The sequence below is a fragment of the Dipteris shenzhenensis genome, chromosome 9, assembly GCF_047967505.1.
Source record: "Dipteris shenzhenensis isolate YYH24624 ecotype China chromosome 9, Dip_SZ_1.0, whole genome shotgun sequence".
Classification (NCBI taxonomy): Eukaryota; Viridiplantae; Streptophyta; class Polypodiopsida; order Gleicheniales; family Dipteridaceae; genus Dipteris; species Dipteris shenzhenensis.
Window position 1 is genome coordinate 57,474,958 of NC_141604.1, and position 144,179 is coordinate 57,619,136.

Consider the following 144,179-nt stretch of genomic DNA (forward strand, 5'->3'; position numbering starts at 1 on the left):
GTACAAAGAAATAGAAGAACCCTATATGTGGGTCTCAAACCAAACTCAGCTAACTAAGGTGGCATACTAACTGAGCCACGAACTAGAGTACATAAGGATAGTTGTCATCCAGTTATTATTCGTGGGTGGTGTACCAACTGCATCTGTAGCTAACAAGTCGATGACATAAATGCACAACGGTCACCCTGGCATATCACGAGTGGAGCTCAATATCTCAACACAATGCATCAAACCAAATCATTTTGATGCCTCTCCAATAAGTAGTAGCTTGAAGAATGCTATAAGCTACCCATTAAGTTTGTACCCTCAAAAGCTTGATTGTAAATAGTTGAATGACTATTACCTATTTGATCTAGTTGCTTTATGTGATTTTGCAATTGTTTTAGAGAGTTGCTCCACACCCAAGATCCATTTGTGAGATGAACATGAAAATCCCAACTTGTAGGTGTGTGAAAGCATATTCTACCATTGCTACCCAATGTAGCAGCTCCGTCAATGACGTGGATTGGGAAGGCTATCTTGCTGAACTATTGCTTTTTCGATGGCATGCCCTTGTTTTTAGGTAAGTAGTGACTAATGGCTTGTACAGATGATGGTAGTCCATAGGAAGCAAAAAGCAAAGCTTTTGACTTGATCTCAAAGCTAGCAAGTGGTGGCCATCATGGCTATAAAGTCAATATAAATTCTTACTTGGACCCACCCTTCTAACCACTAGGATTGAATATCATAGCAACATTTGCATGACAACTATGCTCAAATATTATTTTTGTGCTTGTGTGTAAGTGCATCCATGCTCAAGCATGTGTGCATGTGCGCGTGCACGCACACACATCGATGCTTTGAATTGGAGAGAAAGGCCACTCTAAAAGACCTAGGAGTCAACCATGGAGAAGATGCGATTGGTCATGCTGAGATCTTTCACCTAGAAGCCTTGAAAGTTGATCTTCATGTACATGTGCAATAAGAGTCCCAAACCACAACATCTATCCATAGATGCCACATTCTTCATGCTCCATAACACATAGAAAAACCCCAAATCATAGATACAATGAAGTGCCTAATCTACTAATGAGCTCCATATCATCAAACACATCAAAACACACAACAAAGCCTGAAAATTTGTCACACGGTCATCATGGATGGCACCAAAATTTCCAAGTCAAAACACATGGATGCTCATCAATCTACCTTAATCCTTAGAAACACAAAAAAAAAAAGTGTAGAAACTTGAAAACAAGAAAAGCAAAATGGGGAGGAATGGGTGGAGGATTGCGATTATGAGCCCATAAGGTCCTATGGGTGCCTCACCACTATAGCATAACTCCTTAATTACAACTTGATATTTGATCAGCTACACATCATCTTTAGATGTCCCGTAGCTTCTAAACACCTCCTTGGTGTTAGCACTCGCCTTCACTTCCCCCATGAGTTATAGAGGGATCCAGTCTTTGAAGGCCACACTGAAACATTGATACATTGGCACAAACATGTGTCAAGGGAGGCCACACATGGCCATTTGAGGGATGACAATACATTGATGCATGTAGAGCCTAAACATGGGCCGCAAGGCCATGTATGGCTATCCAACTGGGTCTTTCATATACACCTCTTGATTGCCCTTTGGACATGCAACTACACGGTTGGGCACTAAGAGTCTTCAATGTGGTAGGATGTTTTAAAACTCAAAGAGGAGAGCTTTATTGATAGGTTGGTGGACCTACCCCATAGCTACAAGCTAGTGCAACAAGATAGGTAAACAAAATGCATATTTACTACTACAAGTGGTAGTGTATCCACCAGGACATTACTCATTAATTTACATCATGTAATCCTTATGCTTCTTGTCTTTTATTGGGGATGTGCAAAGGATGGGTGGGAATGGGAGGTGGGTGTTCCAAGAGAACAATCATGACTAGCCTAAGCGAAGAACCTTATGTGGATCATAATGACACTTTTGTGGATCATAGTGATCCTTTTGTGGATCATAATCCCTTAATTTACGACTAATGAGGATAGGCAGGGGCTATGCACCCACACTCCCATTGGAGCCATTGCTTACAAGAAGGGGCTATTATGGTTGCTCTATTGAGATCCCCTATGAAAGTGGATATGGCACTTGTGCAACTAATAATTGCCTATTCTTTTGGGGACGTGTATTTGAAACTAGCCTAAATATGGCCCTAGTGCTTCTCATTTAGATTTGTGTCTCCTCAAATCAACTACAATTTGTCTGGAGGGGATTCTAGCCCTTATAAAATAGTAGTAACAGGTGCACATGATCATGCTCTAAGGAAATGAAAGAGTTGTAAGGTAGAGGCATTAATAAGTGGGCACTCTCGTGGTTACACTTGCATGGGGTGTGAATAAAGTTCTCAAGAGTCACACTTTTAATATCTTATTTGTTGAGAAGTAGCTAAGGGTTCTTAATCTCCTTTGTGTCTTGAAACTTTGCAAGTTGAAGGGATTGCAAATTTTATGTCATGGAATGATCTTGGATATAATACTAGGGAGTCCTTATTTTTGGGGACATACATACTAGGGGTGGAGGAGAAGAAAACCTAGGGAAGCTCCAAAACATTAGGGAGGGCGAAAGCAAAGCATCAGGGGGATTTTGTAACTTTGAAGTCGTTAGTTTGTTTGAGCAGCAAAAAAAATAACGTTCAAATTTGGCTTCGTCTTTTTGAATCTCGTCGCCCTCCCTCCCTCCCTCCCTGCCTCCCTCCGCGGACCCTTCTCATTGCTCCTCTGCGCCCGCGATCCTCATCCAAGCTTGACAGTGGGCACCTGACGGTGAAGACTTTTCAGCTTCTCAGGAGCGCAGCCTCAGGAAAATCCAGGAAGCAGAGGCTCTGATTTCTGTGGTCGCGTGTTTTTGCGCTGATTCAGGCCAAACCTTGTGTAATTGGAAGCCACCTCCGTGCTATAGCTGCAGGTGCTTGGCAACTACACCATGCCATTACAGCTGTGTCCTGTGCAGGCCCCATGTTCCTTTAAGAACTTGGGAACATGTATTCTGTGTAGACCGCATGTTCCTTCAAGAACTTGGGAACATTAGGATTATTGGTACATCTTGCCAATGTTGGATGTGGATTGCGGGCAGATTCGCCTGTTGTTTTGTGCTCTTCCATGATGGGCCATGCGGGTCCTTTCATAGAAGGGGATGAAGTTTCAAGGCTTTCCGTCGAGTCTTCTATGCCAGAAAATCACGAGTCTGTCAATTCTAGGTCTGTAGAAGATTGTGAAGGGAACACTCGTGATGTAAGCTTTGAGAATGGAAATCGTGTTTCATCCGGAGATGATCCATTTGTAGAGAACAAGGGTCCTTCTCTGAATGGCATCCCTCAAGCTGGCTCACCGATAAAGGATTCCGGGGATGATACCCTTTCTCCTAGGAGGCAGGGTCCTGCTCACGATGCTCTTTCTTATGATGGATCAGTGATTCCTTTAACCGATTTTCTTAACTTAGCACAAAAACAGGGTCGGACCCAGCGGATGGAAACATGTCTAAAGGAGAGCACGTTAGAGTCTGGAATCCGTAACGTGGATGCTACAATAAAGCAAGTGGCAGACATTGTCTTGATTCTTGCAGGATTGGGACTCATTAGGGCTGGAAGGGTACCTACGGACGCTGAAAGAGGACTTCATGTTGAAGCTTATGGGCGCCTAGGATTTTTAGTGCAGGAGCTGGTTCCAAATGACCTTGTTTCACTGGGCTCCATTGAAAATTTGATTGAGCATCTTGGCTTGAGGAGACGTCAGGAAGAGAAAGCTGAAGCTGGTATTCTGCCTGTGGAATCCGGCCTTCCCACGGACACAGATCAGGTATATGCTCACTCCAACAAGATGAGTAACCTTTCTCTCAAATATTCCCCCGCTCCCCCTCCCCCTTCTCTTCTAGTTCAATGTAGAGGCCCAATGTCTTCATTTTGAACATTGGTGTGGGTTTTTCTGAAAGAGATACGATAAGACAGAAGGATGCATACACATCTTGTTTGGCCTTTGTGGATACTGGCTTGTGAGAAGGGTGGAAGCCACCATATAACCGTTCTTTGTGTCTTTTTTAAATAATTAGCTTATGCTGAGGTTTAGATTGTTGCGTTTGAGCTTGAATGCACCTCCAGTCCGATACTCTTGCTAGGGGGTTTACTGCAATGATTTTTATTGCTATTTGTGAACCCAAACCCTCCCCCCGTTTTTTTATAAAGGGTATTCAGGGTGGAGACTTTTTGGAGGCCAGCTTTGGGAATATGTAAGGTGGAGGGAGAGGACAGTATATGTAAGGTGGGGGGAGATGACAGTATGTGCAGGGGGGAGATAAAAGTATGTGCAAAATTCTGGCACAGATAGGATGCTCATGATTTGTGGTATATGATTAGGATGGAAATCAGCTCAGATCAGACTCTTCCTGTTTCTTTCCTTTAGGGCTCTATTCATTGATTGCCTCTGGTGTCAGATATAGGGTTTTATGCTACGGGAATTACAACAATACACATGGGATAAAAGACAGCCAAAGGGTTGCCCAGAGGCTAATTCCTTGCAAAATCAGATCAGACTCTTCTTGTTTCTTTCCTTTAGGGCCGTATTCATTGATTGCCTCTGGTCTCTGATATAAGGTTTTATCTACAGGAGTTGCAACTAAACACGTGGGATAAGGTACAGCCAAGGGTTGCCCAGAGGCTAATCAGCTGCCTGAACTTGCAAGAGTAAGAGAAACACAATACTGCCATGGTGGCTCAAGGGAAAAAATGATTTTTTCTGTGGCTGGTGCTTTGACGTGGCAGCATCTGCTGCATTTTTGGAAGGAGGTTATTGCCTTTCTTATTCATCTTGGGTGAAGGTCTTAGGGCTGCAGTTTCATGTAAGGATACTGCCAGGCATCCTCTCAACATCAGCAAAGAGCTGTACCATTCTGGAGTTAGTGACTGCTCACATGCACTGGCGTTGGAGTCAAGGGTATTATTTTGTTTTTGTGGGCTGGATTAGCAGGGCAGGCTTGTAATTGCTTGCCATAAATTGTATGGAGAAGCCTAGTGCTACTGAATGCAAAGTCTTGTGCTGAGTGCATGGTTACTTCTCCGTTTTTTCTCCGCTTGAAGTAGCCGCATATCTGATTTTAGAAGAGTAGATGATGTACAAGTGGTCCCTAGTGCTTGCAGGCCAGCTTAGAAAAACCTGAGCACAATAGAAGCAACAAACGTTTGACTTGACATGGCCTTTGAAAACTTGATAAGGAGCTGCAAAGCAAGACAAACCAGGATTGCCTAAGCCAAGCCAGGGCCGTGGAGATGATCATGGCACAAGTGACAAATGACAATACACATCCCCATGAACACCGGACAAAGAGTGATCTCAGTTGATATATTGCCAATAATCTCGGAAATCTCCTTGAGGGTCTGGATAGCCTTTTAAGGGGAAAAGGGCTACTGCTTAGAAATAATACCATTTTTGTCTGGGCCAGTCACAGAGGCAGATGTCTTAGTGTATATCTAGCAAAGTGCTTTTAAAGCTTTATTTGTACAGAACATTTCAACCCAAGTGGGTGCGAACTCAGAGCGCTAAAAGAAGAGCTGAGTGGGGGGTCTGAAGAAGTTATGGCAGAGGCAGCAATCAGACTCAATTGTAAACTTAGGTTAGTTTTCAGCTGAGGTGAGTGGGTGTTCAACAAAGCTATGGGAGCGTAGCAATGAGCCTTTAAACCATAGGCGAGTCTCTTGTCCGTGGTCATTAATCTTGTTGATGAGCAACCAATCAATGGATGGTGTCACCAAAAGCCTTATTCTGATCCCCTTGTCCCCACTCAAGGATTTCCATATGTAGCCTTACCTTAAATCATAGCTTTTTGATTAGTCTTGTGCTAGCCTTTGTCATGGCTGAGTCTGCCCTTCACCTCTAGAGTCCCGACAGACACTCAGTATGAAGACTTTGTATAAATGGATGCTAAAGTATGTGTGGGCGTGTGGATTTGTATGTGAGAGCATATCTTTAACCTATTAACCACGGACGCAAAAAAAGAGAGGAGAGGACACGTTGCAGCTTGGAGGAGAAGAGCCTGCCACGTGTCACAAAGACGGAGCTCTTGGATGGAGGCTTAGAGGGGGGAGGAGGTGGAAAGACAAGAGGCAGGCTTTGGGGAGGAGGTGGAAAAACAAGAGGCAGCTTTAGGGGCAAGGAGGAGATAGAAGGCCAATGGAATGGAGGAGATGGAAGGTCACCTTCGGGAGGAAGGAGGAGATGGAAGGTTAATGGAATGAAAGGAGGAGATGGAAGGTCTCAAAGCCATGGGTTAAGGCTTAGCCAAAATTTACGAATCAAACATCCATCTTCAGATGGGGAGTGGTTGAGGATGGTCATGCATCTTTGCTCGTGCAAAGCACGGGTTCAGTACTTGTGTTTATACTATGGTCTTCACCCACTGTTGGGCGCTGATGATGTCAGTGGGGATGTCATAGTAGCTAGTCCCTGCTATGGAGTTTATGGTTTTCAACCGTATGAGTGACTATCATGAGATTGAAACTGCACTATGTTGTGTTTTTAGAGAATGACTTTGGGCATGCCGCATGCTCCTGGATTCATCTAGATATATATAGCTTTAGGCGGGGATCAGTGCGCCAGCATTGTAGCTAAAGGCTGTCTATAGTCACAAGTTGTGGGTGAACCTGTCCTGCTTGTTCAGTGGACCGATGCTCCCTCAAAGGACAGACTAATTTTCTATAGGTGACATGAAAGTGAGGACTTCAACTCCAAGGTCCCTGTTTCTAACCGCACTTTTCCACTTCTTTATCCTTCAAAACTGACCTGCTATCCAGTCCAACATTTTGATCACTTCATGATGCATTCCTTCATCTTTGTGCTTGAATCTCTGAGGAAGCATCCGCAATTGGCAAGCCTTGAAAGCATCTTCCATGGCTTTTCTCATTCCACCCCTTTTAATGCCTTGTGGTTGTCATCCTGTAGCTGAAAAAACATGCTTCCCCACATGAAAAAAAAAGCCCCTTGCTGTTCTGTAAAAAAAGATCAGTGTCTGCCGTGGGTGGAAATCCAGAGTTGCTTTCATTGGGGTGGAGTTAAGGATCGGAAGGATGTGAAAGGTGGTGGTGGGGGCGATTTCGAAGTAGAGGTCAGGGCAGGTTGCAGTTCCAGCTCGTTTTGTGGCTACTGACCTCTATTCTGGAGAGTGTGGCTTGAGGAGCACATCTACACTTGTCCAATCTTGCAGCCTTACAACGACTATATGGTCATAAAGAGGCTCATAGAATGGAATCCATGCCTTTTTATGTAGAATGGTTGGTGGAAATTTTTTGTAAGGATCAACACATTGTGGATACCATTTCAGAGTGGAATGTTAGTGCACATGAACCTCTTAATACCTTGTGATTATAATACATTCGAAAGATCCGACTTGCTGTCATCTCAAGGCAATACACTATTGAGGCTGAGGCTACCAGAGTGTTGCAAAAATTGATATAGGTTTTAAAGCATATGAATCCTAGTTTAATCTCATGCTAACCGTTAAAAGTTTGAACTTCCTATTCCTACATCTTTTCCATATTATGTATCCATTTATGTAAGTGTGCATGTTTTGCATATTATGTATCTATTTGTGTAAGCGTGCATCTATTTATCCAATATGACCACATGGTCATTAACATAACTTATAATTCTTCAAACATATTTACAAAAAAGTAAGGGCCAAAATCATGCTAGATCACCCAAAAAATCTCTTGATAAAGCTATCGAGATTATCCAATGTCAGACTCTTTCTTGGGCCTTTTTGTTTGGCAATTAAGGCTGCTCACAGCAGCCTCGACTTTCAGGCCTCCTTGTAGGATGCAATAGCTGCCTTAGGGAAGTACACCAGCTGCTGGCACAGCCTCTGAATTCCGCACAAGGGCGGATAGGCACGCTTACAATCTCCTCTCAATCGTGGCGTAAATCCTGTGGTGCAGATGTTTCACAATGTGCTTCAGCAAACCCCAATGCAGGGATGAATCATGAAGCAGAAGGAGTGCAAGCAGAAGCTGTAGGAGTAGACATAGGGTGTACAGACGGGTGATTTGTGTTTAGGCTGTAGAGCAGATGTAGCTGTAGGGGGGCAGACAAAGGGGGGGGGGGAAGAAGGTCTATTAACATCCGTGGAAGACTAAATTGACATCTGAAAGTAACCATTACATAAGATGTAACAGTCTCTTACTACTCGTCGTTGCTCTCAGGTTAACTCTCTCTTTATGACGCTGGTAATGATCACGGGCGATGGCTATCTTTTCTTTCCTCCCAGCCAACTCTCAGGGACCTGATGCGTGATTGTTCCATTTTCTCATCGTTAATTCCTTCATCCTTATCCCTGAGACCCACAATTCCCTAGATAGTTCCTGGCCACATGTCTGCATTTTAGGCCCTTACTTAGATGCATCCTTTTTCACCCCTCTCTTGGAGTTCCTTTAAAAACAATTGCCCCTTGGCAATTTGCACATTTAGATGCACCTAGGCCCTAGCCCTATTAGAACTACCTAGTCAATGCCATTACGCCCTCACCTAGGACCTTGGCAGTTACTTCTCTTGACCATTTAATTACGCACATTAACTATTACAAAAGTTGGTCATCTAAGAGAAAATGCCCACCGATCTATCCGAGGTCATGCTATCTCGACTAGAGCATAACATTCCTTCCCTCTTCAAGCATCAGCGTCCTCGATGATGAAATCTGGGAATGCTCTCCGTAACTGGTATACGGATTCCCAGGTAGCTTCCGATAGAGGCTGACCATGCCATGCAACCAACACCGTGGGTATCTTCCGATTTCGTATCTGCATTGTTCCTCGGTCCAGGATCCTTGTTGGTTTGCGCCTTGCAATATCCTCTATCTCCTGAAACAAAACCACACCTTCGATTAGTGAGTCACCTGTATGCAAAAATTTCTTTAAGCGCGAAACATGAAAAACCGGGTGCACCTTACACCCCTGTGGCAATTCTAATTTATAGGCTACACTGCCTATTCTCTTTAGAATTAACCACGGCCCACAGTATCGAGGTGATAACTTAGCACACTCTCCTGAAGTCAACGACTTCGAGTGCGAAGGAATTCTGAGAAAAACTTTTTCTCCTTCTTCAAATACTCTTATAGACCGATTTTCATCCGCATACACCTTGGCTCTATCCATAGCCTGGCGGATATTAGCTCTCGCAAGTGCTAGCATCTCCCGCATCTGAACTACAAAGTTCGCGGCACTAGGCACTTTCTGAGGTACTCCAACTATAGTCGGATTGGCTGGTCTATAACCATAGTTCAGCTCAAACGGACTGAACCCAGTAGATGAATGCTTCCTATCATTGTAGGCAAACTCCAACAATGGCAACCACTTGTTCCATGTATGTTGCCTCAATGACACATATGCCCTCAGCATATCCTCTAAAGTCTGGTTGACTCTCTCCGTCTGACCATCCGTCTCAGGATGATCCCCACTACTCATTCCTAACTCAGTCCTCAGTGTCTCAAATACCGCTGTCCAGAAATGACCGGTAAATCTGACATCTCTGTCTGACACTATGGATCTAGGTAATCCATGCAGACGAAATATATGTCTAATGAACAAATCCGCCACTTGCGGGGCACTAATAGACTCTCTAGTCGGAATGAAGTGAGCCATCTTGGTTAGACGATCAACCACCACAAGGATAGAATTATACCCTCCTTGTGTTGCAGGTAGCCCTACAATAAAATCCATGGAAATGCTCTCCCACTTACTTAGTGGTATTTCCAAGGGTTGTAAAAGTCCGGGTGGCTTCACCCGCTCGGCCTTACTTACCTGACACGAGAAACACCGTGTCACATATTCATGAATATGCTTTTTCATCTTTGGCCAAAAGAAATCTCGCTTCACGAGATCATAGGTCTTCTCGACTCCTGGATGTCCCGCACACGGGCTATCATGGCATTGTCGAATGACTCTCTGCCTGAGATCATTCTGACCAGGTACTACAACCTTGCCATTTCTAACTAGCATACCATCCCTTATGGTATATCTTGCATAAGTTTGGCCTTTTCTGGATGCCAGGTCATCCTTTTCACTTTCCCCGGGTTTTAACACATGAGCCTTAGGCCATAAGCTCTGGACAAACTCGTCCACCTTCTGAGTTTCTCTGATCTCGGTCATTAGAGCACTCTCTAATACCGTGAAACTCAGGTTGTGCATAATGCGAGATAACGCATCCGCAACCTTATTGTCTTTTCCTCTTCGGTACCGAATCGTTAGATTAAACTCCTGCATGAGCTCTGCCCACCTAGCTTGGCGGCCCCTCAAGTCAGGTTGTTTACAAAAATGTTTTAGAGTATCATGATCTACATCCACATAAAACTCTGAACCATACAGATAATGCCTCCATGTTTTCAAAGCATGGATAACAGCATACAACTCCAATTCATGAGTTGGCCAATTCCTTTGAGAGGGAGAAAGCTTCTTGCTTTCAAAGGCCACTGGCCTTCCCTCTTGAAGGAGAACTGCTCCTACCGCAATGCCACTTGCATCGGTTTCTGGGAACAACGGTTTCTGGGGATCAACTATTTTTAACACCGGTCCTGAGACCACAGCTTGTTTTATGGTGTTAAAACTTTCCTGTTGATTCTGTCCCCAAACAAAAGGTACTTTATCTGAGGTCAGATCAGTCAACGGCGATACTATTCCGGAATATCCTTTGATATGCCTTCTATAAAACTGGACAAATCCCAAGAATGATCGCAACGCGGTCAGACTCTGAGGGATTGGCCAAGTTAGTATCGCAGCCACTTTCTTCGGATCCATTTCTACCCCCTGTGGAGTAATTATGAACCCTAAGTACTCAAGCCTAACCATACACAGTATAGTCTTCTTTTTATTTACATAGAGACTGGCTTTCCTCAAAGTACTGAACACTATCCTTAAGTGTTCACGATGTTCAGTAATACTCTTACTGAATATCAAGATATTGTCAATAAAATGTACTACGAACTTTCCGATATACGGACGTAGTAAATCGTTCATAAGCATGACGAAGGTCGTTGGAGCATTGGTAAGTCCGAAGGGCATTACCAAAAACTCATAATGACCAAACCTGCTCTTGAAAGCGGTTTTATGCACATCCTCGGCTCTAATCCGGGATCTGATGATAGCCGCACTTAAGGTCTATCTTGCTGAAAATCACGGCTCCATGTAATGCATCTAGCAAATCATCAATCCGAGCCATCGGATACCTGTGCTTAACAGTGATATTATTCAATGCTCTGTAATCTATACAGAGGTGAAACGTATCATCCTTTTTCTTCTTTAATATCACTGGCAAAGCAAAAGGTGAGAAACTTGGTTGAATCTGCCCCAACTTGAGGTATTCTTCCAGTTGTCTACGCACCTCCGCTTCTTCAGTAAAACTCATTCTATAGGGAGGTCTATTTACAGGTTCTGCCCCCGGGATCAGTTCAATCTTATGCTGAACTTTCCGCTCTGGAGGTAACCCATAAGGTAGTTCATCCCTAAAACATTCAGAGAACTCCTCTGTTATAAGATTAGCCAGCTTGGCCATCTCGCCACTTTGCGTAACATCAGTGCTAGTCGAAGAATCATCCATCGACTCTACCGATGCGGTGCAAAGGTACAAAAACTCTACTTGAGCCTTTCTGATTTCCATCACGGAAACCAACGGTCCCTGAGGTATATCTTTTTCACCTCGTAATACATAAAGCACATCATTCATCTTGAATTGATATACGTGCTTTTTCCAATCAATGGCTGGATTCTTCCTAGAATGCCACGCCATTCCCAGGGCTATATCCGCATGAGCAAGCTTGGTCATTTCAAAATCAAGCTTCTCAGCATAGTCCTGAATCCGAAGCTCCAACTGGGTAACCCTTTGGTCCCATACTTCAGTTGAACTTCCATCTGCCATTCTGACTGTATACGCATAGTCAGATGGACTTGTCTTTAATTTCAGCCTCTTCACGAGCTTGGAGTTAATCACATTGTGAGTTGACGCTGAGTCAAACAACACAATGACATCATGACTGGCTACTTGCCCTTTCATTTTGATTAACTCCGTATCATTGAAGGGTGTATACCCCGTTGCTGCGGGCTTAGATAGGATGTTATCAGGTGCACTCGTCACTAACTTAGCAACAGATACACATAACAAACAAGGTACTAACCTCTGAGAAGGTCCCGCCGGTTGCATCTGCATATGTTCCGCACTGGGACTCTCCTGCATTTCTACGTCGCATTCAGATATTATCATATTAGCCGTGCGACGATCTTTATTCAGTGGACAATCCTTCCACTGATGTCGCTGAAGGCAGCCGAAGCACAATCCTTCTTTCCTAGCTTTCTCTTTTTGTTCAGGGGTCAACGAGGACTTTGACCAAGCCCGGGCTGCCATTGGAGTTATTTTCCTTTTCACCCCAACGGTGGTACTTGTTTTTACTGGTCCCTCAACCGGCTTCACCTGCTTGGTTTGGCCACTTGGCTGCGAGACACTTGTCTTTGAAACCCATTTCCTCGGAAATCCCCCTTTTTTCGGGTGCTCATACTGAGTCCCTGCCTGCACAAATCCACCAGATCTGCCTCTGGCATCCTCATAGTTCAGGGCTACTGCTATAGATTCATCTAGTGTAGTCACATATTTAGCCCGAACTTCCATTTTGATCTTGTCGTTCAATCCATAGATATAGTCTTTTAACTGAACCGACATAGGGAGAGGGTCTGCTATCTTCATGACACATTCTCTGAATTTGTTAGTGTACTCTGCCACTGACAAGCTCCTCTGACGAAGATTTCTATAAGCATCCCAAGCTCGGGATTCTTCATCAGGTGGGAGAAAGTGTTTCTTGAATTCAGTTTTGAACCCTTCCCAGGTGGTTGGAGCAACTTGATCCTTCTGTTGCTTTATCCACCATCTGTCCGCTGCCTCAATAAACAGGTGTGTGGCCTCGCGGATTTTCTTTAGATCGGATTTAATCTCACAAATGGCGAAGGCTTCTTCCCACTTGTGCAACCAAACCTCGATCACATCAGAGCTGCGCTCGGTCATCCGACCAGCGTACTTCTCCGGTCTATAATTAGCGATATTAGGCACTTTGACCCTTGCGCGCTCTAAGGAATGTACACTGGGCTCTGGCTCAGCTAAAGCTTTGCCCTTATCAATCCTAGACGGTCTAGCCGACAAGGCTTGCACCATCTCCCTGATCTCATTTTGACCAGCATTCACTTGAAGTTGCTGGTTCATAATCTGCTGTAAAGCATCCTCTAATATTGAAATCCTACCAATCAATGTAGGTGCTGCGTGATGTGACATCTGTTGTGTAGACTGTACTCTAGACTCGCTAGGATTCACCCTTGAATTCTGTCCTTCTGCTTCCATTTGTTGAAAGGGAGTTTTTTTTAAAAAAAAATAAATAAAAAAATTTTATGCGAAAACTCCAAAAGTACAGCACTTCAAAATCCCTTCCTGTACAGGAACAAAGTACTGCAAACTGAAAACTTGAAATATATATCCTAAAGGGAAAGAGATGCCCCCCTGGATATCCTTGAAACTCGCAAAAAAAAAACTCTGCCCTGTTATATTTTCGATCTGTCAATCTAAAATGGTGAAAAGCCTGCCATCACGTGTGCGCTGATCGACAAATCCAAGCGATGTTGGGAAAAAAAACTGCGGGTCTTTCGTGGCCGTCGTTCCGGTTCAGATTTCGTCGTCACCTCCTGCATTATATTCTTCCTGCTTGTCGTCGTTTCCCTACGCAGATGACAATATAGGCGTCGACGTAATAGCTCATTGCGCAAACATACACGTCATCCGTCTCTACTCCACGCTCGTGTTTTTTACGACCAGCCTCCCGCCTTACGAAGCTAGGCCACAACGCCAATTATGGACTGGTATAGTCACCAAGGCTGAAGCCTTGCCACCAGCCCACACTTGAGGAGCGGAATAGACCGATTCGACGGGTTATGGCATCAATTTTAATCATGTGCGTCACAATTCCGATTTCAAGCCCAAAACCCCCGCCCGACGCCAACACTGAGTCATCGATCGTGAAACCGACTCTCCTTCCAAGCCACCGTACAACGCCTCACGGTGATCAGCACCTTACCCACACCAGTCGTCGCAACTGTCAGTCGAACTCTCAGCTCTGATACCAAATGTAACAGTCTCTTACTACTCGTTGTTGCTCTCAGGTTAACTCTCTCTTTATGACGTTGGTAATGATCACGGGCGATGGCTATCTTTTCTTTCCTCCCAGCCAACTCTCAGGGACCTGATGCGTGATTGTTCCATTTTCTCATCGTTAATTCCTTCATCCTTATCCCTGAGACCCACAATTCCCTAGATAGTTCTTGGCCACATGTCTGCATTTTAGGCCCTTACTTAGATGCATCCTTTTTCACCCCTCTCTTGGAGTTCCTTTAAAAACAATTGCCCCTTGGCAATTTGCACATTTAGATGCACCTAGGCCCTAGCCCTATTAGAACTACCTAGTCAATGCCATTACGCCCTCACCTAGGACCTTGGCAGTTACTTCTCTTGACCATTTAATTACGCACATTAACTATTACAAAAGTTGGTCATCTAAGAGAAAATGCCCACCGATCTATCCGAGGTCATGCTATCTCGACTAGAGCATAACATAAGAGTTCCAGATGGGAGTGTTGAAGGATACAATCGGCCTTTAAGAGTTTGGTGAAGAACACATTTACTAGGTATAGACCCTTGGCTCTATAGAGGTGGTTGGCTTTTGTTACATGCTTTAAGGAAGACTGATAACCACTTACACACCGTGATTTGACAAGTATGGAATTTTCTTTTGTAATGAAGGCCAAGATTGGGCCAAGTAAGTGAGGTGTTCAGGCCTAGAGAGGACAAAAAGGAGCTTCTCTATAGAGCATATCCAGGGTTTTCTGTTCACCGGTATGGAGTTTCCTGTATATGAGAAAACCTGAGAGCATGAAAGCTAACGTAGGCCAACCGCCCCTCTCACAGTGCATTAGAACAATATTTTGGTGGCCTTCCAAGGAGATCCAGCTATCACTGGAGCGCATGAAATGATGTATCATCTCCAAGGACAAAATAGGGCATCCCTCGTACTGCCTAGGATAATCCATGACAGTCATATCGTACTGCGATAGAATGTCTGTCAGCTGGCTCTTCCTCTCTCCTTCTCTGAAATTGAAGACGAGAAAAGAGGAATCTGGAAATTGCTCATGTAGCTGTGTAGCGATCTGGCGCATGTGAATCTTGTGAGTCTCGTCGTCGAGGACGTCTGTAGAGAAGCACGTATCGAATACTGCAGTGCAAAAAATAATCTGTGAAGGGAGACTATATAAATCCACCTCCCCACCCTTTGTATAGACTTTTTGATGTGACATCTAATCCTATCTACTCCCACCTCCTTCCTCCTACATGCTGCCTAATCTCTCTCTATCTCTCTCCCCTCACCCCTTCTCTCTCTCTCTCTCTCTCTCTCTCTCTCTCTCTCTCTCTCTCTCTTCCTCTCCCTCTACCCTCTTTCCCTCCTATCTCTCTTTCTCCTCCCTTCCTCTCCCCTATCCTCTTCCCCTTTTCTGCCATCTTTGGCCTTTCACCAAGTTTGTCCCTGCTCCCTTCATTGCATTGGTATCAGAGTTCCGACCCTAGCACCATAGCTTCCCCATTTCACCTTCATCTTGAGCCCTTCCACAACGTAGGGCATTGCCATAGCCAACGCCAACACAATCTTTCATGCAGAGGACCAGAGCAAGCAGACAACAGTTATTTGCAAGACAGCCGAGTGATTTGCACGTAGGATAAAGACTCCTCCAGACGCCAAACTTGCAAGCAAGGAATACTACAGACGGATTGCACACATTGCTACTACACATACATGCTATTATGGTCGTGCATTCTATGATTGAGCGAGGCTATTGCTTGGGCGAAGCCTTTCAGGAGTTGAATTGACAACTTGATTCAACACTTGATCAAGCTCCCAACATCTTGGTCAAATGAAGGAATGTCTTGCAAGGATTGAGTAGGCCAACTACAAGCCAAATGAAGGAGAAGCGACGAACAGAGATTAATTTTCCTGTATGTAGCCACCACTTCTTGTCACGGGAAACAACTCCATGCTTGGCTGAAAAGTAGTTGTGCAAAACCCATCCCTGACTAAATCTCACGATTGACTCGACTCGCTGATGCCTTATGCATGTGCCGCCGCTCGTCTGGCTCAGCCCGTCTGTAGCCCTAGAGCCAGCCCGTTTGTAGCCCTACCCGTCGACCGTGCCATGGAAATCCGTCATCGTCAAGCTACCTCGGCCTGCTATCCTGACACGCCTCGCTTGTCATGCTACTCCGACAGCTCGGACACGCCTCACCTCTCATCGTTCGTCTCTGTTGCCCTGTGCTATTTGTTGCCCCAATTCTGCCCACGTCGCCGCGTGACCTGCAAGCAACTTAGCAATTAGCATTAAGGTTAGTCAACCAGGGTTAGGTATAGCTAGTTAGTTAGGTTTGGGTTAGTCAGTTAGGTCTTGTTAGTTGGGGTTGGTTAGGTTAGTGGGGTTAAGCTAACTAGGGTTACTTCAAGTGGTGGTTAGGTTAGATTCAACTAACTCAGCGTCCTAAGTGTATTAGCAGTCCTAGGTGACTTAGGGATTTTCCCAACCCCCCCCCCCAAAAAAAAAAAGGGGGGGCAGAATTTCCAGCCTTTTTAGGGGTTCCTGCAAACTGATATAACAGCCCCCTCGCTATCCATATTTGTATCCATCATGTGGGCTGTTGCTATTATTCGAGCAGCTATCGCAACATAACCCTTTTATAATTGCAGCTGTAATAGCCTGGAAACAACCAGATTTTTGTCTTGCATATTGAGGCATCTTCCACGGCTTTGAAGCATGATTTTGCTGTGTACTAGGGAGAGGCATAGCATGGCTGGGCTGCATAGCTCTCTTAGGCATCATAGCTCCAAAAGACTCTTTGGGTGGATCAATATCCTTTCCATCCCCATCATTTTGGTGCATAGGATTCTGCATGGGCTGCTTTCCCATCGACTGCATTGCAATGTGCACAACCTCTCCGACCTTCTCACAAAATTGTTGGTGAACTGAAAGGAAAGCATGGAGTGAACACAAACTGAGAATTCTTGCTTTTGGAATGAAGAAAGGTGAGGTCCATTTGTAGGCACCTCTTACATGATCACTGACATCACTGATGACCTCTGAGCTCCACAATCATCTCCTCAATCAGCTCTTAGATTCTCTCAATCATCCTATGTGGCATCTATCACCTAACAGTGCTTATGGGCACCTAACTGTGCCTCTAGCACACACACATAGAAACCAAGGTGTGCCTAGGGCATACACCTTGAGATATCCCATCATACCCCCCCTCAAGGGAATGCCTCAGGCTATGTCGAGGATACATCTAGTCTCATAGTTTCTCATGCCATCTCATGGTGGTAAGGATAAATCTATGGCTAGGTTCTCATGCTAGCAAGGGGTTCCCAAGGGTGTGAAGTAAACAAAAGGGATACATTGGACCTTCCAATGGTTATCTCCCCTGCATGTACACAATGTCTGCAGGAGGTACCATGGAGCAAAACACATATACATGGCCTACATCATATGGTGACCAGAGGTGTTTCATAGTTGCCAGGAGTTTCTGAAACGGGAGGTTTCAAACGGGTTTCATACGTTTGAAATGGGTTTCATTCGGAATGTGAAAATATGTGCATTTATACCTAGGGTATGCATCATGCCATATACAAAAATGTGCAAATAAAGATTGTAAGTGACTCCATAGTGTAGACATGATACAAAAAACATACATATCAAGTATGAGCACCATACATACTAAATCTTGATCATACAAAAAGCTAGAGGCATCGATGATCATACATACTAGAGTACTCAATGATCATCATCACACATACATGCTGAATGATCATACATACTGAATCCTGATCATACTGATCATACATAGATTTTTCAAAGTGGTAACAACATGATCATAATCTTCAGGCATACTCTTGAGCAACACTGCCATTGCATCATCTGTAGTGATTGGAGAGTTGATAGAAGCAAGTTGAGTCATGAGACTCCGCATAAGATTGACATGGGCAGCCAGAGGAGTGCCACTAACCATCTTCAATTCAAAGAAAGCAATCTTAAGTGACAATTTTGAGATGTGAGAGCTAGCACCAAAAATAATGTCAAGCTTCTGCCAAGCTTCCGAAGGAGACTCTAAGTCAGAGATGTGATGAATATAGTCATCTCCTAAGGCAAGAGCAATGATGCCATAGGCCTTCTCCTCTCTAGCAGGATCTCTTGCCGGGTGTGTCGGAGCTGAGGATTCTCCAGCATTAGAGGCTGTTGAAGAAGAAGTTGAAGCCGGTTTGACAAGCCCCCAGAGGTTTTCCCTCATCAATGCAAACTTAACCTTCATCTGCCATGTGTGAAAGCCTTCACCATTAAACTTATCCATATTTAAGATGGTAGCCATGAGAGGGTCTAACCCAGAATGGGTAGTGTCTACTCTCTTACAGGGCTAGAAAGAGCTTCAAAATACAAGTATTTAGAATAGCAAAGGCTTGCAACCAAATTCCATACTACAAAACATAATGGAAATGATGTTTTCACTTGCATGCTTCGTAGAGGTGGTTAAATGAAAGTATTCCAAGTAAATCCAGGTATAGCAACTTAAAAGAAAGTTGTAGCCATAGTTGTACTGATGCTTTTCAATACTTTAAAACCTCAGATATGCTAAAGTAGCATCTAATGTAGCATCAAACTCACAACCTTGTCAAAACTGTCCAAAACAGAGGCCTGAGGTTGGAGGGCTTGTATCTCCTTCTTCAGAGCAAAGGAAACAGGGCTTTCTGAAGCAAAAGAAAGCTCATATACCAGAGAAGATCCAACACAGAGGTTGGGCGAAATGGCACGCGATATTGTTGGCTGGAGCGTCGTCAAAATCGGCTGGTTTTTGGCTCTGTTCTCCTTGAATATGCAACCATTGCTGCTCAGATTTCAACACAAGATAGCCCAAGGTATGGAGAAGCTTCCCCTGAAAGGAATTAGAGAAAGGTGGAGTAGACACAGAGAAAACGCAGAAGACAGTTTCGACGATTTTCCACGACCTTTCTTCAATTGCTTGCAGGTGGAAGTTCGCCCATACGAGGGGTATCTCCAGCAGGAAGGGCTTGGAGAATGGCGGAGAAACGAGGGAGAACAAGCTCTAGCAAGATTTGGAAAGAAAGGGAAGAAATGGTGAAGATAAAGAAGAAGAAGATGGAGAAGAAGAAGATAATGTGGCACAAATGGGCTCAAGGAGGATCAAAGGGCTCTGATACCATGTTGGTGAACTGAAAGGAAAGCATGGAGTGAACACAAACTGAGAATTCTTGCTTTTGGAATGAAGAAAGGTGAGTTCCATTTGTAGGCACCTCTTACATGATCACTGACATCACTGATGACCTTTGAGCTCCACAATCATCTCCTCAATCAGCTCCTAGATTCTCTCAATCATCCTATGTGGCCTCTACCACCTAACAGTGCTTATGGGCACCTAACTGTGCCTCTAGTGCACACACATAGAAACCAAGGTGTGCCTGGGGCATACACCTTGAGATATCCCATCAAAAATTTGTAAGCCCATTTGGTGGCCCATCTGCTTCTCTACCTCGGCTTGGGTCGTGCTATGAAGCATCACCGGAGAAGCATCCATGAATTTAGCCCTTGTGCCAAGCGTGTGCATTGCAAAGCTAGGAGGTATAGTGTGAATTCCTGCCTGTCTGACAGCTCGAAATTTTATGCAGAGGCTCGAAAGAAAATTAGCTCAAACCTGTGATATTGATCAAGATGCAGATGTTGACCAGCAAGATAAGGATGTGGATGCACTTACACTCGATCCTTCTAGGCATGCAAACTTTGAGGACAAAGTTTTTGAGGAGGTGAGTATCCAGCATAGTGTGGTCTCCATAAAGGACGAAAATATAGAAAACCACACGGATGATAGCAAGGGATGCAACTTACCCACAGTGACAAGGAGTAGCTTGTGCAGCATGAAAAAGATATGCAAGACAGTTTTACTCCTGAAGCTGTGTCACAACACATTCAGGAGCATGACAGTGGGGAATATGGCCACAACTTCAACACAACTGATGCCCTTCACTGCTGCTCACTAGGTGAGTATAGTTGGGAGTTTTGCTTGCTACACTTAGCAGCCATTAGGAGAACAATGGCATTTCATAGGATTGCTGTAAATGCGATGTCCTCGTGCTTGGTACAACATGTGATAAATGCTGCAGTGTATTGGCACTCGCAAAAGCAAATCCGTGTGCGCATGATGAGGCCGAACAGACCCATGAGGGTGATGTCAGGACTATTACTTATAGCTCATCGAAGTTGCCTACCAGTAACTTGCAGATACCACTAGCCTATGAGCTAGAAATTCAAAAATATGTAAAATGGTTCTTTGTCCAGCAAGTTGCAGACATAAGCCAGCAAGACAAGCCCCGAGATACAGCTGTTATGATTGCTGTCCTAATGCAGTGTGATGTCGATGTCTTTGGGCCACAAATTTTGGCGTATTTGTCAGCAGGGCATTATGCTTCTTTATGCTGCACGCAGTATTACAGCTTACCAAACAACAATGAAGGTCCATGGGTTTTGATATCACAGGGAGATCACCCATTTGTTAGCCAGTTCCTTCATTGCCACATGCAAAATGTAATCATAGAAGGGAATCATGAAGTTGAAATGAATGGCTGCTCAATAGACATGCTTTCAAGTCTGGACAGAAATGAAGCCATCGTACTTCCAGATTTGAGCATTGTAACTATGGATCTGAAATTTTTGATGCAATTCTTTTCAAGGGGTAATGCATTACACAGCCTTATGTGCATGCCACTATTTCAGTCCATTCACAACGAGGATGTATGGAACCTCATTTATCAGCTGATTGGAAACCTACAATGATATCAATCTTGGGAATTGTCCCTTATATGGAGAGCTTAAGCAGAGGCAGCTTTGCAAAAGAACTAGCTGAGCTTGAAGGAGCCAGTTGGAACAGAATGATTGCACGAGAATGTATGGCTAGGCCATGTCTTTCCAAGTTTAATGTTCATGCTACATGCAACCTGCTGAGGTTGTGTGGGAAAAGGGGCAGAAGCATCCAGTCAGCCAATGGTAATTTGGTTACAGATTTGGTTGCAGCATATCTTGAATATCAATGTATGCAAGCTCATGCCTCTCCTTCAACAAAGAAGGCGTACTCTTCAGATGGCTTGACTGGATCTTGGTTAGTTGTATTTGAGGACTAAAGCAGAGACGACTTGCTCAATGATGCTCAGATGCAGTCAATATGGCATGCATGCACAAAACTATGGGTCAGCACATGCACTTTGGGTTGCACATGGCTGATTGCCTTTGTTCTCGGTGCATGTTTGTGTTGTCTTCTTACTACCACAGCAATATGGACAGCTAACCCTTTTCAGCCCGAAGCAAATGGAGGTCAAATGGGAGCTAGCATTTTGTTGTTGTTGTTTCATCCAATACCCCCTCCATGGTCTACCAAACTAGGTTCAAACAATGTGTTTGATTATTTTGTTGTCCAGGGGTTAGACTTTGGTGTATCCAATGACAAGGAAATTTTATGGGACCATGCCTACATGACTCCTAGCAGGCCTGATTTGTCTCTCTCAGTGGCTGTTCACAGGCTAGATGTACCATGTTTCAGCAATTTTGCCATCTTTGGAAGAAATACAAAAGACGTACATGCTAGCATCCAAGTATTGGAGCCCTATGTTGTCTCACATGTGAGAACTCTAGATCCAGGGGATGCTGAGGGCTTACATAAACTCATGGAGTTGTTTGAGTCTAAACACAGCAGCTATATTGAAGACGATTTTCAGCTCTACATATTTGTTAAGGACAGAATAACTAGAGATGCAATGCAAAGACATGGAAGCTAAGATGTTGGGTATATGGAAAAGCAAGCAATGCTTCCCATGTGGACAAAAGTGGACAGCAAAACACAATGCATCGTGCAGAACAAAACCCATGGGAACAGCTGGAACTCTGATTATGAATGATGATCTTGCTAGCATGGATTTCCAGCCACGTGGCCCCGGAGGTGCCACAACACCTAAGGCAAAGGAATATATCACATTTCCTTTTGACCCCGGTGGCATGCATGCTAAAGTATGTCCTTTTTACAGCAGGGGCCTTGGTGCCTAACCATCACCTGCAATTTTGAGGACAATTGTTTTTGAGGAGGGATGGATGTAAAGAAGGCCAAGATTGGGCCAAGTTAGTGAGGGCTAGGCTAATTCCTCTAGGGGATGTTCAGGCCTAGAGAGGACAAAAAGGAGATAGTGTGGAGGGAGACTATATAAGTCCACCTCCTCACCCTTTGTACCGACTTTTTGATGTGACATCTAATCCTATCTACTCCCACCTCCTTCCTCCTACGTGCTGCCTACACTCTCTCTTCCCATCTCTCTCTATCTCTCTCCCCTCACCCCTTTTCTCTCTTTCTTCCTCTCCCTCTACCCTCTTTCCCTCCTATCTCTCTCTCTCTCCTCCTTCCTCTCCCCTATCCTCTTCCCCTTTTCTGTCATCTCCGGCCTTTCACCAAATCTGTCCCTGCTCCCTTCATTGCATCTTTACTGCTGGCTAAGGAGAAAAAGAAAGCCGGAGATTGTCTCATACAAAACTATATTTGCTACAGGGCCGATTTGTGTCACACCTTTTTGTTGCTGCAATTGACACTGCCATGAGTCGTTATCTGCTACGAGCCTCACCTTGCAATTCTGAGAGCAAACTTTCTGTTGGCAGCAACACTTGTAAATTGGGGGTGTGTGCTTACATCGATGGGGTTCTTGAGGGCTACTGTTATGAGGATTGTTGATGTTGTTTCAATTTATTGGTCTGGTTGTCAGTGTATTCATTTCATTTGTTGTCCTATGAATACTATTTTGCAGCATGCAGGCTCTAACATGCCCCTTAGGGAGCCCTCTTCTTTTTGATTAGGTTCTATTCACTTCATAAATGGAGGCTATACCGAACAGGCACACTCACATTGAGTAGAGATCTTATTCAGCTTACATCATGGGATCCACTACTTATTACTAAGTTTCACTTTCTTCATAACATGATCTTCTATCAGCACTGAAAGGAAAATATAAGGCTGCACTTTGAAGCAAATAACAGGTGTAGAACAGTGCCAGAGAAAAGTGGAGTGGATCTTTTGGCAATTTTTTGTAGTACAACGAATCTAGGCCATGAAGTGATCTCGCTACCAGCAAGCAGTACAAGGAAATAATGGAGTCTGTTGCTTCGTATTTGTAGGCCTTTTAGTGCTACGTTCTTCTCTTTTTGTGGCTTCTCTAATGGATGTTTCATGCTGCAAACATTACTAGTGGACCTTAACACATGTAGGTTTAAACCTTGAGCCTCATCCCTTGCATATAGGCAGGTATTTTTGGTGGCAGTGCTTTAGTGTTCAGTATCTTAGGACAGGGAACACAGACGTGTGCTCTCCAAACAGTCGCTTGCAAGGTAGTTTATGAGGGTTATACTGACCCTGCAGATTTCCATTTTTTAGGGTGATGCCACAGGTGTGCTGGCATTATGTTAAGGACCGAGGTCAACTTTGTACCTCTGATTAGAGAGGTTTGACTGTTGAAACGCTTGCTCAGATGTTGCCTTTTTTAGTCAATGGAAATAGCAGAACCTTATCATTACCTTCGAGAATAATAAGGAGGTTAAGTAAGATGTTAGTGTCTGTATTTGCATTATTGAGCATGTTGGACTAAGGGAAATATGGTGATTAATCATAAGAATTGCGTTTGACTAGGTTTCTGTATATAGTGGGCCTTTGAATGGCTGCACCTGACAGAATCTGGAAAAGTGACATGGATTGCTCATGTCTCTTTTTTTATATGTACATGAAAACTAGAGCTTCGGAAGTTGTGTGACCACCGCCTTTTTTTGGGGGCCAAGATTAAGTAAGTGGGATGTGGTAGTTATACTCCATGCATGAAGAAGGTCAGGGCTTGAAATTTTGGAAGTGGACTCCCGCTAACACAGACAAGTACTTGCCCTGGGTTTATGATGCAAGCTTTGGGTAAACATTGACACGTTTGGAAATTGCTAGGATTCAGCAGTATTGATTTTTTGCTCTACTATTTGACTGATGTTTTTCCCATGATAGTACTGTAAATTTGGAGTCGTTAGGGGTTGCTTTGCCTGTCAACCAATATGCAAGGTACAATGTATATGAAGTACAGCCATAGTTTGAATACCCCTTGAAACTCTTTTTTATTTGCGCCTCCCTCTGGATCTTTCTTTCTCTCCCACAAACAAAGGGATGGCTGATTGGCTTGTCTTTGTTGTTCCTGTATTTGTGGTTTTTTGGCCTTATGATAATGAACAGTCTTCTCTGACAGGCCCGATTTTCATCTTGTGATTTTTATAAACTAAGAAATTTCTGAATCAAAAGACACTGTGCCTTGGTCATTCAGAAAAAGGATTTAAAGTGTTCCTCCTGCAGGTTGAGCAGTCAGAAGAAGCCACTGAATATGGAATGGAGGCAGGTGATTTTATCCAAGATGTTGAGATGCAAGCCTTGCCTTGTCCTAAGTTGAGGCAACCTTTACCAGTGAGCTCATCGGTGCACTCCCCGGCATTGCCCCTGCCCGGTAAAGTTGACCTTTAGGACATGCTTTTGTGTTTCAAGATGTAAGCTATTGACTTCATTTTTCCAATTTGAGAGACCAACATTTATTACGTCATATAGCAGAGGCCTCAGTGCAGATCATTATAATGGTGTTCCTTTAGCTGTGAATTGCAGAGATAAAGTGTACGGAGTTCTGATAGAAAGAAACTGCAAAGATTTTGTATACAAGTCTGCTCATCTGTGTGTGCGCGTGCTCATGGATGGCATATCTGTGTTCATTGTCTGCATCCACTGTGCCGATATCATCTGTACGGATGTGTGGTAGCTAGTCCATTGCATACAAGATGTAGCTTACGAGCTTTCAGCCTTTTCAGTGACTATCATAGCTTTAAACTGCATGGTTCTTTTTGTTTTAATAGGATGAGTTTGGATATGCTCATCGATTCATGTCTATGTTCATGTGCATGTGTGCAAGCGGGCTCATTTTGTATATTTACAGGAAGTTTCAATGAATACCATTTAAAGCCAAACAACCCTTGTAGAGGATCATTTGACCCCAGCCCTGTAGGGCATATGGGACTCTGGTACTATGCCTGACTCACTCACAGAGCATCTTAGTCTGCTGCGTCTCTTTCTCTGGTTCTCAGATCCGCCGTCTCCCTGAGCCCTGCTGGTCAATGTTGTTTGACTGGAAGAACTCTGTGACCATGCTCTGAAAGGAGTTTGGCTGTATGCCCTGATCTCGCCTATGTCCTAAGCAAATGCTCGAACGTCCTCATGGATAAACATCGCTAGACATCTCTAATCTAGGTAGGACAAGCGAATAGATAGGGGTCCAAGCCGTCCCTGAAAAGATAGTGATAGCGACCTCTGATCTCATAGTATTTAGGGCATCTGAAAGCGAAATGCTCTCCAACTTGATCTCTGATGTTCATATAAAGTGCAGATGCGACCCTCTGGGTACACCCTTTGCCCGTCCACTTTCAATACGAGGTTGGTGTGAATCGTGATGAATCACGAAATTGCCCGATTGATATTCTCGAGGAGTGGGGGAGATGGATCCGTGTGTATCCGGGTGGATCGATGAAGCCCTTTGCTGAAATACGGAAGCAAATGGTCTCTGTAGAAGCAAGATGCGAACCAGGTCTGGAATGTGTGTAGTTGTAAGAGATCTTGTCAGATAACCTGGTTCACCTCGTGAAATGTGAGCAGGAAGAGGGGGGGCTCAATGCTCTACTTGAAGGGGGATTAATACGTCTATGTGGAGCGCGCCCTCCCCCCCCCCCCCCCCCCCCCCCCAACACACACACAGACAGAGATAGAGAGAGATTTACTAACATCTGCAGAAGGCCTCATGGGCCTATGAGACAAAGGTACACATCAAGAAAAGATAACTACTACATCTCCAAGGAGAGAGGAAGTGCAGAAGGCATCTCCTAGAGAGTGCATGAAGCAAATCTCACAGTTCTAGTGCTATCATAGTGTGACCTTCATTACATCAGTTGGTTGAAGGCTGAGAGTCTTTGGGCTTAGATTTGAAATCTGGAATCAGCTTGTCCTTCAATGGTAGACTTTAGTGAGTTCAAAGGATCTTTGCTTGAGCTGAGTCGGAGTGAGTTTTTCAGATATCCATATTCGTGCCCTTCAGCTTATGCGTTTGTTTTAGAATCTTGATCTTTGCTGCCTTGTCACTGAGGGAGATTGTATCTGTGTTCCCTTTTGCTGGATATTCCAGATAGCATCTGGATGGCATTCCACTTGTGGTATCTTCTGCTTGAGGTGGTCGATTTTGTCGTCTGTGTATGTCCATGTGACTTGGCAGCCATCTTGTAGTCCATCCATGCGTAGGATCAGCTTGTTAGCTCGTGTGATAGAGTCTGGTTTCTTGCTCTTTCACTTCTTGGTAGAGTCAGCTTTGTTCACTTTGTTGTTCACATCTGCTGTCATCTCTTGTTTCCTGCATTTTAGAAACCAGCTGTGGTGTTGGTGGAGATGCATTGCATTTGTGTAGCACCTACTCGATGACTTCTTGCTTCCCATTGCCCTCCATGTAGTGGACTTTCCTTTCAAGAGCTGCAAGCCAAAGTTTGAGTTCTCGAACTTCAAGCTCTAAGTAATAGACATGTTCTTGTGGATCAAGGGCTTTATTTTCTGGTATATTTTTGTATATGGGCTGGGGGTCCGGGCAAAGCATAAAACAAATGAAAACAAGGGCTTTGCGGAGGTGAAATTAGAATGCCTTTATCTTGGGCATCTTAGGCGTCTCCATATCTGCCTGTGGAAGATGGAAAAACCCTCTTCTGTTGTAGTAACCCCCAAGATTGGTTGGGGGGTTTCAGCCGAACCCGGAGCCCTAAGTAATAGACATGTTCTTGTGGTTTCAAGCTCTAAGTAATAGACATGTTCTTGTGGATCAAGGGCTTCATTTTCTGGTATATTTTTGTATATGGGCTGGGGGCCCGGGCAAAGCATAAAACAAATGAAAACAAGGGCTTTGCGGAGGTGAAACTAGAATGCCTTTATCTCGGGCATCTTAGGCGTCTCCATATCTGCCTGTGGAAGCTGGAAAAACCCTCTTCTGTTGTAGTAACCCCCAAGATTGGTTGGGGGGTTTCAGCCCAACCCGAAGCCCTCCCGAACTTGGGGTCTGCTGCTGCTCTTGACGGTACAAAAAGAGGCGGGTAACAAAAGATCCTAATGCTGCCGGCGAGGCAGTGGAAAAGACTGATGTTAACTGTGTGGAGTCTCCGAGTAACTTCCGGTAGTCCTCCCTAATGTGTGCATAACTGGGACACTGCAGAGCTATATGTGCCTCTGTCTCCACTGTTTGAGAGTCACAAAATCCGCATATTCTGGCATGTCGCGGAAGATTCAACCACGCTCCCTTCTCAATTGCAAGCATGTGAGATCTAGTCCGGAATCTAGCAATATTTCTGCGATAAAGCAAGGGGATGGAAGTGCTGATGTATGCCTGAGCAGGGGCCTCTTTTGTCATATATGTGGACCAACATGTGGGGTTGATGTGATCTTGGTAATACTCCAGCTTCACCCTCTTCTTTGTTGTTAGCCATTGAGTCTGTAGAGTGCTCAGTAGGGACATCTGAAACTCTTGGATATCAATTCTTGCGGGTGGCATAGTCAGGTATGAGTCTACATTCCATCTGCTGAACCACTTCCTTATATCTGTCCCCCATCCTGTGCAAATGATCTTGCGGGTGGCATAGTCAGGTAGGTGAGAGAGAGAGAGAGAGAGAGAGAGAGAGAGTGTATTAACGTCTGCGAGAGGCCTCGCGGGCCTATGAGACAAAGTACACGCCAAAAAGGTAACTCATACAGGCCACTGAGGGCTGAAGCAAAGGGTTCACTAAGACTCTTGCTGAAAGCTAAAGTGCTAAAACTAATGAATCAAGTGTCGAAATGCTAGAGTAGTGAAAGCCAAATAACAGAGGAGTGTCAGGTGCTCAGAGCTAGCACTTCTAGCACATCTCAGGTTCCGTATATCAGGTAACCTAGTGGCTCTCTGATGAGATGTGAGAAGCTCTTGTATCTGTGCTTGTAGAGTTGTCTCGCGACGTGGGGGAAGGGCGTGGTCTCCTCAATCTTTGGATCCGGTGGGCTACGTCAAGGGTGATGCCTCGCCTCTAACGAGGGCTGAGATAGATTGATGAACCTCGATTGTGCGTGCTTTGGTCCCTATCCGTGTTGCATGTGGAGTGTGTCCCTCGTTTGGCAACATTGTGGTAGACTCTCCCACTGCTAATCCATGATGCTCTCATCTCCTCAAGCTCCTCTCTCTCAGCCTCACCGGCAGTTGATTCAGATGCATAGAAGTCTGTAACAAAAGTCTGTGACCTGTTGATATCGGTGACCTATGGCATCAGTTTGTGCTGCTCTTTGATCTGTCGCATCAATGTGCCTCTCCGTCGACGCATCTCAATCAGGTAGAGCCCAAGACAGACCTGATCGTGAAAATGGATCATTTGTGTAATTGGGCCAAAGCCAAGCCAAGCCCCTCCTGAAAGAGGCAATGGTATCATTCTCATATCTCATAATAGACTAGGCAGGCACATAGAAAATGCTCCTCCGTCTCGATCTCCTCCATCTAGCATAGTGTGCAAGTCCTCTTCTCTCTCTAGCTCTCCTTGCCTCAATCCGCAGCTGACGTGATGAGACTCGCAACTGACCGATGGCAACCCTCAGTGCATGTGAGACTCTCCTGTCCTCAAGATATTGAGTTTTGATGACAAGGCTGTGTTGTGAGACACTCTCAGGAAGTAGTCATGGTAGAATTGGATCTTGGTGGAGAACTCCTCTCCCCCCCAAGCCCTAGATGTATGGAGTTGGAGGAGGTCCAACCGCGTGATACGGTTGATCTCATTTGGTGGGATCATCTCGGGTGGTGCATCCAGACTGTTTTGAAAAGGGGGAAGTTTGTCCATCTGAAAAGGGGGAAGATTGTATTGAAAAGGGGGAAGTCTGTCCATTTGAATGCCATGACTACCAAACCATGTGGATATCCGTGCATACCATGTGGTATCAACACCGCTCTTTGCTAGTCGTTTGGAGGACTCTAATGCTAGCCTCGGTAATCTCCATTGGGGTAAGGCCCAAACTCTGTGGAGGAATGTCACTGTCTGAAAGATTCGTCGGAGGGTCTTGGAAGCATTGCCTCTCTAGTTGGGCTAGAGCGCCCCGTCGTGTGAGTACCTACATGGATCATCGTGAAACCTGGCCCGGTGAACACTACCCCCAAATATGTGTAAGATTGCACTATCTCCATAGGCTCGTCATGGTATGTGAAGCTATGTTGACGGGACACTGCTCGTGAGGTGTTGAAGATCATAACCTTGGTCTTCCCAAGGTTACCAGTCAAATCTCTCTTTCTGCAGAACATCTCCAAAGCCGCTAGATGTTTATGCAGTCTCTCATGCTGAGGAAGATACGAGGACTATGTCATCAGCGTATAGCAATATTTGCACCATTAGGTCAGCCAGAAGTGAGCCCTCTCCACCCACCCAGGCGATCGACAAAAGAAGTGATCTCATCAATATAGAGCCCGAAAAGGATAGGCAATAGGGGGCAGCCTTGTTTTACTCCGATAGTGCTCTCAACCTAGTCTGACATGCCTCTTGGGGACGTACCCTCCCTACGACGGACTCATATAGACTCATGACCCCCCAAATCATGATCTCTGGGAGCTGCAACTCGTGTAACCTCTTGATCAGGCGAGAGCGTGGGACAGTATCAAATGCCTTACGAAAGTCTACGAAACAAGTGTAGACTTTTTGATGCCTTGACTTCACCTCCTCAATAATGGCCCTTAGGGTGAAAATGTTGTCCAAGGTGGAGTGCTGTCTCCGAAAGCTTACTTGCCCAAGAGCACGTTGCCCATGATCCTCTGTGTGGTTGCTGATCTCCCTCTCTAGTACTGACCCGTATATCTTAGCCAAAGTGTGGCCAATCGTAAGAGTGTGGTAGTTCCCAGTGTCCATCAGATCCCGTGTATTGTTTATCGGTACTATGATGGTGGTGCTCCAGGTAGGTGGGAAGCCATGGCATACGGCATGGTTGAACAACTGTGCTAGGATCGGGGTCAAGATCTCTTGCCCATAATGCTCAGTGCGTGGTCCCTCACGATCAGGTGATCTCCGGTTATGAAGTCGGGAGAAGGGCAGCTTGTACATTCTGTGTAGTGAACAGATGATGCGTAGAGGGTCTAGGCATGGAGGACATATCAAGTGGTGCCTGACCTGGGACATCATATAGGGAGCATGCATATATGTGCCATATTGTTGGATCTGTAATGGGGATGGGCGACTTCCCCTCCGACAAGAGCCCCATCTCGTAGTAGGGTTTGCTCCGCAAAAGGAACTGATCACCTCATCCATTCTGTGCATGAGGAAAGCCCGCTTCTTATGTCGTGTCACTTGGCGTGAGATCCGTTTTGCCTCTGGTGAAGTCAAGTGTCCCAGTGCTCGCTCACGTGTAAGGTGGGCTCTCATCTCTTTGCACTCATCATCGAACCATGGGTTTTGGGGTATCTTTCCATCTAGAACACGAGTAGATCGTGTTGTGGGAAAGAATCTGGTTGCAACATCTTGTATCACTGAGATAAGGGTGTCCGATGCATGTGCGAGGTTCAAGTAGTACTGGAAGCTTAGAAGCTAGGTGGCTCATGTACACCGGGTCAAGAGCATGGTCAAAATGGATCTGAACGCGAGTGGGTGGCGGAGGGGGGTCCTCCTCATGGCTTGCGTGGCGATCGATATGCAGAAGGTAAGATAGGAGTGGTTGGATCTGAGTGGAAGAGGAGGTACAATAAAATCATGTATCCGTGGGGCAAAGGCTAGTGGACTGAGCAGGTAGTCCACCGTACTACTCCCCCCTCCATCTGGGAAACAAGTGAGCCCTCCAGGTGATGGCCATTTGCGGAGACTGCTGTATATGATCAGGTTATGTAGAGCCCCCAACTCGAGTAGATGTCTCCCATATGCTGTCACTGGTGCATCTGCATCTGTCGACTGCCTCACGATCCCTAGATCTGCTACATCCATCTCCTCTACAATGAGGGAGTCCTTATCGAAATCTAACAGGTCCACCCGTATGTTGACAGTACGTGCATTGAAGTCACCAAGGAGGAGAGTGTCCCCGTGCTTGGAGAATTGCCATCATGGATAGTCTCATATGGGCTGTGCCCGTCATTAGCGGTGACCTCATGCATAGGATGATGTGTCTGGGGGAAAGTAACATACTGCAATGAAGATCGGCCGTGTGTCTGGTAATTGAATACGAATCCACATGTGCCGTGCGTGTTCTCCCCTTCGTATCACAAAGAGGAGTGGCCTCAGATGTGATCTGAAGTGAACAGCCACACCTCGAGATCCTCGTACCCCACTATCCTCCTCAGGTCCCTCCTATGAGCAGACTCCCATGTTTATCCTGTCACTGTTGGTAGCCTTGTCTCTGGGCTCTCATGTGTCTTGGTGTAGAAGACCATATCTCTGTTACTGTATGTCTCCAAGAACCCTCCTGGGTCGGACCAAAGGGTGCCATTACAATTCCACACTGCCATCCTCAATTTGTTTTGCATACTCGTCCCATTGTTCAGACACCGTCATATGCTGTCCCCTTCTCCTGCATCTCGTACTTCTCTTTCTGCCCTCTCTCGACTGATCACCTTGCCATCGCTGTAAACTGCCCATTTCCCCACTGTCTTGCAGCCATCACCCGCACCATTCCTTCCCTTCTATGCTCCTGCTATAGGAGTGTGAGATCTTCATCTAGATAGATATTGGTCCCCTTAAGTGTTGCCTGTGTACTCATGAGGGTGGATCTATCTGTGGCTGTTCGTAACTTTACAACCAAGGGCCTCGTCGGTGCATCTACTTTACCCACTCTCCAAGCTGATTCACAAGTAAGGTTGATTCCCATTTTGTCAAGAGGGTCTTGGCATCTGACATGGGGCTATCACCTACAAGTAGACCTCTGACCAGCACATTCAAAGTGTTGCTGCCCCTTCGTTTTTCTTCTTCAAGTGTTTTAGAGATGAGCTCCCTTTTCTTTGGTGTTGTGTCTTTCTTTAGACATCTTTCCATGCAAGCATATCTGCCTTCCCCTTCGTGATTTGCTGTATGAACTCAGCATGTTTCCCTTGTACCGTTGTTTGCAAAGCTGCCATTTCCTTTTTGAGCTGTTCATTCTCTGATTTCAGCACATCAATTATCTTGCATCCTTCCTCTGGCACCCCCTTTGCATCTTTGATCTGTGGCATTTGTTCTTTAATGGTGTTCAGCTCCTCGTTTAACGGTGGCTGAAACTCCCCTTCCTCCTAGTGTGCGCTTGCCTTCAGTTTGTCATTCTCATCTTTAAGGGGCAGCAACCTGGGCTTCTAATATTTCAATCTGAGAGGCCAAATGACTGGTTTTTTCACCTAGAACACAATTCATGTCCTTCAACATTTTACTTTTTTCACATGTCCATTTGGTTTGCATCTCCTCTTGCCATTTCTTCATTTCATCTTGCATTTGGGCTCAGAGGTTTAAGAGCTCGTCTCCTCTAGTCTCTCTTAGCTTCTTGCGTAGGCATTCAATTACAGTGTCTTGTATCTTGCATACTTCCTTAAGTGTTGATATGCAAGCCTTGACACTCGGGTCTTCTATCTTCTCCGCCTTCGTCCAAATGAGGCTATACTTCCGGTCCTCACCTCTTGTTTTCTGATCTGGTGAGCTCTCTTTTGTCCCCAGATTGCCAGCCTTTCTTGATCCTATAATCTTCTTGGAGTGTATTTTTTTGCACTCCGCCTTCGTCCAAATGAGGCTATACTTCCAGTCCTAGGATCTCTTGTTTTCTGATTTGGTGAGCTCTCTTTTGTCCCCATATTGCTAGCCTTTCTTGATCCTATAATCTTCTTGGAGTGTGTTTTTTTTTCGGTGGAGATTGCGTGAGTTGAGGAGGGAGGCCTTGAGGTCTTGAGGGGCTAGCCACCAAGGTCAGCCTCGATGAATAGCAGCTTGAGGCTGCCTCTCAAGCAACACACAACTGCTAGGGACCACAGGGCCCCCTATGGCGCTGGTGGCGCAATTGAGCAGCCCGTGGGGGTGCTTGGGGGTCCGGGGCTCACACAGGTGCCCTCGGTACCTCGGCAACAGGTGCCACACAGAGAAGGGGGGTTGAGAAGCCCCCGCGATGGCTGGAGGGCTCCTGCAACACCTGCGATAGCTTGGAGGGGTAGACGGGGCTCCCGCGACAGCGAGCAGGGTGGATGCACGCATCAAGGGTGGCGGGGGGGTGAAGAGGAGCAACGAGCAAGGCGGGTGGAGGTGGAGAGCAAGAGTGGCAGGGGGGTGAGCAGCTAGTGTGAAGGGGAGGATGGCGGGGAGCAAGGCGTGGGGGAGCAGCAAGGCGGGGAGAGAGCAGGCAACATGAGAGAGAGAGAGAGAGAGAGAGAGAGAGAGAGAGAGAGAGAGAGAGAGAGAGAGAGAGAGATGTACGTCCGTGGGAGGCCTCATGGGCCTATGAGACAAAGTGCGCAAAAATAGTAGACTCATACAAGCCTTAGTGGGTTGGAGCAAAGGGCGCGCTAGGGCCCTTGCTGAGTACTAATCTATGCTAGCAAAATCATAACCAGTCAATCACAAGCTGAATCAAGTCGATCTCGGAGTTGGGACTTAGAAATCGAAGCCGGCACAGTGATGACTCTCTGGTGAGCTGTGAAAATATCTTGTATCTGCGTTTGTTGAGCCGTCTCCTCGATCTCTGAACTCTCTGGGCTAGGTCTAGGGTGACCTCTCGTCTCTGTCGGTCCCCTTTTAGGACAATTGTGATAGGTCGGACCTCAATAGAATGTGCTCTCGGCACTCTCTGTCTCGCGCGTGATCTCTGTGTCCCTCTCTCAGTGGCACCATGTTGGCTCTCTTTGCTGATCCAAGCTGCCCTTATATAAGCTAGCTGCTCCTCCTCTACTCCATTGTGTCCTGGAGTTTACTCATATGTATAGAAGTCTATGACTCGTCACTGTGCCGAGTCAGGCTCCTTGTCCTGTGGTCTAGTTGCCTCTTGCTGCTCTTTGATAGTTGACAGGAGTGTCTCCTTGTGCTGGCACATCTCTATCAGATAGAGCCCAAAACAGACCTGATCATGGAAGTGATAGTGGACCGAAGCCACTCTTCTCCAGGTAGAGACAGTGGTAGCGTCCTCGTATGTAACCGGCCTTCAGTTTCCTAAACGGCAGTAGACCATAACTTGCATTACATATTCATTACTTATAGCCACATTGCATCATTTCCAACCACTTAACTTTAAACAATACCACTTAGAAACAATTTGAGAAATAACTAGATGGAGGCTAGAGTGCCCCTGCTCAATGAAACCAAGTACAAGACACCACACTGGCCCTACACACTTGGCACCCCTTCCGGTATTTATTTATTTTTTTAGGAATGAAATTGGTACATACAACAAGGGCTCACCCTTGTGCTTTGCCCCACGGGCAATTCCACTGTCCAAGCCAAACTTTGGCTACCACCTGCATTCCATCCTAGTGCACACACTAGTACCCAAGTGCCAAGGCAAGGCTAAGGCATTCACCATTGTCCATGACCACTATAAAGGTGCCCAAGCATTCCACAAAGCATCCAACTTACTCAACCAGGACTGGCAATCCCACAACTTACTGACCAGCTTCTCAGGGTGACCATGCTTCAACATAGATCTCAGAGTGAACAAGTGACCTCAATACAGGAAGAAAATCCACACTGCCCCTTTGACCCCAATCTGGTTGATCTCGTCTCGTGGGATCAACTTAGGAGGCGTGTCCATGCTGTACTGAAAGGGAGGAAGTCTATCAATCTGGATATCGTGCCTGGCTAGCGAGGTGGATATACGTGCATATCATGTGTCTGCCGTGTTCTCTGCTAGTCATTTGGATGATTCCATGGCCAGCCTTGGAAGTCTCCATTGAAGTAAGTCCCAAACTCTGTGGATGAAAGTCACTGTCTGAAAGATGGCATCAACTTGGAGAGGGGTCATGGTGAACTTTGACTGTTCTATCGCACGTGGGTTGAGGGCTTACATCAAATCATCTTGGATCCCATGATCACCTGTAGCCGCTCAAAATTTCCTACACCCTGTCTTCGAGAGATCGCATCTCCAAAAGGGTGTTGCATACATGGCAGTCGGTCGCACTAGCGTATCAAAAAGCCAGCCCCTCGTCGGTGGATCTTGGAAGTGTGCTTGGAAGCACTGTTGCTTTAGTCGAGCCAAAGCACTTCGCCCTTGTGTGAGTCGTGCCTCATCTGCATGGGTCATCGTGAAGAGGGGTCCTCTGAAGGTTGATCCCAAATAGGTGTAGGACTGTACTATCTCAACTACGATAAGTGAAGCTGAGTCGGTGGAGCACTGCCTGAGGTGTTGAAGGCTAATCATGAGGGTACGGTAGTTCCTAGTGTCCATGGGGTCTCCTGCCTTGTGTATCGGTACAATAGTAGTGGTGCTCCAACCCTGTGGGAAGCCATGGCATACATCATGGTTGAACATCTGTGCAAGAACCGGGGCTAAGATCTCTTGCCCATGTGCGAAATGCTCAGTCCGTAGGCCGTCATGGTCGTGTACCTTCCGGTTGTAGTGGGGGAGCGCGGCCCTTACATTCTGTGTGGTAAATAAGTCATAGTGACTTAGTCACTCCGGTAATTGGAAAGTTATGTGAAAAATCCACACTTTTTGAGAATGCAAATGTGTGCAATGCATGCAGAATTTGAATGCTGATTGGCCTTCCAATGGGAAAGAGCGCCCTCGTGAGAGTACTTGTTTCTTTTTTCGACCTACATGCAAGGTGGGAGAGAGATGACGGATGAATGCAATGTGGTAGAGAGAATGCTACGTGAGATTCACAATGAAAGGGTGATACCCTTTCATTGATGTCCCTTGAGATCACTCAAGTTCCATCTTCCCATTTACACCTACCCTTAGCCTATGACCCATGCATCTACCATTCAATGCACCTTAATGCACCCTTCCCTTCCTATTGCCCCTAGGACCTAGACACGTGTGTGCACATTTTTATTGATAGAATAAGTATCACATGTCCAAATTCGATGCCGTCTGAAGCAGTGGCTCCAGCTCGACTAGTCCTATCTACTCAGATGATCCACCGCCATAACAAATCGGTCGGTGCCCATCATAAATACAAATACATATTACACCATTGGCGTATAACATAATAATAATGTTTTAATGTCTACTAATCACAGATTAGTGATTTCTCTTGTCATGACACTCCCTCTTGCTTGAATGGGTAGAAGTCCTCTTCTGGATCCTCTCTTGTCTCTTTCTCTTGCGTACGCTTCTCTTTTACTTCTGCATTTGCATCTCCTCTTCATAATCTGCAAATAATCTTCTCTGGGTAGTACACGATCTCTTCTGAATTCGAACTTAAATCTCATCTTCAAGTTCTGGTTCCTCTTGATGCTGAATATTCAAAATGCAGAAGCACCACTGCAGTACCTCTTCAGTGTCTCTTCATGCTTAGAATCCTCTTATGAATACTTAGCTGCTGAAATCTCTTTACAGTAACGTGCTCAATAAGCTTAAACACATTCTCAACAAATTGGTAAGTATTAAAACGATTCTCTCACCCAAATGTTTTCATTGAACTAGGTAGACCTTGGCTATGGATGATTTTGGGATGGAGAGCTACTTAGTCTATAGAAACTATAGACCTTCAATCTCTTTTTCCAACTCTTCTATTTCAGCCCTATTTATCTTATCAGACGCTCTACACGGAGGAGAAAAATATTTATTCTCTGTCCATACTCTACAATGAATACGCCTACTCTCTATTCAGTTCACACATCCATACACCAGTGTTGGCTGAATGGATAGCATTTACTCTTGGTTCTATGTTCATCGTAGAGTCTTGGGATGAGGAGGTAGAAGCCTCACCCTCTTGCTTGGATGCTTTGCCTTTCCCTTTTACAGAATTGGTTTTGACAATTTTGGCTAACTAATAGAGTAGGACATTTATGCCATGGATGCCTTGGCTTATGTTTCTTACATCCGAAACATTTTCCCTCCTTGATTAGCCTTTTCTTCTCATCGTCAGTCATGGAAGGAAATGGTATCCATCCAAGACGTGATTGGCTGTTAACATTTTGTACAATAGCTTTCTCATTTCCTTTGTTGAAGGGTTTACGCGGATTCAATTTCCTCTCGGCTATTTCAGCCAGCTTAGTGAGGTCCTTAAGCGTGGTCGGGTTAAACATTTCAACCTTGTACCTTACTTTTGGGCTTAAGGCTGCTAAATACTTCTTTCTCCTATCTTCCTCACTCTTTTCGGGTAACTCTAGAGAGAGTTTCCAAAATCTGGCTGTAAAATCTGCATTACTCTCATTATCGAACTGCCTAAACCTCTTCCAACGAAAGGTTAGGTTCTCTTCATGCCTAGGTGGCATGAAAGTGGCTTTCAGTTGCTCCATGAACTTAGCCCATTCATGAATAGGCTTTTTTCGTGTTTGTGACAAGGACCACCACATTAGAGCATCCTTCTGCAGATGCAATGTGGCAAGAGCAAGCTTCTCTTGCTCGGTCTTGTCTTGATGGGCAAAGTATAGCTCAAAATGACGAATCCAATTGAGGATTTTGTCAGCCTCCCTTGTCCCATCATATTTGGGAAACTCAATTCTCTCTCGCGGTTGGAATTTGGACCTCTTAGAAGGGGTACTCAACTCTTCATCCCCGAAGTTTAAAGTCCTCTTAGTCCCTAATCTTGTCATAATGGACTGCTCAATCATATTGCTAAGCTGGAAAATCAGCTTATTAACAGGAGTCTCCTCTCTTCCTCTCGCACTTGGATTATAATCCACGTGTACTGGGCTTTGAGTTGAAGGTGTGAACTCATTACCTTGTTCTTGGCTGGTCTCATTTCTTCTTTCATTACGAAAGGAGAACTCCCTATCAAGAGGTTCTTGAAGGAGAGACTGCTGTAGATCTATTTGTGGGTTATCATACTCAAGATGTGTATAACTCTCACCTAATCCATCCTCTTCAAGAGGGGGTGAAGGTGTTCTTTCTCTCTCTCCTTGGGGTAATGGAGGAAAAGGAATAAGTTCATTGTTATATGTCCCTTCCCCTTCCATTCTTTCCTTTTAGTAATACAAGAGAGAAAATGTCTTGCTGTAATTTAAAAAAAAAGAGGTTTATTTTACAGCAAAAGTCAAGTGTTGTAGAGTTGGTGGTACTTATCCGACTCCCGCTTCGTTTGTGTTGAGAAGACACTTAAAATGACCTCCTTTCCCTTCTCTTTTAAGCTTTTCTTCTTGTATTTCTGCTGTAAATTGGTACGCTCCGTTTGGGCTACTTGTTTTGAGCGAATTGGAGCTCTAGATACTGTTATAGGGGGTACTTGATGGGTGGATCACCCCCTTAAAATCTTATTTCGATCCGACTTTCCGTTGGGGAGAACAGGGGATCCCTTTTCCTCACGGTTTAAGGCTTTTAAGGGTACATTCACATGGGGGGTTCAGAAAAATCCCTTGTCTCAGAACTTCGGAGATCGGTTGGTCGTGATCCTCTTCCCCAACTTCTCTTGCGACTTCCGTCGTTCGCAACTGTCGCCCTCTTCTCGTCCCGCTCGTGGATCGTCACCGCTCTGATACCAAATGTGAAAAATCCACACTTTTTGAGAATGCAAATGTGTGCAATGCATGCAAAATTTGAATGCCGATTGGCCCTCCAATGGGAAAGAGCGCCCTCGTGAGAGTACTTGTTTCTTTTTTCGACCTACATGCAAGGTGGGAGAGAGCTGACGGATGAATGCAATGTGGTAGAGAGAATGCTACGTGAGATTTACAATGAAAGGGTGATACCCTTTCATTAATGTCCCTAGAGATCACTCAAGTTCCATCTTCCCATTTACACCTACCCTTAGCCTATGACCCATGCATCTACCATTCAATGCAGCTTAATGCACCCTTCCCTTCCTATTTCCCCTAGGACCTAGACAGGTGTGTGCACATTTTTATTAATAGAATAAGTATCACATGCCCAAATTCGATGCCGTCTGAAGCAGTGGCTCCAACTCGACTAGTTCTATCTACTCAGATGATCCACCGCCATAACAAATCGGTCGGTGTCCATCATAAATACAAATACATATTACACCATTGGCGTATAACATAATAATAATGTTTTAATGTCTACTAATCACAGATTAGTGATTTCTCTTGTCATGACAAGTTACGCTCATATTCAAAGCTATGCGAACATAGAGGAGTTGTATATCATGTCTTTGAATGGATGCGATGTTCTATTGGTTATACCTTGACACTATAGTGTAGGGGCTCTTTTGGACACAAGAAACAAGACGCGGACTTTGTCTCATAGAGGCAAAACCCATGTTTCGGATGCAAATTTCAAAGGGGAGTGTCTACCAGTTGTATCTGCTCCAGCCATTTCTTATGTAATGAAAAAGCATCTTTCAACGTACTTAGTTTTTGCAACATAAAAACAACCAGCTGAAGAAAGATCTAATCCTTCGAAGCTTCAAAAAGAGAGGATGGATTTTCTTTTTGAGTTTCAAGATTGCTTTCTGACTCCCTACCACAGGAACTACCTCCTAAAAGACCTGAGGATCATACCATAGATATAATCCCATGAAGCACGTTGTCAAACAAGCCTCCCTATAGAGTTAGTGCAGTCCAGCAGGAGGAGATCATGCACCAGGTAAAGGATCTCTTGGGAAAGGGGATGATTCAGCCAAGCTCTTCCCCTATGTTGCTTGTGCAAAAGAAAGATGGATCATGGAGGATGTGCATAGACTACAGAGCTCTAAATAAGTTAACAATCAAGAATAGATTTCCGATATTCAGGATTGATGACATCTTGGATTGGCTAAGAGGGGTTTACTATATTCAGTCGGATAGACTTGAAGAGTGGCTATCACTAGATAAGAATACGGTCTGAAGATGTGCATAAGACAGCTTTCAGCACCACATTTTGGCTTGTATGAATTCCTCTTCATTCCACTTGTCCCCTTTCTAGAATCACCTTCAATCTCAACATACTCCCACTCAGTTCTTTGGTCCTACCCATGATGAAAGCTGAAAGTTGAAACTTGAAACTGCAAGGCAATGCAATTTGCAAGTATTTTTAGAAATTAGTAGACTCAAAATAATTGCAAGTTCTACAATGTGACCTGAAGGTAATAGGTTCAAGCGTGAAGGCTCTAGACATGTAGAGCATTGATGACTTAAAGAAACCTTTCACAAAATTCAAATAGAGATATTGAACTTTGATGGCTGAAGCCTCTAAAAGTTAAAACTACATGAGCAGTGAGGAGGTAGAGACTTGTCACTCGAGAGGCTAGAGCTTGCAGGGATGCTTATACCTTATATGACATATATCTGCAGATTTCAATGTGCAAGTAATGCAAGCGTAAGGGCTGGAACTATCTTCAAAGTCCAGATTGCAAAGTTCAAACAAGACAAAAAAGAGAATTAAAGGTAAAATTAGAACTTAGTAGTTCGAAGTTTGAACAGGTTGTAGCACTTGCCTGCCAACTTTCAAGCGCCAAAGATAGAGAGTCCTCAATTCTAACAGCAGCAAGAAATTTACCTTCAAGAATCAAAGCTGATATTACAGTCTTATAGGAGAGAACTCAGCATGGGGGAGCCGGGGCTGCGCAGTGCAGTAGAGTCTAGAGTCTAGACTAATTAGTGTAGTATGCTGTAGCGTGGGGCTGCTTCAAGAGGTTTTAAGGTTCCAAGGTCGACTTCAAATTTATACAAAGTGAAGAAGGTGTTATACGGGCTGAAATAGGCCTCAATATTCTCGAAGATCGGGTGGAATCGAAGTCCATCGGATGCAAACCTGTATCTCTTCTCAGAGGGGGGACAAAGGTTGGTTCTGATCCTATACGTGGACGATCTGATCTTTACCGGTGACTACATCAGGAAAGAGGCTACTCAAAGGAGTTGTAGATTACAGACTTGGGATCTCTCCACTACCCCCTTGGGATTGAGGCAAGGCAGAACAAGGACATCATTTTCATTTGAAGTACCATTAGGAGATTGTGAAGCGGTTCGAGATGGAGGTTTGCAAGGAGGCAGTAACACCGTTGGAGCTTAGGTAGAAGTTGAGCATTCATGACTCTTCAGATCTGGTGGATGCAAGCAGGTATCGATGGTTGGTGGGCATCTAACCAACACTAAGTTGGACATCTCCTTTGCCGTTGGGCTCTTGTATTAGTTTTTGCAAAACCTTGGGAAAATCATTGGAAGGCAGCTGATGGGTGTTGATGTATTTGAAGGGTACTTGCACATACGGGATTACATACACCACGGGGAAGGAGTAAGGTGGATTCTTTGAGGTTGACTTCAAGGTTTTGTGCTTGAATCAGGGGCCCTCTCTTAGAAATAAATTTAGTTGCCCTTTCTTCTACAGAGGAGGGCTGCTTGCTCTGCAGCATGTGAGACGTTGTGGCTCAGGTGGATACTTGAGGGTATGGACGTGACTCATAAGGAGGCGACGGTGGTCATGTGCGACAACCAGAGTTGCATAGCCATCGCGAAGAACCTAGTGTTTCATGCACGAACGAAGAACATTGAAGTCCATTACCACTCGTATGGGAGCTCATCATCAACGACATCATGGAGCTTCGACTGCCGACAATCTTTCCGATGTATTCACGAAGGCTCTCCGATAGGAATAGACGGAACACCTCATTCGACACATGGATTGGACCACAGTGGTGTCATTGAGAGGGGATGCTGGAAGCCAATGCCCCCCACCTGTGAGATCCCATATGAGGACATTGGGGTCATAGACTATGAGGGGGAGGGAGAATGGGGGACTGTTATGGGCAAGACAGTAACATGGAGGGCTGCATTACAGGCCACAAAGGGCAGGGACAGCAGCTCTCCCTGGCAGCCCCTTATATATAGTCTGCCCAGGCGGGTTTGTTTGGGACAGCATAGGGGCCGGTTTGCTAGTCGGCCAGCCCCCTAACAACCGACCCTTGTGTCATGTGCGTAGTGTACCTAGGGTTAGATAGTAGGCTAGCGTGTGTCTAGGGATAGCAAAGGGCTTGATGGCTATTTCTAGCCGGGATTGCTATATATAGAGGTTGCTTTATATATAGTGCTCGCTTTATATTGAGGGGCTATTCATAGCGTCATGCTATTTATAGTGAGGTTTCCTTCTATATACAGGAGGGCCAATGCTATTGTGGCAGTTTAGTTGAGCGCTCCTCAATTGATGGTTGGGCTTGGACCTGAGGCCAAGAATCTAGCCATCACATGGCAGATCATACGATTGCGTATCGAAGGTCTTCGAGATGGGCTCAAGTGGTATGGGATGCTTGGGTTAGATATAGGCCTATGGACGAGTGGAGCTGTAGCCCATGTGCTTAGGGGTGGACAGGGGGATTGAGATTGCCTGTGATTGGTTCTGGTTGATTGGGGTAGGGATTCCGTGTGGTGTTGGTGTAGATCCTGCAGGGTCTTGTCACCCTGGGTCGGCCATCTCTAGGGGCTGCAAGCCCCCTATAAATACCCCCCCTTCCCCTCACTTCTCTTGCAGCCACAGAAGCCATCCAAGGCAGTGCGGAGCAGGAGAAGACACACTAAGAGTTCTCAGTTTGTAGTCCAGCACTTGCTGGTCCTTTTGTGCTCATTCTGAGCTGTGTTTTGCCCACTACTTGGTGGAAGAATAAGATCCGAGTTCTCTCTCTTGTTTACACTGTTCATACTCTGTTCTTTGAGTGAGGTATTCAAGTGTGGTCTGCATCATTGAGTGTGATGCGGAGCTGTTCCTTTTTCGCATAGGTTGTGAGGTTAGAGAGATTCTTTCCTTCATTTTCACCATATCCGGCTCCCTATTGGGCACTAGTTCTCATTTGGAGTACAAATTCTTGGACAGATTTGTTCTCCGTTTGCTTCAGATTCTTTAATTGAGTTGAGACATCCTCTTCATTGATCTCCTTTCTATACCTTCTTAGGAAGGCTTCTTTTATTTCTTCTAGTTTTGGAAATGACTTAATGGATACTGATTAAACCTGTTGGGCTGCCTTTGTAGGGTGCACAGGGTGTAATCTATATAATCCTCCTCCCTGTTACACCCGTTTACCAAACAAAATCAATAAAGGCTCTATGATGTGCACTAATTCAGGGCCGAGTATATTCAGAGGTAGAATTGCCCTTGCTCTCAGGGCTGGGTCTATTCAGACAGAATTTCTTTTGAGAGGGTCTAAGTAGTGCATCAATCTGTGGCTGGTCCTTGCTCTGTCTTAAGCATTATGCTGGATGCATCCCCAAAGGCTCTCGATGTTTTTGCTCCGTTGCTGCTGCTTGGCCATGCTCCTATAGTGCGGCATATCAAGCAGTGTACTTATGTTTCTTTCGTTTGCTCATCGTTTTTTGTGAGACAGATCGTCATTTTCCAATGCTCATTATGCTCATTCATCCACTCTGCTTTTGACTACAAATAATGCATTAGTACCTTGACCACTGGTGCCACTTTTGGTGGCAGCCTGGATGAAATACCTTACAATTTTAAACATTCAAAGTGTGTCGAGTCTAAGCGCCATAAGTTTCTACTTTGTGGTCCCACTGTGATGGCCAAGTGTTGATTCTCTTTTCTATGCGCTGTATTGGCTATCTACTCCTTGTGTGATTGCTGTTTTGAATCAGAGGTTCGCAAGAATCAAGGTGCAACATGAGCTCGAGAATTTGTGTTTAGTGGGTTCTGGAGTGAAATGGTGCTTACAATTGAGGAAGTTTCCAGATAATTGTCCTTGTGGTGTCCAGCTATCAAGGGAAGAAGTTATCCTGCCGCCTGCTTAATGATAATCGTGGTTTTGTGCTAGTTCTTTGAATATCCTGAGGGTGTGGCTATTCTTTGTTAAGCTATTCAAAATGTAACCCCAGCGTTGAAGTGTTGTGCAATATCAACCTCCAAAGCATGCCTGTATGCTTGCTCAATGGAATGCTATTCCATTGCACCATTTCCCTTTAGAATCACAACAAGCATCCAAAAGGTGGTCGCATCGAATTGGGGCAAGCTTGCATCACACACGTGTAACAAAGCAAAGTTCCTATGTGCCATTGCTAAATCTGCAATTTGTTATGAGATAAAGAGCAGCAATGCCATTGCTTGATTCATTATTCTATGAAAAAAACCCGAACCATTATTCCATAGGAACTCATGAAACTGTAGTGAACTTTGGCAAAATGACAGCTTGCTATGGATGGCTGGCCTTACATATTTATTGTTGCTGAGCTTCTGTCAGGGAGATTCTCTTTGAGATCACTCGCCTACATGGATACTCGGGTATTCTCCCTGGGCCTACACATACATACTTCTATATAGACATAAATGAATGCATTAAAATAATAGATGTAAGAAAGCAAGCAAGCATGCATTTATGTACATACATATGTCTTATGTGTGTGTGTGTTGCAGTTCATGGTTTGCTGATAGTCTGCATTCTTGTTGTTTATTAAATGTAGTAAATAATTCAGATGCATTGAATGAAGAGCTATTTCGATTGCTGCGTTATATTTATGTGAGTCACTATCCTGCAGGGTCCAATTTATCAGCAATTTCTGGCAATAGTTTGGCTGGCTCTAGAATAACGATTACAAATGATGAAACTCATCAAGTGCAGATGGAGCTCTCGAAAGCTCATCCACAAGAAGGGCATACACAGAGTGATGATCAAGCCTCTGCATCATCTTCCATCAGTACCTTGGGCCAGGAGAACATATCTGCAAGTGCTGTGCAAAAGCCAGCAGATATGACAGGTGTGCGCTTGAAACACAAACAGCTCACACGGGCCATACAGGATCTTATACTATCCAGTTCTGCTACTGAGTGTGACTTGCAACCAGCTCACCCAAAGCCATTCATGAATGCACCTTTGCCCTGCGAAATTTGCAAGATGATAGTAAGAGATACAGGAAATGTCTTGATTTGTGATTTATGTGAAAATGTGTATCATCTGCGGTGCCTGCAGCCCTACCAGCTCAAGAGCATTCCAAAAGGTGATTGGTACTGTCCAAAGTGTGGTTTTGAGACTCAAGGACAGCGCCAGATTCCCATGTATGGACGTGTAAGGGAGGGCTTCTCTTTTTATCCAAGCTTGCAGGGAGGTGCTGGGACATTCCACTCTGCTGGAAGGAGTCCTGCACAGCTTCAAGCACGAACAGATTTGTCGATTGGCGCTATTAATATAGCTGCAAGAAATCCTTCTATGGATGCTGTGGACAGGCAAGCTGGAAGACATATGGCACGAGGCCCTAGTGATGGACAACGAGAGGCTGACAGGTCATCGGCCGTACTTGCTAGTGCTATGATGGATGGAAGCTCAAGAGATTATGACACACAACAAGGAGGGGGCACTTTTACTTCTCTGCTGGATAGTTTCACACAAGCTGAGAATCAACAACATTTAAATACATTGCAAGTTTCTCAACCTCTTATTCAGCTTCCAGCTCCACTACCTTCACAGTCTCAGATTCAAACTCAAGTACCTTTACATTCTCAGCTTCAAACCAGTGATACACCAGTTTATTTCAATTCACAACTTGGGCAACAGCCTACATTGCATTTGCAACGCCTTCCACAGTCTCAGTTTCAAGGATCAAAGGTTGCAGGACGTATGGGAAAGGTGTCTGGGAAAGATGGTGGGTTGCGTGCAAGTAGTGCTGAAGCATTTAGACAACAATCTAGAAGGGCTCCTACAGAGTTAGTGGGTTCAAACTCTCTCTTAATACCTGGGGCACCTAGTCTTCCTGAGCAGTTGAAATCAGGCACAACAGCTGAACGGTTTAGTGGAACAGTGCAGCAACTGGAACAAGAAGATTCTCACAGATTTGGCAGGGAAACTGATCATTTTGGAGTAGACTGGGTGGGTGATGTTGCACACAGATGTGATGGGAGAACTTTCTATACAGCTTGCAGTGTGGGTGGTTTCTTATATAAACTGCAAGATTGTGCGTTGTTCCGTCCTGAGACCCTAGGTGTCCCTCCGTATATAGCGAGGCTGCAGGTCATTTCCAAAAGACTCTTGCACTAAATGTTGGAAAATGTACATGCACTCACATGATCTCATTTGGAATCAAACTATGTGCTAAGCTGTTAATAGATAATTATGTAGGTGTGTTTGATTAGTATCTGGAGCTGAAGTTTTTTCTATATATTCTTTCTCACGGTAACTTCAACGCAGCCTTTGCCATTTTTCTTTTACTGCTTCTTTTATTCAGCAACTTTGACTTGATTGATATATGGTGCTTTTTTAGGAGTTGTGGGAGGATACTTCTGGTTCCAAATGGGTCAGGGTCAATTGGTGTTATTATCCCACAGATATCCCAATGATTGCTGGACGGCCTTCAAGTCCAGAGCCTAATGAGGCAAGTATTTTGAGGCACAAGTATATTTATCCCTTTTCTGCACTAGTCCAGCCTGGGACATTTTCTTTACATTTTAGGCTGATAGTGAAATGAGCTTTCATATATCGAAGGTAGTGAGTGAGAATAGCCTTGTTAAGTCATGCAGACCCACTTCTTCATCTATGAAGAACACCATTAGTTGATAGCAGTAGCGTTGAGTTCCTACTTTGAAAGGCGGCCATGCATACATGAAGCTTACTCGTAATCTTAAGCTTGAGCTAAAAGATGAAACAAGCTTTGGAATACAACGGTAGCAATGCAGGGACAACTACTTGTTTGATTGTGGAAGTTGTTTTTCCTGTTATCTATGGAATTGGTTGAGAAGTGGCTTTGACTTGCCTTAAACCTGTACACACGCGCACCCAAAAGAAGAAGGGGGGAGAGAGAGAGAGAGAGAGAGAGAGAGAGAGAGAGAGAGAGAGAGAGAGGTTAACTTCTGGCTGAAGGCCAAAAAAGCCTATGAGACCAACGAAAACTGAAGCCAACATGAGAGTACACTCCCATGGGGGAACTGGGGTGTCACACCTCCCCGGAATTATCGATGATGAAATGAAAACTAGAAACAACATGAATGGGAAGAAGCTCCAAGCGTCGGGAGAATCTTGTTCTGTTGTGTGTTGGTCATGAGTAGTCGAAGTCCTATGAGGGGCGACTCGAGCTGCTCCCCCCCCCCCCCCCCCCCCCGAGATCCCACACTCCCACTTTTGGTCGGCGCCTCTTCTCTGCCTCATGTGAAGGTGATTACACCTCCTTTTCCCGTGTGCTGCTGGAAGCACGTGCTTGCGGCTTCCCAAGAGCCTCTCCAGCCGACCATGTTTGCGAGAAGCGACTCCTTTGGCTCCTGACCTCCCTTGAGTTTGACGTGCCACGCACCAGCTAGTTCAGCTGTTGGCATCTTCGCCCTTGGTTGCCATGACAGGGTTCGCTGAGGGGGCTCCCTTGGCCCCGTGAGAGCCCCCCTTTGTACTTCGGTTGCAGCAGCTATTCGACTAGCGAATTTGCAGGTTCAAAGTTCCGTGTTGGCCTTGGACTCTTGCAGCGTTCGGGTTGGAGCTCCCGTTTTAGCAGCCTTTGGCTTCCTTTCTTTCGCCCTTGACACGTGCTCTTTCTCTTAGCTTTTAAGCTCAGCTCTTAAGCTTTGTTTGGGGAGTAGTATCTTGCTTGAGCTCTTGGCTGCCCTTTTTCTCGCACCTTTCTCCGCCTCCCTTTTTCGTTTCTCAGAGTGTCGGGGTTCGTGTTTTGGAGAAAGAGATCTTGGTGGTGACTTTTGTCTGGCAAGAAGGGCTCTAATGGAAACACCTTCGATTCCCTCCTCCTCTTGTTGATCTTCCCCCTCTCTGCCTTCTCCCCTTGCTATAGTCACTATCTCTACTTGCCTCCCTCTTTCGTGTGCCCACCGCCTTCCTCGCCCCTATTCGCTGTTGTAGCAGTCTCGACCACCTCTTCTTCTTTCTCCACCCGCACTCCTCCCCTAATTCGACTGTCTCTTTTTCTTCTTCCTCCACCACCCACTCCTCCCCTAAGCCCGATCTTGCCTCCTAGCCTTCATGCAAGAGGGGGCAGGGTCGCCGTCCCCTCGCCTCCCAATCAGATTGTGGCTTCCTCTTTGTTCCTCAACCCTGAAAACTCCATGATCTGTGAGGGAGACGAGTTCTCCACCATGTACTCTAGGTCTATTCTCCCGGCTTCCAGGCCCTAGATCCTGCCTAGGACAGCCCCTACTGAGCAAGTTTTGGAGGCTCGGGCCTTGGAACTATCTAGAGATTTGGAATGCATGTCCTTTGGCCCCGGAGGTAACGATGTTGATCTTGCAATGTCGGAAAGGGGGATCCGTTGGCTTGGTTGGCCCCACTCTCGTCCCTTCTAGGGTTTCCATTCTCCTCTCTAGGAGAGGAGCAATGGACCCCGTCGTTTGATTGTATGAGGGCCATGTACCTTCAGTGGCTCCCCTAGAGTTCCAGGTGGCTCTAGTGCCTTCTACATGCTCCTTTGCCATTCTTGGACCTTCGTGGGCCTTCTAAACTTCACATGTGTGGTTTTCTCTCTCATCTTTTCCCTTTGTTGAGATTTTGGACTGGTTTTTCAGCCTCCTTCAGCTGAATTCCGTTTTTCTTCATAACTCCTCACCCGTTTGGATTCCTTGACTTCCGTTTGGCCCGATGGCTTCCCCTCCGCCTCCCCTTCATAGTGATATGCTTTTCCCTCCGTGCGTTTGGTAGAACGAACAGAGCTGAGCACTTCTTTTGCGGGTCGAATTTGCAAAAGTGGCTTTTTTTGGGCCTTTTTGCTTCTACCGCCTCCTGGGCCTCTCCTCTTGCAAAGCTACAGCTTTTTGTTGAATTTTGAGTGGTCCCATGCGCTGGTTGACTGGTTTTTCTCAGTTTTGGAGGACTTTCCGGCGATGAAACTTCTCCAAAACCTTCTCAATGCATTTCTCTCTGAAGCACGCTTCTTTTGAGCCCAAGAACTCCCATTTCTTCGAGACAAAAGTGCTTCTTCAGTGGAATTCTTGCTGGTCGGCTCTTGTAAATGCTCTTTCTTCATGCCTTTGCACTCCTCTCTGGCTGAGAATGCAATTGGGCATTGGCTACTATGTCCTCTTGGCGATTGAGGACTTGGTTTGAGTTTTCAGGGCTTGGTGAGTTGTGATTTTGCTGCTGCAATTTCTTTTTGCCATAAGCTATTGGTTGGCCTCGTGTGTCGCTTCTTTCTTGGCTCACAGGTGCCCAGGCAGTGCTACATGAGTCATTCTTTGGTTGGGTACTTTGCTGATTTTATTTTGGAGCTTTGAAAAGCTTTGTGAATGCCATCTGGAAACCACTCAAAGAGAGTGCAGCTGGGGTGTGATTGCATCTAGACAGCCAATGGAATTGCACTCGGAAAAGAGAATGCCTTTGGATTGAGCTTATGGGTTAAGTATACTTATGTGATGGTGTTCTATGCTTGAAAGCCTTGCAAAGGCTTAGTGAATTGGGGCTGCGTGCTCAGTTGCAGGGAAGGTCTCCCAGATGCAACTTGTAATCATTTCACTGTGAAATATAAAGAAATACCGAAAGGGGCGCCACGGTGTTTGGGGCCAATCGGGTGCACTTGTCTATGTTTGTTGAGTAGGGGCATTCTAGCCTCCATCCTTTTTTCAGTGGTTTTGTTTGTGAACAAATGGGTAAATGCCAAATGGTGATCATGCAATGGTTAATGGTTGTGATATATGCTTTGTGAGCTGTAAATAAGTGCTGAAGTGATTAAAGGTTTAGTTCCACTGCCCTTTGAGTGATTAGAGGCTGGTTTCATTGGTTCCATTGCCGGGACACCACACACTCTTTCTCAAGAGGTGGGCCTTGGTAGTGTGGTGGAAGGATATCTTTGCTGCACTTTTTGACAGCTGAATATTACAACCATAAACATGGTGAGTACCCATGAGCAAGAGAGCTCCACAACTCCTCAAAGGAGAAGGCAGGAAAGCCTTAATGATCCAGCTAGTGTACAGCTGCAGGGAGCACGACAAATGCCTTTTGAGCAGGCCACACATGAAGCTACAACTGAGCTCAACGGTGATACTAGTTCTAGCAGTGAGTCAGATGATGCTACTATGTTGAATGCACAGCTTGCAAGTGCAGTGATTGCTTTGACTCAGCTGGCTCAAAATTTGGCTCAGATTGTGCAAACAACTGTCAAGAAGAAGAAGAAATCAAGAAAGCACAAGCACAGAAAGAGTGAGTATACACATGCATCAGCTTCTCATGGCGGACCGCACACTCATGCATCAGTTTCCCATGAGGGACAACCATCAAAAATGACTCAGAAAGTGACTTCCAAGAGAGAGGAATCACCCAAAAGAGCACTTGAGAAAGAGGTACAAAAAGTACAGCCAGTGCAACAGTATGAGCAGCCAGCACAAGGCCTTGGTTTGGGTACTTCTACTCCTCAAAATAATAATGTGCAGTCCATAAATGTGGCTCAACCACCTCAGCCATATTTGAGGCAGCAACCTGAATATTTTGGTACAGATTCTATCTTTGATGCTATGTTGATTTCACCGCCAATTGGGCATAGAAAGCAAGCCATGTATGACAATGTGGGAATGCAGCCAGGCATGCAAGCCACAGCATATGCTCCCATGCCTAATGTTCAGCCAAGCATGGCTCTCCCTAGTGAAGGGAATGCTGCAAATATACAGCCATCTTTGGGACAGACAATATCAAATGTGTATAAAGAATTTAAGGATGGTGGTTCTCATGTCAAGTTTGAGACATATAATGGAGTACATGATAGGTACAAAGCCCTCACATTCCTTCAACAGTTTGATGCTGCATTTCTTGGGGGTTTGTTTACAGAAGCATCCAAGATGAGGAAGGTTGCCACATTTTTGAAAGGCAATGCACTTAAGTGGTACACCAATCTTATGCTTCATGGAGATGCACCTGCTACTTGGCTGGAATTTAAGCAAGTGTTCTCTTCTACTTGGCTTACTCCAACTTTTGAAGTTGAAGTACTTTCACACTGGCATGACTTGTCATACAAACTTTGCAAGAATCTTGATGATTACACCCAGAGGTTTTGGGATGTTTTGTTGCCATTGAGCTCTTACAGGCATGTTTCTTTGAAAGAGCAAATAGAGAGGTACTGTTGTGGATTGCCTAGTGAGCTACGTGATTATTGCATCAAAACCAAGGTGGGTTCTATGACTCAATTAATTGAGAATGCAAGGACAGCATATGCATGTCTTGTAGACATCTTCAGGCCGTATCCTTATCTGATGGTATCCGCTTTTAAGGTCAATACGACTGAACATTGAGGAACCTTCCAACCGATCCAATATATCATCAATGCATGGAATTGGAAAACGGTTCTTAATTGTGACTTTATTCAAAGCCCTATAATCAATACACATTCTCCAATTGCCATCCTTCTTTTGCACAAGCAACATAGGGGAACAGTAAGGAGAATTACTTGGTTGTATTAATTCCTTTTCCAAGAGTTCCTTCACTTGTGATATTATCTCTTTCTGTTGTGCCTTACTGACACGATAGGGAGGTATATTAGGCGGTGAGCTTCGTGGAATTATATCAATTTGATGATCCTCGGGCTTCGTGGAAGGTAATTCTTGAGGAAGTGCATCTGAGAAACAATCCTGAAATTCTGAAATAAAAGGAGCCCTTTCTCTATCTAAAGCAGAAAGAGTAGAGCCTTCCTGAACTGGTTGGCTGTCCTCTTTGACAAAAATCAAGTACGCTGAAATATGATGCTTTATTACATTGGAAATACAAGAAGCTGAAACTATAGGGATGGACTCCCCTTTCAACTTTACATCAAGTACATGATTTTTGCCTCTCTGAGTGAAAGAAATCTTCTTGTTCTCATCTGCACATCAGTCCCCACCTTGTACATCCAAGGCATCCCAAGCAAAGCATCACACTCTAGCAAAGGCATAATGTAGAAGTCCTCTGCATCCTGATATCCCTGGATATGCATCCTCAACTTGCCAATGATAGGAGTGACAGGTGTGTTGAGTTCAGGGTTGGCCATATCACACATGCCGGATGGCCCCATTTCCTCAAGCTTGATGCCAAGCCTTCCTGCCATATCTGGAGTTATGAAATTTGCCTTTGCCCCAGAATCAAAGAAAAACAAACAATTCTGATTTCTGATTTTTTCCCATGCTCTGCACTTCTCAGTCTTTTTCGTTTCCTCTTCATCATGTGCATGTGGCAAAGTCCCAATCACATCTGGAAGAAGTCTTGCGGAAGGTTTAGGCCTTTTGCCCTTCCGATCAGCCTGTTTATCACCATTCTTATCATCATCTGACCTGTCTCTTTTCTTGAATGGGCAATCATAAGAGCGGTGTCCCTCTCCTTTGCATATAAAACATTTGTTTTGCTCCATGAGTGACTTTTTCTCTTCATCAGATAACTTGGTACGGCGCTGTTTATTAGGCTGTCCACGCCTTTGACCAGCTTTGAATTGGGCTTTTCCTCCCTTTTGAAACGATCGTTTGCCATAATTTTTATTTTCAGATTTGATGTCCTTATCCTGGTGTTTGGCAGCCCGTTTGTTGTCTTCTTTCTTGCTGTCCATAAAGCTCAAATTCTTCTCCTTTGGTTTGACTAATGCACCTGCCACTTTCAATAGAATGATGGACAGAATTTTTAGAGCACACAGAAAGTTTGTGGGCACTTTCTTCGATGACATCATTGTGTTCTCTAAAAATGAGCAGGAGCACAGGAAACACCTCACTATTGTGTTTCAAGAGTTGAAAAGACACAAGCTATTAATAAACACCAAGAAAAGTGAGTTCTTTTTTTACATGAGATTCATTTTCTCGGTCATATAGTGTCAAAGGATGGAGTCAAGATGGATCCTGCAAAAGTTGAGGCCATAAGGAGTTGGCCAATTTTGAAAAATATGCATGGAGTCAGAAGCTTTCTTGGGTTGTGTTCATACTATCGGAGGTTTATAAAGCACTTTGTAGAAATTGCTTCTCCCTTGCATGCTTTACAAAAGAAAGCTGTACCGTTTTGGTGGGGACCAAAGGAAAATGCAGCTTTTTGAAGAGCTGAAGCAAAAGTTGTGTTCTGAACCCGTTATTATCTTGCCAGATCTTGCAAAACCCTTTGCTGTAACTTGTGATGCATGTGGGAACAGCATAGGAGGCACTTTGATAAAAGATGGCAAAGTGGTTGCATATGAGAGTAGAGTTCTCAAAGATGCTGAATTGTACTTGCAGACATACGAGAAGGAAATGTTAGCAGTGATACATGCTTTGACCACATGGAAACATTACCTTGTTGGAGCTGATTTTTATGTGGAGACAGATCATCAGTCACTTAGATATTTTCTCACGCAGAGAAAATTATCTGAAAAGCACATGAGATGGGCTAACTTCCTCTCAATGTTTCATTTTCAAGTTGTACATGTGCCGGGTAACAAAAATGTCGTGGCTGATAAACCACAGCCTGAAGCAGTCTCCAAGAAACCCAGTGTTTCAGCAATGAGCATTGCTTACAACAATGTGTTAGATGTGATGAAAGATCAATATGTTAATGATGCTGATTTTTCAACTATTTATGATCAGCTTTCTGATGGTCAAAGGCATGATCACTATATGTTGAAAGAGGGTTTCATTTTGATGCATGGACGACTCTGTGTCATTGATCAGATGCGACATAAAGTCATAATGGAAAGTCATACTGCTCCATATGCAGGACATAGGGGAATTACAGCAACAATTACAGCAGTGGAGCAATACTTTTATTGGCCATATTTGAGGAAAGATGTGGAAGAATATGTGAGAACATGCATGGGTTGTCAAAAAGTAAAGTTTGACAGACAGAAGGCACCTGGGTTGTTACACCCTTTGCCAATTCCGGATCGACCATGGCAAAGCATAGCTATGGATTTTGTGTTTGATCTTCCACGTACTCCTACTGGACATGATGGATTGTGGACAATAATTTGCAGGTTTAGCAAACAAGCCCACTTTGTGCCAGTAAGAAAGAAAATTACAGCAGATCAAATGGCCAAATTGTTTCTGCAGCATGTCTTCAAGTATCATGGGATGCATGAATCCATAATCAGTGATAGAGATCCGAGGATGACCAGTCTTTTTTGGAGAGGGCTGTTTGAAAATATGGGCACTACGTTGAATTTTTCGTCATGTTTTCACCCTCAGTCTGATGGACAATCGGAGCAGGAAAACTCTACCATCTTGGATATGTTTAAATACTATGTCTCAGACCACAAAAGCAAATGGGAGCATTATTTGCCTTTGTTGGAATATGCTTACAATAATACGGTGCACACATCCACAGGTAAAGCACCTTTTGAAATAGTAAAAGATGCCAGGAAGATAGAGGGGTATGTCACGTGGGCGTGAAATTTTAAGTACTTTAATGTACTACAAGACCGTGACAACTTTGGTTTTAAAAGTCCAAGCAATGGCTTAATAATGTGTAATTAAACGCAGCATGATGCCTAGCACATAAGCGTAATTAATCCCTAGGCCCAAAGGCATTCCAAGGGATTAAAAGAGTGGTTGTTGGGAAATGATGATGTGGCATTTTTAATGGGCCCCCTAGAGGGCCATGTACCTTCAGTGGCCCCCCTAGAGTTCCAAGTGGCTCTAGTGTCTTCTAGATGCTCCTTTGCCATTCCTCGACGTTCCTGGGCCTGCTAAACTTCACATGTGTGGTTTTCTCTCTCATCTTCTCCCTTTGTTGAGATTTTGGACTGGTTTTTCAGCCTCCTTCAGCTGAATTCCGTTTTTCTTCATAACTCCTCACCCGTTTGGATTCCTCGACTTTCGTTTGGCTCGATGGCTTCCCCTCTGTCTCCCCTTCGTAGTGATATGCTTTTCCCTCCGTGCATTTGGTAGAACGGGCAGAGCTGAGTACTTCTTTTGCTGGTCGAATTTGCAAAAGTAGCTTTTCCAGGACCTTTTTGCTTCTACCGTCTCCTGGGCCTCTCCTCTTGCAAAGCTACAGCTTTCTGTTGAATTTCGAGTGGTCCCACGCGTTGGTTGACTGGTTTTTCTCAGTTTTGGAGGACTTTCCGGCGATGAAACTTCTCCAAAACCTTCTCAATGCATTCCTCTCTGAAGCACGCTTCTTTTGAGCCCAAGAACTCCCATTTCTTCGCTACAGAAGTGCTTCTTTTCGCATTTTTCAGTGGAATTCTTGCTGGTCGGCTCCTGTAAATGCTCTTTCTTCATGACTTTGCACTCCTCTTTGGCTGAGAATGCAATTGGGCATTGGCTACTATGTCCTCTTGGCGATTGAGGACTTGGTTTGAGTTTTCAGGGCTTGGTGAGTTGTGATTTTGCTGCTGCAATTTCTTTTTGCCATAAGCTATTGGTTGGCCTCGTGTGCCGCTTCTTTCTTGGCTCATAGGTGCCCAGGCAGTGCTACATGAGTCATTCTTTGGTTGGGTACTTTGCTGATTTTATTTTGGAGCTTTGAAAAGCTTTGTGAATGCCATCAGGAAACCACTCAAAGAGAGTGCAGCTGGGGTGCAGTGTGATTGCATCTGGACAGCCAATGGAATTGCACTCGGAAAAGAGAATGCCTTTGGATTGAGCTTATGGGTTAAGTACACTTATGTGATGGTGTTCTATGCTTGAAAGTCTTACGAAGGCTTAGTGAATTGGGGCTGCGTGCTCAGTTGCAGGGAAGGTCTCCCAGATGCAACTTGTAATCATTTCACTGTGAAATATAAAGAAATACCGAAAGGGGCGCCACAGTGTTTGGGGCCAATCGGGTGCACTTGTCTATGTTTGTTGAGTAGGGGCATTCTAGCCTGCATCCTTTTTTCAGTGGTTTTGTTTGTGAACAAATGGGTAAATGCCAAATGGTGATCATGCAATGGTTAATGGTTGTGATATATGCTTTGTGAGCTGTAAATAAGTGCTGAAGTGATTAAAGGTTTAGTTCCACTGCCCCCTGAGTGATTAGAGGCCGGTTTCAGTTACGATCCTTCAAAGGATGCATGCTCTCTCAGTGTCAATGAGACATTGAATACTTGGTATTTTGATAGTGGTGCTTCTAAGCACATCACTTCTAAGAAGAGCCTGTTTGCATCTTTGCATCCATCACCTACTAAAAAGAAGGTGACTTGTGCAAATAATTCTTCTTATTCAGTGTGTGGAGTGGGAGACAACAGCCTTACATCCACTGATGGCACAGATTTCAAAATTTTCGATGTTCTTTATGTACTAGGTATAAAGAAGAATTTGCTTTCAGTGTCCTCTCTCAATAGAGGAGGATTTTAGGTTATATTTGATGATGCTAAGTGTGCAGTCAGAGACAAAGAGAATGATTATGCTTTGATGTTGTCTGGCACTTCGTATCGGGGTCTTTTTAAGCTTGATATATATGAGAAAAGATCTGATCTTGCACTTTTAGTGAGCACTCCTATTGCTGCGATGCAGAATTCGGAGGTATGACATGCTAGGTATGGGCACATGAGCTATGGCAGCTTAATGACACTTCAGAAGCATGCTATGGTTGATACATTGCCTCCTTTGGAGTCACCTCCTCCTCATGCATATGAGGGTTGCATCCTTGGCAAGATGCATAGATTTTCTTTTAAGAAGGATGATGCAGTGAGAGCTACACGTAAGTTACAGCTCATTCACAGTGATGTCTGCGGTCCGATGAGGACACCGGCTTTTGGTGGTTATCTCTATTATGTTACATTCATAGATGACTTCACCAATTACACTTGGGTCTTTGGTCTTAAGGTAAAATCAGAAGTGTTTATGCATTTCAAGCAGGTTGTGGCTATGGTTGAGAATGAGACAGGGCTCAAGGTGCAGACATTTCGCATAGATAGAGGGGGGGAGTCTATGTCTCATGAGTTTGAGGCATTTTGAAAGGAGAAAGGCATCACGCATCAGCTTATAGTGAGGCTTACACCTTAGCAAAATGGCAAAGTTGAGTGCAAGAATCACACTCTTATGGAGATGGATAGATGCATGCTTATTAGTAAAAAGTTGCCTCACAGGTTTTGGCTCGAAGGCCTCATGTGTGCAAACTATGTTTTGAATCGGGCTCCCACAAAGGCTTTGAAGACAATCACTCCCTATGAGGCATGGCATGGGAGAAAGCCTTCAGTGGATCACTTCAAAGTTTTTGGTTGTGTTGCATATGCCCATGAGCTTGTGGAGTTTCGACATAAGTTGTCAGATAAGGCACTTAAATGCATTTTTGTTGGGTACAGTCCACAAAGCAAAGGCTATCGTCTCTACAATCTTGTTTCTCGCAAGATTTTTTTGAGTAGAGATGTTATATTTTCAGAGAATTCAGCACATACACATGCTGAATTTACTATTTCAGCTTCTTTCGATGATGTTTTTGAGGGGATGCTTCCTATAGCTTTTGGTTCCCCACCTGAGACTCATGTTGACAATTTGAATTTACAGCAACCTCCTCCTCATCCACATGCCTCGATTCAGCCACAAGCTGATTTTGTACCTCCGCAGGTTGTGGATGAAGTTGTCAGGCAGGAGATTCAAGAGATACACGCAGCCAAAACAGTCCTGAATTGGTTGCTACAGACTCTCAGGGAGAGTAGGCTTGAGGTCCCATTGCTTGACAGGAATCGTAGTGCAGTAAGGCATGTAGGGGGGGCTCTTTCAGTTGAGACAGCTTATGCAGATACTCTTCTTGATGAAGAAGAACCTGATTCTTTTGAAGAAGTAAAGGATAATGTGCATTGGATGCATGCCATGCACAATGAATTGCAGTCCATTGAGAAAAATCAGACTTGGGATGTTGTGGATTTGCCATCAGGTAAGCATGCCATTGGTACCAAGTGGGTTTTCAAAGTGAAAAGGAAGCCAGATGGGTCCATTGACAGGTACAAGGCAAGGCTGGTTGCCAAAGGCTATGCACAGAAGAAGGGCATAGATTATGAGGAGACTTTTGCTCCCACATCCTGGATGGCGACCATAAGGTCAGTTATTGCCATGGCTGCAAATTTTGTTTGGAATGTCCTTTAGTTGGACATAAAATTGCTTTCCTTAATGGGGACTTGCAGGAAGAGGTTTATGTCAAAGAACCTCTTGGATTTAAACTTTCTGGCAATGCACTTTAGGTTTGCAAACTTAACAAAGCTTCATATGGGCTGAAACAAGCCCCACGTGCATGGTATGCCAAGATTGATGCATCCTTGGCAAGTGAGGGGTTACATAATAGTCCCACGAAAAGCATCCTCTACATCAAGAAGGATGGGGGGATATTTTGGTCATCATTCTTTATGATGACATGTTGTCACGATCTGTGACGTATTCCTTTCTCTATTTCTAGACTTATGGATGGTTTGATGAATGGACACTTGTGGAAGAGTATGCCCTTTCGACGGGACACTTCCTATGAGGCACAACCCTATGCCCTTTCGACGGGACACTTCCTATGAGGCACAACCCTTCACAAGAGACATTCTATTGAAGAGACATTCCTATTGTAATGTACCCTCTCATCAAGGGTCACACCCTTCACAGGGGGTACACACCTCTTCATGCACATACACTTTGGAGTACACACCTTTTCATGTGTGACTCTTCACTCTCTATATAGGAGAGGCCCAATTGTATGGATGACACACAACAGCTACACTACAGACACTCAAGCAATATAATTATTCCTTGTTCTCTGCTATTTCAGTCTCCTTTCTGTTCCTTAGCACATTTCTAAATATAGTAAATCTAGGATTTCTTACAGTGGTATCAGAGCAAATTTCGCTCCTGCTTGTAGGAAATGCCTCCCACCTTCTAGCGCCTATCTGATACATCTTTTTCCGCTAGAAGGACATCTGTGCACATTGTGCATGGAAGAGATGGAGAGGATGAGCGTAAAATTTTTTAGCACCAACCCTACCTAAAGTCATCAATGGCCTCTCCATCTCCCACACATCACGAGTTGATGTGAATGGACACGACAAAAATCGTGTCTTTTCATGTGCTTGGGCTGTCCCAAAACCAAGGGACGCATCTTTTCTACCATCGTACACACCTTTTGATGAAGAGTCTTGACTCCTCACCCAAGGGACACACCCCATCGTGGCAAAAAGGACACCTATTCATGTGGGGACACCCCTTTTAAAAACAGGGAGACACCCCTTCATGAAAAGGTGCACCTATTCTAAGGGTCACACCCCTTCGAATAGGCACACCTTTTGGCACCAAGCACTTAATAAAAGGGTACCTAGAGGGGTTAAAAAGGAAAACCCAGCCCCAAACCTTAGGTCTACCCTAGATACCCAAGGGTTAAATAAACCCACCCTTTAATTTTTTGGGCAACCACCCAACCTGAGGTAGCACAAACGAAAAGACAAAAGGGACGATCCAATTTCAATGCCCGTACAGTTTTTTCGTCAAACAGGTTGGCCTCCTTGCGCAGCCCTAGCCCTCGCCATTTCGCTGCCCTGCCCCCTCGCCATATGCAGCCCCTGCCCTCGCGAGGTTTTCGGCCCTGTTTCCTTGCCAGCCTGCAGTGTCAGATCAGCGCCAGTCCCTGCACAGTGCAAAGCCTGCAGCCTGGTTTCGCCAGCCTCCATCGTGATCCAGCCTGCAGCCTTTGACGCCTTTTATCGCAATCCAGCCTGCAGCCTGTTTCGCCATTGACAGCCTGCCCTCTCCCCCCCTTTGTTTCGCCAGTCTTTCTTGCGATCCAGCATTGTACATCTGCAGCCTGTTTCGTCATGGACAGCCTGCCCCCCCCTTTGTTGCGCTACATTATCTGCCAGATCAGCAGCAGTTCAGCCCTCCTCTTGCGATGAAGACAGCCTGTTAAAAGCGCCCTGTTCCTGTTTTCCAATCCGGACCAGCCAGGCCCCGATCTGCTCCTCGCAACCCACTGCAACATGGACCTTCAGACAGAAATCTGCAGGCCTTTTCTACGCAACAAATTGGCAGATTAAATCAATGCCAGGTGGATTCTTTCCATTCTACTTCTAAGGATTCTCTTGTCATTATCAAATTACAGCAAATGAAAGACCCTCCCTTAAAGCATGGAAACCCCTGGTAATTCACCCGGCATTTAAGGACACCTCAGGCATTATCTACCACACAATATCGTGTTCAGATTGCACAACCAGCCCATTTCGGAGCTTTGGCATCTTGGGTCTTCTGTGTCACGTGCCCTCCTAGTGATTTGGACCACATCCTATATCTTCTGCGTGAGGCACCTCAGTTACATTTTTTCCTCAGCACAGTCCAGGTTGTGTTCCACGAGACACGAAGATACCCAGAACCCGATATTCCTCAAGAGTTTGCTGTCCATCTTTGGAGAGAATTTTACCCCTCACCTTCGGCATCTCCAGGGTATTGTCCACCTCCTTCAGCTCCCAGATATCCTCCTATACATGTTGTACCTTCCCCAAGATAGTTTTTACACTCTGAAGGCACTCCTTCTCGTGGATATCCTCCACTCTTGACAGCAGCTCCTTATCCTTTCTCAGATCCGTGGACTCTGCAACCTACTCCTGTACTCTGACAAGCGGTAACACCCATTTCGGCATCACCAGTGTTACCTCAGACAGGACCTCCTTTACCAGATTTCCACGGGTGGTTCCATCTTGCATCGCCTGCCCCCTCCAACATGAGCAACCTCAAGGAGCAGCCCGAATCCTCTTCCAGGAGTGGTACAAACTAGAGTGCAGGTTCGTGCTTTTCTCACGAGGACCTCAGATATGTCGCAACGCTCGCGTGCAGCCTCTCCAGAGATCAAAGACTCAAGTCCAAAAAGCACCCCTGAAGTCAACGTACAAGGCGAAACACTACTACAACTTCAAATTTCCTAGCTTCAGGACAACATCCCCAGTTGCCTCGCAGTTGCTCCTCGCAACCCACTGCAACATGGACCTTCAGACAGAAATCTACAGGTCTTTTCTACGCAACAAATTGGCAGATTAAATCAATGCCAGGTGGATTCTTTCCATTCTACTTCTAAGGATTCTCTTGTCATTATCAAATTACAGCAAATGAAAGACCCTCCCTTAAAGCATGGAAACCCCTGGTAATTCACGTGGCATTTAAGGACACCTCAGGCATTCTCTACCACACAATATCGTGTTCAGATTGCACAACCAGCCCATTTCAGAGCTTTTGCATCTTGGGTCTTCGGTGTCACGTGCCCTCCTAGTGATTTGGACCACATCCTATATCTTCTGCGTGAGGCACCTCAGTTACATTTTTTCCTCAGCACAGTCCAGGTTGTGTTCCACGAGACACGAAGATACCCAGAACCCGATATTCCTCAAGAGTTTGCTGTCCATCTTTGGAGAGAATTTTACCCCTCACCTTCGGCATCTCCAGGGTACTGTCCACCTCCTTCAGCTCCCAGATATCCTCCTAATACATGTTGTACCTTCCCTAAGATAGTTTTTACACTCTGAAGGCACTCCTTCTCGTGGATATCCTCCACTCTTGACAGCAGCTCCTTATCCTTTCTCAGATCCGTGGACTCTGCAACCTACTCCTGTACTCTGACAAGCGGTAACATCCATTTCGGCATCACCAGTGTTACCTCAGACAGGACCTCCTTTACCAGATTTCCACGGGTGGTTCCATCTTGCATCGCCTGCCCCCTCCAACATGAGCAACCTCAGGGAGCAGCCCAAATCTTCTTCCATGAATGGTACAAACTAGAGTGCAAGTTCGCGCTTTTCTCACAGGGATCTCCGATATGTCGCAATGCTCGCGTGAAGCCTCTCCAAAGATCAAAGACTCAAAGTCCAAAAAAGAACCCTGAAGTCAACATACAAGGCGAAACACTACTGCAACTTCAAATTTCCCAGCTTCAGGACAACATCTCCGACTTGGTCCAGAAAGTTCAACAACTTCAAGATTCTCGCAGTACCACACATACAGAGAATGACATGACGCAACCAGACGACTATGCGGATTCATTCCCACCAGAGGTAGAAAACATTGAACTACGTGCCCTCTACCGTTTACTTCAAGCTTCCAAAACTAAAAGAATTGACATCAAACTTCCGGAAGCCTACACTGGTCAACGCAATCGCCGAACAGTTGACCAATGGCTCGCAAAATTGCGCATGTATTTTGATACTGTTGACCTCACTGAAGGCAAAAAGATCGCCTTGGCAGCCTCTCTCCTCAAGGATATAGCTTTTCTATGGTCGCAAAGACGCTTAAAGGATGGGAAAAGTGTGTTAACATGGGAATGTTTTGAACACGTGCTCCGTAAGCAGTTCATACCTACCAATGCGGACTTCCAAGCACGTTCAAAACTCCGACAGTTGGAGCAAACGGGCTCCCTGTCTTCCTACGTCTCTCAGTTCACCACATTGGTGCTGGAGATTGATGGTTTAACTGAGGATGATCACCTTCATGCTTTCATCTCAGGCCTAAATCCTCTCTCCTCAAGGATACAGCTTTTCTATGGTCGCAAAGACGCTTAAAGGATGGCAAAAGTGTGTTAACATGGGAATGTTTTGAACACGTGCTCCGTAAGCAGTTCATACCTACCAATGCGGACTTCCAAGCACGTTCAAAACTCCGACAGTTGGAGCAAACGGGCTCCCTGTCTTCCTACATCTCTCAGTTCACCACATTGGTGCTGGAGATTGATGGTTTAACTGAGGATGATCACCTTCATACTTTCATCTCAGGCCTAAATCCCTCGTTATGCATTGACGTCCTTAAAGCAAACATCACCACCACAGCTGGCGCTATTGCTTCCGCAGAGCGCATTACAGATTTCCAAAACACAGGGAAGCAGAGTGCTAATCGCACACAGAACTCTACTATGGCCAAAGGTGCTCGCCCTCAAGATAACACCAGGTTTCGAAAAAACTCCGGTAATCAAGGTCAGCGACAGTCTCAAGATCCCCAAAAGTCTCAGAAATCGTATGCTGGATTCCAACAGAAGCACTCCTTCAAGGATCGCGCCTCTTCTTCTTCACAAAGTCATTACCGTCATCCCCAACATAAAGGTGCGGCCACTGACAAGAACAACTCTAGCACAAAAGGACTTTGTACCATCTGTACAGGCGACGATAGATGGTTCGATTGTCCCAAGCGACCAAAGCAAAATTCCAATATGGAACCTAGCACTTTCCAGACAGAAGATGCTACCCCAGCACAAGACAAGAAAGGCAAAGCTGTTCGAATGGCAAATACCATCCACCTGAGCCTTGCCAGCAACCCCGAACCTTTCCTGGCCACTCAAGTACTTTGTATTCAAGGATCGATTCGTGGAACAACGGTCACTATCCTCATCAACAGTGGCTGCTCTATAACTTCCTAGCTAGTTCTATGGTCGACAAACTTCGATTGACCACCAGTCCTAGTCTCATGGACTATCAGATTGAACTCGCAAATGGAACTACTTTCTTGTGTAACACCAGGATCAAAAACTTGTCTTTTCGCATCCAACATTATACGGACAAGTTGAACTTCGACATCATGCCTCTTTCTCGGTACGATGTCATACTTGGACAACAGTGGCTCTACGACTATGATCCATCAATCAGTTTTCGCAGCCATACTATCCAGTTTGTCCACCAGGGAAAACTTATTGAGCTAACTGGTTCTAGGGACTCTCCTTCAGTCCCAGTTGCCTCTGCCCTACAAGTAAAGAAGTGGGTTCGTAAACGTCAAGTAAAGACTTCACTTCTGTTAGTTACGGTAGTAGAGGAGACACCAACAAAGGATCCTCCTGAATACCTCAACCAATATTTTTTCCAGCCCTACTTGGATATTTTTCCACAGGAATTGCCAAAGCAGTTACCACCTCAACGACCAGTGGATCACCCAATCAAGCTTATTCCCGGCAGTAATCCACCGTCGAAACCTCCTTATCGGGTTTCTTACACTCAAAACGAAGAAATCCAAAGACAGGTCACCGAACTACTCGACAAAGGTCACATTCGGCCCAGTCGCAGCTCTTTCGGATCTCCTGTACTACTTGTGGAAAAAAAGAATAAGTCAATGCGCCTCTGCATCGACTACCGAGCCCTCAACAAGCTCACTATAAAAAACAAGTATCCATTGCCTCGCATCGATGACCTCTTCGATCAACTTCTACATGCAACACAATTCTCAAAGATTGATCTTCGTTCAGGTTTTTATCAAATTCGCATACGAGAAGGCGATGAGTACAAGACATCTTTTCGAACAAAGTATGGACACTATGAATGTTTGGTCATGCCTTTTGGATTAAACAATGCCCCGGCCACATTCATGATACTAATGAACGACATCTTCAGGCCTTTCCTCGATAAGTTCGTCATCGTTTATCTCAATGACATCCTCGTTTTCAACAGATCCCTACATGAGCACAAACAACATCTTCACCAAGTTTTTGAAGTTCTCTGCGTAAATTCTCTCTACATCAACATTGAGAAGAGTGAGTTCTTCAAGACCCAACTCGAATATTTGGGACATGTTATTTCAGCTCAAGGCATCTCTGTGGATCCCAAGAAGGTCGAGGTAATCCGAAATTGGCAGATCCCTACATGAGCACAAATAACATCTTCACCAAGTTTTTGAAGTTCTCCGCGTAAATTCTCTCCATATCAACATTGAGAAGAGTGAGTTCTTCAAGACCCAACTCGAATATTTGGGACATGTTATTTCAGCTCAAGGCATCTCTGCGGATCCCAAGAAGGTCGAGGTAATCGGAAACTGGCCTACTCCTAAGAATGTTCATAATGTCTGCTCTTTTCTCGGATTGGCAAACTTCTACCATACAAAGGTCTATCAGTTTTCCGAAATCGCAGCTCCTATGTCCGAATTATTGAAAAGCAAATCAGTTTTTTAGTGGCTTCCCGAAACAGAGTATAGTTTCCAACAACTTAAGCAAGCACTCACTACCACACCAGTTATGGCTATTGCTGACCCAAACCTTCCATCTAAGGTCATGACCGACGCTTCCGACATCGCTACAGGAGCAGTCTTGATGCAAGAAGGTAGAGTTATTGCTTTTGACAGCCATAAACATGCTGATATCCAAATCCGATACCCGGTTTATGATAAGGAGTTTCTTGCCATTGTACATGCTTATCGCTCTTGGAAACATTATCTCATGGGAGCCGACTTGGTGGTCAAGACAGACCATCACTCTCTAAAGTATATCTTTACTGAGCCAGTCATGAACGCTCGACAGGCACGCTGGGTTGAGTTTCTGGTCAACTTTCACATGACCATTGAGTACATTCTAGGACTACGCAATGTAGTTGCAGATATTCTCAGCAGGTTAACTCTAGCATCAGCTATGGTAATCTCTATATTATCTGTGAATGTTCCGAATTCATTCAAAGGAAAGTATTTCAATGATAAAGACTTCGGCATAGCAGTACAAGTTCTTTCAAAAGATCAACCTTTGACTTACGAACAGGATATTTTCTCATTCTATTCTTATACGGATGACCTTCTGTATTATCAAGATCGCGTCTGTGTACCACATGACAAGGATGTTCGACGTCTTTTGTTAAAAGAGCATCATGTAGTTCCTTATGCTGCCCATCCAGGCATCAACAAGACTTATAGGTTACTCAGTGCAACATACTACTGGCCTCAGATGAAAAGCGACGTCATCAAAATGGTTACATCTTGCTTATCTTGTCAACAAATGAAAGTAAGCCGACGACTTCCAACAGGACTTCTTCAGCCTCTTCCAGTTCCAACTGAAAGGTGGGAAAGTATTTCCATGGATTTCATTACAACACTATTACGATCCTCCAGAGGTAACACTCAGATTATGGTAATTGTTGATCAATTGTCCAAAATGACACACTTTGTTGCTTGCAAAAGCAGTGTACAGAGGCTCCGGACATAGCCAAACTCTTCATACAACACATCTTCCGACACCATGGATTGCCCAAGAATATCATATCCGACAGAGATCCTAAGTTTATTCACTGTTCGAATCTTTGGGAACAACTCTACTGTTCAGTTCAGCCTACCACCCAGAATCAGATGGCCAGACTGAAAGAGTCAACCAAGATCTGGAAGAAATGCTTCGACTTTATATTCAGTCACGCCTAGCAGCTTGGGAAGAGTATCTACCACTCCTTGAGTTTGCTTATAATAACTCTTTCCATAGTGCCATTAGCATGACTCCATTTCAAGGAGCTTATGGACACACTCCGATTGTACCAACGAATTTTGTACTTCACATCGAGTGGCCCTAGCCGATCAACTGGTTCAAGAAATGTAAGACATTCTACTCCAAGTGAGGGATCATATGCGAAAAGCGCAAGAGCGGTATCAACGGTCTGTCAACAAACATAGACATCACCTGGAATTTGACACTGGTGACATGGTGCTATTATTTGTAGCCCCACATTGCTATAAGACGGTTAAGTCTGTGTTTCCTAAGTTGCGACCAAGATACTATGGACCTTTTCGGATCATTAAGAAAAATTCACCTTTAAGTTACAAATTGGAATTATCACCATCATGGGGTAAAATCCATCCGACATTTCATATTTCTTGGCTAAAGACGTACATTCCAGGCGATGAAGCAGTTCCTCCTGCAGGTGATTATGTTCCAGAAATTGAAGACGATTATGTTCTCCTTATTCCTGAGCGTGGCTCTCGGATAGGTTCAACATGCATGATTGCAAGCCTATGGCCACTCCCATGGAGTCGAGGGGGTGAAGCTTACTATGTATGATGCAGGTGAATCAGTAGATGCGACACTTTACAGCTAGGTTGTTGGATGCCTCATCTATTTATGCAATACACGGCTCGATATTTAGTATGCAGTATCTTAGGTGAGTAGATATATGCACAGTCCAAAGACAACAGATTGGCAGGTTGTAAAATGCATCTTCGGTTATTTGCAAGGCATAAAGTCTTATGGCTTGATGTTTCCCGAGGGGGGGGGGTGACTTGCAGATGCATGCTTACAGTGATTCAGATTGGATTGAAGACTATGATACCAAGCAGTCCACTAGTGGTAATTGTTTCTTTTTGGGCAAAGCTTGCATTTCTTGGATGAGCAAGAAGCAATCTACAGTGGCTACTTCCTCATGTGAAGCTGAGTATATGGCAGCTTTCACAGCGACGTATGAATGTGTTTGGCTGCGACGTTTGTTCGCTGATCTTCGTGTCTTATTGGAGGATCCTTCTCCAATTCTCATTGATAGTCAGAGTGCTATAGCAGTGGCCAAGAAAGGTTCATTGTCATTATGTCAGAGAGAAGTTGCATGCAGGGGAGATCAGTATCTATGTGTCAACACATGACAATGTTGTAGACATCTTCATCAAAGCACTTCCACGTGAGAAGTTTGAGGCATTTCGCAGTACCCTAAACTTATCTCCTTTTGGTGATTGATCACTACCTTGTACACCACATTGACACTGTAGGGGGTGTTGGAATTATCATCATATTCTAGGCAGTGGCCAATGTATTGTAATAAGTAGGTTAGGGGTACTTTTCCCTCTATGAGGTTTTTCTCTGTAACCACAGTCTAAGCCCTAACTACGGTTAGTGGATAAGATAGGGTTTTGTCACTTAAACAAAACCTCTCACTTCTCTTTTGTACACACTTCATTTCAGTCCACTATTCAGTACAATTACGTTCAGCTCACTCTCTCTCTCACTCTTGCTCTCCTTTTGTTCACACTCCCAACTGGGCGTTCACATCCCAGATGACCTTCTCTAGGATGAGGAGGTGCAATAGGCAGAAGCTGAGATTTGGCAGTAGCTAGAGGGTTGGCCCAAGTTAGATCTAGTTTTAGACGCGACTATGGCCTAGTCTTCGATCACAGAAGATTTACTACTTCTTCTGGTTGGTCGCACAAGGTTGTTTATCCATAGGCCCTTGGATGGAGAAGATGCAAGCGGATAGGCGATGCTATTCATGCATGGACGGAGTTTTTTGGACGATCCTGCACTGCTTATGGAGTTGCCCTAGTGCTCATATGCCTTCCACATTGATGCGGTCTCCCTAGCCTATATGATACATGGATATAGCATCCATTGGATCAAGCTACATTAGGTGATCCCACATGCTCCACATCCTCGTCCTTTTTCCTCTCCAGAGAATGGTGTGTGGGAGACGGTTGAAACCAGCCTCAACAACGTAAAGGGTGGTAAGATCCACTTAATTACATCATACACAGTAAATTGACAAATAATTATGCACCACAAGTTAAATCACAAGGGAGCTAGAGCGCTTCTACTCAGGCACAAGGACACCGATTCGCCCCAAATGTTGGCGCCCCTTGCGATATTTATTTAACATTCATTTGAAGCCAAGCGGTTGATTACAAAAGTCTCTAGGAAGCTGCACCACAGGCAAACCAACGCCCGTAGACTCCCCGACCAACCCACTCTGTAATTCCCTGGTCAACTGCAAATGGTGAAATGGCATGCAATTACTAGACAACCCTCTGTCCTCAGCCAAGCAAAGCATGCAACAAAGACTCCAAAAGCATCCACTATCTGTGCCACACCTGCAATTGCACAACCAACTGCCCAACCAGTAAACGCGGCTGAACAATTGCAAGACAAGCCCTCAACAGCCAAACTCTGGTGCAATCAATCAACAAAGTACCTCCAAACAGGTTGCCTCAATCTATAGCCTCTCTGACCATTGCCCAACACTGGCTAGACCTAACTGTTAGAATGAAGGCATGGCATCACTTTGACCTCGCGGAGGGGTGTGACGGAGCTAGAAGTTTCCTCCCAAATAGATTCCCAAGTTTCATGTTGGAAGAGAGGTTAAAAAGGATTAAAAAGTTGCCCCTAGACAGTACGAATGCATGTCATTGGTTAGTGGGGTTAGAGCCTTTAAAAGTTGCTTTTAGGAAACCAATGTTTCCTTGGTATAGGGGCATTAATGTGCCACGTGTCAGGCATGCAGCCCATCGGCTCCAATTTTAGCATCTCCCTTCTATTAGGGCAGCTGGCATCCAGTTTTGGAGCGTGTTCTAGAATTCGCCATCTCCTATTTCTCTTGTTTGCTGCGCCAGACCTTCTCTAGGCTGCGGGTTGCTATCTAGTCGCTGTATTTCACCTTTTCCTGGCTCTCCAGTCTTGTTGCACGCAGTCCAAGCCAGGGAGCATCAACTGCGAGTTGCCGGAGCCCATCGTGGTGCTGATCTGCTGCTGTACGGCAATATTTACAGCTGTACAAACTGACAGGCAGTCTATACAGATTGTACAGAATCAGTCCAAGCTGCGGGAACTGTGTATGGACTGTACAGACATGCCGTACAGCCTGTACGGACCTTGTTGCAGGCGCTTTGCGCTTGCACACAGCCCGAGGCAGACTTTTGTAGCTACGAACTAGGGTTTCTGACTGCGAATCTCTGTTTTGAGGTCTTTGGCGGGGTTGTGGATACCACGGGAACCTGTTCTAGTGTGGGGCAGGTGGTTTTTGGTTTAGGGTTTAGGGTTTACCAATGCCTGCAGACTCCCCGACCAACCCACTCTGTAATTCCCTGCTCAATTGCAAATGGTGAAATGGCATGCAATTACTAGACAACCCTCTGTCCTCAGCCAACCAAAGCATGCAACAGAGACTCCAAAAGCATCCACTATATGTGCCACACCTGCAATTGCACAACCAAGTGCCCAACTAGCAGACACGGCTGAACAACTGCAAGACAAGCCCGCAACAGCCAAACTCTGGTGCAATTAATCAACAGCCAAACTCTACCCCGCAGACTCCCCCACCAACCCACTCTGTAATTCCCTGCTCAATTGCAAATAGTGAAATGGCATGCAATTACTAGACAACCCTCTGTCCTCAGCTAACCAAAGCATGCAACAGAGACTCCAAAAGCATCCACTATCTGTGCCACACCTGCAATTGCACAACCAAGTGCCCAACTAGCAGACATGGCTGAACAATTGCAAGACAAGCCCTCAACAGCCAAAATTTGGTGCAATCAATCAACAAATCACCTCCAAACAGGTTGCCTCAATCTATAGCCTCTTTGACCATTGCCCAACACTCGCTAGACCTAACTGTTAGAATGAAGGCATGGCATCACTTTGACCTCGCGGAGGGGTGTGACGGAGCTAGAAGTTTCCTCTCAAATAGATTCCCAAGTTTCACGTTGGAAGAGAGGTTAAAAAGGATTAAAAAGTTGCCCCTAGACAGTACGAATGCTTGTCATTGGTTAGTGGGGTTAGAGCCTTTAAAAGTTGCTTTTAGGAAACCAACGTTTCCTTGGTACAGGGGATTCGGGGCATGTGCCACGTGTCAGGCATGCAGCCCATCGGCTCCAATTTTAGCATCTCCCTCCTATTAGGGCAGATGGCGTCCAATTTTGGAGCCTATTCCAGAATTCGCCATCTCCTATTTCTCTTGTTTGCTGCGCCAGACCTTCTCTAGGCTGCGGGTTGCTATCTAGTCGTTGTTTTTCACCTTTTCCTAGCTCTCCAGTCCTGCTGCATGCAGTCCAAGCAAGGGAGCATCAACTGCGAGTTGCCGGAGCCTATCTTGGTGCTGATCTGCTGCTGTACGGCAATATTTACAGCTGTACGAACTGACAGACAGTCCGTACATATTGTACCGAATAATTCCAAGCTGCGGGAACTGTGTACGGACTGTATGGACATGCCGTACAGCCTGTACGGACCTTGTTGCAGGCGTTTTGCGCTTGTACACAGCCCGAGGCAGACTTTTGTTGCTACGAACTAGGGTTTTTGGCTGCGAATCTCTGTTTTGAGGTCTTTGGCGGGGTTGTGGATACCATTGGAACCTGTTCTAGTGTGGGGCAGGCGGTTTTTGGTTGCAGCCCGTGTTGTGGGTGCGCAATCTTGGAGTTCTAGCCCTGTTTCTCTTTCCTTGTCTCTGTGGGCTTTATTTCTAGTTCTCTATTTGAGATTTTCTATGGGATTCCTTGGGTTTGTTGCAATCACCGAGTTACAGAGGGTGAACCCAGTTTGATACTAGGTTTTTAAGGTCAGAGGATGCCCATGCCTTGCTCTAGCAATTGGGATGCACAGTTTGCCAGTTTGATGCAGTGTGTGCCTAGTGTGGGCCGGTGAGCAATGATAGCTAGTGGGATCAGTTCAGGGTGCGCCCTGGTTGTAATTTTCCTATAGCGTTTCACTAAAGAAGAATAAAGAAATACCGCAAGGGGCGCCAAGTGTTTGGGGCCAATTGATGTCGCTGTGTGATCATTGAGCAGAGGCATTCTAGCGTCACTTGTATTTTCTTTTAGGCTATTTGATGTGGTGTGTAAAATTGGGTGCTAAGTGGCTGTAATTGACGGTGTGATCAGAGATAGTTGTGGTTTAGCGCCCTTTGGGGTCCTAAATGCCGGTTACAACAATTTTCCCTGGCAAGCTCTAGAAGCTCCTAGCAGATGGCGATTTGGCTCTGGCAGCACCTGGCAGGCTTTGGCAGCTCACAACTAATGATTTGGCTCCTTCTAGAACTGATTTTGGCCTTTTGCCCCCAAAAACGGGGCTCTCTGCTCTTTTTGAAGTCCTGTGCTAAAATTAGCAATTTGTAATTGCACCACTCTTTTGGCCTCCCTGATGCACACTTTGGCCCTAGGAATTAATTACCTAGTAACTGGGCGCACATTCACAATTCCCAAGGGCCTACTAGGGAATTTTAATTCCCCAAGTCTCGCCCCATGGCTGGACCCTCGTGTCCCAGAGGCTCAAAGCAGTTGCGCGTAATTTATGGGAGTCACAAATCAAAAGTCCCATAATTTCACATCCTCATCGTGACATAGTGGCCAGCATTATGGCGTGGAACATCCGGGTTGTGCATTGTAGCCTAGTGATCTTATGGTCTCTATCTGGCTGGATGGAAATGCGTGACATTTGAATTTTAGAGCGACTGTTGAAAGATGGGAGCGATTCTGCAAGGCGTGGCTTACAGGTATTTTCTAGACTTTCACGCCACGAGGGATTCGTTGGCTGTATAGTTCTTCTCCTTGGTTGTTGGCCCCTATTCCAAAGATACCCTGGGCAATGAGCTTGGTTCTCTGGAAATAGGCTGGTTTTCAGTCTGTATTTCCCAAGGTCAACGCCTTCGATACAGTTGACTTTTATATTAATAGAAAGTTTCTTTTTTTGCTTTAATTTTTTTGTGTGTGCATGAGGTGTTGAAATTCTAACCTTGGTCTTACCAAGGTTAATTGTCTAGTCTCCCTTCTTACAAAACACCTCTAGGGCGTCTAGATGTCTCTGTAAGCTTGTTACTAAGGAAGTTATCAACTGGGTATAACAATCTCTTTATCATCAGATCAGCAAGCAGCTACCCCTCACCTCCAAGTCAGTCAATGAAGGTCATGATCTCATCAATGTAGAGTCCAAAAAGGAAAGGGTGCATCGTTGCTTCAATTCGATCATGCTCTCAATCAGGGCACTTACTCTTCGTCTGATTGACTCATATAGACTCATCACCCCCCCAGATCATGACCATTGGGATCTACGTCTCCTGAAGTATCCTAATCATACGAGATCGTGAAATTGTGCCAAAAGCCTTTCGAAAGTCTACAAAGCAAGCACATACTTGTTGGGATCTCAATCTCACCTCGCCAATGATGGCCTGAAGCGTGAAGATGTGGTTTGGTAGGCCTATATTGCATAGTTACCAGGGAACGACATTTCGGCATCTGGAACGCTTGGAACGTCGTTCCAAGATGGAGAAGCCCAAGGAACGTCCGAAACGTCCCTTGGGGACATGTTACCAGGGAATGCCATTTTGGCGTTCTCGGAACGCGTTTCGATGGTGTTTCAACCCTAATCATTGCCTTTTGGGTCCTGCCTTGGCTAAAAATACCGACAGGGATTGCGCGACGGCTCTTTTTTCCGCCTAATCTCCTCGGGCCATTCCGGCTTCTCCCCTTTGTTGCTCCAGCCTCCACTACTCCACTCTCCCTCCTTGCTTGAGTCCTCCAACTACTCCACCCTCCCTCCTTGCTTCAGCCCTCCATCTCTCCCTCCTTGCTTCAGCCCTCTATGTACTCCAACCCTCCATCTGCTCCACCCTCCCTCCTTGCTTCATCCTCCCTCCATTGCTCCTCCTAGTGACTATGGAAGGAAATTGCAGCCTTTGGACCTAGTTACACTCCTCCCACATGTTAAGCCATGCGCACCACAATTTCGGCAACAAAGAAGACCGCCATAGAGCAGGCTTGCCTCAATTGAGATTTCAACTTAAAACGCCACTTCAACATGATGAAATCATAAGCAAGGCGTGTGTCCGAATACTTCAAGAGATTCTTTTGAGGGGATATCTTATGAAAAATAGCCAAAATGTAGTGATGGCGAGTGATGAAAGATATAACATGATTACCCATATCAATGGTAGGATCCACCCAATCCAACTTACCAATATTCTTCAAAAGATTATTCAGCCCATGTGCCATGCAAGGAGTGAAGGTAAGGTGAGGGTACTTCTCTTCCAAAATCATCCCTGCTGCCCTGTTGGAGTTCTCACCATAAAAAACAAACTGAATAACTTGATTTGCCCCCACATGCTCAATGGACTGCATCCAAATGCTAGCCAACCTCTCGGCTCACTTTCCCTCCTCTGAATTATCAATAGCTTTAATGAAAAAGCTGGCCCCTCTGGAGTACGCAATGATGCCCTGAATAGAGCGGCTCCTAGTGTCACTCCATCCATCTCCCATCAATGAGACACCACATTTCAGCCATATGTCTTTGATGGGAGCCAAGTGGGATGCATGGCGCATGATTACCCATATCAATGGTGGGATCCACCCAATCCAACTTACCAATAGCCTTCAAGAGATTATTCAGCCCATGTGCCATGCAAGGAGTGAAGGTAAGGTGAGGGTACTTCTCTTCCAAAATCCTCCCTGCTGCCCTGTTGGAGTTCTCACCATAAAAAACAAACTGAATAACCTGATCTGCCCCCACATGCTCAATGGACTGCATACAAATGCTAGCCAACCTCTCGGTTGACTTTCTTTCCTCTGAATTATAAATAGCTTTAATGAAAAAGCTGGCCCCTTTGGAGTATGCAGTGCTGCATTGAATAGAGTGGCTCCTAGTGTCACTCCATCCATCTCCCATCAATGAGACACCACATTTCAGCCATGTCTTTGATGGGAGCCAAGTGGGATGCATGGCCTGAATGGAACTCTGCAGGGGCTCAGAGACTTAAGTCCATTGTCTTGGATGACCTCTTTTGGTATGATGTTCACCTTTTGCTTCAGGTTACAAAGCCAATTCTTTTGATGTTGAGGCTTGTTGATGGAGATGGTCCTTGTATTGGGAAGGTGTATGACGGGATGGATAGGATGATTGAGACCATTCTAAGTATAGATGCTTTGTATGCTTGGAGGAAGGAGGAGTTAAGGACTGAGTGGCAACCTCTTGATGGTCAGAATATCATTCACCTTCGGAGGTTGTAGCCTTTGTTTTGGATCCGGAATTTCAAGGGAAGAGGCAAGAAACAGATAAAGAGGTAGTGCAAGGATGGAAGAAGATATTGAGACGACTTTTCTCATGTCTAGATGATAGGAGAAAAGTGCGGGAGGAGCTGTCATATTATAGGCAAGGAAAAGGGTTGTTTGGTTTGGAGGATGCACAAAATGATAGGTTTAAGGTTTTCTCCGTTTGTTGGTGGGAGGACTATGGGGCAGATTGAAACCGGCCTCTAATCACTCAGAGGGCAGTGGAACTAAACCTTTAATCACTTCAGCACTTATTTACAGCTCACAAAGCATATATCACAACCATTAACCATTGCATGATCACCATTTGGCATTTACCCACTTGTTCATAAACAAAACCACTGAAAAAGGGATGGAGGCTAGAATGCCCCTGCTCATCAAACATAGACAAGTGCACCCGATTGGCCCTAAACACCGTGGTGCCCCTTTCGGTATTTCTTTATATTTCACAGTGAAATGATTACAAGTTGCATCTGGGAGACCTTCCTTGAAACTGAGTAGGCAGTCCCAATTCACTGAGCCTTCGCAAGGCTTTCAAGCATAGAACACCATCACATAAGTGCACTTAATCCATAGGCTCAATCCAAAGGCATTCTCTTTTCCGAGTGCAATTCCATTGGTTGTCCAGATGCAATCACACTGCACCCCAGCTGCACTCTCTTTGAGTCGTTTCCAGATGGCATTCACAAAGCTTTTCAAAGCTCCAAAATAAAATCAGCAAAGTACCCAACCAAAGAATGACTCATGTAGCACTGCCTGGGTACCTGTGAACCAAGAAAGAGGCGGCACACTAGACCAACCAATAGCTTATGGCAAAAAGAAATTGCGGCAGCAAAATCACAACTCACCAAGCCCTAAAAACTCGAACCAAGTCCTCAATTGTGAAGAAGACATAGTAGCCAATGCCCAATTGCATTCTCAGCCAAAGAGGAGTGCAAAGGCATGAAGAAAGAGCATTTACAAGAGCCGACCAGCAAGAATTCCACTGAAAAATGCCAAAAGAAGCACTTCTATCGAAAGAAGTGGGAGTTCTTGGGCTCAAAAGAAGCGTGCTTTAGAGAGAAATGCATTGGGGGTTTATTGCCAAGAGGGTTAACTACGGTTAACCAAGATGTGCCAACTTCGGTTGGAGAGACTTGACTATAATTAAGGCGCCTCGACCCTTGGTCAAAGCCCCTTAATTATGATCAAGAGCGTTGACTTCGGTCAACCAGAGAATAAATATATATTTTCATATTTGCTATGTGTGCACATGTGTTCAGTGGGGACGGCCACCGTGACTAGAATTAGTCCACAGTGTATTGTTTGCATGCAAGCGCTAACAATTAATGGGTGCCATGGTGGTGCGCTTTAATTAATTGTTGCAGGTACTAGGAAAGGTTATTTTCCTAAGCGCTACGAGAGCCTACCAAGAGTCTAGGAGACAGTTCGCGTGACCAAGTGCTTTGAAGACTCTGGAGTTGCCCTTAGTGGCATGTAACTAGAAAAGTAAAGTACAATTTGACAAGTGGCTTATTGCCAAGAAAGGGACCCTAAGAGCTCATGTAATGATTCATTTTTTTGTGATGTTTGGATTTTTATGTATGAACAGCTTTCACGCTGAACTATGTACTCCATCTTCTCTCAAGTAATAAAATCCTTCGGGGGGGTCCAACCCGACTGTTGTCCTGGGCCCTAGTGTCTCTGTTGAGAGAGTGGAGAGAGGGAGAGTAAATGAGAGTATCTTTGCTGTATTTTACGACTGAGGTTTCATTGGTATCAGATTATGGCTTCACAGTTTCCTTAAACTGTGACGATCCAAGAGACAAGGAGAGAAAGAAAGCATAGACCCACCGTGACCATGTAAAGCATCGTGGTGAGCGTGATGTGTTGGCGAAATTGTATTTGAACAAAGAGGTCCGTGAAGGTAACAAAGTGCGGTCACGAGGCGTTTGCAGGCGACGCGAGCATCCTTTTCGAGAACTGGCTCTAGTGTTGGGAGATCACGGGGAGCTAAAGAGCCATCATGCATTCCAGGCTTGGTGTGGTATCAAAGACAGACGGAAGCTTCGGCGTATCGTGCATAGGTACCACACAGACGCTTGGATGGGTGACCCGAAGCTTCTGCAAAGCAGCGCCTCACCTGCGTGGAGAAGATTCGTCATATGTTGTAACCTCCTGCGATGCGCAAAGTTGATAATTCTGGAAGGCGCGACGCGCGACGCTGTGACAGTGAGAGAATCTGTCGCCCGCCTTCAGCCCAAGGATTAACCTTAGGGTGACGTGGCTACCGTGATGTGGCAGACACGTGTACTGCGCTGACGTGGCGCCTAGCCAGGCAACAGATGACGTGGTAGGTTAGTAGGTGACGTTGCAACCCCCCTAGAATGATACATTATCTTTCAGAACATTCATATGTTTAAATTCATTATTTTTTTCTCTATTCTCCTCACACCCAAAGTAGACTGTTCAACTGAGTTGGCCACTCATGTATGTGATTCCATCCATGAACAAGGTTTGAACATATTGCACAAAACTTTTACCAGATGTGGAAGTTTTGTCCAGTATATTCCTAATCGAAAGCATAATTTACATTCTGAATTTCAATGAACCAATTCAACCAATAAATCTACGTGTGCACTTCAGCTTGCTCATCTATATGTAAGCCGCCAAGTGATATTTTACAAACCACATGCAACAAGTTTACTAGATGCAGGTAATATAACAAGTAAGAGTGACAACGTATGAAGGAAAAGGAATGCATATCATAGAATCTTACATTAAATAATGCCGTGCGGTAATGGCGTGGCAGCTAAGCTGATGTGGCGTACAAGTGGCAGTCAGCAAGGCAGATGATGCGGTAGTGACACGTAGATGATGATGTGGCTACGCGTCCACATGTGCGGGATGATGTGGCAATATGGCGCATGCAGGTGGCTGATGTGGCCCTAACCTGGCCACCTGACAGGTGGTAGTGACGTGTCATATGCTGATGTGGCAAAAGAGACACGTGGCATATAGCTAGAGCTTTGTGATATGGCAGACAATTGCAGGCCTGAGTGGATGCTGATGTGGCACACATGTGACTTGGTGCTGGCCTGACAGCTAACCCTGGTACAGTTAATCTTGGTTGGTTGACCTGTGGTTAGTGAAACCCTGGTCAAGTTAACTACAGCTAGTTAACTCTGGTGAGTCGAACCAGTACCCAGTCAGTTCAACCTTGGCTCAGTTAATCTGGCCTAACCAGACCAGTCTGGTTGGTGTAACTAGACTGTGACCAGTCCAGTTAGTCTAGTTGCAGACTAATCAAACCAGAACCAGAACCAGAACCAGTCAGTTTGGTTAGTGTAACCAGCCGGTTACCCATCTAGTTACTGTCAAAAAGAAGAAGAAGAAGAAGAAGAAGAAGAAGAAGAAAAAGACAGTTACAGAGACTGATTCTGCTATCAGATTTCACCTATCTGAGAGAGTATTTACTGTCAGAAAAAGCAGAAATCAGAGAAAAATCAGAGATTTGCAGAAAAGAGAGAATGCATGCCTTTGTGCTCAGAAAAAGGGAATCAGATGCATACCCAGTGCTTTTTTGCAGCAGCCAGAAAAGGGGCAATATAGTTGTTGATGCCTTGGCAACCTTGTGGGTATATGCCTTGAGTTGATAGCCGGTATATTCTCTCCTGCATCTCGGGAAGTGCAAGCAACGGAGACACAATTTCTGGATGCCCTTTCCTCTATGCTCTAGGGTGCTTTCCGCCAGATACGATAGGAGTTCAGCCAGCAGCTTATCACAGCCATGGCTATGTAGGATACGGCTCTTGTCCAGATGGGACAGCAAATTGGTCAACAGATCACATCTGCCATTGCTATGCAGGATAAGGGTAAGCAACCCGCACCCCAGCAAGGGGACCATTCAGACATTCAGGATGTTTTGTTTGCTCCAGGCAGGGGTTTTATGGCAGATGCCTGCCGTGCCTATGAGCATCAGTCTTCTAGACCATTGCATGTACCCCAGCTTGGGGATTATCTGGACATAGATGATGCATTTTTTTTGCCAGAGAGCACCTTCTTGCAGGATGTCAGGCCATCTTTTGGCTCTCAGCTTTCTGCATCTATGCAAGCTGAGCCTTCTCTTTTGGGCAGACCCGTTGGTATGCATCCGGCTAGTGCTCCTTTCACCGCACTAGCAAGTATACTTGGAGTTGGCTTGGGTTTATATGGCAGCCCACACCGCTGGGAGAGAGGTTAGTCCTCTTCTTAGTCCTTTGGTATGCCATCATTGCGGAAAGATGCATTTGGCAGAGAGACCCAGCCCGGAGTTCATGCACCTTTCGCTCCGCTAGCGAGCACATATAGCCAGACGCAGCCAGTGCATCAGATGGCAGCAGCTTCTACATAGCAGGGGGTTGGTGGTGGGCAGCAAGCCACTTTTGATGACATGTTGGCAGATTCTTTGCGTTCATACATGGCCCTACCTGAGGCCATCAAACTTGAGATGCCCTTCTCCGATTATGTGAACCTCAAGCGTGATGATGCCCACACTTCTGGAGGCTACACACACAAGAATTATGCAGCCAAGGATATGAAGGACAAACTCACAGTGCATAAGTTTAAAGGGGACACTCACACTCCTAATGAGTTGGAGGAGTGGCTCACGAAGCTGGAAGACCATTTCTGCTTCTACCCCAAGTTTGAGGAGGTTTCAAAGAATTGATGGTCACTACATTTGTATCTCCACTTGTGTTGGATCAATACTTGGCTGAATTTTATGTCTTGTCACAGACCGGTACGGTCCAAGAGTACTTGCAACGTTTTTGGAGGCTTTCCCTGTTTGTGCAGGATGTATATGAAAAGGGAAAGCTGCTGCGTTTTATCCATGGGTTAAGTTCTTCTCTCACTGCAGATGTGAAGGCACATAACCATCAAACAATTGAGAGAGCAGCTCAACTTGCAGAAGTATTCGAGCCTAAATATGCTGGCAAGCACAGAAATGCCATGGGCAGCGCGCGTGCTATGGGGTATGACACTGAGTCGAAGCCTAAGTTTGCTGATTGGACTGATAAGAAATCTGCAGCAGCACCATTTCCTTGCTTTCGTACTGTCTCGGGTAGTAAGATGCTGTATGCTAGGCCTTACAGGTATCCTGATGCCAAGCATGGAGGCAAGCCTACTACTGGAAATGAGCAGGCTGAGATAAAACAGCATACACGGGCAATAATGGATAGTAGAAAGAAGGCCAACTTATGTTTTAAATGTGGTGAGAAATGGACTCCTGAGCATAGGAATGTGTGCAAGATGCGCAACAGTGGTATTGCCAAGCTCAGCATGATCATTGACCTTTCAGATGACGAGGAATTGTTTGATGCCCCAGGTTCTTTGGATAATGTCTCAAGATGAGATGGCAAATACACATGATGTAGATGAGGCTCCTAACACTGGAGCCACGAATGGCACCGACTTTCCTTTTGATCCTGGTGGTGCTACTGCGCATGACACTCATGCTTCACATTCGTATGAGATTCTGCCCACTGGTGGCATGAGAGGCCGTAGGCCAACACTCTTTTCTATGGAGCATCAGGATGCGGTACCTTTTTATGCACGTGAAGATGCAGGTGGTAATGCTCCCGTGAACAAGGATGAGGTGTATTGGGATTCCTAGCCAACACTTTATACTATTTCCATGCATGCCATGATGGGTGCCAAAAGTGCTGATACTATCAGACTAACAGGGATGATTAATGGCAGGATTGTTTATGTGTTGGTGGACAGCGGTAGCACCCACAGTTTTGTTAACTGCAAGACCTTACAGAGGGTTGGACTAATTGCTACTGAGATAGACTATGGGCTGAGAGTAGAAGTGGCCAATGGACAGCATATGATCAATAGATCTTGTTGCCAAGATGCAAGGATTAAGTTCTCTGATAACTATACTTTTGCAGGTGATCTCTTGGCAATTGACATGGGCCCAATAGATGTTGTCCTGGGCTGTGATTGTTTGCAATCACTCGGCAAAATCAGCATGGATTTCAATGCCTTAACACTCAGCTTTGTCCATAGGGATAGATCAGTTACATTGCATGGTATGGTAGCTCCTAAATTGCAGGTCATTTCACCAAGGCAGTTGGCCAGAGAGCTCAAGAGAGGCAGTGCCATATATGCATTAAATGTGTCAGTAACTAAAGAGGGTGGCACTCCCTGTGTTGATGATTGTGATATGTAGAGATTGCTCTTAGAGTTTGCAGATGTGTTTGCTGATTTGCCATCACAGTTGCCTCCGAGAAGAGATGTAGATCATGCCATAGTCCTGAAACCTGGCAGTAAGCCAATCAATAAGGCCCCATACCGACTCTCTAAGGTAGAACGGAAGTGAGGGACTTACTTTAGAAGAGTTTCATCACTCATAGCACTTCTCCTTTTGCATCCCCTGTGCTCTTGGTGAAGAAGAAGGATGGTTCTTACTGTATGTGCATTGATTACAGAGGCTTGAATAAGGTCACCATCAAGAACAGGTTTCCAATACCCAAGATAGATGACCTGTTGGATGAACTCAAGGGTGCTCAGTTTTTCACTTAGATTGATTTGAGGTCCGGCTATCATCAGATTAGAGTGAAAACTGGGGATGAGCACAAGACAGCCTTTTGCACAGAGAGGGGATTGTATGAGTTCAAGGTGATGCCTTTTGGATTGACCAATGCACCAGCTACCTTCCAGGCACTCATGAACAAGATTTTGCAGCCTCTCCTTTTCAAATATGTGCTTATTTTTTGATGACATCCTCATTTACAGCAAGGATAAGCATGAGCATATCAGACATGCCAAGCAAGTGCTGGAAATTGTGAGGTTGCATCAGCTTTATGCTAAAGCCAGCAAATGCACTTTTATGGCACAAGAGGTTGAGTATCTTGGTCACATTGTGAGCAAGGATGGCATGCGAGTGGATCTTGCAAAGGTGAAATGCATTGTGGATTGGCCGCAGCCACGCAACCCTACTCAGTTGATGGGATTTCTAGGTCTTGCTTCCTTCTACAGGCGCTTTATTCGCAAGTTTGCCAAGCGGGCAGCCCCTCTGATAGACCTTTTGAGGAAGGATGCTTTTATGTGGTCTACAAATGCACAGCGCAGCTTTGAAGACCTGAAATTCGCCCTCACTCATGCTCCTGTGTTGGTATGCCTTGATTTTTCATGTACTTTCATTGTGGAGGCAGATGCCAACGGCAAAGGATTAGGGGCTGTGCTAAGATAGGAACACGGGGTAATTGCTTTTGAAAGTAGGAAATTGGATGCCAAGGAACTAGATTATCATGTGTATGATCAGGAAATGTTGGCTATCCTCCATGCTTTCGAAAAATGGCACCACTACTTGTGCGGTAGCAAAATCAAGGTTAAGACAGATCATAGGACACTCAAGTATTTCCTTACGCAGCCCAACTTGTCAATGAAGCAGAAGAGGTGGCTGGCTAAGGTTCAGTCTTATGATTTTTACATGGAGTACGGGAAGGGGAAAGAAAACGTGGTTGCAGATGCCTTATCCCGTATGTGGGCTTGCAGTTTGTCTGCTATTTCTACCATCTACTAGGAGTGGATTCATGGTATTCAGGAAGAATACATGCAGGATTCTAAGGCAGCTTCCATATTTGTGGAGTTACAGAGGCCATCGAGCTAGGGGCATGCTGAATTTAAGGTGTATAATGGGCTGTTGTGGTGCAAGGACAAAATTTATTTGGTGCCAGAATCAAAGTTCCAATTGCTGGTCTTATTGGAAATGCGCTCATCTCCTATGGCAGGACATGCAGGTATTACTAAGACATGTGAAAAGGTCAAACAGAGCTTTATCTGGGATGGCTTGTGGCATGATGTAGTTAAATTTGTCAGGGAATGTTTGCCCTGCCAACAAAATAAAGTGTACAGCCAGTTACCCGCGGGTTTCTTGCAGCCATTACCTATTCTAGAAGGCAAATGGACTCACATTGCTATGGATTTCATCACAGGGTTTCCTTCCACAAAGTGGGGATGGGATAGCATTTTTGTGGTGGTTGACAGAATGACAAAGCAGGCCCATTTCATACCCACTAAGACCCGTTATTCAGCATCACAGGTTGCTTGACAGTTCATCGAGCATGTTTTTAAGCATCATGGTTTCCCTCAGGAGATTGTCAGCGACAGAGATGCAAAATTTATGGGTCACTTTTGGTAGGAATTATTTACAGCAGTGGGTACTTCTCTTACACCTAGCACTGCTTACCACCCTGAGACGGATGGACAGTCAGAAAGGGTGAACAAATGGCTAGAGGAGTATTTGAGGCATTTTTGTCATGACACACAGAAGTCTTGGGATAAGTGGTTGGCACTTGCTGAATTTTGTTACAACAGTACCAAGCACATCTCTATTGGCATGAGCCCGTTTGAGGCTATGTATGGATGCACAGTGGGTATGCCATCTTTAGTTGCAGACATGGTTGTGAAAAATCAGCAAGCAAGAAATGACTTGGAGAGTATGGATGCCCTTCTGCAATTGGCTAAAAAGAATATGCAGGATGCCCAAGCCAAGCAGAAGAAGTATGCGGATGAACACAGGAGGTATCTGTCTTTTGAAGAAGGGGATTATGTGGACTTACGTCTTCATAAGAACCATTATGCCTCGCTGAAGGGTAATACCAACACGAAGCTTGCTCATAGGTATTACGGTCCCTACAGGATCATCCGCAAAGTTGGCGAGGTGGCGTATGAGTTGGAGCTACCCAAGACCTCCAAAATTCATAATGTTTTCCATGTGTCCTTGCTGAAGCCACATGTCGGACAGCATGTCCAAGTCCTTCCTGAGCTACCACCTATGGATGAGGAGGGCCACATTGACACGTCCCAGCACTCCTGAAACCTCTGATCTGCAAACAAACACACACAACGTGAGAACTGAGCAGGCTGCTCACCACCCAACCATGACATCTACGGGATGTGATCCCGAATCAGGAGATGTCCCCTCCGAGCCACGAGTTGAGCTACTGGCACGAACTCCCAATCAGATCCAAACCAGCTTGGTGTCCCATACCACCAGGTGGCGCTGTGAAGCCTGGGATCTGCCACTGGGCCTTGGGCTACGCTAAGATGCAGGCGCGCGTCCGCGACTCAATCTAGGAACAGACCTAGCACCTGGGAACGAAACCTGCTCCCATCGGCACTCTGAGAACTGAACCCCTTGGGCCCCTTTTTGTAGACTCGGGCCTCGAGCGCCAAAAATAGCGAAGACCTATAAATAGTTCGTGCCCTTGCCACTCAACCCGAGAATCAAGCCTGCCTAGCTCTAAGCCTCCCCAGGCTACCTGAGCTAGTCTTGTGTACCCAGTACACGTTAGATACCAATCCGTGCACATGACATACTCCCCCTCCTCTAAGAACTCACTCCTGAGTTCGCTAAAAAACCCGGAAATGTTCTTTGGAGGTTTTGTAATGTCTCCCATGTTGCATCCTCCTCAACACGATCCTTCCACTTGATCTTGTATTCCGTGATAGATTGATTACGAATCTGTCTATCACGAAATTCAAGAATACACTCAGGTTCGTGTGGAATAAAAGTCAAATCAGTAACTTCTATTATCTCGTGAGGAGAAACAAGTTGATCATCCGCACCCAAAACTTCTTTCAGTCTACTGACAGGAAAGACTGGATGGACTTTAACATCAGGAGGCAATTCTAGTCGATATGCAACTGGTCCAATTCTTTTAATGACCTTGAATGGGTCACAGTATCTGGGGGATAATTTCGGAACCAAACCAGTACTTAGGCTCTTGGATTCCTTAGGAATTTGCAAATATACCATCGTTCCTTCAGAGAACTCTCTAGGTGAACGATGTCTATTAGCATAAAATCTGTCCCGATCTTGGGCACTTCTAATAGACTCCTTGGCAAACTGCAACATTTCCTGCATGTCTAGCAAGAAGTTCTTAGCAGCATCATTTTGAATTCCTTTTAATCCAACCATAACTGGTGACTTAGGTTGAAACCCGTACATAAGCATAAAAGGACTGTAACCAGTACTAGAATGCTTTGCACTGTTGTAAGCAAATTCTATCATAGGTAGATAATCTTCCCATGAAGACTGTCTCTTAGATACATATGCCTGAAGCATGTCTTCAACCAACTGGTTAACCTTCTCTGTACTGCCATCGGATTGTGCATGATCCGAGGAACTCATACTTAGCGTAGTTTCTAACTTCTCAAAAACAAGTGTCCAAAAGTTACTTGTAAACTTTGAGTCCCTGTCACTGACTATGTCAGATGGCAAACCATACAGCTTAAACAAGTGGTCCACAAACTCGTGAGCCAGCTGAACATCTGAAATAGTTGTTCTAGTAGGTAAGTATCTAGCCATTTTTGTCAAACGGTCGACTATGACCCAAATGGAGTCATGACCCTTGCGCGTTCGAGGCAAACCAGTAATAAAATCCATGGAAATACTTTCCCATTTATTACCTGGAATCTGTAATGGTTGTAATAAGCCCGCGCTTCTAATGCGTTCTGCCTTAGTAACCTGACAAACCCGGCAACCTACAATATAGTTCTCAATAAATGCACGCATCTTAGGCCAATAAAAGGTATGCTTCACAAGAGACAGAGTCCGATGTATACCTGGATGTCCAGCACTAGGAGCATCATGACACTCCCATAGAATCTTGGATTTAAGGTCCAGAATATCTGGCACACAAATCTTTTCATTCCTAATCATCCACTGACCTCCCGCCGCCTGTACCGTAGGTGGCACAATCCCCGAGTCCTGGTCAACCATGGAGCTCCCATCCTGGACTCTCTGCCAATAAGAACTGAAATGACTATCAGTTGCGTATAGCCCTCTCAAGGATTGAAATAGGTCTGAGGATATTTACGTAAATGACAGAGCATTTACAAACTTAACTCGACTTAAGGCATCCGCCACACTATTCAACGAACCCTTACAATAACGTATTTCAAAATCAAAATCTTGCATTAATTCTGCCCATCTAGCTTTCCGTTCCCTCAATTCAGATCCATCACACACATACTTAATTGACTGATGATCAGTCAATACAAGGAACTTTGAACCATACAAGTAGTGTCTCCAAACCTTAAGGGCATACACTACAGCATAAAGTTCCTTTTCTAGTGTGGGCCAACGATATTGGGTGTCGTCTAGCTTCTTACTCTCGAAAGCTACAGGTCTGTCCTCTTGGAATAAAGCGGCCCCAATCGCATAATCACTTGCATCGGCCTCTAAAACATAAGGCCGGGTAGGATCGGGTAATGCAAGAACGGGTGCTTTCTTGATAGAAAACTTCAAGGTTTCAAAAGCCTTGTTCAATGCATCATTCCAAGAGATCGGCTGGGTAGACCTGCGTCCACGACCTTTCAATATGTTTGTCAGGGGTGCCGTGATATGTGAATAATCACGCACTGATTTTCGTAGAAATACTGTAAATCCTAGGAAAGAATGAAGTTGTTTTACAGTCTGAGGGATAGGCCATTCTAAAACCTTCTGGATACGATCTAGATCAATGCTAATACCTTCAGAAGAAATCTTGTGTCCTAAGTAAATGATCTCCTTCATAAAGAAGTCACATTTACTCATCTTGGCATATGCTGTCTTAGAATAACTAAGACAATCCGGAGGTGTCCTATGTGATCCTCAAGCGTTCGACTATATACGAAGATGTCATCTAAGAACACTACAACAAATTTGCCCAGAAAATCCCTGAACAAATCGTTCATCATCTGCTGAAATGTGGGAGGAGCATTGGTCAAACCAAAAGGTAATACAAGAAACTCGTAATGACCATACCTAGTTTGGAATGCGGTTCTATCTATGTGTTTAGCATAGATACGGATTTGGTGATAACCCGTACGCAAATCAATCTTAGTGAAATACTTCGCTCCGGCCAAACGGTCTATCAAATCATCGGAACGAGGTAGAGGGTATCGATTCTTAATTGTCACTTTATTTAATCGTTTATAATCTATACACATTCTCCATGTAGAGTCTTTCTTCTTTCTTAAGAGGACAGGTGCACCCCAAGGTGATTTACTTGGGCGTATATAGCCCATATTCAGGTAATCTTGTAGCTGTGAAGCTAACTCATCCTCCTCTATCTGGCTCATCCTATAAGGTGGTACACTAATAGGTTGAGCCCCTGGGACTAAGTCTATGCGATGATCTACTGCCCGTTCTGGAGGTAAACCTTCCGGCAGTTGAGCAGGGAATACATCCTGAAAACTATCTAACAACATTCTCAATTCACGGTGTTTAAACACACTTAAATCATTTTTGTTTATTACAGAGACAACAAATGAAGAAAGCGGAATCAAAACACACTGATAGACATCATAATAAGAAGTGTTTAATATATTTCGAAGCTGCATCGCAGATACAATAGGTCCTTGAGAAGAGGGAATTTTATCACACTGAATACAAAATTGGGTGTCCTTATCTACAAAAGAAAGGGTATGCTCCGTCCATCCAATCTGAATATTGTGGGTTTTAAACCACTCTATTTTGATTAACAAGTCTACATGCTCCAGGTGCATAACATAACACGTAAGAGCCCCTGTGTAAGCTTGAATCCGGATAGGAAGGGCTTCAACCTTGCGATCCCAAAACTGCTTCCCAGTTGGAAGCTGCACCTCATAGGTGTGATCGCTAGGTATTGTGAACAGCCCCATCTTCTGCACAAATTTGTAATTAACAAAGTTGTGAGAGCTGCCCGGATCAAAGAGAATGTGAACCTGTTGGACCATAACTTCTCCATAAACTCGGAAAAGATCATGGGAACCAAACAACGAAGTATTGAAAGTGCAATTACAAGAAAGTGGGCAGGTAATGACGTTTACAGAAATACCTGTCATCGAAACTTGGTTCGCTCCCTCGGCTTTGGTACCCGGACCTGCCTGGAGCTTCGGTCCAAGCACTAACTTTTTATTCTTTCGCTTTGGACATTCATTCTTGGTGTGGCCCCGCTCCTCGCAATAGAAGCAACGCCCTTCTTTCTTAAGCTTCAATGTGCGAAGGAAACGGGCTCGACCATTCTTTGCCTGAGTCAAGTTTTTCTTGGAGGCGTTGTCCGTAGACTTCGTCTCCCCGGTACCAGTCGTAGGCTGAAAGAACTTGCGTTTGTTCTTTCCACTCGTGTCGGAAACTGTAGTTGCTTTTGCACCGGCCATGGTATCATCATAAATACGCGCGTAATTCATGGCCTCTTGCAACGTTGTACATTTGTTGTTCTTAATTTGCTACTTGTATGAATCTGGCAAACCATCCACAAAGAAACCTAACAAGGTCACTGGATCCATCTTTGTGGCCCTGGTCTGTAGATGTCGAAACCTTTGAAGATAAACTTCAAATGACAAGTTCAGCTTTGACATATCGAGGGCTTTAAGCTTGCCAACGATATCATAATTGTCCTCCTTCTTCAGGAACTCCTTCCTGAAGACCCCTTCAAAATCTGTCCATGTATCCGGCTTAGGTTGGAGTTCCTTCCACCATAGCAACGATTTACTTGACATGAAACCGGTTGCAAGCTGGATTTTCTTCTCATCTGGGTACGGGTGGAACTGGAAGTGTACCTGCCACTTGTGTAACCAAGTGTCAACCACCTCCTTAGTTCAAGACTTTTGATCTCTCGGAAAAGGGTCTGGAGTTATGTTCGGGCCTAGCACTGAAGCCATGGCATCCACATGCGTGAGTGCCTGCACAGTGCTAGCCAGAAGGGTGAGAGTCGCCTGAATCCCTTGGAGTTGCTGTGTCAACCCCGTTTGATTCGCATTAACCTGCTCAAATTTTCCATCTAGAGCAGTGGTGAATTCACTGAAGGCCTTCTTCGTAATCAGATCGTCGTAAAGACCCTGGTCTTCCTCTCCCACAGGAGTGTAATCCAAATCTTGATCTCCCATGGTGAACTCGGGATTTGCAGGTTCAGACATATCTGAAATTTGATTTGAACGAATATAAACTGAGAGAAATAACTGAGGGAATCGAAGCTGAAAGGAGAGTGGAGCAGAGAAAAACCGTCCCAAGAGATGCTAACGGAAGAAGATGCTGAAAACTGGCGAACCGCGGGCGCAATAAACCCGGAGTCTTTATCTTGCTGAATTCGTTGCAGGCTGCAGTGTACGGAATTCTGCAGCAATCCGTACAGTACGGAATCCCCCTGCTGACCGTACAGGTGACGCAATGAGTACGGATGGCTGACGTGGCTGTATGGTTGCTGACGCGATCTGTACGGACGCTGATGCAGTCCGTACGGTTGCTGATGTGATATGTATGGACGCTGACGCAGTCCGTACGGTTGCTGACGCAAGCTGTACGGATGGTGACACAGTCCGTACAGTTGGTGACGCAGATGTACGGAAGCTGGCGCGGGAGTACGGCAAATGACGCTGGCTGTCCCGAATCCTGATGGCACAATCAACGACGATGGCGGGGAGGGCTGCTTGCACAAGGCTATGGCTGATCTTGGGACTTTGCCAAGCTATATAGGGAATAGGGCAGCCAAATTAGGAAGCCCTGCTTCCCAGAAAGGCTCACCCTCCTAACTTTGGAGGGTGGTGCTTTTTCGAAAAAAAGCAGCACCTCCCACAGGGTGGCCGCACCCTATTCCAGCCCCTTGCGCATCTCCCTGCCCTGGCCGAAACTCCTTCCAGCCATGGCGCACCAACACAGTCTCACGCCTCGGCGTTCTCCCACGCAGCCCCGATCAGCCTCGATCTGCACGCCTGCACTCAGCTACTCTATCGCCTCTCCTTCTTGCACCTCCGCTCTCTCCCAGCTATGCTCATCATTCTCTCTCCTAAACCCTTCAGTAAATTCGAAACACTCTCCTTCTTCCTCCTACCTTTTCCCTACATCCTGACCACCCCTGATAACCCATGAACCAAGCAGAATTTGCAGCAGCAAATTTCGAATTTTAGGGCATACCTGGAGGAAGAAATCGTCCAAAGTACTCGCATCAGAAATTCCTACCTCAGGAGTTGGCTCTGATACCAACTGACACGTCCCAGCACTCCTGAAATCTCTGATCTGCAAACAAACACACACAACGTGAGAACTGAGCAGGCTGCTCACCACCCAACCATGACATCTACGGGATGTGATCCCGAATCAGGAGATGTCCCCTCCGAGCCACGAGCTGAGCTACTGGCACGAACTCCCAATCAGATCCAAACCAGCCTGGTGTCCCATACCACCAGGTGGCGCTCTGAAGCCTGGGATCTACCACTGGGCCTTGGGCTACGCTAAGATGCAGGCGCGCGTCCGCGACTCAATCCAGGAACGGACCTAGCACCTGGGAACGAAACCTGCTCCCATCGGCACTCTGAGAACTGAACCCCCTGGGCCCCTTTTTATAGACTCGGGCCCTGAGCGCCAAAAATAGCGAAGACCTATAAATAGTTCAAACCCTTGCCACTCAACCCGAGAATCAAGCCTGCCTAGCTCTAAGCCTCCCCAGGCTACCTGAGCTAGTCTTGTGTACCCAGTACACGTCAGATACCAATCCGTGCACATGACACACATACTCTGTGTTCCGGAGCGCATCATGGGTTTCAGGGATCATGTACTCCGAAACAAAGTCTACACCGAGTATCTTATCAACTGGCAGAGACTCCCTGAGGATGAGAACTCATGGCAGCCAGAGAGCATTGTCCAGGGAAATCCCTATCGCCTACCGGGCTGATTATTATTTGCTGTTTGCTGCACCGATTTAACAGCCCGCAGCTGTAATGAAGGGAAAAAAGAGGCTAAGTTAGAGGCCCTTCAGGTGGAAAATGTGGAGGGACTATATAAGTCTCCATCCACCCACTACTATGTACTTTTTGATGTGACATCTAATCCTATCTACTCTCCCTTCCTCCTTCTTGCCTACTCTCTCTCTCTCTCTCTCTCTCTCTCTATGGTAATGATATGCCCTCACTATGCACACATTAGGGAAGAGTTCAATCACCTCCTTGAGGGACATAACAAACTGGCTGATTTGCTGCATAAAGGGTCACCTTCAGCTTTAGGGACATTTGTGTATAAGCTCTTCAAGCATAGGAATCCACCTGAATCCTAGAAGGTGGTTTCTCTTTCCACCCTCCCATCTTCGGGAGGAGCTTTCATGTACTTGTGATATTGTATTGCTCAGGTCCCATAGGCCGGTTTTGGTCTTCAGAGGACGATAATATATTCTTCTTCTTCTTCTTCTTCTCTCTCTTTCCTACTCACTCTCAATCTCTCCCTCTCTTTCCTACCTCATTCTCTCTCTCTCCTACCCTTCCTCTCCCTCTTCCCCTCTCTCTCTCTCTCTCCCTTCTGCTCCGCTTTCCCTGTCTCCAAATCTGTCCCTACCCCCTTCTCTACTACGGGATGACGTTGAGCTTCTTCAACGTCTAGCTTCGTTGATTTGGGTGACGTCTAGCTTCCTCAACGGTTGTACGGTGGTGTTCCTTTGGTCTTGCTGTAGCTATTTAGTGCTGTTGTCGTCATAGTACTACTAGCAACTCCAGAGATTCATCTTGGAATGAGAAGAAAGGCTTAGAGTCCTAGGAAGGTGCTCTGATACCAATGAGAGAAGGGGGTAGGGACAGATTTGATGAAAGGGGGATAGCGGAGCAGATGGGGGAGAGAGAGAGGGGAAGAGAGAGAGGAAGGGTAGGAGAGAGAGAATGAGATAGGAAAGAGAGGGAGAGATTGAGAGTGAGTAGGGAAGAGAGAGAGAGAGAGAGAGAGAGAGAGAGCGTAGGCAGGAAGGAGAAAGGGAGAGTAGATAGGATTAGATGTCACATCAAAAAGTACATAGTAGTGGGTGGATGGAGACTTATATAGTCCCTCCACATTTTCCACCTAAAGGGCCTCTAACTTGGCCTCTTTTTCCCCTTCATTACAAATTCTTTATATACATTTGATGTTGGCTGTCTCAGAGATGGCTGTATTTTTGCAACATTCCCTTCACTAGGGAGAGCCATGCTTGGCTGAACATTAGGCTTGGGAGCATGTGCTGTGGCTTGCAAGCTTGGCTGCATTCCCACATTGTCATACATGGCTTGCTTTCTATGCCCAGTTGGTGGTGAAATCAGCATAGCATGAAATATAGAATTTGTGCCAAAATATTCAGGTTGCTGCCTCAAATATGGCTGAGGTGGCTGAGCCACATTTATGGACTGCACATTATTATTTTGAGGAGTAGAAGTACCCAAACCAAGGCCTTGTGCTAGCTGCTCATACTGTTGTACTGGCTGTACTTTTTGTACCTCTTTCTCAAGTCCTCTTTTGGGGGATTCCTCTCTCTTGGAAGTCACTTTCTGAGTCATTTTTGATGGCTGTCCCTCATGGGAAATTGATGCATGAGTGTGTTGTCCGCCATGAGAAGCTGATGCATGTGTGTACTCACTCTTTCCGTGCTTGTGCTTTCTTGATTTCTTCTTCTTCTTGGCATTTGTTTGCACAATCTGAGCCAAGTTTTGAGTAAACCGGCCTCTTATCACTTAGAGGGCAGTGGAACTAAATCTTTAATCACTTCAGCACTTATTTACAGCTCACAAAGCATATATCACAACCATTAACCATTGCATGATCACCATTTGGCATTTACCCATTTGTTCACAAACAAAACCACTGAAAACGGGATGGAGGCGAGAATGCCCCTCCTCAACAAACATAGACAAGTGCACCCGATTGGCCCCAAACACCGTGCGCCCCTTTCGGTATTTCTTTATATTTCATAGTGAAATGATTACAAGTTGCATTTGGGAGACCTTTCCTCCAACTGAAGCAAAAAGGTCCAGAAAAAGCCACTTTTGCAAATTCGACCAGCAAAAGAAGTGCTTAGCTCTACCCGTTCTACCAAGCACACGGAGGGAAAAGCATATCACTATGAATGGGAGGCAGAGGGGAAGCCATCGGGCCAAACGGAAGTCGAGGAATCCAAACGGGTGAGGAGTTATGAAGAGAAACGGAATTCAGCTGAAGGAGGCTGAAAAACCAGTCCAAAATCTCAACAAGGGGAGAAGATGAGAGAGAAAACCACACATGTGAAGTTTAGAAGGCCCAGGAAGGTAGGAATGGCAAAGGAGCATGTAGAAGGCACTAGAGCCACTTGGAATTCTAGGGGGGCCATTGAAGGTACATGGCTCTCTAGGGGGCCGATTAAAAATGCCACATCATCATTTTCCAACAACCACTGTTTTAATTCCTTGGAATGCCTTTGGGCCTAGGGATCATTTACGCTTATGTGCTAGGCACCATGCCGCGTTTAATTACACATTATTAAGCCCACGCTTGGACTTTTAAAACCAAAGTTGTCATTGTCTTGTAGTACATTAAAGTACTTAGAATTTCACCTCCTCGTGACATGCTCCGTTGTTGCAACATTTGGCCATTCGTATACTCAGCCAGGGAGCTAGCTCTTCACTCGTTGAGCGGTTGTGGAGTAATTTTGGAAACATTGCATCCAAAAAGAGAAACAGGCTTGGGATTCAGAAGGAAAATGATCTTGTATTTGTTAATGCAAACTTGTGTTTGCTTAATAAGTTTAAGGGAGAGTGCACTCCTGAACCATATCTTGGATTTAAACCCTTTGAGGACTCCGATAGTGATGCAGCAGAGGATGCTTCTGAGGATGAGGATGACGAGGTCAAGTTCAAGATCAGGATGATGAGGCCAGCAGGGTGAGCGAGAGGTCTCCATTGATATGCCACCTTCAGACCATTATGGCTTACTCTCTTTTTTTCTATACACCATGTACTTGACTCGAGAGTGTCAAGTCCTACTTTCTATTGAGGCCTTTAGGCTCGACGCATGGCCTCCCTTTTTTGTACTTTGCATATTATATGCTCTCGGTGTTGGGATAAATGTTATCAAGGGCTTGCTCTAAGGTGCATGTGTGCATCTAGGGGAGTCACCTGTGTGTGTGTGTGTAGAAGCACATCTGGTGCTATGAGGTATTAGACCATGACACAAGTGATGATGTAATGCAAAGGCCTCCACATGGGAGGTTCCTTTGATTATTAAGTCTCTTGTATCTCTCTTGTTTTATGGCAAGATTCACGATTTCTTGCAAAATTCCACTAAAGCCATTTCAAATGTTATGTGCGTAAAGTGCAACACAGTTAGCTTCCTACTCCTTCCTGCGAGCCACCCTTGATACCCCTTGTCCCGGCATGATGTAGGGGCTGATTGCCACTGATGTAGGGGAGGTGCCTAGGATCTAGGACACCTTCCTCTCCACTCTATATAAGGGAGGTTCTCCCTTCATTTCAATACACATGCTTTTGGTTTCACTTGTGCTCTTCCTTTGTGTCATCATGAATCTCTTCTATCCCACCCATCTCTTCATTTGGTATCAGAGCCACTAGGTTCTAGGGAATCCACCTTGAAAGTGCCACCTCATCATCTTGGCTGTGCTCTTGAAGAGTATGCCTCAAGACTATGATTATGTTGTGACAACCTTGAAGAATCTTTCCCAACCCACCCTGGAGGGCATCATCAGTGCTTTTTAAGAGGAAGAGAGAGAAAGAACACTTCAAGAATGGGTGAAGTGCACACACAAGTACTTGCAATAAAGTTTTTATCAAAGAGTAAGTACAAGGCATGCAAGCATTGTGGAAAGACCAATCATCTTGAAAAAGATTGCTACAGGATCCATCCTTGCACTTATTGTGGCAAGAATAATTATTCAAAGAAGTTTTGCAATGAGAAGAACAAAAATATGGCAAATGTGGTTGAAGAGAGAACTCTATCAATAAAAGAAGAATCAAACTTTGTGGTAGAAGATAAAGACTATGCCTTTTGAGCACTTTGTCTTTTGAACTTTATTTATCATCACTTGGTCAATTTTTGAGGTTCTCTGCTTGGAATAGTATTCCAAAAAGAAGGTTATGTGTTTTGTCTTTTGTAAATTACCAGACTCCCTCCACCGATATCATTGATGATGTGGTGGAGAGAAGATAAGGCCTCTCTCAGCTTATAAAATTGGGCATTGCACGTGCATGATTCAATCATTAGTTCTTTGCCTCCATTCATGTCTCGATCATGTGTTTTGCTCTTCTTTCCCTTACCACCATAAACTCTATCAATTGGTATCAGAGCAACTTCTCGATTCCTCCTTGATTTAGATCAAGCCATTCTTGTATCGCCACCATATGTTGTGTTGCTACTACAAGTTCACGACTTGCCCCGATTTTGTACGATGATTGTGGATGTCGTAGTCTATTAAAGAAACCGTCTCCAAGAGCACGTAGCGTGTCCATTATCTCTGGTTATCTCTTGCTTGACCTTCTGTTTGCTTCATCCTCTTTTCGGTTTATGCGCCTGCAGGAGGAGAAATGTCACGTTGATTTGTGGCCCTTGAGTCTGCTCCGAATGAGGTGCTACAAAATCTCTAGGAGGAAAGTCTCTGGGCAGAGTAGCAGGGGGATCCAAGCATCCTTGCTATGACATAATTATCGAGAGAATGCCAAGAGAGCTGCCGCCACTATTGATTTGTTGCCATCTGTTTGGAGGAGCTACCACCATTAGAAAACATCCAGTTTGTTGCAAGTCAAAGGGCCAATGTTTGCTTGGTCTCTTTCCTTTGCATAGCTACGCCTTCATCCTAAGAGAGAGCGCGACGAAAGTATTTGAAGAAAAGGTCGTCTCCAACGACATAGTCCACCACTTGCATGCACAGCAATGACTTTGCAAACCTTCCCTCTCTTGGTTGTCATTACTCCCTTGCTTTGTGTATGGGGGCACAATCGTGGTGGTGCTTTAAGTAGATGGGAAGCCGTGGCATACAACATGGTTGAACTTCTGCACTAAAATCGGAGCTAGGACCTCCTGTTCGTATACAAAGTGCTCGGTTTATAGTCCCTCGTGATCTTGAGCTCTCTGGTTATGAAGCCGTCAAAGTGCGCCCCGTACATTCTGTGTAGTGAACACATGACATGTGGTGGGCCTAGGCATGGAGGACGTGACGTGTGCGTGTGCATTGATACATCATAGAGTGACCTCGCATAAGCGCACCAAACGCTTGGATCCGTGATGGGAATAGGTAGCTTCCCCTCAGATAGGAGCCCCCATCTAATGGTAGGGTCTCCTCGAAATGATCGGATCACCTCTTCCATCCCGTGTGTGAGAAAGGACCGCCTAATGACATGTTAGCCGTTGTGAAATCCGATGCTCTTGATGTGTCGTCAGATGGCCTAGGGCTTGTCCACGTGTAAGGTGACTTCTCATCTCTCTGCACTTGCCATCATACCTAGGGTTCTTGGACATTGTCTTGACTGGGGCATGTGTTGCAAATCGAGTCATGGGAAAAGATCTAGTGGCAACATCTTGTACCACTTAGACGAGGATGTCCGAAGCATGGCTGAGGTTTGCATCATCTCCAAAGAGATCCAAGAGCTCTTGGGCTAAATGACTCACATATACAAGATCGAGGCACGGTCAAAGTGGACCTGGACATGGGTTGGGGACGGGGGATGGTGTACGAGATGCTGGAAACCGGGTATGAGTGGTTAGCGCCGAGCGGGGAGAGGGGGGAGGCACAAAGAAGTCTGTATCCATGGCACGAAGGCCAAAGGACCCATCAGATGGTCCACAATACTGGTCCCTCCACCATGTGGGAAGCAAGTGAGCTCGCCAGATGATGGCCATCTGTGGAGGTCCTTATATATAATCACGTCATGGATTGCTTGTTGCTCAAGTAGACGTATGCCATCTTGTGTGGTATATTTGTCGAGTGTCTCACAATTCCGAGCTCTACTGGATTTAGTTCCGGAACTATGAGGGAGTCAGAGCCAAAATCTCGCAAGCCCACCTGCTTGTCCTCTATTTGTGCGTGCATTAAGTCACCGAGGAGGATATCTCCTTGCGTGGAGAACTCGGTGATGTCATCATATATCGTCTCATATGGACTCTGTTCCATTGCAGTGACCTCATGTGCATAGGATGATGTCTAATGGGGAGAAGTAGCACAACGCAATGAAGATCGGTCTTGCCTCCAATAACCGGGCTCGTACCCGTATGTGTCGTGCATGCTCCTCTCTCCATACCACAGATATGAAAGGTCTTAGGAAAGGACAGCTACGCCTCAAGAATCCTATACACCAGTGTCTCGTCATCTCCTTCCTATAGGTTTTACTCCCATGTATATCCCGTCACTGTATTTTCTAGGCTCTCATGTTTTTAGAAGATCATGTCTCTGTCGGTGTAAGTCTCCAGGAAATCCCCTCCATCGGACCAAAGGGTACCATTGCAATTCCACATTGTCATTTTCAGTCCACTTTGTGCCCTCATCCCATGGGTCCGACACCGTCTTAATTTGCCCTCTTCCTTCTCCCTCTTGTCTACACATTCCCGGATAATCATATTGCCATCTTTGTAGGCAGCCCATTTTCTTGCTTCTTTGGCTGCCATGACGAGAACCATCCCTTGCTCTTGTTGTAAGAGATTGAGGACGTCATCCAAATATATCCTTGTCCCTTTCAGAGCTGTCCTCATGCTCATGAAGGTAGACCTATCCATGGCAGTCCGGACTCCCGAGTTTCATCATTAGAGGTTTGGTTGGTATCTCTGCCTTGCTTGCCCTCCAGGCTGTCTCACATGTGAGATTGATACCAATTTTAGTGATCAAAGTATGGGCATCTGCCATTGGGGTATCTCCTACCGTTAAGCCTCTTATGAATACATTCAATGTTTTACTTGCTCTCCTTTTTTCTTCCTCTAGAGCCTTAGAGATGAATCTTTTTGAGAAGTTGCTAATTTCTTTTTTACCACTACTGTCCATTCGAGCATCTCTTCCTTTCCCTTAGTGAGCTGGTGTGCAAATTCAGCATGTTTGCCATTCATTGTGGCTTGCATGGCAGCCATCTCGTTCTTGAGAGTTGCATTCTCTGCTTTGAGTTCTTCCATGGGGGGGAGAGAGAGAGAGAGAGAGAGAGAGAGAGAGACAGAGAGAGAGAGAGAGAGAGAGAGAGAGAGTCTCCAGGGTGACCCCTCATGTCACGAGGACGTGAAAAGTGATGTAAAGTATCTTCGTAACTCAACCTACGCTTAACCGGGGGTTAACCATGGTTAAGTGTTGTAATGGTTTGGCCAAGAGGGATTGGGCTAGAGGAAGTGCACACTTCCTAGAAGTTCCTAAGGGCAAAGTCTAGGTGCACCACTAGGTCCTAGGGGCAAGGGCAAAGGCTTTAAAAGAGAGGTCTAAAAGTTGGGCCCAAGGACAACCAACGTTGTCCTTGGTATGGGGGTTAGGACTTTAATGAAGGGGCAAATGGCAAGGAGGAGGTGCCATTTGTCAAGCATGTGTATGCATGCCCTTCCCCCACCTTCCATCTCTCTCCCCTCATTCTCCCAGAGGTGTAGGACGTTTTTAGTTGTTCTTGTGCAGTTTTTGAGCTGTTTCAAGCCTGTTTTCAGCCGTTTTAACATTGTCTTGACTGTTCCAAGGCTAGTACGCACTTCTAGGAAGTGCCAGAACTCATTTCTGGACTCTCAGAAATTTTTCGTACGGACTGGCCAAGACAACCAAAGTCAAGTTTGATGTGGACCAGCGACCTAATAGTAAGCCCAGTACCAGAGAGAGATTGTCTCCTGAGGAACGGCAAGCCCTATTTGAAGCTGGAAAGTGTTTCCTTTGCAAAGAAGAGGGCCATCAGGCCAAAGATTGCCCGAATTGTAAACGGAAACAACCTACGGGAGCACAAGAAGCGAAAAAGGACAGCCACGTGCGCTAGGAGATTTGTTTTCCTTTGGTAAAAAGCAGTAATATTGGTATGAATAAATGTAACAGCCAGAACCTGGAGAGTCTCCTCTTTCTAGGCTGCTTTGTTATTTGCAGGATGTTTATTCCCTGCTAGCTTTGCATGGTAATTTGCAGGATGGTTCTTACCTGCTAGTTTTGTTGATTTTTGTATCAGTTAGAAGATGAAGAGTCTCCTCTTCTAGGCTGAATGGTAAATTGCAGAATAAGTAGTCCTTGTTACTGTTGGATTGCTCTTGTTGCCCTGCATGCCTAGAGCAGCACATCCATGTATCACATGCGTGTTTTGGATGCTCTTGTTGCCCGGCATGGCTCGAGCAGTAAATCCATTTAGTACATGCTAGTTGGTTTTTGATTTGAACCATGAGGTAAGGGTCCAAGTCTAGCATAGATGGGCTGAACCGATTCAGCTTGCGGTGATGCAAGTCTGCAAGGATATCGAGTACCGGCATCTATGTTCTTAGGATCCATTATTGTGATGTGTGTGTGGTTCAAATCATTGGAGGCGAGTGAACTAGCAGATTTCACTCAGAGTGGTGTAGTCCACTCAGTTGTTGTGCTTTGAGCTGCCTTCGGTTGTAGCTCCTTCAGGCTCAGCAGAGCGTACGTCTAGAGCATTGCCTGATGCTCAAGAGGGGGGTAGTTCCTCCACCCCCTTGTCAACATACAGGCTCACGGTATCTAGAAGTCGCTTGGTGACACTATATGTTTCACCCGAGGTATTGTTTGCTGACAATACATCTGCTACGGGTCTTCTATGATGAGTGTACTAGTCACTCCACATGGATGATGCATTGATATATGCATGGACACGCGCACTCTCCTAGACCATATCATCATTGCTGGTGGTTTATGTTTATAGCAGCAAACTTGTTTCAAGAGGAGGGTATGTTAGGAGGATGTGAAAAGAGGACGTGAAAAGTGATGTAAAGTATCTTCGTAACTCAACCTACGCTTAATCCGGGGTTAACCATGGTTAAGTGTTGTAATGGTTTGGCCCTGAGGGACTGGCTAGAGGAAGTGCACACTTCCTAGAAGTTCCTAAGGCAAAGTCTAGGGGCAAGGCAAAGGCTCTAAAGAGGGGTCTAAAAGTTGGGCCCAAGGACAACCAACGTTGTCCTTGGTATGGGGGTTAGGACTTTAATGAAGGGGCAAATGGGAAGGAGGAGGTGCCATTTGTCAAGAATGTGTATGCATGCCCTTCCCCCACCTTCCATCTCTCTCCCCTCATTCTCCTAGAGGTGTAGGACGTTTTTAGTTGTTCTTGTGCAGTTTTTGAGCTGTTTGAGTTGTTTCAAGCCTGTTTTCAGCCGTTTTAACACTGTTTTGACTGTTCCAAGGCTAGTACGCACTTCTAAGAAGTGCTAGAACTCATTTTTGGACTTTCAGAAAATTTTCGTACGGACTAGACGGACGTCCGTACGGCTGAACGGACTTCCGTACAGGCGTGTTCAGCTGCCTCCAGCAAGTGCCTGGGGTTGTCTTTTGCTGTGCTGGACCTTTGTGCACATGTTTTTGGTTGCGTGGTGGCTTCTGGAGCTGTTTTGGACCAGTGCAGGATGCAGGAGGAACTTTCCCTGTTGCTTTTGGCACCTTCTCTTAGGAGGACTCATGCACAGATCCCGAGGCAATCATTTCGAGGCAGATCTGTGAACCATCTTTCCTTTACAACTCTTTCTTGTTCACCCTCCGCTCTCTACCTTCATTTCTCTCTTCTCCTTATTGTTGGAAGACACCTGCACCTTGCGGGGAGCTTGGACAGAGGATAGGTGCGAGGAAGGACCTCGCCCCTCTGCCACAGACAGCGGGAGTTGGTTCCAGGTTCGGTTTTTCCTTGTTCTTTCTTGCTTTGCAGCTTTTTGCAGTGCATGCGTGTTGTGTGCAGTCCTTTCAGGACTCGAACAAGTTCTCAGAAGCACCCAAAGGCAAGGGTGATCCTGTGGAAGGCCTAAGGACAGTGTGGATGCATGTGATAGCCTTGAGCTCAGTTTGCCAGTGGTTTGGATGCCTGAATGCCTCTAAGTTGTGTCAGATCAGAAGTGAATGCTTGAGTATGCCTTGCCAGTGGAAATTCTAGTGGTGCACTGGGATTAGATGCCTTGAAGAGAAGTAGAGGATTTGCAGAGAGGAATAGTGCAAGGTTGAACCCTTGTTGTATGTACCAATTTCACTCCTAAAGAAATAAATAAATACCGGAAGGGGCGCCAAGTATTTGGGGCCAATGTGGTGTCTTGTACTTGGTTTCATTGAGCAAGGGCACTCTAGCCTCCATCTAGTTATTTCTCCAGTTGTTTCTAAGTGGTATTGTTTAACGTTAAGTGGTTGGAAATGATGCAATGTGGCTGTGAGTAATGAAAATGCAATGCAAGTTCTAGTCTACTGTCCTTTAGGAAACTGAAGGCCGGTTTCACCTCGTCTCTGTCGGCTCCTCTGAGGAAAGCTGTGATAGGTCGGACCTCAATAAAATGTGCTCTCGGCACTTTGTCTCACGCATGATCTTTGAGTCCCTCTCTCAGTGGCACTGTGTCAGCTCTCCCTGTTGATCCAAGCTGCCCTTATATCAACTCCTCCTCCTCTACTCCATTGTGACCTGGAGCTGACTCATATGTATAGAAGTTTGTGATGCGCTGCTGTGCTCGGTTAGCCTCCATGTCCTATGGTCTAGTCTCCATGTCCTCGGGGGAGAGAGAGAGAGAGAGAGAGAGAGAGAGAGAGAGAGAGAGAGAGAGTCTATTAACGTCCATTGGAGACCAAAATGTCTATGGGACAGCAAGAAACCCTCTAGTACGTCTGCTTTAGGGAGGGCACAAAAGCAACCGACATTATTTTAGAGTACCTACATAATAGTCTGAAAGAGTAAACAACCATGCATTTGTTTAAGACTGAGAGTCTTTTGGTTTTGATTGAAACTCTCAGATTAAGAGTGTGCAGGAGGAGCGAGGTGGGATGTCTTATAGTGTGTGTGCATAATCATTCCAAACCTAAGGGTCTGTGAGGAGTGAAGGGGACTGTCGCTCTAGAAATCTCCACTAGAAGTCCTTGGAGTTGCTACTAAATAAGATGTTCAGTAAATTTTGGTTTCGAATTAGAGCTGACGGTGTAGCGCCTTGTAGTACCATCTAGTACAAGGGACGGTCCCAAGTGGTGGTGGACGAGTGGAGCGAGTAGTGTGAGGGAAGGCATGAAGGGAAGCCTCGTGAAGTGAATGGGTGACCAGAGCTGCGCGGTCCTCTAGTAAGGGTAAATCAATATATTTGAAGTGTATAAAGGCGGGCTGAATACCTAAGTGAAAGACTACAGTCAAAGTGTATATCATCATAGGTGGTATGAGTGAGCGGTGGTGTGAGTGGTAAGCGCTTGAGGAGGGCCATATGTCAAGACCGTTATAGATAATAAGATCGTGCATCCTTCCTAGACGTGCCCATAAGGTGTTGATCGGGGCCCGCCTATCAGTTGAGACTCGTATTATATTTTGCTCCTCCAAGGCAATGTCTGGCAAGAAGACATAATCATCTTTGAAGTCAAGGAATGATACTTGATGCATGCGTGTCCTCGCGATGAAGTCTAAAAAAAGGAGAACTTCCCCATGGTTTGAGAAATCAACAAATTTAGGATAGAGAGCTGCGCACGTGCGTCAGATCCGGATCCAGAGAAATCTGGAATGTGTGTCTCTTCTCTCTCCTGAGATGGCCCCAAAAAGAGAGGACCTGTAAAGCACTGCTACTCCTCTTGAACCTCGTACCCTGCTTGTATCCCTTGTCTCATCTCTCTGAGCAGTCTCCTAGGTGTGTCCACTGACTATTGGTAGTGGGCGCTCTGGCCTCTACCGTGTCTTTGTATAAAAGACTATGTCAGGACTTGTATAGAATTCCAAGAAATTCCTTGGTTCTGACCATAAGGTACTATTACAGTTTGTAATGGTACATGATAGGGTGTCGGCTTCTTGAGTCTCATAGACCCCGTCCCCCTATGTGACAGGCGGGGCACATGCCCGATGGGTGCGAGTCGCCCATCTTGTACCACTGCCGACTTCCCATCCTTGCGGGACTGATCCCGCTGCTGCATTAGGATATGCCTCTCCTCAACCTGTAGGGATGTGAGATCCTCATCCATGGAGATTGATGGCTGGTCTCGTAGGACATACCTACGGCGTAATGTTGCAGGACGTGCATGATCATCATGGAATCGTATGATGAGTGCTGCTCTCTGTTGGGTTCTCTCCCCACTCGCCAGGCCCTCTCAATCCGGTGCTCTACCACCCTCAAAGTGTGTGTGTGAGAGAGAGATATTAATTAGCGTCTTCGGGAGGCCTCACGGGCCTATGAGACAGTACATAGCAAAAGAGAAAAACAGCTACATCTCTGAGCCTCAAGAGAGTCGAGGAGTGCACATGGCAGCTCATCTCGAGGTTATTTAGCACACATCTATATTCTAGTCCTACATGAAAATGGCCTTCATTACATCATTTTAAGACTTGAGTCTTTGGGTTTAGTTTTGAAATCTTTAACTAATGATATTCCATTTCGGTAGACCACCCATTTCCCAGCTTTGGTGCATCCTTCACTTTAATAAGTTCAGTGCTCCTTTGTTTGAGGTGAGTCGGAGTGAGCTCTTCAGATATCTTTGTACCCTTCAACTTATTCGTCTATTGGAGAATGTTGACTCTTCCTGCCCTTTCCTTGAAGTAAACCTGCACTTGTGCCCTGAGTTGGGTGATATATAGCTAATGTGGTCTCCATCCCATTCAATTTGTGGTATATTCTTCCTGAGCATCCCTCTTCTTAATTAAAACAGCCAATACAATCCTTGGGCATCCCCCCCAATACACAGTATTTTTTTATTTTGTACTATAGCTTCCTGTTCTTTGACCGGAGTGCTGATTATGTCTTTGACGGTAGAAACAACTGTTGGTGATGGTGGAGATGTGCTGCATTTTTCCTTGACTTCTGCAATGATTTCCTGTTTGCTCTTACTTTCCATCTCCTTCACCTTTCTTCCAAGACCTGCGACTAGAAGCATGAGCTCTCTAACTTCTTGCTGTGGTTAATATATTTGTTCCTGTGGGTCTGATCCAATCCTTTGCTTGTATGTCAATGCATGGGGCTGGGTGTTGCTGCAAGAGTGGAATATGAGGGCTTGCTGGCTGGGGTAGACACAAACAGTTTAGTTGTGTGAAACTCCATGTTGGCCTCCATAGATTTGAGGACCCCCTTAAGAGAACTGACCCCCCAAGTTGGGCTAGGGGTTCAGCCCAGGGTGTTCCGAATCTAAAAAAGAGAGCTAGTGAAGTCTGGCGGCACGAACTGGAGAGGACCCAAGAAAACCGACTGACTTGATGATCTCTTGCCATGTCTAGTGCAAGAGGGGGGGGGGGGGGGATTCTGATTTGCCATGTGAGTAAAACCTTCTGGTGACCTGTGTGTAAGCACACTACTCATTTCCCTGAGCTGTGATCTGCATAGATGATAAAAGGCCCCTCCGTGGTAACGTGTGTCTGACTCCTTAGGCCATATTGTCGAGCTCAGTCCAGGTATGTAAAGATATGAAATAAGGCATTTGCTATCTGATTTGCAAAATTTAATGGCTTTCTAAAGGTATGTGAGTGTACCAAGGCACAAAGAGACAGTCTCCTTTATGGCATGTTCTGTTGAGATACAAGCTAGGAGCTCTTAAAAAACATGTGCGTGTGGCTTGCAATATTCGCTTTGATCACTATTGATGATTGCGTGCTTAGCTGATTGTTTGTGAGGCTGATTTGTCTGTATCTAACGCCTAAAGAAGCCTCTCTGCTAACGTCTTTGGACTGAATGTATAAGGTTGCTGTTTTTAGCGTGATAGATCTAAGGTTTGCTTCCTATGAAAGAAATCTTGTTGTTCTCTGTTATATTATACTGGAATTTATAGAGATGTTATGCTCACACATGTATCGAATTTGGGATGAACTACAGGTATATGAATCAAACCATAGTGATAATAATCTGGTTGGATCAATCCAAGGTCCGTGTTTAGTGTTGAGACCAGAGAGCTATCGGAAGGAGATGGAAAGACGCCAAGAACTGTTGATGAGTGGGCATACGGGTGAAGGCCTTGTCCCAATTTTTTTAAGCAGGTATTTGCCTAGGTGAACCTTGTTATTTGAATTTAAGAATCATGATGGAAGGAACAAATGCACAGCTGCATTGATGACCTCTTTGGATTAGATTAATCAGTGACACCTAAATTTGAGACAGATGACAGTCAAATTAGGGCTAAACAGTAGACCAAGGAGGAGAAAAAGTCAGCTGTGTGAACTCCATTACAAAATACAACATGAGACCGGACAGCATATAGCTGTAGTGACTTCATTGTGGTGGTACGGTTTTGCATGTGATTTCGAAGTGTGGTTAAAGCCTATGAGCATTTTTTGTGGAGGAGTTTCATGTTCGTTCTGTTCTAAAATGACAAAAATTTGATAAAAGGCAAGATTGTGGTACTGTGATATCTGTGGAATCTAACTTTTGACCTAATGTAGACTTTATCATTTGTTTTTGTGAGTGAATGTCATCTGCAGTGTTCCTTATGTATAAAATGACAAGTCTTAAGTCTTTGATTAAAGGCAAGGTAAGTTTGTATATGGCTAGATTCATGGCGCTTTGCTGTCATATGCATTCCGCTGAAGCTGGCTTGACAGATATCCAGGCAAATACCAAGGCAAGGTATGGACTTGCTTGAACGGACATTTTGAAATTATACAAGTGCCTCATGTAACTGGTGATGGACATCCTAAAACAATATAACAATAGGTTGGGTGCAGCAATAAGAATATGTTGCTGAGTGAAACTTTTGAGGAATATCCTGTCTAAGCCAAGTTGTCTAAGCCAAGTATAACTTTTGTTTTCTGCCTGTATTCAAAGGGACATATTGGCAGCTCAATGGATTCTTCTCCTCTTCCCTAGCCTATATGTTTGACATGCCAACAATATGCAAAGCCATTCTCTGATGCTAGCTTTGTGGTTGAAAGAAAGGCAACTACAATGAGCTTTACACCAAATGTCTGTGGATGTTTATAGATTGGGATTTCTGCATAAGATAACTTTTCCTTGTTTTGTTCTTGCAGGTGGCTGTATGATGCGCCAAAAGCAACGTTCAGACTAGCAAATGAAGGTGCTGCTATAATGTGAGGAATGGCGCAGTCAGCTGCTAAGGTCGTGTAAACTATGTCAGCTGTGCCTCTCTTGAGTATTGTGTAAGTGAAACTGTAGCCTTGTCCTCTCTGATCATGTCAGTGCCTGTCATGTAATGAGAATTTGACTTTTCTGGAAATTCATTGCTATACTTACGATATCATTATCATGGTTGTCATATAGGTGCATGCTGCACTTAAGCCTCTTATATAAAGGGTCTCTGAATCAGGCTCATACATCTTTTTATACATAGGCTGAAAGTTGTCTCAATGGCAACATCACCTCTGGTGTTTACACTAGTAATCTGTCTTTCCCATTAATCATGAAAACTCTTTATATATAGCACGAGCTTGACTTTTTGGAAAGCATTATGCCTCAGCTTTGGCTTAATACTACCAGGATAAGACATGGTCTGCTGTTGGAGTCATTGATCTTGCAGTCTAAAACCTAGGTTGTGTATACTAAGTCCCATATAATGTTTACTTTACTGTGTTCTTCATATGTGACAGCCCACGATGTGGATTTTCAGATGAAGGAATCTACAGTTCAAAGGCTGTGTTTCCAAAATACAAGGCCTGAGCAGTCAAAACATATCTTGGGAAAACTGGGGCATTTGGAAATTCACAGCTTTATTCTTTTACAGAAGACTGCATGTGTACATCTACATATTAAAGGATGGCTCTGATCACGGTTTTGATCCTTCCAGCACGGTGTCTTATAATTGGACTTACGAGCATTGTATTTTATTATCAAGATAATATTCATCATTCCGGCTTACTCTTGCTCATTCAGGGGATGTGATTCTTTTGGGCGCGAGTCATACCTTCGTTGTTGTGCGATTTTATATCTTGAAAATGAAATCATTGTTAGAGAGATTATATTTTTGAAAGTATGCTTGAAGCGGTTCATTGTTATCCAATCTATAGATCTGTATTTGATGTGAATCCAGTTGCTCACATTTGTGCCTGCTGTATGGAGAATTGCTGCAGATTAGGCAGGATCAAACGTACAATGCCCATGCAGCCTGTCCTCTATAATGGCAGTGCGGTGCGGTAAAGATTCCTATAACATCAATGTAAAGGCGCAAACTGTTACTTGTGACATATGTGGTTCCCTTAACACTCATATGTCTGAGCCAGTTGCCCAGGTTGTTTATCTCTGCTCTCTGCGTCTACATTCTCCGCTTTCCTTGAGCCAATTGTACTTGAATGCAGTAGTAGTACAGAGTTATGTATTGTACAGAATGGTCAGCCTTAAAATCGAAGGGTGCTACTATGCGAGTCAAGGTATATCCCATGTGTATGACCAGGCTGATCCTATCCTTTCATCTTGACCAGGACACAGCTGCAAGGTTTGATATATATCAAAAGCTTGGTTGTTATGCTGTCAAATATTTGCAACAAAGCACAACACTAAGCCTTTAAATGGACAGTAAAGGTACATTGTCAACTGAAACAAAAGTTTTTCTAGGCTCGCTTACAGGAGTATAGATATTCATCACAATTGTGAGATAATCCTTGGGTGGTAACTTCAACTTACAATTTTTTTTGTATAAGGTGACGTGGAGAGTTCTTTTGCATGGCAATTTTGATTGCATTGGAGGATTTAGACATGAGCTTCCTTGCACAGGGTGGAAGTCAAAATAATTAAAGCTAGAAGGAATGCAAATATATAAACAAAGGTTCAAAGGGTGCATCTTAGTTTACATTTATTGTTTCAAAAGAGGAGAATCAGGCCAGTACATAGTCCAGTGTGAGCCAAAGTATCCAAAATATTATGCATGGTGAGCTGCAAAGTGGTAGGAGCAATAATCCTTCTGTGTAATCTCCATAGCTTGGGTATGTTGGTTGTGAGCCTTTGTTTTTAAAGTAGAGTCTTTCTTCTCAATTTGAGACGGGGTGTTGAGGTAGACATTGGAGGTTGAGAAGTTGGGTAGTCTTACTAGAAATTTCAGCAATTGACATGAAAGCTTCACAATTGCTAACAAGCTCAGCTTTACTCCATTCTTCTATAGGTTGATAGTGCTTGTTATGAGGTTGGTAAGTGTTTGAAGATGTGATTCCATGTCTACATTTGTTGAAACTCCATTGCTTGTTGCTCAATACTTGAAAGTGGAAGCTTTTACCTTAGATTCATAATTTGCTAGCTATTTGTAAAACTTGACTTTTTAGTTTGCCATCTTTACTATAATTTTAACAACCTTGAACCTTAGAATATTACTTAAATGCAAGCAAGTGGTGATGAGGAAGTATCGACTGCTGAGTGCTATCATAAGGCTAGTACTTCTTGATGCAAGGAAGCTCATGTCTAAACCCTCCAATGCTTTTGTAAGGTCATTCATGCTCTAGAAGTGTTGTAGAAAGTGGTGCTTTTTAACTTTTTAATAGACATCTCTAGGGCTTTTGAGCGAAGATTGAATCAATTTTTGGCAAAAGTTGCAAACTAACATGGCTTTAGCATTTGCCTTGCCATCAATAAGCGTACCCACATCTAGGACTAAGAAGTCTTAAATCAATTGTCATGATTTGACTATATACAAAATGAGAAAATCGAGCTCGATTTTTTTGTTTCCCAATCGTGTTTTTTAAGACCTATTCAGTGCTACATCTCATTCTTAATTTGCTAAATAGGATAATTGTGCTCATTAAATTTATCCAAAGCAATGCACAGATTTCTATGGGTCCACAAAACCAACTCTCTGTGTGTGTGTCTCATACGGTTAGATCTTCTCCAACTCCTTACGTCTCTCATTTTGGTGGGTGGGTGGGTGGGGGAGCGGGGACCAAGAGTTTCTCACCAAGATCCAATCTTATCTTGATCGCTTCTCGAGAGTATCAAAGGATGGACTCATTGTCAAATCGGATTACTTAGGGAATAGAGGAGTCTCGCATGCATTGAGGATTGTCATTGGTCAATTGTGTCTTGCTCCATCAATTAAGGGTTGAGGTTGGGAGAGCTACAAGCACACCCATAGAGCAATGGATCTATAGGCTATGCATGTTGGGGCAGGTTGAGACAGAGCAACGCTTCTCATGTGCTTTCTTAGCCTACTATGTGGTTTGGGGATGGTACCATCGCCTCTTTTAGAAGGGGCTTGACTTTGTTCAGCTCTTATGCTTGATCTACTTTCATGACCATGTTTGCATTGGGCCCTATCTAGTTGAGATGCAATAGTACAAAGAGACACTAGTAAGACAGATTAGATAACAATAAGAGGTGACCACGTCGTAGGAGGTTGAGGTAGACTGAGCACATCAACATGTCTCAGATTTCTATGTATTTGAGTCATCTTCGAAACATAGTAGGAGAGATGGAAGACATTGGGGGAGTTCGGATTAGTAGGGAGAGACGAAGTGACATTGTCACAAAGACTACGCACGACAGAGTAACTAGATCACACACGATTTAGGTTTGACAGCCCATCAGATACATAGTTTGAGAAAATCATGTCCTTTGCCATAGTGAGATACAATCTGATAGATGCAAATTAGGCACATATTTGTAGTCCATCGAAGAGACACCACAACATCGGATTTTGGGTTTTGAGTTTTTTTTTAAAAAAAAATCTTCAAAAGAGATCGCTCAAAGCGATGACATCCCATTGGATACACATGTTGAGAAGATAATGTCCTCCGCCATAGCGAGATACAATCCAATAGATGCAAATTAGGGACATATTTGTAGTCCATGGAAGAGCCACCACGGCATCGGGTTTTGGATTTTGAGGCTTAGTTTTCAGTTTGAGTTTTGAGTTTGAGCATTTGAGTTTGGGTCTTGAGTACCAAATTGCTTCTCCCTTGGTCAAGAGGATAGGGAAACTAGATGAGTTTAAAGATGAAATTGCCTTGAACTGTGTCCATCTAGGAGCCGTGTACCTTACATATATGTGGCTTTAGGCACTCTTTCTAGAATTTGGCTAAGGTTAGGGAAGGTTGATATTTAGAAAATTCTACAGGAGTCAATGGGGAAAATGACATGTATGAAACATGAGATATTAAGAGTACTTAGAAATCTTAGAAAACTAACTCCTATAAAGGAGCTTTGTGTTCCATTGTGAGGCAAATTGGGCAAGTGTGATTTCAGCATATGGGCCCATGGAAATGCTGGTCTTTGTAAAATTTGCAAGCTCCATTATGGAAACACATACAAAATACATGTCTAGAGATAAAGGAGGAGCACATGAGGGTGCTCACCAATTAATTGACCACCATCCATGACGAAACAATGCTTTGTTTGTGGTTGTGGAGTGGCCTCACCATGGGGTAGAGTTGAGAAATATGGAAACCACTAATCTAATAAGAACATATGATTAATTGTTGCACAAGGCAATGTGCGACTAATGAGGGGATCACCAATGAGCTCGGAAGGAAGAAAAAGATAGTCTTTGTGTTGCGAAGACAAACAAGAAGAAGATAAGTTGAGATTGTCAAGAAGAAATGAGCAAATATGGTTTAGGAGGAGATGAACAAGCATGCCAAAGAGATGGGAATAAGAGGATCTCTAGAAAAAAGAGAGAGATGGTGCACATTTGATAGGCATACCATCATCAAATGCTTGTATTGTCACATAGGAAGTTGTCTAGGCCAGTGAAACAATAAGAAGTGTTAGTTGTCTTTGTCGTTTTTTAATATTAAAATGCTTGGGAAGATTACATTGGGATTTATTCTCTTTGCATTGCGCGAGCGCGGGAAGAGGAGAGACAGCGAGTGTCGGATCCATCGGCCTTCGTAAAGATCTCTCAAGGAACCACCACAGGTAGATCTAGGGAGAGAGAGCCATCGTCGACGTAGATGCTCTGGCTTTGGTACATGTAGTGCCGTTGGGGGTGGGAGTCAAGCTGACTCCCAAACTTCCACCACCCTCCCCTATGAGGTTAATAGGGAGTTTTAAATCACCATGGGTTCCAGAGGTACCCGGGTTATTAACCGAATGCACGGGCTTGTCTCCTTTGAATTCAAGAGAGTGGTGATGGATTTGCGCAAGCAGCCACATTAAAAGAATGATTATATCCTTGATACATTAAGGGTAGAGTTCCCTTTGCCATTTGAGGAGTTTGATTTTGATAATCGTTGGATGTTGTAAATTATGGCCCAAGTGCTGAAGTCACGAAAAGTAAAAATCCGCAGGAAGGCAAAGGCTAGGGAATCGAAGCCTGCTTGGGTCCACCTGGAAGATTGAAAAATTGTGAAAAAGAATTAAAGGATCCTCAAAAATATGATCAACAAAAGAAGGGGGCGGCAGCGTGGAAGAGTAAAGTGGGCCAATCCCACTTGGGCTTCGACGGTAGGGACCACTTTGAGTTTTTTTTGGGTAAGTACCTCTTCTTTCACTATTTTAGTATGTAATTTTGGTAGGATGTCAATCGCTAAAAGTAACGTGTATTGTTGTAATGTTAGTATATGAAAATAGGCCGGTAATGTCTGGAAGAGGAGTACATGTATGCATACAATGACAATACAAAAGCTCTAATGGCCCCACTCGCAAAGAGGAGAATTTGTACCCTTTCTCAATGTAAGCCCTTAGTACATCCATTTTTTAAAAAATGCTCTCAAAGATATCTATACCAACCATGCAATTTGTTGATGGTTGAACAAGAGGGCGGAGATGACTACTTGAATGAAGCTCGGCAAGAGGATGCTGCAGCTTGTGGAGAGGGTGCTAGTGGGTGTGACGATAGTGGAGAGGACGAGGATGGGAGCAGTGACATGTAGCACCAGATTGTACTTATCTTCCTGTTGATGACGGGCATTTGGAGACCTTGTAGACTTGTATATAGTGTCAAAATTTGATCTCAAACGGTGTTATAGTTTGATGTAATAGGACAATTTTGTACTCAACAAATGTAAACAATACAATACAATGGCCACTACAGTGTAATACAAACCCTTTATAAAAGGGCAGTTCCCTAAAAATATGTGGACCACAAATTTTAGCATCGAAACACTCTTGAGATTTTTACCAACATTGATATTACCATCGAAAAATGGTTACCAGAGTCGATATTACCATCAAAAATAGGTTTCGAAAAACTCTGAGAAGCGTTCATGTGGCTGTCGATATTAAAGTTTCTCTTAATCGTAATATCGAGTGTAATATTGAATTATATTATGACAGTAATATTGATGCTTTCTTTTCAATGATAATATAGATGTTTTTTCGATGGATTATTGGCCATATTCTTTATGCGTTTTTGGAGTTGAAGCCCCAGAAATACATGAATAAGACGATGCCTACAAGAGCTCATAACTGATCCTCATTGTAGTCTATACAATATTGTCACATGGACTACAATCATAAGAACAAAAGTGTCGATATCTTTTGACATTGTCGCCATCTCGAATTTCCTTGCTCCCTCGCATCGAGAACATGCATGAAAAGAGAGGAATGTTGTAAGAATTCAAATTGAAAACAAGCAATTTTGAATGGACGAGCAAATGAAAATATTTATATGATAATATATAATATATGATTATTATAACCACAAATAGTGTGGTCCGAGAAGTGGCGCGCTTCCCTACCCAAGAGTTATAATCCAAAGGAACGAGCCCTTCCCTGGGTGCCGAGGGTATTTGCGTCGAGAATAAGTCTCGCGAATGGATAAGATACTAGCATATCACCTAGATGTTAATAGTCATAATCGTATTTTTGCATAAAGCCCAAATCTTTCTGACGACGCTCATATTAACCTATGCCCATAAATAGAGAACGATCAAAGCACATGAGGGCGCTAAAATTCAAATTTGGTAGAGGACTTACAAAAGCTTGCTTTTATCAATGCTTTAGATATAAATTAGTAGTTAGATCCAATACATTCTGAGGGTTTGATTTTTTATCACCCAATACATTTAGCAGAGTGGTCTTGCTACTACCCGAGGGACCCATCATCGCCAGCACCTCTCCTGGAGCCACGGAACCCGTTACGCTGTGAAGGATCTCCTTCTCCACTGCAGCTTGTCCTCTCTACTTTGTTGCCTACCTTTGCACTACCTTGTATTTTGTGTCTGTGAACTGTGCATGAGTTAGTGCTAAGGGCAAGACCCTTCCAAGAAACCTATAGAGTTAGAAAGCATACAAACTTGTTTTCATCTCCTACAGGTTTTGCTATGTCAACGTCAATGTATATGTGAAAGGATCGAAACACAAGTAGGTTCGTTGGTTGTATTGAATTCCACTAGCATCGTGGAAAGGCCCGAATAGTCTCGAACATCATGAAGAAAGCTCCGGCAAGCATTAGCAACCTTGTGACAAATTTCACCTCTGATAAGGTCTCCTTTGAATCGAAAATGTGGCACACCTTATGATTTGTGTGTCCTACACTAGTTGCTTGGTAGCTTGGGGGACTTTGTGAGGACTTAGGTAGGATAACACATCTCCATCATAAGTTCATGTCCATGCAGGGCTTCTTTGCATCACTCCAATCTTGGGTGTTATGGTACAAAGCCTCATGGAGCTGCTTGATGAAGTCAACATCAAACTGTGGTGGATATACTACATTGCATGTATGGAGTGTAATAAGTGCCGCAGTGTGTAGGTTGAGGGTGAATTTAATCCTCATACAATTTTGGGCAGTTTCAATGCTTACCTCTATGTCCTCAATGACTACAAGAGCAGGGTCCTCTTCTTCATGTAAAGAAACTTGTTCCCTACTACTGCTAATATTATGGTAAGTTGCTGTTGTATAAAGAGGTGAATTATTTCCACATGCATGCTGCATTTAGAGAGGCATTCCTTTGTTTCACGGAGGGTGAGAAGGCCCTTCCTCCAACTCCCCGCCATGCCTCAGCTACCCGCTACGCTAGCCTTACCTGCTCAGACAAACTCGGCCATGGTGTTTCCAAGGCACAAGATTTTGATGCAAGCTGCTTGTTTCATGTGCTAGCTCTTTGAATCTGTGGATGTAGTTGATGATGGAGAGGATGAGAGAGGAGGAGGTACTGATGGTGGGTCTTTTCTGTCGCCACTCTAGAAACTCTGAGATCTCGATAGCCATTCACCTACTGCTGTGGAGAGATATGCTGCTCTCTATGATTTTATCCATCACAGAGGCTTCAATCTGATCCTCTACTCTTGCATTGATTTGGGAGGACTAGCAGGCAATCCAGAACACATGCATGATGATTTGATTGGGGTGAAAGTGTATAAGCCTACAAGTCCTGAAGTTTCGCTTTGCTATCAGATGATGAAATTTCAAGAAACGCTCCTCGTTATGAAGTTTCGACGCTTTAGGATATATTGTGAGCATCCCATAACGTTAATAATATGGATGAAGCTTCATCAAAGCTTTCTTTGGAAAGCTTGGGAAAAAAAATAAAATTTTGTTTTCAACTATTGGATTTTAGTTAAATCAACGGCTATGATTAGGACATATGGCTTCATAGGGTTCAGAAATGGGAAACTTCTCCCTAGGCTGCCTACAATAAATATTACCATCTCATGTGTCATTAGCTCTTTTCTTCACATGAGATTTTGCATTGTATAATAGGGGTAGGCTTAAATCTTGATATTATATCTTTGTACTAATATGTTCCAATAAAATTTGTGTGCAAACATGCTTATTAACTATTGGAATGCTATAACATATAGGTAAACATATTTGGATGACACATATGCTTATTTAACTGTTGGAATGCTATAACATATAGGTAAACATATTTGGATGACATATGTGAACACATAAAGATGAATATGTAAACATCTAGCAATTCCTTCCTAAGCTAAATGAGGATCCATGGATACTTGTAAGAATTTTGAAAAACTGCATATGGAATACACTTAATAGGACTAGAATCTATTATGACTTTGTATGCCTTTTGTCACCCATTATTCCATTGTACTTAAAATTCATTACAGCTTGTAGGGGCCACTAAATGCTCTTTATGGAGCCTATAAGAACTTTTAGGTAATAGTAATAGGAAGGTGTATAAGGAACTCATAAGAACTTGTAAAGGTAAGTAAACATTCCACTATAACAGAGCTCATTTTCAAGGTTTTTTTTAACAAAAAAATACTTTGAATTTTTTAGTCAATAATAAATCACCATCCCTGACATTTGCAAGGAGGATCATGTCCTAACGTACCTTGTGTCGTGTCTCATGTCTCCTCTTTTTTCCTTTAAAAATTAAATAAAATCCTACGATTCAAGCCCAATTTCAAGCTGGTAGTTACGTGCTCGATGAAACGGAAAGGCTACTTGCAGGAAGCTAGTTTGAAGGAATTGAAATAGCATACTCTAATGATGACTCAAGCAAAGAAGAGGAGTGAATAGTGATGATCTTTGTGTTTCATGCCACAAGGATCTCACTTTAATTTGACTTTGTGTACATGATTACTTAAAATTGGAATGCCATTTTATATTTACTTAAATTTGGAATGGCGCAATAGTTTATCTAACTCCTAAATAATGAAAATTTGAGAAAATTAGACGAGACACTTTTTTTATTTTGAGATTGTTCTCCTCATGACATACTTGCCTTCTGGGACATCCAAGAGGGATTGTGCCAACACATCGGCGGAGTTGGCGCCGCAGCTTAATAAGAAAGAGTGGGCTGCTGTGATATGCTGAGGAGGAGGAGATTGGCGTTTGGCGCGTTGCAAGGCAAGCTTGAGCTTGTTCAACGCTGCGTCTGGCCTCTGCTTTTCGCTTATCAACAGCTCCACCACTTGTGCAGGCGTCGCGTTGCTGTCCTTCATCGCCTCCTCCAAGCTCGGATACAGTTCGTGCTCCTCCACCCCCAAATAATTCCATGCCACTACCTTAAACGCTGGAAATGTGCAGTAGGACAGTAGAATGTGGAAATCCATCCTCCCTGACCTCAACAGTGCTGGGTCGAGCCTCTCTTTGTGGTTTGTCGTGAAGACGAAAATCCTCTCCTCGCCACAGCACGACCATAAGCCGTCGGTGAAATTCAACAGCCCAGATAGCGTCACTTGACTCGGTGGCTTCTCTACAACGCTCGATTCGGTTTTAGGCCTTTTGTCGGCCTCTTTTGCAGCTGATCTGTCCGACAAATCTAGGGAACAATCGATATCTTCTATCACGATAATTGATTTTCTCGTAGTTTCGATGAGGAGTGACTTGAGATTCGAGTTATCAGAGACGCCCGCAAGCTCGAGGTCATAGATATCGTACCGTAAAAAGTTTGCCATGGCAGCGATCAAGCTAGACTTGCCTGTATACCCGGAGGACCGTAGAGTAGATATCCCCGTTTCCAAGCACGCCCAACGCTATGATAGAACTCCCCACCCTCGGAGAAAGCTTTCAAATCGGATTTGATCCGTTCCTTTAGATCTGGTAGCAATGCAATCGTGGCGAAGGTGGAAGGATGTTTAGGTCACGTTTTCCCAATCCGCTCCGTTATTCGTGAACAACGTTCTCTGCTTGTTGAGACGCTTAATTTCCTTGGCAGTTTTCGAAATGTGATCAAAGGACTCAGACAGAATGCGTGCTCGGTCAGCCTTCAACAACTTGAGAGAGAAGCTTCTGCTTTCCTTGTTGGACTGACTCCTTCCATTGTTCCAAAATACCTGCTGCTGGGAGTCGGGCTTCTGAGTCGCATGAAGGGTGCACCGGAAGTGTGCGTCCTTGAAAGTGTCATCTATGCTTTCGTCCGGTGGAAGAGTATACATGAGGGGGCTTCTATCCGTAGAGCGATGAACTCTGAGCTTGTCTGTCTCGCGCATCTTGTGCAGAGAGCTTAGATAGAGCTCCACTTCCCCGTAGAAGAAATTATCCTTGAAACTACCATGGATATCATCTTGCACTTCCACGCAGGCGTGGCGACGGAAGCTGCCAAATAACCAGTTGAAGCAGAAGTCGACTCGAGACTCAAGAAGCTTGCGCAACTGGGGAGGGACGAGACTCTGGAGAAGGGCGAGGGCGCCCATGAGGGACCAAAACTGGCTCAAGAGGAGCTGCATATCTCCTCTCCTCCTCCTACTCAGACGGAGGAGTGGGCAGAGAAAGAATTTGCACACTTACTTATAATAACGTAGCCTGTGTTGCGTGCCCCCCAAGGTCTTCCGCCGTGTCCCCCAAGGTCTTCCGCCGTGTCCACCACGTTCCTTTTCGTTTTCTGTTCTTTTTTTTCCCGAAAAAGAGAAAGCATGAAAAGGCACGCGAAATACTACAGCGCTTTCGAGACACCTAAAGATCTGAGTGTAATGACCTTCAGATTTGAACATACCGAAACACCAATTCATTTGTGATCGCCCAAATTTTTGAATCCCCTTATCTCCTATAATGTAGCTTATATGACTCCATGCAGCCTTGTTTGGGTTTTCTTTCCCCTCCTTGAGCCATATATAAGCCGTTGATTTGATTTGTTAGATTTCGCTTTTTGCTCTTTTGTTTTTTTTTCATAGATTTGGACTAATTTTGCGCCACATGGAACAAGCACCCATTTATAAGTGTCATTCGTGCAAGGCTTAACGTCCCATCGACTTTCGTCGATTAGGACACAACTTCCGTCGACTTCCGTCATCCACGAACTCATCTTCTCAAGACTTCTCCCACCTCCTCGAACGCATCTCCTCCCCGAACAATCTTTCCACCACCTCCTCCTCCTCTCTTCTTCCCATTCCAGCTACAGCAACAATCATCGTCTGATCATCGACCCCGTTGATAATAATTGCCACCACCTCGAATCCTCCTCGTCTTCTAATTCCCTCCCTCGCGGCCCGCCCTACTCCACCCTCTTCCTCCACCCCCAGGTCCCCTCTGTCTTCCAACTCACTACCCCCGCTACACCAAGCCCGATTACCTCGCCATGCCCGAATGGAAACTCGATCGCCTACTCGAAGAGTATGGCTTGTCCCTCCCCGCTAGCCTCATCGAGAAGAGGGACCTTGCCATCGGAACCTTCCTTTTGGAAGTGTCAACGGGACTAGCCTCCTGCAAATACGAGTTCTGTTCGTATGAGGTCGATAAAGTCTGGATCGACTGTTTCCGTAGAAGCTCTCAGAGCTAGGTGCTACTCAACTTGGAACTTGATTTCTCTATATGTGATTTATGCTTCGGTATGTGAGATGAAGATTACTGCAGAAAATTTCACCCGATTTTTCGTGTAAGGGATACTTATATTTTGGGGTCCAACCTCCCTTTGGCAAAGTCGTACGTTGTTTTCGGCAAAATTATACTGCCTATAAGAACTTGTGCATGAAAAGGGTGCTTTGTTGCTCCCTTAGTAGACGTTGCAACCAGTTGTTTTGTGTGGTAAAACTCATCCCTCAAGAAATCTTGCATTTTAGCATGCAAAAGTTGTTTTTCGCTTTCAAGTTTTTTTCATTGAGTAGGTAGACTAGGTAGTGTAGCACCCCCCTAGCACAAAAAAACCTGAATAAAAACTCAAAATCCTTCAAAAATCACAAAAAACTAGTCGGCAACGTAGTGTTTCTCTATCCCCACCTCGAGTTAGCGCAATAGTGCTATCCCGCTGATCGTAGCCATAGCCGTATCTCATCGGTCAAACTTCGTTGACCCGATGCCATAGCCGTATCCCGTCGACCTAACTTCTGACCACAGTCTAACCCGTTGCCCTAATTAAATGTGTGTTAGAGTTAATTATCTCGCTGACCTGACAACCGTTGACCTGTGGCCATAGCGTCTATCCCTGTGATTATCGCTATAACATTATCCCGTCGATCGGTGCCGTCAGTCATCCCCACATCTATGGCCATATTCGTATCTTGCCGATCCATATATCCCACCGACCGACGCGGTAAGCTCATACCTCAAACCGCTACTATCTTGCTAACCCCATGCCTATTGCTATAATTATTCTGTCGAAAGGCGCGTTAGTCATTATCCCACCAACCCCATTATCCCTCCGACTATTGTCTTAAACTCATCACTACGTCCGTGGGGATACCACCTGCATCCATCCCGCCAAACATGTGGCACTCTCTATCCCACCGACGGGCGCATTACGTCCTACCCCGCTACCCGCTGCTTTATTGGTATCCTGCCAATTGGTGCAATAACCTATACCTATGATCGTCGCCATAGAGCTATCCCTACGACCGTCGCAATAGAGCTATCCCTATGACTGTGGGGATGCCATTGGGGTAGTCCAGAAAAAAATTCCAGAACTACAGTTCGGCCTGAGTGTGCCTAGTTAGAGTTCTCATACATGCACTTGTGGGTCGGGAGAATTTTGTCCAAGGATCCTGTGCCAGAAGATAGTGCTTCGAGCTATGCTCAGCCCACCTTTTGCCCTAGCTGGGGATCAGCCCAATCCGGAAGCTGGATTCCTAGCTCCCACTCGGTAATAATACCCCGATAAGAGGATCTATCTAGCTCCGATGAGATGGAGAGCTTGGATGAGGTAATGCGAGGCCCCTCGGGTCCAAGGGCTTTTGAAGCCCCATAAACTAGTGTGGCCTCTCCCAACTCCTCCGCACCTTTTGTAGCATTCAGGTTAAGAGGTATGTTCACTAACATGTTTGGACGTTTAGGCCGAACAGAGTCGGCAGACATGGATAATCCCTTTGCCGGTATGTCTGTAGGAAGGGAAGGTCAGCAACATCCAGCTCTTGAAATGCAGACTAGTGGACCCAGGAACCTCCAGGCTTTGCAAGGCACACTCAATGGGAATGCATAGATGATGAAGATCCATGGATGAGGGACTTCTGAGGGCTCTTGAAGACCCTAGCTGAGGGGATTCGAGAGGCTTCCAAGGAGGGACATCTTATGAACCCCCAACAACCCATGTGCCACCAACTTTCGTCAACTATGGGGCTCCACAGGTTCCACCCTATCGCCCATTGCATGGAACTACCATGCCCATACCCCATGACCTGTCTCCTCTTAGAGTATGGCCATTTCCATCCATACCTGTTGCCCCAATGAATGCAGGCCTTGGTACATCCGTTCCAATGCCGGTACTAGCAACTACATGGATACCACCACCAGGGCTAGGCTGAAGGCCCCTTGCATCCCGTTAGGCCCACATTAGCACTGCCCCCACTAGTTGCCCAAATAGTGTTAACAGATTAGGAAATCCCCATCTTGGTGAATGCCCTAAGAAGGGGGGCCGCACCACCTCCACCCGCCCCAGTGTTTCCCGTAAGGATTATGAATCCCTCAAGGAGCTGACCCATAGCCATCTCCAAGTTAATGACCAAATTCCTTGGGGAAGGAGATCTGGTCTCCCACGTGGAGCGATTTGAGAAAATTTGTGAAGCCTTTGGAGCTCTTAGGGATCTAGAAATGGCCAATGTGTTTGGTCTTAGCTTGGATGGCAAAGCAGGCCAATGGTATAGGGCTCTCACCCCGGAAGAGAAAGTCAACTGGGAGACGCTGAGAAAGTCCTTCATTGTGGGGTTCGCCCCCAATGGACATAAATGGTGCCCAATTAACCAATTGTATGAGGTAAAGGAGAATGACAAGGAATCCCTTCGGGATTACATAGCCAGAATCAAGCACCTCAATGCCCATTGCGAACTGTATGAGCAGATGAGCGGCGAATGATTGTTGCCCCGCTTTCTCATTGGATTGGCAGACCCGAAGCTGCAAGACCACCTAATGGTGATGAATTGTACCTTCTTCGATCTATGCAGCAAGGTGGCTATCCGTATAAGTGACAATATGATGGACAAGGCTAATGTAGATAAAGCCTCGATTCCATCAGAAATAGCACCATCAGTCAGCTCTTCCAGTGTGGAAACATCAGGAAGGAGACCAATGAGCCCAAGGGCTTGGATATGAGTGAGCTGGCCTCCAATTTGCTAAATCAGCTAGGCCAACATGGAGGTCAGGAATCTCCAAGGAGGCGCCAAGCAACCCCCACTTGTTTCCACAGAGAGACAATGTCTGGTGTGGGGTATGCAACGGCAACCATCCCTCCAATGAGTGTCCATGCCTGAGGGCAAGGCTAGCACTCTACTACACACATTGTCATAGATGGGGCAACCACGATACCTCCCAATGCCAATTTCCTAGGTCCCTCCCCCAACCCATGTATCAAATGAGACCCCCATTAGCCCTAACGGCTCCGTCTAATCCTCTAAATACACAAGGTGGCCCTTTGGCTAGTTCAAGCCAGTGCATCAGCCGGCTCCATTACTGCCACCCATACTGGACCCTCAACCTCCACTACCTCATATAGCTCCGGTCAATCAAGTATTGGTAGAGGAAGTGCCCAATGACTTGGAGGAGATGGATCCAGATCACGGACCCCTCGACTACTACCCCTATGAGGAAGGAAGTGGCACCCTAACTCACTACCTCCTGCAAGAGGATCAACAAGTCCCCGTGTTCTAGACCGCTCCTATGAACTCAAGGGCTAGAGATCTAAACTATATTGCCCTCAGGCCCCAATCCAATGCTATACTTGCCAAGGCCCCCATAGGGTAAGTGAATGCCCCTAGAGAGGTACTTCGAACCCTTTGGTGTCATGCTTCAAGTATCATAGGTTGCATTTCTTGAAGGACTACCCCTATAGGGATCTTACCCCTGCAGTTCCGCCCACGACCAACCCCACACCCTTATGTGCGGGGTGTGGAATTGAGCATCTATTCAAGGACTGTCCCTTGAGAAGACCGATAACACCAATCACCCCGCCTAAGAGAACCATCCTTAACTTGCTTAGTATCGAGCAAGGCGAGGTGGCCGCAGTACCCTTAAAACTCATCACAAGGATGCAAGCCAAAGCAATAGGTAAGGAAATGAGGAGATTGGCAAGGAACGATAAAGGGCCCATATCGCAAGGCCTTGAGATCCCTCAACATCCACGAACCCGATCCAAGAAGGTCAGAAGGGTAGGTGGTGGGTCTATTAGGTGCTCATCTAGGACGGTTCCGATGAGGAGATAGCCACCCTCGCCACCTCCTCTGCCTCTGAACGAGCTTCCACCTAGGGTGACCGCGAGGTCCCTCTGAGCTCAAAGGTAAACAAGCCAGTGCAGGCCCAAGGCCTAGCACCCCCTCCCTCCTATAAGGAAACCTATCCTGACCCGGTCCTAGAGAAGACATACGTAATAGAGGCTCAGAACTTGGTACGAGACTGCCAGGAAAAGTTTGAGTTTAGATTCAAGGTGAGTAGAGGGTCAGATACTATCCATCTAGCCCACCTAACGGGCCATCGAGGGGAAAAAGCGCTCAAGGTGCCGAAAAAGGTGGAAGAAGAGGAACGTTTCAGATTGGATCGATCGGAGGCTCTGGACTGATGCAATAGATGTTCCAGGAGGACCCAATATTGCAAAACTTACAGGAAGAAGGAGACCTTTACAGATTCAAGGACCTGTTATCCATGGAAGGAGAGTCTTCACAAGAACCTTGCGATAGTGCTGGGTTGGCTACCTTCCTATTGACTAAGGTAAAAATGCTGATCGCCTTCCTGTTAAGAGGGAATTCGATCCTTTGGCATGACCTATCCAACTGGATGAACAAACCATTCCTGCTCCCAAGCCCTGCTAGCCCTAATTCCAACCAATCGTCACCGAAGAAGGGGCATGACTTACCCAAGGTTCCCATCAATAAGCTAGGCCAATAATCGAGGGTGATGACACAAATGCCGCTATCCCCATAATCTATCAACACCAAAAGGTTGATGCCATCCTGGATGGGGGGGCGGGAGTGAGTGTATGTACCAAGGAATGCTGGGTAAAGTGGGGAAAACTTGCACTCGAGCAAACCCATCTGGTACTAAAGTTGGTCAACGGTGGAACTGCAGAACCCTTGGGAATCCTTATTGGCATTAATATTAAAGTATTCAGATTCACGTACCCCATCAGGTTCGTAGTCATGGACTTCACCTAGCAAAGCCGAGATATGAGGCTATCCTAGGAAGACCCTTCTTACGAATGACCGGGCTTGTACATGACTGTTGTACTGATAACATCTATTTGCGGCACGAGGAACAAATCATGCGAGTGGACTTGCACACCTACAAGGCCCACCCATTGTTAGGACACCTTTTGGCTGCGGAATCTAACACAACTGCCCGAACCACATCCCTGAAGCTATTCCAACCCTATGTGATAGGGAAGAGGATGAAAAGAAGTCTCATGATTTCTAGTATGCACCTCTTCCCGAGCCAAAATTCTCTCAGAACTGGATGCACATGTTAGCCAACATTGATGTCCCAGAGAGAATAGGGTTCCAGATCACTACCCTCGAGCTCGAAGGTTTGACCTCGGTGGTCCCCCTTAGAATGTTTAACATGCTCCAACCCTGAGAGGTGCACAAAGGAGCAGTAAGGGTCAAATCAGATCTCCATTGGCTATCATACGTAGGTGCCATGACCGCTCACCATGATTTCTCTTCCAATTGGGGAGCCAAGGTGAGTAGGATAACGTCCACCATTGGCTCTATAAGTGCAATGAAAGAGCCCATTTCAGGTCCGAAACTCCCTTTATCCAAAAGCTCGGCTAAGGCCAAAAGGACCTGTTCTCCTGCAAAAATAGAGGAGGAGGGAGGTTGAGGAAAAGGAAGACCTATGATAGGTACCAGCCCACTACAACGCCTACACGATAGAGGATCACAAGATCTTATACCAACAAGCCAAGAGATATTTGGAAGACGGGTTCTCCCAAGGATACGGCGGGCCAGTCCTGATCAAGGAGGTAAACCTAGCTCTAGAAGGGCAAGACCCCCAACCTGTATTCGTCGTTGCGATGATCTCACCCCCAACGAGGAGAACACTTTGATAGCTCTCCTACGAGAATACAAGGATTGCATGGCCTAGAAATACACCGATATGAAAGGGGTGTGCGGCACACGATCCCCATGCTAGACAATGCCAGGCTTGTATGTCAACGCTCCTACCCTATGAATCCCAAGTACGCACTCATAGTGAGGGAGGAAATCCAAAAACTCATAGATGCAGGATTCATCTATGAGATTGAGCATATGGACTGGGTGTCACCCATCATGATAGTTCTAAAGAAAAATGGAAAATTTAGAGTATGCGTGGATTTGAAAAAGGTTAACGCTGCCACTAGGCATGACCACTACCCCTTTCCATTCACGAAACATGTCCTAGAAAGGGTAGCCGGAAAGGAAGCCTATAGCTTCCTAGACAGATTTTTTGGTTACAAACAAGTGTCTATCGCCCAGTAGGATTAGCATTAAACAGCCTTCGCAACCAAGTGGGGTGTCTATATGTGGCTAGAGCAATGATATTTGGGTTGACCAATGCGCTTGCCACCTTCCAACGGATGATGATCACGGTATTCAAAGAGTACCTGAGAGACTTTGTGGAAGTCAACTTGGATGACATATGCGTGAACTCGACGTGGGATGATTACCTGAAATACCTCAGACTTGTCCTAAACAAGTGCCACTTATCCCGCATATCCTTGAACCCTCTCAATTGCCAATTCTGGGTCAAACATCACCTTCTCGGCCACATAGTGTCCCGAAATGGAATCTCTCGGACCATAACAAAATCAAACTCATCTTGGAATTACCACCCCCCACTAACTCCAAGGGAGTCCAACGATTTACTGGCCACACGGGCTACTACAAAAGGTTCATCTTGTTCTACGTGAACATAGCCCACCCATTATACAAACTACTAGTATCCTTTGAGTGGACTAAGGAATGCCATAAATCCTTTGAAACCCTCAAACTAGCCCTAGCCACCGCACCAGTGGTGAGAGCACCCAACGGGGATCTAATATTCCACGTCCATATCGATGCTTCCAACTTTGCTATCAGGTGTGTGCTAGCTCAACCAGGGGATCATAACTTGGACTAACTGGTATACTTTGCGAGCCACCAACTAAATGAGGTCGAGGTTAACTACACAACAACCAAGAGGGAAGGTCTGGCCATGGTTTATGCAGTCAAGAAGTTCAGGCACTACTTGTTAGCTAGCAAGTTCGTCTTCTTCGTGGACCACCAAGCATTGTTATACTTGGTTAACAAGCCATACATGACGGGACGCATCACCAGGTGGATGCTAATCCTCTTGATTTTGACTTCACATTCACTGTACATAAGGGGAAAACCCATGTCCCACCCCCGACGGGAGTCGAAAATGACCTCCCTGATGCTTCCCTCTTCTTCATCGACATTATACTTGAATGAGCCACTGAGATCGGTCACTACCTGGCCAATGGCCTCCCCCATGGCCAAGCTCTTAAGAAAGATAGAGCCCACCAACTCATTAAGGATGTAATGCCATATCAACTAATTGCAGGCCAACTATACTGCATGGGCAAGGATGGCATCCTGCGAAGATGTGTGTGCGAGCACGAATACATTGAGGTGCTCAAGGAAGCCCACTCGGGAATTGCAGGAGGGCATTTTGCCCACTGATGTTACAACACGGAAGGTGCTCCAAGCTAGCCTTTGGTGGCCGACTCTCTTAGGAGACACAACCGAATCCATTAAGTGGTACGACCCTTGCCAGCATGTCCAAATCCCACACTAGGTGGACATGATGCCCTTAATCAAAATCTTAACTGATCAACCATTTGAGAAATGGGGCATCGATTTTATTGGACCCATAAGTCCAGTAGCTAAAGGAACCGGGGCCAGATACATTAACTTGGCCAAAGATACTTCACCAAGTGGGTAGAAGGGAGAGCCATCGTGAAGGCAAATGTTAGATCCACCACCAAATTCTTATATGAACAAGTTATCACGCGGTTCGGATGTCCCTTAGAGTTAGTCAGTGACCGAGGAACTCATTTCCTCAACGAAACAATAGCAATCCTGACTAGTGAATTTATGATCATACATAGGAAGTCAACACCATACTATCCTAGGGCAAATGGCTTGGTTGAGGGCTCCAATAAAACTTGCTATAAGATCATAACTTGTACAGTAGAGGCTAGTCGTACTGATTGAGAGCATAAGCTCATAGCAGCATTATAGGCCTACAAAACATCCTACAAGGTGGCCACGCACTGTACCCCCTTTAGCCTAGCCTTCGGGATGGAGGCAGTGATGTCGAAGGAGTATGTAGTGCCTAGCCTCCGTCTTATCAAGGAAAGGCTTATAGAGAATGCATTGGCAGAACGGTTAGTTGACCTTGAAAGATTAGAAGAGACAAGGTTGCATGCAGCCTACTCTCTCTGGGTGGAGAAGGCCCACCGCAAAAAGTCTTTTGATCGTAATGTCAAGAACAAAGACCTGGTAGAGGGAGATTTGGCACTCCTCTACAGCATCCGCAATACCAAGCGCAAGCTCAAGTACCGAGGTATGGGTCCCTACCGCGTGGTTGAGATTACTCCACAAGGGGCATGCCGAATAGCCACCCTTGATGGAATAGAAATGGATGGCTACCTTAATGGGAGCAAATTAAAAAGATTCTATGGACCACTCACACTGTCTACCCTTCAAGCCATCCATAGAGAAAAAGAACTCAAGGCGGAGGTAGCTAGGATGAAACGTCAGGCCATCAAAGAAGCTAGAGCACGTAATGCTAAGCTCAGACAGTGTAAGCAAATGACACTACTTAAGGAAATGCTTGAACAACTGGGACTAGTAGATGAGCTAATATTAGAACCAGCTAGGTTGCATGTTCAATTGTAGGGCCCATGCATGCGCATCAAAGCACTCGTGGATCTGGGAGTGAGCCACAACTTCATCTCCTGCGAGGTATGGGAAAAGCTATAGGTACCCCTAAACCTCACCGTCGCTTTAGTAAGGGCTATCAACTGCACCTTGGGTCTTGTGAATTTAAATCTAACAGTTGTTGTTCGCCAGGTAGTAGAAATATACTTTTATGTTCTCCCCACAGAAGCAAGTGATGAACATATCATTTTGGGAAGGACCTGGTGTTACGCCGTGAACTGTCAAATCGACTGGCACGCCCAGACTGCTTCATTCACAAACGGTGGTAGATCTACGGTAGTCCCGTTGTGTGGGCCAAGTCTTGCTCCTTCAGTTTCACCCTCGCTGGCACACGATAAAGAAGTTCTATGGGAGGGTGGACCGGAAGCCCCATCCACCTTCGACCCCCCGAAAAGAGTCCAACCCCAAAGGGAGCAGAAGGCCAACTGTAATGGCAACGTGATGCTATTGCCCATTTCACCGCCATTGCCATCCTCCACTCAGGAAAGCCATGAACAGCAAGTACAAGAGGTATTCTGTGCTCAACGCTACTTCAACCGAAATTGATGACCAGAGGGAGTCCAAGCAGCATAAGAGTCCCTAATCACTCCAGAGACGTCTAGCAGAAGTTCTTGCCAGGATGCTATGCCGCGATCAATCCCTTCTACACGTGCCTGATGTATCCAATGTCTACTCATAATTGCCCAAAGTTGTTGGGAATGCAACCTAAGTATCCGTTTTGTGCATAATCAATCGCGTTTGACCTTTAAAGATTTGATACCTAGCCCCCTAGCACTCTTGGGCAACGTTACATACTGCCACGGGATGGAGTGCTAGCGATCAAGCCATAAGAACTCCCTCCCCATTTTTAAAATGGCCACAAACGCTGCTTTAGAAAATGGGAATAGAGACATAAACTATTGTCGGTAGGATGACATTCTTGAGAACAGTAACCCTCCCTAGCAAAGATAGAGTTTTAACCTTCCATTTTGAAAAATGCATTGGATTTTATTTAGGACCAATCTGCTCTTTGCCTGAGCATAACTCCACACCCTAGAGGATCACAACCCAAGTATCACATAGTTTTAACCTTCCACTTAGAAAGATGCATTGGATTTTATTTAGGACCTATCTGCTCTTTGCCTGAGCATAACTCTGCACCCTAGAGGATCATAACCCAAGTCTCTGAAGACTTCACCATGAGAAATGATGCGATATCCATAACAGGATAGTAGATCTGGTTGTGAGGACGGATCAAGCCATAACATTGCGGTTTTCTTAGTGTTTACCTGTGAGTCTGATGCTTCAGTGAATTCTACATAAATGCTAAGCAAACAATCCAGGCTATCCTTGTCGCCCACCAACACGTTCGTATTATTGTCTACAAAAAATTGAGATGTAAATTGACAATGATCAGGGAGACTCGAGAGGGAGTCCTCGAAGTGAACCACGCTACACATGAAGATCAATCTGGCATAATAAGGGTTCTGTAACTATGGAAAAGAGTATGGGTGCCATTGGGCATCCCTGGCAAACAAAGCAATGTAAGGAAAACTTTCCATAATTGTAGCCATTGATATAAACTGTGCCCAAAGCATTGGAAAGAAGGGTTGTTGTCATACACAGAACCCCTCACGACATTGTTTTGAGCATAAATTCACAACTCACCTTGTCATATGCTTTTTCCAAGTCGAGATTCAGTAGCAGAAATTTGTGGTCACTGACTCACTAGCAATAGCCGCGGTTGAGAATGGATTCATGTAGCCATATTGCCGATGATGAATACATCTTCCTAGAATGAATTTGACTCACAGGGCCATTGTTTTTTGCCTGCCCAGGGGGTAGCCTTAGCAACAATGCAATTTGGGCAAAGCAAAAATTAGGAATTTTTAGTATTTTTGGAAGTGCATTTTTCCTATTGGACAATATGTTGATATGTGGCTTCTCTACTTGAATGTAGACTTTAAAGTGGTTGGCTTTCTCTCTTTCTCTCTCTCTCTCTCTCTCTCTCTCTCTCTCTCTCTCTCTCCCCTTCTTTATCTCCTCAAGTCTTCCTACACACCATCTCCACCTTTTCTCCCTCCCCCCCCAACACCCCCCCCTCCCTCTCTCTCTCTCTCTCTCTCTCTCTCTCTCTCTCTCTCTCTCTCTCTCTCTCGCCCCCCTTTATCTCCTGGAGTCTTTATCCACACGATTTTGAGTGGATTCCTTTTTTTTTGCTTTTTAAATCTTGGGTAGGCCTTATGAATGATTAAATATCATTCACCTTGTTTAGCTTATACTTCTCTCTTCCTATTTGTTTTAGCTTATGTGCATACCTTAATTTATATTAACTATGATTTCTAGGAAGAAATCATAGCTTGTCTTGCTTTGCTATTTGATTCATCAAAGTTATCTTTGGTAGTCCTAACTATTATTGAGTCTAATATATCTTAACATTCATAATCTTTGCGCTCCACCACCCGATTTCCATCAAATTTTTTGTATCGCATTTGTAATTTTAAGATCTAATCCATTGCGTATTGCAATTTTGCATTGGATCACTTGATTCATAGAAATTTGCAAAAGACGTATCTAAAATCCATTGCATTAACTAAGGCTATTAACCTAAGGTTATATGGGTTATGCAAGAAAAAGCTCATGCAATCCCCTGCGATTCAAGATCCTTCTTCCTCACATATTCTTCTCTGGTGACTCATCACAGGGGCTTTTCTTCCCTTGCTCTTCCTCAGCTCTTTATGTCCCCTCCTTGGCTTCTTCCCCTGCTCTTCCTCAGGGCTCATCACTTATCCCTTGCTACTCCTCTTGGCGGCTCATCTCCCTTCTCTCTGTCTCTCCCTCCCGGCTCCTCATTTCCTCGCTCCTCCTGGTGGTTCTCACCTGGGCTTTGCATGGCGTCAAGGCCAAGACGAACTTTGACGTTCTAGCGGAAGAAGTTTCCTGCTCACCTTCCCCTTCCCCTAGCCCCCAACCCACTCTCCTCCCGGCCTATAGTGGCCAAGACCCGCCCTCCCTTCCATCCACTCCCTCATCCTCAATAGTGCCCTTCTCCGCTCAGGCTCTAGCCCCTTAGCTCATAGATTAGCATTGGAAAAGCTACAGTGGCGACAATCAGTAAAAGCCCTCGCTAGTGGCATGAAGACGAAGGTGGCAAGAGGGCGGGAATATCAGTAAGAGCTGGAGGGAATGGCTATGCAGGATGTCATGATCTTGCTATTTGCACACTTTTAAAAGAGCTCGGAGCTTCCATCTAGAAACATCTTTAATGTTTTTAAGCTTATGAACCATTCCTTTTCACCCCTCTTCTTTCCCCTATACAAATTAATGGTTTTTTTTCTCTCATAGCCCCCCTATTTGTTTTAGCTTATGTGCATACATTAATTTATATTAATCCTAGGTTAATTATTTAAGCCTAAGGGGTGTACATTAATTTATGGGCATAGGTTAATCTTTTAAGCCCCATTCCCAAAGGTTCAAGGAAAGGATTCGAACCCACAACGTGATGTTTCCCATACGTGAGCCCTACCATTAGGCTAATGAGTGGTGTAGAAACTTGAATCATTTTTAACCTATTATAAATGATCCCTCTTTCCCCTCCCCCTTCATAATGGGTCCCTCCCCCCCTCTTTAATGCATAGTCCCCCCCCCCCCCCCCCCTCTTTAATGCATTTTATCCCTCCCCCCTTTATCACTTACTTTAATCATGGCCTTGCCTTCTTCCTTTTCACCCCTCTTCCTTTCTCCATAACTAATTAATAGGATTTTACTCTTTTTCATCTCATAGGGCACCTACTGGGTAGGATTTTGTATGCGCTGTTCAACATGGTAAGAGATCGCCAATCACTGGGAGAGCCTACACATTGATTTTGAAATCATCTTGATAATGCCCATGTTGATAGAATGCGGGAGGGAGCCTTGAACACAAAAGTGGTTTAGGAGAGAGGTGAAATCGTGCCCACAAATCTTCCCATAATGCCTATAAAACTCTAAGGGTATACCGTCAGGTCTAGGTGCCTTTTCAAGAGCCTTCTTGGACACCATGTATTATTGTAGCTCACACTTAGAAAAAGGTCTCTGTAACATCATCTGTTCTTCCAGTGTAATGATAGGCATTGTGGGCTCAAGAAAATTTTTGACTTTTTGCTCATAATCCAAGGCTTAAGTAGGCGTGAGCCAACTATTCGAGAAAGATATTTCAGCACTTCCACAAATCTACCTTGATCTGTCCTCTCAGTAGGACTATTGTGCAGCCCCTTGCTGGTCAAAAAGGCATGAATCTTGGCATACCCCAAGCACTATCATTTGCAATGCCAAGTAGGAACCATGGGGCTCACTAGTAACTAGAGTGGGGTTGAGTTCCGACCAATTAGGAGGGCAGTGCCACCTTAACTCTAACTACGCAGTTAGAGAATAAACTATATTTTAGCACTGTTAAACCATTATAGTATCACGATTTCCTGTCTTAATTTCCTGGAGAGTGCACACATGAGGCTTCACTTCTCTAAGGACTCGGATGCTTCTTCGACTTGGCATGCATGCCTCGAACATTCTAGCTGAGAGAGCATTCCCGTGTCGTCCTAGACTATTGAGCAGCTTTCTCACAAGTCAAGCCATCTTGGACGCCGCTTTGAATGCAACAGTGTTCCCCTGTGTTTGGAGCTTTCCAAACCTCCTAGGTTCACGCTCAGGTTTACCGGGTGTACTCTTTGCTACCTCTTGAGCTGGTATAGCCTCTCCCAAGATTTGCAATGCAAGATGGCGAGGAGCCTTCTCCAATTCATCATTCGTAACCTGGATACCGACTGGGAGGGAGCGAGATTCAAGGGAAGCCTATTATCACGCTTAACATCGGGGTTTTTCTCGATGTTAATGGAGCTACTTCGAGCTCTGACTTCTAAGGCAAGATTTAAGGCTACTTGCGTGGGAACAAGTCGAGATACACGTTCCATTGAAATAGGGAGATGTTTTCTCAAGCATGGGAATGCTTTCTAGGAGGCTAAGCTTATTAACATCCATCACACGTGTCAGTATCCCTTTCATCATCTTCCATTAGATCTTTGAGTAGAGCATAGATGTTCTTAAATGCTGAACGCCCCTTTTGACAGCTCTGAGACTAAGAGTTCTTGGATTACGTGAGGATGATGCCACGTGGTGGAAATGTTCTTGATCCGTGCTCTCTTATTGTTGTACGTTTTTGACATGCCGCCTTGGGGGGGTATCCTTAGCGATGACATAGAATTCTGAAAGCTAAAGTTTCATGGTATATTGGCATAATTTGTCCATTAGTGATTGGCTATCTGCACGTTTCTTTGTGCGGCCATTCATCATTGGCTCTCGTCCATGTGGATGGCTTTGGGTGGTTTAATGCTTTGGTTGTTGGTCGTCATTTTGCATGCATGCACGTAGTCCAGGATCTGGATGACGGGAGGAGTCGCTATTGCAGAGGATGCAACAGTGATGGAGTTCGTCTCAATTGCATTCATGCAGGGCCAGGAGGAGAGGATTAAGAGCAGGTTCCCATGCAACGGAGAAGCAAGGGAGACCCGCTGGAAATCTCCGAGCAAAGTAAAATATGCTTTGTCCCCATGGTGACCGGTATTTCGTAGCAGCAAAATTTCAAAAATGTGAACGCTTTAAAATTAGCAAGCGCAGGTGCTACAAACCATGGTAGCGCATTAACCATGGACCTAAAATTGGAGAAAACTCGTGAGTAGGATTTTTCGGGTGCCAAGGGGTGCCAAAGGGCACTCCCTAGAATGGGCGATATTCCTCGGTTGACCGGAGGTTTTGAGTGACATCAAATGTTCCGAATAGTGGAGAGAGCAGGCTCATGGAAACGTGCTCTAATGATCACACTGTGAACAATGGGACGATGCAGCAGCGGATGGAGCAGACGATGGCATGCATGCAAGTAGTCTAGACTTTGAACAAGGAGGTGTTGCAGAGGGATGCTACAGTAGAGGATGGAGCAACGATGGAGTTCGTAGATCATACTACAGACGACGGGACGATGTAGTAGCAAATGGAGTAGGCAATGGAACCAGAGAGTAGACATTGAATGGATGATGTAGCTCTCCGAACGTCCTCTCTGATTCCTCTTGGAGAAGCGGCCCTTTTCCGGTCCAATTATCTCCACCCTCCAAGATTATCGGATTCGCTACTATCTTAATGCATGGGGAGGGCGAATGCACCACTCTGTGGTCATCTTTAATGGAAGAATCGTGACTAGGGGAGGAGATATACTAATTAGTGGAGGAGAATACTTCGTGCTTCGATGTTCATCCTTGATTGAAAATCCAAACGGGTGCGCCAGGTATGATTGAATTTGTGCAACGAATTTCATTCGCATTTTCAGATGAGCGACCTACTTTACTGACTAGGCTTTCCTATTGGAAAGCATAATTAGTGAAATAGCCTATGAATTAGGATTTACGATGGCAGCTAAGTACTGTTTAATATTTTGTTGTTTTGTAACATTGGTTTAGAAGAAATTTTTGGCACGTTGGGTGAATTCATTAATTGCGAATATTACGAGGTCATTCTTTGGGAGATGCATAGATTTCCAATCACGCAGGCTCGACAAAGATGTTTTTTTGAGCCTTGAAAATTAAAGGTACCACGAAGATTGAACCGGGGTGAAATTATAAAAGTCCATAAAAATTTATAGTGTTACCGGGATTTATAACTAAAATATGTAAATCCTGGTCCTTAAAATTAAAGGCAACTGTCAACTCCAACCGGGATTTTTCAATTTCAACTGGGAATTTTATATGCTCAACCGGGTTTGGTGAGCACTGTACAGGTTACGAATCTGTAGCCTATAAATTCAGAAGTCATGAATGTATGATGTACTGCATTCCTGTTGTTCTTAGTGCAACATTTTCTCTTTCAATGAAGGTTTCCGCTGATCTGATGGACACAGATAGTGGCACGTTCGCCAAAGTTCCTCTATTGTATTTGCATTCATTTTGACTTCGTTTTCTTCATCCTTCTATTACGAATATTTTTAACATAATGACTTCTCTTGACTGTAGGCCTTACGAAAGTCTGTCCTGATGGAGTTTTGAGCCCTGTCACGCCAACATCTGGGAAGCTGATGCCAAACGACGCATGATTGATCAGAGTGGCGAAAGCAAACAATCTCTTAGTACCGTGAATACTTTCATTGCTTGATATTTTTGCTTTGTCAAAGTACTGTTCTTGGTTAAATGCTCTCAAATTGTTCGCTCTTCCACTCTAAAACTGTGTGAAATGACGATTTCTGTTTCTGCGCTGCGGCAATCCCTACCCAGTGTGTACCTTCGTCTTCTTGAGTGGAAGACCTCCACTGAGTCTCTTTACTCTTCCACTCTAAAACTGGTCAAGTGACCATCTCTGTTGCTGCGCCATGGCAGTCCCTGACCCACACGTACCTTCATCTTGCTAAGTAGTGTGAATGACAGTGCTTCTGTAGCACTACATCAGGAATGGGAGGCTAGAACTAGAAGGTTCTTAAATACTATACTTAGCAGCATGGAGCGTGCAATTTCAATTTATTCTATTTCAAAATTCTAGCTTCCCCCGTAGCCTCAAGGCTCTCGTCTGCTCCAAGGCTTTAGTCAACTGCCGTTGCGGTCTTGCTAACTTTCTTAGAAAATACTAAGTACTAGGCATTCATACATTGCTTTTCCATCCTCGCTTACTTTATATTAACGCTTTCCTAACTCTATGATTTTATGACATGAATATTGTCATTGAACGCTGAAGGATTAATGTTTTGTAAGTGACTTGTTTTTACAAAGTCTGTACTGACTCTAGTTCTTTTTTGTTGTTTGTTATTTCCACTTTCTTAACGGATTATTAAACCAAAATGCCTTTTTTAACTTTAATGCCTCAAATACAATTAAAATGCTATGGAATATTTGTAGGAGGAGTTGCAATTTCTGCATGTTCTCAAATGCACTGTACATCTCCACCTAGTCCCAAAGGAAGCGCATTTGTACTTGCTTCACCAAGCAAGCCTCTTAAAGAAAATTTGCTAAAAAATTCTCCTATCAAGAAACTGACTCGTTGCACCTTGAAAAATTCTTTCAAGGATGTAGCAAAGGAGGCTTATGCCCTAGGTTTGTTTTCTGACACATCATTCTAGTCAAAATGCAACTTGTTGTTTTATTGGTTTCATATTAGTTTTGTTTTTTGTTTTGTATTCAGCAAAGAAGCTCATATGGGAATACCCAGAGGCTAGAGCACATTTGTGAGACTTGCGGAGGAGTTGGAGTTAGCCACGATCCATTGCGTCCGTATCGCGACACTTGCAAAGGTCCTCAGCCTATTGCACAAGTTCCTTGCTTGACTGCAGACATTCTGCAACGCTGAGTAAGTTTTCAGCATTTCAGTTCAAAGCTCTGAAGCATGCGAAGATTTCTGAGGTCTGTATAAATGTTGCTAGAAAATGATTGAAAACTCTCATAGCTCATTTGATTTTATAGTGTGGGACACAAGTAATGCCAACAATTTGTTCCAAGCCAAAATGAGGTTATGAACACCTTTTTATTCCAAAGGTGAGTACAATCAAAAGCATATCAATGATGCAAACCAAATGAGGGTTGGAAGACTCCTCTAATAGTAAAGAAAGCAAGATAGTAATCCTATTATGAAGCGCAAGACAACATTCACTCAGGATTGAAATCTATCACATGGCCAGAGCTATTAATGGTAAAGTGGCCTGAGGGCTTCAACTCTAGCAGCATCGATCGAACATGGAGAATGTTGTCATTCTAGAGAATAAGAAACGAGATCTCCAAGCATAGAACTATATCAACATGAGAGCATGTAATCTGAACTGAGATATCAGACCCATCTTTTGTCAGGATCCTACCCTTTAGTGAGGGAGTACATATGGCCCCATGCACAGTTTCCAAAACAAACAGAGCAAACATAATCCACAAGCTGACCATTCAATGCAGTGAAGTGTAGAATACCATGTACCTACAATACATAAAATGCTTGTTAGAATCTGGTGTACTAGAGACTAAAGCATTTATATCATTTGGTACTACAATTGCCTTTTGCCCTTATCCTAAGCCAGATACTTGGTTGATGAAGGCTTGCTTGAGTTCCTCCCTCTGTGCACCCTCTGGCACGTCGCCTAGGATCATGAAGTCAAAGACGCATAGTGAATCACGTACATACATGTATGAAACTTTTCTAAGACTGTGCATCATGATGCCATTGTCATGGAACTCTTGGATTAATTGCATTTGCACACTCTTATGTTCATTCATGAAGGCCAACTATTCATGAACACAGAATTAGTAATGCATAATGCTATCGTTGCCCCAAAGTAATGAACACCTATAAGTGTACTTACTACTACTCTGTCCTCGTTGCGAGGCCCATCGGTGATGATTATTTGGTCGTTCAACCCACCCTTTGAGTCAACTTTGATTACTACAAACGCAATGGTCCCAGCCATAATAGAAATGTTCCTAGCCCAAATTTGATGGTTGATGAAGCCCAGGGAAAGTACACAGCAATCGTTGTTTCTGGCAAAAATGAAATAGTGCCCTCAAATGGTTCCCCGTGTATCATGGCTCTAGTGGCACTAACATGTAGTGAGTAGCTTGGTGTACCCTCCTCTCCAGCTGCCTTTGGAAGGATAGTGACTCCCTCAATACGGTAGAAATATTCAACCTCCAAGTACTCCCTACACGGCTCTACAAATGAGTGCAGAACAACAAGGGTTATAGTGTCGTAGTTGTGGGGATCAGTCAAATTCACACGGATGCAAACTGGATAGTTTGGATTTCGGACTCTAAATGTGCCATACTTGGCTAGCAACTTGCATTGAAAGGCAAAGTGATAACGTATGAAATCGGAGAGTATGTCAACGCACAAAGTTGGGAGTGAATTTCCTCCGGCGATAAAGTTATCGCCTAAAGGCACAATGGGTCCCGCATTGTATTGGCCATTCAATTAAGACATTGAAGTACGGAGTGCATTAAAAAAGAAACAACAAAAAACAGAGACACAACGAATGTAAAAGTAGAACGCTCCACACGATAACCAATCGAGAACTGTTTCAATTGCTTCCCTTCTTTAATAGAAATACACAATACAACATGTCTACCAAGTTTGAGGAAAAATCGAAAGAGTAACATTTCAAAAATGTCTATAATAGTAGCTGACAAATGCAAATGTCACCGGTACGCTGTATCAAAAATAAAAATTCAGCCTCCTCTAACACAGTTAATAGAATTTGATGCCACACAAATCACGCCCACCCGCAATCACTTAGAGCATCGTCAGCAAGTGACAACATCTAGTATACTTGCTATAGTATCCACACAAACGACAATTTTTAAGGAAATAGCATGCAGACGAGATACACATCACGATTGGAACCTTGCAGAGTTGGAAGATGATAAAAGAGTCGACAAAGAGAAAATCTTGATAAGGAAACTAGGAATGTTTATGTCGGGCAAAGCAACACCTACCTTCTTCATAAGTAAACTTAGCCCCGCTGATTGATACTTCCTCTTGAAAGACTTCCTTTTGCACTTTTCGGTCGACCAATCTTTCTGGTGGACAAGTTTGGCATGTCAAGAACACCCACCATCGTGTTGACTAAGGGGAGCAACCACATCCGCATACTGGCCTGAATCTACATACATAAAACAACCTGGAACAACAAAAAGCAATAAGACCAATAGGCATCATGAATTCTCATATTCACAACAAGATACAATACTGGGAAAACGTCATGATTTTTTCATGCATGCCTTGCATAGTCGCTTTGGAACGTAAATCAACTCCTTCATTCACAACTCTTTTACCAAGCCATACTTCCATATGACGATGTGCTATAAGGGGAGAAGAAGCTATATCTGAACCAAACCATAAAGTGACACATCAACAACCAAAATCACAATCGTGATGGAACACAGACAAGTTTAAACGACAAAAAAAAATCATATACCGTAGTGATGCGCATCCTCCACTGTGTCCGATATGATATTAGAATTAGATTGTGGACACTCTATCATAGCAAAGTCTGAAGTTTGTACCTCCTCCTTTGTTTTCCCCGAGCATGCATCGGCTACCAAGTGAAGAAACACTTTGTTAAGTAGATCTAATCGCCAGACCATACTGTCATGAAGACATAAAAATATATCGAATCCTAGCAATCATGTATTTCCCATTCTCGTCAACACCTGCTACAACGCTTCCATCAAATAGCTTCTCCAATTCTGCAAAATACAGAGGGCGGGTGAATGTGGAAAGGCGACACATACACAACGGAGGAATGAAGAAAAACTTTACACTTACAAAGTGTGCAATTGAGTTGTATCCGAAGGAGGGAAGGAAGTAATACAAAATAGCATTTCATCAAAGTCTTGGCAAATAATACCATGCTCGAAATTAGTGTTGTTGCTTTCCATGGACTCAATTGAGGCATGAGTATCGTAAGCCCTTGCTATAGTGCACATGAAATAGGTTGTGGCAGGCAGCTTTTTTGTCATCAACAAAAGTGCGTAACTACTAACTCAAAATTTAATTTGATCCCTAGCATTTGTCAAAATTTTTGAGAAAAAAATAACATGAGATGCAACACAGGGTCCATTAGGACCCAATCCTCCCTGCAAATGTCAGGGAGGTGATTTATTACTGACTTGGGGATGTCCATATTTTGGAAGTTGAAGCCCAATAAATGCATGAATAAAGGAATGCTCATAAGAGCGTAGAACTGATCCTTGTTGCAATGTATACAATATTGTGAGAATTTAGATTAAAAACAAACAATTTTGAATATGAGCAATTAAAAACATTTTTATGATAATATATAATATAATTACTGTACCGGGGAGGCAACACGCTTCCTTCCCCAAAGAGTTATAATCCGAGGGAACGGGCCCTTCCCTGGGTGTCAAAAAGTTTAACGCCGAGAATATTAGCACCGAAAAAGTCTCACGAACTGATAAGATACTGGCATATTACCTGAATGTCAATAGTTGTAATCGTAATTGAATGCCGATAAAATCACAAGTGATACGCTAGGAGAAATTTAAATTCTCATCGTCTTTTGGCAATTTATTTGAGGCGGATAAAAGGCAGTGGAACAGTTTGCAAATCAGATATGTGTTGCGCACCTCGGAAGCAAGTTTTGCAGAATTGCTTTCTCATGCTTGAAGGTTTTATTCACCTATGGTTGGCAATCAAAGAAGCCTCCCATTCAGGTCTACATCTCATGCAATTCATTTGTCGAATTTCCAAATCGAACAACACTAGCAACCATCATAGTTTTTGAAGTTACAATTACTACCTTACACGCTACTGAACAGAAGTGATAAGGATCCTGGAGACTTCTCCAATCCTTTGGACAGCCTTGGTTAGGTCTTTGGTTTAGAAGCACCACTAAATTCATAGTAATGATGATGTACGTCTATAACCACAATGGCAATTGATACAAATCACACTTTGTTAAGCTGCGAGAAGGCGCAAATCACAAAAGAAAAAACCAGCAGTGAGACGATTAGATTCAAGATGCATGAGAAGGTAAATGGAGTGCCCTTTTAGAAGCCTAATGCTAATACATGATAGATCAGACCTTTAATTTACAATTCTAGATTAGTATCAAACTAATATTGAGAGCCGGTAATACCTTCCTTAACACAAATCTGGAATTGGATATACTTGATAGAATTGACTCAAGTCTGGAATACAACTCTTGGTAGAATAAGTTATACCTCATGTATAGAAGCTTTTGGGCTCAAGGCCGGCTACTGCAAGGCCAAGGAGCCAAGTGCCAAGAGTTACTCAACAACCAAAAACTGACCAAGAAGCCAAGTGCAAAGAGTGGCTTGTATCCTTTGTCCAGTCAAAGGATAAGTACCATAATTGTTGGCATATTTGTCAACTTTTGATACGTGCAAAGTGTTCTTCCTTCTTCTGTGTCATCATTAACCTACTAGAAGATAAAAGTGGTGTGAAGCATATCCTTCATAGTTTCATGGGCTCATGCGTCTCGATTCAATGTGTAGCTTGAAAACTCCTTTATTGAGTGCTAGTTTATTAGGAGACATTTTTAAAAAAATGATTTAGCACAAATCGATGTTACCATTGATATATTCATGAACTGATGCATGAGATGATCGTCCGAGGCATAGATACGATCGCAATATTGACATAATGGATATTAATAGTTTACTAGCCTCGAATGCTACTAATTGCCCCCTGATATCGATGTCCGCTCCTCCTTCACTTGACATGAAGCTCTTGGTATAAACTCCTTGGCTTCTGACCACATGGCTACACCATGGGTGATTGCCCACACAAAAAATGGTGCCTCCAAAATGCCCCCTCAAGTGTTTTAATTGCGATGTGCTCATGAAATACATCAAACTTGGTTCTGGTCGTGCCAATATTTCCTCCATCATCCTCAAATGGTTCTCTGAAATTACTCCAATGTGGATGTGCTCTTACCTCCCCTCATGCTTCCCCTTCCTCTCCTCACAATCAATGCCTTCTTTCTGTTTTTCCTAGCCCGAGTCACACATTTATCTTTGTGCACTCGGAGAATATCTTCAGTAAGGTTGGCTACTATCATACTTGCTATTGAACCCATCCCAGAAACGTTGTAGGTTTTCACGTCATCCCTCATCTTGTAGTGGTTTACCATGTGAGCCGTCAAGGAGGGTGCCGGAGAGAACGTGCTTACAAAAAATCTGTAGTATTTGCCTATGCCATAGCCAGAATGGGAATGCCTTTACAGCGGGAACTTCAAAGGACATCAATCTGCCACTACCCTTGCGGCAATTTACATTTGCTCGGCCACCTTCTGCAACCTCTTTCGATTCTTCGCTCATGGCCACGAGGCCACGGCTGCCAAGCTTCAACAAGCTTCAGGCAAATGTTGTGTGTCTGCTGGCATCGAGGCCAATTACCTTGGGGATGTTGAGCTTTGACGGTGGATACTACCGAGGGGGTGGGGAGCAGGACGACGAGACATAGAAACCCATGATGAAACTGGTAATTACTTGGGTTGGGAGAGCCTTGCTTTGACATCTCGGCACAACATTCCCTGTATGAGGTTAATGGAACAAGGAGAGACATTTCTCCAAGGACCAGCTTTGAAGTGCAGCTTTTTGCATGAAATATACCTTGCATGGTCTCGTCCTAGGTTTCACAATCGTCTTGTAGAACAGCTTGTCCAATGAACATCACATTCTTCATCTCTTCTCGAGCTCCATCCAAACAATGTTTGCCATTTTCCTTTATTGAACCTTGCAAGGGATACCCACATGTCCACATATCATTCCTCTGCTCTAATCTACGGAGAAATTTACTCGTGCTTGTTTTTGAACATGTCTATGAAGTATCTAGCTTTGTTTCTAGGTTGTCATTCCCTAGCAGTGATTTCTCGGCTCAAAATAGGACATGCTAATATGCAAAGTTCTCTATTTTCTGCATGTCCAAGGTAGTGGAAGCTTGAAACTGGTGCAATCAAAAGCAACTTTTGTTTTTAAAGGTTTTACACTCGAAGAGAAGTGGACTCATATGCACATGGGAAGAAAAGTTTGGTTTCTCATTCAAAGAAAAATTGAGCTACATCTTATGATGTAGAGGAAAGATATGGAGCAAAATGAGAAGCCATGGAATGTAAGATTTTCTAAGAAAGATATAACTTCTAGTATGGTTGTGGGAATTACGATGGGACCAAAGAGACCATACTTAGATATTTTTGTGAGTACTCAGTTCATAACCTTATATTGGGGGTTATCATTTTATCTTAATAAGAGGTCTAAATAGGTTTGCAATGCCACATCCTCCACCATCAAACTTTAAATAATTACAAACTCCATTACAAACTCTCATGGATGAATGGAGTACATTTTCAAGTGCAGAGGCAAGTAGGTTGTGTCAAAAGATTATAGTACCTTAAGACATCATCACTCAAGATAGACCATGAATTCAGTTAAGAGCACGGAAAGCACAAGTAGGATAAGAGGGATTCTAGTTTTGTTCAAAAATAGAGAGGGCACGAGAAGGATCAAATGAATGCTAGTTTGGTTCAAAAACAAAGAGGACACAAGCAAGATGGGAGAGTTGCAAGTTTAGCTCAGAAGCAACTTAGACAAGGAGTCCCACATCAAGGGTCTGCACGCAAGCTCTTTGAGATGGAAACAGAAGCAGATGTTGCGTTTGAACAAAAAAATGAAGAAATGAAGAAGCAACACAACCGTTGCGTACTAAAGAAATACAAAAGATAGAAGAGGAAGGATGAGCCACGACCATGTTGGTGCAACCTATCAAAGGAAAAGAAAGACATAAAATAGAAAAGATTAATACTGTAAGGGTCACAGTTCCAAAGGCTACTTTCAAAAAAAGACAACGTTCCTCCATTTAGAAACTATAGGTGAAAGATAAAGAGAACACAATCTAAAGGCTACTTTCAAAAAAAGACAATGCTCCTCCGCTTAGAAACTATAGGTATAAGAGAAAGAGGAGGACAGAGAAAATAAAGAGAAAGAAGAGTCAGATTAAGAGGTTGAGGAAGATCAAGATGAGCTCATGTCAATAAAGAATCTCAATCTATGTCTTAATGAGACGATCACAGAAGATGATGTCGGATATATATGGGGACAAAAGCACTATGTTGTAAATGCTCGAGATGTGGAGTCAGTAACTATTTTTAACAACAACAGGAATCTTGATATATCTTATGTGATGTAGATATTCAAGGCTTTGGTGGATGGCAAGAAACCCATGGTCTTCAATGTAGTCTTACATCTAATCATGTTCTGTCTAAATATAGGTATCATGACAATGGAATTATGTTTGAAGGACCTACCCATTTTGAGGAGACATTCAACAAATTCTTCACAAAATGCCTTTGACAAATTCCGAATGAACAGGGTGAAGAGGTAAATTTCAAGAGAATTTTGAAAGAGGCAAAGAGACATTTATTGCTGCATTGTAAATTTGGGCCGATTGATAGTCAGCATTATGTGTATGCTTGTAATGAACTTGCTAGACAAGCAAGGGACTCCAAAAGACTCATTGCAGAGTAAATTTCAAAGGTTCTTCCCTTCAATTTTTATATGGCCACAATATGTATTTTTAAGCATCCAACAAAATATTTGATTGAGTTCAAAAGACTGAATCATGATATTTTTGCAAAGCGTAAGATAACCTCGACATCGGAAATCCTAATGAAAGCGAGGTGTCTATGGACAATACTTGGTTCTCTAGCAATACATTTGAAAAGAACTGGCATAAAAGTGGATGCAAATAGATTAGTCAACTTTTATACATGTTTAAGTGCATTTGTACCAAGGGAAAATCAAGAACAGGAAGAATCTCTCACAAGCCTTCAAGATAGTGAGAGAAAGATATGCAGACTATACAAGTATACTTTTTCGACCTGATGAAGTGTTTGAGCAACTCGTGGTAGTTTTTCGTGCATACGAGAAGGGTGAGGTCACTTATAAAGGTCCTTTGTTACTATCACAAAAGCCCAAGGTTGAGAAAAAAGAGGTGACAGCAATAATGTGGAGGCCTATAAAATTTTTGCCAGATAGCTATGTAATAATGGCAATAGAGAAACTCCTCAAGAAAGAATGGTTTTTTTTGCAGGAAGGACAAAGATCATTGCATGGAGGAGTGCATCAACATACAAGTGAAACGTGATGCAGTGGATAGTGCAATTAGATATTTGCTCACAAAAAAAGATATCTCTATTAGTCAATGCAATATTGATCCTAGTATTGTTAAGCATATAACTGCTTTATCCACAGCTAAGGAAAAGACATGGGCAGATAAATGGATGAAGAATCAAAAAGATGGGTCCGAAGTAGTCACCTCGTTCATGAGAGCCCAAATCCCACCACAGGTGATTGCATACATTGAGAAGCTTGTGAATGAGCATAAATTGAGAATATCAAGGGATGCCACCACGGCTTTCAATTCAATGTGAACATCATGTCAGAATCTAGAAAGGTTATACCGTACAAGGACATTTCAGATGAGGACTTTTTACTGATGAAACAAGTTGAGATAAGCCCCAAGTATTCTTTATTGATGAGGTTTCTTCCAATGATATTCGTCGATTCATCGATATAATACTATACTATATACCACCATTAGTAGAGTTGGAATTTGCAATATTGTCATTTTTGTTAATAAAGAAAACAAGGAAGAGATACATAACTCTTTGGAGAAAGTTTATGTCTGTGATTTCAAGATCTACAATGGCCTGTATGCAACCAAGACAAGCAAGAGAGAATGAGGATTAAAGATCTAATGTCCCAAATCATTCCTCTTATGCATGCGGACTCCATATCGTGACCACTCCCTACAACATAACATATGGGGGACTTCCAAGAGTTTGCGTCTCATGCTAGATGATAAAGAAATCCACAGGTCCTCTAATCATCAAGTGCACTCCAAAATCTACGAATGTCCAGTAAAAAGTGGAATTCTTTTGATTACTATGTTGGAATACTTGCAACCACCTAATTGGGAGGTCATCTTATTACGGATGGGATATCTTTTTGAAAATCTTCTCAGAAAAGGATATCCCACTAATATTATTGAAAGAAAGGCTTGCATGGCACACTTTCACTTGCAAGCTGATCTAACTGTCGGCTACAAGAAAGAGATGGAAAATAAGAGGGTTGGAGACGATGACATGGATGATCTTGATGGCTCCCAAGATAAAGAGTATGCAAATAATGATGAAGGGGATGCAGAGATGACCGCAGATGATGACATGGTTGATCTTCATGGCTCACAAGATTATGCAAAGAAATCACTGACATATATCCTGGTATGACAATTTACTTTTCTTTTACAAGAATTAGATTTAACTATAACCTATCAATCTCACAAGCTTTTGTATTTTTTATAGATGTTAGAGGGGAAGGAGAAAGAAATGATTGCATGTGGATCTGAAGTCGAGAAGACCACAATATTTCCTTCAAATTTAATCGATATGGTGATTGCTGGAAAAACTAAAAAGGAAATATTTGAGACAATAAGAGTATCACCGAAAGACTTTCCTAACATAGAGAGTCAACTACTTTGCTTATATGGGAACTCAGAGCATATGAGGATGGCGCAGCTAACGCTGAAGAATTCTAAAGATTTGTCTAAGCTATAAGAAATGGGAAGAAACTTTGATGTTCAGGTTCTGATTGGACATTCTGATTGGACAGCAACCTCAATATTTATCATTTGGTGAAGAAAAGATTCAAATCCAATGGCCACCCTCGGGTTTGATACAAACTTTATCTTGGCTTAGTATTTATATTTTGATTAAATCTAATGAGCTAATATTTGTTTATTTTTTGAT

At 44.6% G+C, this 144,179-nt stretch overlaps 1 protein-coding gene and 1 pseudogene across 4 annotated transcripts; one reads left to right on the forward strand and one right to left on the reverse strand.

The window, feature by feature from the left end:
- The first annotated feature begins 2,609 nt into the window (after nucleotides 1-2,609).
- Nucleotides 2,610-106,168, forward strand: LOC147898882 (uncharacterized). 4 transcript variants are annotated; one of them, XR_015541521.1, is made up of 7 exons: nucleotides 2,610-3,822; nucleotides 24,535-24,682; nucleotides 44,736-46,201; nucleotides 46,452-46,562; nucleotides 104,132-104,292; nucleotides 105,280-105,408; nucleotides 105,530-106,168. XR_015541521.1 is itself a non-coding variant. In XM_087379086.1 (6 exons), the coding sequence occupies exons 1-6, from the start codon at nucleotides 3,127-3,129 to the stop codon at nucleotides 105,341-105,343; spliced, it is 2,646 nt and encodes an 881-aa protein (XP_087235212.1). In that variant the 5' UTR covers nucleotides 2,610-3,126; the 3' UTR covers nucleotides 105,344-106,168. The 4 variants fall into 4 exon arrangements, 1 of the variants encoding a protein (XP_087235212.1); XR_015541522.1 differs by having other exon boundaries at nucleotides 105,856-106,168; XR_015541523.1 differs by having other exon boundaries at nucleotides 105,876-106,168.
- An 8,613-nt stretch (nucleotides 106,169-114,781) lies between these two features.
- On the reverse strand, nucleotides 114,782-116,326 carry LOC147898883 (AAA-ATPase At4g25835 pseudogene; annotated as a pseudogene).
- Between the last annotated feature and the right edge of the window lie 27,853 nt (nucleotides 116,327-144,179).

Excerpts from the sequence above, each read along its gene's own strand:
- LOC147898882 (XM_087379086.1), top strand. The coding sequence starts at position 3,127 with ATGATGGGCCATGCGGGTCCTTTCATAGAAGGGGATGAAGTTTCAAGG. Across the intron at positions 3,823-24,534 it reads TTCCCACGGACACAGATCAG|GTTGAGCAGTCAGAAGAAGC; the intron begins GTATATGCTCAC and ends TTCCTCCTGCAG. Across the intron at positions 46,202-46,451 it reads CGTATATAGCGAGGCTGCAG|GAGTTGTGGGAGGATACTTC; the intron begins GTCATTTCCAAA and ends GTGCTTTTTTAG.